At 45.2% G+C, this 144,179-nt stretch overlaps 1 protein-coding gene across 4 annotated transcripts; it reads right to left on the bottom strand.

The window, feature by feature from the left end:
- Positions 1-22,693: 22,693 nt before the first annotated feature.
- LOC146206290 (ADP-ribosylhydrolase ARH3-like) lies at positions 22,694-121,281 on the bottom strand. 4 transcript variants are annotated; one of them, XM_084590918.1, is made up of 7 exons: positions 121,083-121,281; positions 27,058-27,265; positions 25,714-25,825; positions 25,105-25,321; positions 24,192-24,376; positions 23,710-23,881; positions 22,694-23,161 (listed from the first exon to the last, which is right to left on the bottom strand). In XM_084590918.1, exons 1-7 carry the CDS (start codon positions 121,098-121,100, stop codon positions 22,961-22,963), a joined length of 1,113 nt encoding a protein of 370 aa, XP_084447044.1. In that variant the 5' UTR covers positions 121,101-121,281; the 3' UTR covers positions 22,694-22,960. The 4 variants fall into 4 exon arrangements, with proteins under 4 accessions (XP_084447044.1, XP_084447042.1, XP_084447046.1 ...); XM_084590916.1 differs by lacking the exon at positions 121,083-121,281 and adding an exon at positions 39,702-39,852; XM_084590920.1 differs by lacking the exon at positions 121,083-121,281 and adding an exon at positions 28,499-28,838.
- Positions 121,282-144,179: the final 22,898 nt, after the last annotated feature.

Raw genomic sequence — 144,179 nt, 5'->3', positions numbered from 1 at the left:
AAACGAACCTTCTTCGTAGATCCGGTGTTCTAAAAATTTATTCGAACACTTGTACACACGTGTGTAAACAATCCTCTGTTCTGCGAGGCACGTAATACAGTCGAGGTCTCTGAATTTATTTTAGCCGCGTGAGACTATTTCATGCGCATGAAGTCTCATTCCGCATGCAAAATGTCTATTTCCACAGCGCACCAGTCTTTACAGGCCGCCATGTTCCCGCCTCGCCGTCGTGAGCGGACTCTCGCGGTGAAAACAGTTACCTAGGAGCACATTAATTGTAATACTAAAAATGCTTCTAATTTTAATTGCCGTTTTTTAGCTTGAAACAATGTTGCTTAGGTAGATAGAACATTTATAATTTTATTCGCTGCGTTTTCACGAAAAATGTTTGCACACGATCCTTTATCGTGCAAATAAAAACTTCCGTGGCCGGGCTCTGCTATTAAGCACCCTAGCTTTGCTTATAATTGACAAATTCCGCGATGTCGTCACACTTCACATGTTTGGGCCTCGTCATTTTGACGTCACGCTCTCAAACTTGAAAGAGATTTTGAGAGCGGTGCGTAATCCAGCCCCAGATCACCCGCCTTTGCGGCCGGGATCAAGCTCCTCAATCTCCGCGTAACTAGTCGAACCCCGCAATCACCGAGTTACCACTGCAGGCTCGCGTGAAACTACAGTACCAGTGATATATACTTAGGTCTGACCTCACTGAAAATATTTGTCATCGTCTTAACTAATCACGATACTCTGGCTGCTGTCCTTCTTTTTCTTCGTCAATCCCCGCAAAGTTCTGTGACAGAAAAAAGAACTCGCATATACTCTCGGCGCGAGAAAGCAACAGCGCACGCCTTCATGCCCCAAAAGCAGAGGCTTTTTTGAAAGCATATCGACGCTCGACTACCGCCTACGTGAAAGAAGAATAAAAAAAAAGCCAAAATTTTCACACCTCGCACTCTAACAGGCAGGTCCTGTCAAAGCTTTGCCACATACTACGCCGGCGCGGTCCGCGCTTGCGTGGGTGGGCTCCCGCGCACCCGTGCGACGCGATGCGGAATAACGCGCCGAAACATGTGACGCAGCTGGCGGAGACACCAGCAACTCGGTCACTGACCCGACCATAAATTACTTAGCCGCCTTCAAGCACGCCCCGCATGCAGTGCTTCCTTGAACTCGGGAGAAATTTTTGAGCTCCCGCGTGAGGCTACTCAACCACCGCCTCGGTTCCAGGTCAAGTGGCGTGCTTTTGATATCGTTACTTGGGAATAACAGCCGAGAGATAACGAGACAAATGAGCATACGGGCTGCCAACACCTCTGAAAATGCAGCGCGGAGCAACGCTAGTATTCGCGTGCTAACACTGACAGTGAAGTGAAGTTCATTCGTATTCTTGCAGTTTCCAAGTCGTCGTTTCACTCGTACTTTTAGCGACACTGTAGCGGCTATACTGTCAGCTTATGGCGCTTGAGCACAAGCTTCGAAATTAGGGAAATTTCCACACGCTGAGACGCGTGTGTAAAGAGGTTAGGGGAGACGCCGCAGCATTTAAAAAAATGGGGGAAGGATGTGATGGAGTTTATTTTCTTCCTTCTGAGCAACAACGACTTTACGTAACTTTATGCTTAGCTAGAATTTTACGCTCAGCGCCTATGTACGTAGATGATGACATTGTGCTGGTGCGTGAAGCTGTGAGAGCGTCAGCCCTGTCCCGGTGCTCAAATAAGGCCTGTAATGATCCGTAGTTAGGAAATGAAACAGGTATGGTTCAAAACCTGGTCTCAAAAACAAACAAGTTCGTCGTTGTTGTCGGACCCAAATGGTGCGGAGTATATACTTCGTCCCAGAAGACGTTTGCAACACTGCGAATGGCAGGGGCGACCTGACCCAATCAGGATCACTCGCACTCTAATAGGCAATTGTGTTCCGACGCACCTCTCGCTGCAGAAATTGGCGGGGGCGGCAGTATGAGCGCACTTACCTATTATATTACGAAGGGGCGAGTGGATCCAGGATTGGGCCTTTCGCAGTGCTGCAAACAGCTTCTGAGACGAAGTATATAGGTACCGGTTTGGCTAGTATTTCCTCGTACAACCTGCTTAATTGGACGCTGGTAAGTCTTGAAAAATTAAAATCTGCTGTGTAACAGAACGTAATGCATAAAGATTGGTATGCAGGGGCTCCGGGCTGTTACACTAATGACGTACGGAAAACTTACCTTGCTGATGGCAAGGGCAAAAAAAAAGGTGCTTCAATGTCTTGTGCCCCCTGAAATTCGGTTTAAAAGAAGCGCATATTACATGGCTACAGGAAGCGATGTTCCCGCTGTAACTGCACTCACCGCTAGAGATATGTGGCTGATAGGTAATGGGAGCAAACAGTGCCAATTTTTCAGAATGCACGAACAACTCAACACCAAAGAACAGCACTCGGCTACTACGAACTGATTGAGTTATCTGAAGAAGCGTATCGAATATGCCCAAGTACGCTGACATGCATGCACTGCCTTCAGTTATCAGTGGTAATGTAGCTGGCGTCTGAAAATTGCCATAAACGTGCCATCAATAAAAATCGGGCCTCTTTAGTATAGACGCGGTATGTCTCCAAAAACGTCTGCGGCACGCATAGCGTTTGCGCTGCTCACGCGTGTAGACTATGAAATACATATGCACATCGTCCTCTGAAAGCTCGTGCTCTCAAGTATACGCCTGCGGCTACTGCCGCAGCGTCAAGGCGCCGACCCAAGTAAGTTCTTCACGATAACGGTATCTCACCATTCCCGTTGCACATACATCCGGTTACGCCCCTTCTATTAACAGTTTTCTTTTATTTTTATTTTAAGGAGATAGCCTTAAGGGTCCCGTTTGGCAAAAGTATAAAATCCGGTGACCCCATTATTAGAAGAAATGTCATGATTAGTCAAGAGATTCGTGACGTCACAGCCACATGTCCCCGCGCGGGTAATTCAAAGAGCGCACAATGGTCACAGTACAACAGCCAGGACGTCACCACACACTTCCTCATTTGTCGGCACAGTGTGCCGTCACATGGAATTTAATTTGATTCAAACACACATTAAATTTTATTATCAGGTTGTAACATATAAGTGCTATTATGACAAGCAAGAAAATAAAGTAAATTATTTTGTTGAAAATATAATCGCGCCGGTTGTGACGAAAATCGAAGCTGGGACCTTTAGATTTCAAGTCGGACACGCTATCCGTATCAGAGGTGGGCATTTGACCTCAAAAACCTCGACCTCACCTCAAACTCAAAAAATATTTGGCGACCTCACTCAACCTCAACCTCATCAATTGAGGTTGAGGTCCCCCAGGCGACCTCACCTCACTTTTCAGGTGACCATTGGCGACCTCACTCAACCTCACCTCAAACTCAAAATGTGAGGTTGAGGTCAGGCGCTCGACCTCAAAAAAAAAAAAAGAATCATTAAATTAAACCGTAACTTAAAGCAAATGTACATTTCTCGGTAATGCTGGGGTATATATAGGCTAGCCAGAATTTTGTCGTATGAAGGCTGTATTTTACTCCTTATTTTATACTACAATTAATATCCTGAATAAAAGCAGAGAAACTCTGGACACTACATGTCCAACTCTGCACTAAAGTGGCAATCCTCTCCTCCTCCTCGCCTACCCTTTTGTAGTCGGTTTCAATCTAAGGCCTACATGGGTACCACGTTACTACGCATAGGCCCATAATGCAATACAAAGAGTTTATCCCATCTGACCCACGTAAATAAGATTCGTATTAGAAATAAAACAAGCCAGTTCTTACTATAAACTGAAAAGACAAATGCTGTTGACCCTAGTGACGACGACAACAATGACGATATGCTCTTTTTCTTTTCTTGCCACATAACGCTAAACAGACAAGGACACAGCGAGACACACGGGACGGGCACTTTTTTTTTATCGCCCATCCCGTATGTCTGGCTGTGTCCCTGTCTGTTTAGCGCTATGAGGCAAGAAAACCGACACCAACGCGCCCAAGCTTTCATCCTTGCTCTTTTTCTTAATTCGAAAAAAAAAATTGGTGATTGCCGAGCTTTTTTTTAATACACTGTACATTGTTTTGCGACAGAATACATTAAATTAAGAAAAAATAGGAATACAGTCGTGCCTCGTTAGTATGAACGCTTTGGTGTCCGACCAAAACTGTCCATAAAGCGAGTCATCCATAATAACGAGTCATGAATAAAAACGAAAAGTATATAATTGAGAAAAAATTTATAATTAATGGCTGCTGTTTTACTTAATTTCGGTATATAAACACCGCCGAGATGTCGATGCTACCCTCTTCTGCAAAAATCCGTCGACGCGAAACGTCATGTCTGTTCTTAAACCATGTCAGCCATCCTCTTGAGTAGCTGCAGTCAGTAACGCCTAGACAGAGCGTAGAATAATATTTCTCAGTAAACATCTCCCTGTTTTACTGAACAAAAATTCCGTAAGTCATCACAGGTAAAACCTATCAAGAAGGAGGAGAAGAAGCACCCATAATGTTGCCGAGGCAGCGAGCCTTCTCTTGAAGCATTTCGTCGCTCACGACAGCACCATTCGCGTGCACTTTCCCGAACCACATTAACAAGACTGACTCCATTTCTTCGAACTGTGCTGGGCGCTGTCGGACTGTGGCTTACGCTGTGATGCCGACGTTGAGCCATTTATCGGAGTCCGGTAGTATATATAGATGGTATACCGTCGACCTGACGAGGCTGAGGCCTATAGTTGAACTTGGGTCCAGTCTTTCACGGCTTGGATTGACTGAGATTGCTTTTGCCGCTTGTATTCACAGATTTCCCGCTTCGCGCCTAAGTTCGGCTCCATTCTTTTGCGTTTAGCTCCCACCATGCCAAATGTCAGACTAAAGTTGAGAGTTACAGGCTCCTGCTTCTTTGCACTCTTTTTCCCTAGTTAACCTTCCCGACTTTCCGTTCTTCTGATTCTCTTTCTTGCCTTGTACTGTTTTTGTAAGGAAGCGAGGGAGTCAAGTTGGCAGGCTACTATACAGAGGGCTATCGAACAGCCCTTTCCTGTGTCGTTTGTATGTGTTCCTATGAAACAAACACTGCAAGCTGAAGTACAGTTTAGAACGACGGCTAGCCGACTACGAAGAACTCAGACCTTGTGAAGGCCGCATCGTTGACTCAAGGCGAAGCCGACATGCGGATCGCTGTGGTGCAAAATGTGGTAGTTCGGCAGCGCAACAGTGACGAAAACCAGGAGCATGAGAAGGAAGGGCGTCCAGGACGGGACGCCCGGTCCTGGTTGCATGGTCGTCGCGTGTCTGTTGTCGCTCTACTTCGTGAGTGTGTCTTAACCCTGACCGAAAAGCGTTAACGGCTTCATGGAACACACTTTGTGTTTTGGGATAGAAAAACTTCAGTTCAGATATGTGGCGCAAACAAAGACAAACACAGGAGAAGATCCACAACACACGCGCACATGATGCACCAACTAGCCTCTCAAGCCGTTATTTTGAAAAACTTCAGTTCCCACCCCCAATTTTGGCGCTTGTCTTTCTTCTTATTGTTTCTTTCTTACGCTTTTACCGGCCTCTCTTCTGTTCTGCGACCACATGTTGCTGTTTTCCCGACTGCGGCCGCTAGTTGCGGCGCTGCCGCTGCACCCAGAAATCTCCCGGTTCCCTCCTTTTGGGGTCTTTCTTAGTTAGCTGACCCTCGGTTTGCTGTGTACGATCCCTGTCATCCACCCTCCTTTTCTCCTCCTCCTCCCCCCCCCCCCCCCCCTCTTCCCTCCTAAAACGACGACACGCCCGCTTTGGTTCTTTCCAACTCCACAGGACTCGTTCAGGCATCCGACCGTATCGGCTGTCGCATAGGTTCCCGGCTTGCGCACCCTTCTTTAACTTGCGTTCGGACTCTTCTGCTTTTTTCAAACGATGTCCATATTAACGAGACACAAATACATAGGCCGAATAGGCTGTGTGCATTCATCCCATCTCCATTGTTCAGAGAGCGAGTTTCTATATTAACGAGACATAAATACATTGAAAAATCTTCGCCCATAGAAAAACTGTCCATAATTCGGGAACTCCATATTAACGGATGTCATATTAACGGGGCACAAATTTTCCGTAAAAGCCACTCATGAAACGACTTGTGAAGACTAAATCCCCAACAAAACAAACAAAAGAGGGAAAGACAGCAAAACACCAATTAATCATAAAACTCGGCCAACGCCGCATAAACCTTCAGAAAATTTCGAAGAGGAATGCTGTTTATCTTATGAGGTCCCAACCGGCCAATCCTGGGCGTTAGTTTATAATTCTGTGATCCCGTGGCGTCTTGCAAGAATTGGCGAAATTGCTTCTTCGAACACCACGCTTACATTAAAAAATTACAAGGGTCGGAACTGCTAGGAAAAAGGATAAACGTGAACCACTTTGCTGTCGCGAACATCGGCTCGCCCGTCAAATTTCGCCGGAGCAAAATGTCCTACTCCCACCCGCCTAAACACACACACACACACACACACACACACACACACACACACACACACACACACACACACACACACACACACACACACACACACACACACACACACACACACACACACACACACACACACACACACACACACACACACACACACACACACACACACACACACACACACACACACACACACACACACACACACACACACACACACACACACACACACGATATAAATACTTGTACGTCCGAACCGAATACTGGATGCCATTTCGCCAACAATTCTGAGACGAGCTTCTTTGTGGTATTCACTTGTTTTCCTTTGAAGAATGAACTAATAAATTGCACGGAGGTGTCTCTGAAGCTGCTTCGCCGCATGCACCGTAGGTGAATCTAGAGAAACCGTTTCCCCGTTACTGTCGTATAGTTACAGCACATAAACGTAAAATAAAGGCAAGAACAACAGAAAGGAGGCGAGCAAGCAGCCCGGAGGGACCGCGCCCCCCGCTGTGCACGCGCTCCTCCCTTCGCCGTCCGTCTGTAGCAGACATGACAATAATTGAATTACAGTAATGAAATTACTGTAATTGAATTACTTTTCTCGGCAATTTTTAATGTAATGAATTTCTTTCTCGGGTTGGTAATTTAGTAATGTAATGAATTACTTTTTGGCAGTAATTTCGCAGCAAAAGTAATTAATTCCTTTCGAAATTACTTTAACTAAAGTGCGCCACTACTCCTTCAATAGTCAACGAAAGAGTGCCGCGAAAGCAAGAACGACGTGCGGCAAGCGAAGCCAGCGTAACGGATCGGCAAAGGGGGACAGATTAAGCATAACAGTGCGTCTGAGACCTCGTGTGTAGCAGGGGCAACCATTCTCCAAGTAGCAGGATACAAGGCGTCAAGGGAATCCCGAAGGGAGAAATGGTGCAAAAAGGCTGGAGCTGAAAACTAGTTGCGAGCGCGGCGCAGCGGCACTCCCTGCTGCGTCGGCTAGTGCACAGTGGTGCCTGGTTACACTCAACACCACGGTGCGAGGGAGGATTGGGGCTGGGGGAGATAGACGGAAGGGTCCATGACGTGAGGCACCGTGGCTTGAGCATTACTGAGCAGTGAGCACATATGTGCCGACGTCGATTCTTGGGACTGCGGAAGCAATAAATAACCTAGCTTCTTCGGGCCCTTCAAATGGCGGAGACAGCTCCGTGCCAGCAAGACGCTGGGTTCGCCGGTCATTTCACGACTGTTCGACCACGTGTTTTTTTTTTTAATAGCCCGTGCTGTAGGAGAGAGGGAAGGAATAGTTCTCTGGGACAGAATTTGGCGGGAAGACGAAAGAATGTGTGTCCTTCGCGTCCGAAGACCAAGCTTTTGTTTTGTTTATTAGCTTTGATTAGTTTTGCATGGATGGAAACTAGAAAGTAAGTAATTTAATTTCTCAGTAGAAGTAATCATAATGTAATTTCATTACTTTTTAGAGCAGTAATGAGTAATGTAATTTAATTCCTTTTCAAAAGTAATTTTGCCATGCATGGTCTGTAGGCATCTGGTTTTGCTCATGCGGTGAATGCCCAACTGTCACCAATACACACCAAACGGCAATGGCGTATGTGTGCCAGCTCCGCTTTCAGAGACTAGATCGCGCTTTCCAATACTTGCAAAAGAAAAAGAAAAAAAAACTAAATGACCGCGCGGGTAAGTGGAAAGGAGGGTTGGGCTATGGGCCTCTGAAATAGAGCGTAATGTGAGGGAAGAAGCCTGTTCTCTTATCGGCAGTGTACGGCAGTGTACGAAATTAATTGACATACAAGAAAATATATATAAATAAATACCATGTTGACGAAAGTAATAACAAATATCGCACACTAAAAACAGAAGAGAACTGCGCTTCCCAGAGCTTATAGAAGGTTTGAGACATCGACTTAATACGGCATTCCTCAGTGCTAGCATGTAATTGGCTTCACATCCCGTACGTTAAAATTGATTTTTAAAGAAAAATCAAATATCTGAAAAAATTATTCCGACATCTGGCCACAAAAATTTTCATCCGATTGATTTGTCCGTCTCGAGCAGACGGGAGCACAAAACAGACACGTTCAGTTCGCCACATCAATTCGTCCGTCTAGACACCAAAATGTCCAGCCGGAAACCATCTTAATACTTTCTAGCTCATAAAAACATGTAGGAGAACGCTGTTCTCTTTTTGTTTTTGTTTTTTCTGCGCCTGAATAAGAAATTTCAAGAAAAACCTGATATTATGAAGTCAAGAATCCCTTACTCTCCTCCTTCCTCCCGCATTGCTTGATTTCAATAGAATTTGAGAGAGAAATAAAGAGCCTTAGCGGAGCGAAATCATTTTTTTTTTCATTGCGCTTGACTGCATACAAGCCCCATATATTTTTTTGTCTGTTCTATCTCGGCAAATGATTAACATGCGCATGCGTTTTCCTGTATACCAGTTGCGTCTTATAAGATGTGCCGTCCATTTCATCCCATTGCAGTTGTTCGGGGCCACCTGTGAATCTGTATAAGAAACAAGCAGCACAAAACTAAGAGAGGTTGTTCTGGAAAATACAAGAATATAAATTTACAGGACCGAAATATAGAACGATGACGTACAATTCGAAAGGGAGGACTTCGATAAAATGCCCAGATGGTATTGTGCCGGTTTTTCTGGTTTGTTCATGTTTTTTTTTTTATCTGTCAGTATCACGTCCCCTAACAATTTCGCTGCACCATTTTCTGTTAAGTTTCCGTGTAATGTACAGCAAGGTCCTTTATCGAATGTAAGGCAGCAGCCGTTATAGCGCCTGGAAACGGGCATGCACAAGACACAGTTCTGCACCGCGCCGTCTGCGCAAAGACAATTTGCTTCGCTTTTTAGTTTGCTGCTTTTTTTGCGGCCTCCGACAAAAGCATCGCAGGTCAACGTGAGTTATGTGCTTTGCGCGCTCCTGGGTGTTTGAGCCTGCCGCAAGCATCGGCACAAACAAATCAGAGGAAACGGGGGTGGCTGGCGGGGGCATGAGGAGTTCGTAAAGTAAAAAAAAAATATATCTCCTTCCAAGTAGACCAGAGGGAAGCGGCATCGGGCTGCTGATATTACGGTGGAATGCCGAAAGCTGGGCAGGGGCTGCCACATCCGGTCGTCCGATTGGGGGGTAACCAAACACCGAGAGTCGGCGGGCACACCGCGGCAGTACGCTCGAGCTCCGCGTCAAAAGGGGCGCTCTTCGAAGAAAGCCGCGGCAACAGCAAAAAGCCTGGACCTCACAATTTCGACCTCACACAATGACGACCTCACTCAACCTCAAACTCACGCGTGAGGTTGAGGTCCAATTTCGTGACCTCACTCAAAAAATTTCGAGCTGTCACCGACCTCACCTCAACCTCACCTCACTCCGTGAGGTTGAGGTCATTTTGAGGTTGAGGTCGACCTCATGAGGTCGAAACCTCATGAGGTTGCCCACCTCTGATCCGTATACGCCATCAATGCACCTTTGTTTAACTTCATTAGGAGGCTCAGTCAGTCTTGTCGTAAAAAAATAAAAATAAAAACACCTCTGTGATATGATATGCAAAGCCTACCATGGACGTCTCTAAAGGCGTCTGAAGGAAACAATCAATGCTTACGAGACCATTACGGCAAAATTTAGGTGTCCCCCAAAATTTAATTCCTTTATTTATTTTTATTTTTCCCAACGCAAAACATGCCAACCCACAGACCGGTCAACCTACACGCTGTGAAGATAAACGTTGGAATACTTATGCGGGTTTGCTATGCTCTTGGGGCTGTGGGACATCAGGCGATCGCATACGGCGTCACCCGGTGGTTCGCGTTCGTTACAATATAGTATACAGGCATGACATATTCTACGCAAAGTCATGGTATCTCATTACGCTGTAATGCTAGACATTTAATTGCAAGGACAGGCGATCCAGTGTTAAAGCCTGCCGGCTGAATATATTTACCCTCGTATTCCTGAAATGGCCAAACACTGCCGGTATCATCGTGTTGAACACTAACCGAAAACGAAATAAAAACTGGCTCGATAGCCCGAACGACCGCACCTAGATAGTTGTAATCAATACAAAGCGGGTTGGATGGCATTCCTTTATGCTGTGTTATATAATTACTGCAACCCTCTTTTGAGCGTTTTTTACTCAAAAAAAAAAAAGATTATATTTTGCTTGCGCGCCTTCACAAGCATTATAACGCAAGGCTTTTCCACGTCTATAGTTTCTAGTTCTCTTTCTCCCAGGACGCCCCCGGGAGATCGTCGTAATTTTCTCCGTCCACGCAACAGCACCTGGGAAAGCTTCTTTTCATGCACAAAGATAGCAACAAAGAGAATGAGAAGTTTCCTCATCCTCCAGGTTGGCATCAGCAGTGATTCAGAGGAATGCTCTGTTCCCGAAGCGACAACCTGCGTTCCTAACTGTGCCTATAAAAGCGTGTTTTTTCTTTCTTTTTTTTTCTTTTTTTTTTTTTTTTTTTTTTAAGCGGAATGCTCCGTTTGAGTTCGAATTTCTCCGAAGCGGTAGACGTTGAGTCCAAATTTGCAGCTGAAGATAATTTTAGAATCAGCGAGAAGCGCTAAGCTATGTCATGGACTGCTCAGAATGCGTGAACCTGGCAGCGCTTTACCAAGTCCCGGATGAGAACTTTGTAATCGCGGTGCTTTCGGGTGCACGGACCTTGCGCGTAACGCGCTGTCGTGTGATACTATTTTTTAACAGGTCTTCATTCCTGCCAAATAAAAATGGCTGCGTTAAGAATACCTCGTATGAAGCGTTTGGGTAGGACCATTTTCGCGGTGCTAGAAACCTGAGCGTTGAAAGCCATATTTGAAAAGTTAATTATACCGGCTGATTATTAAAATAGGCGGAACGCTAAATACCCACCGACACTAAACTTCTAACAACATTCACTTATTCTCAGTTCAGAAAAATGCTTTCTTTTCTATTTTATTTTTGAATCGAGCAGGGACGCAAAATATGGTAATGATATCTTCAGGAAGGAAAGCTAAACTAGCATATGAAGCCTCGACCACGTAGTAATAAATAAGAATAATAAACATGAAACGTTGCTTGTGTTGACCGTATTCGATTCTGAAAACTCCCTTCTATGGGACGCGACTCGACCTAGCTGGAAAGAAGGAAAAGGAAAAGGAAGGGCGGAAGCCAAAAGCCGTTTTCCTCCTCCCTCTCTCTTATCGAGCTCTCTCGATTTCTGTTCAGAATGCTGTCGTCAGCGAAATTTCATTACAGATACTTTTTCCCGCGTTTTTCTACTGGCGACTTGTCAGTTGCTAGCTTTCAGCGTTTAGTCAGTTTAGTTGTTCGATCGTGACTGCGCACTTCGCGATTCGCTCTTTTCGCGATGCAACGACGTTACCAGTCGGGCCTGAGCTAGGAGCCGGCGTGATGTGCGTCATCTGAGTTGCCCACGCTCTTCTATATTGAGAAAAGGCGCTGCGCAGTTCGGTTGTTCGGTTCTTAGAACTTACTCCCACTTTTTGCCCCTAATCTCGGCTGTGGTAAACTCGCTATTCCGAACACTGTGCGCAAGAAAACTGCTAGAAGCACCTGGTTATCTCAAATGAAGCTATCTTTCTGCACAAAAAAAAAAAGAAAAAAAAAGATTCTGCTTAACGTATATCACCGTTTTTCTTTTTGTTTGTTCTTCGACGCAGATGACATTTAATACCGCCTATTTCTACCTCAAATCTGGCGACTGACGGCCAGAAATTCGGGTCAGACCAAACCAAGCTCTCAAGCAATTTCTAGAAGTCAGCTCGGGCTGGTGGCCCCGCTAGCAGCGGCGAACATTAGGCCAGTATAGAGTTTGTAGCCCTCATTGAATTACAGGGTAACAGAGTAACGCACAAGTCCCTGCGGAAACTCTTGTAGCAAGACACGTCAAGCCAGTCTCCGCAGCCTGAAAGAAGCCTTTGTCTGCGTCTCCGTGCCTCACCTGCCGGGGCACACCGGGCAAGCGCACCGACGCATTGCTTACTTCAAAGCACTGGCAGTCGTGCAACGCTATTTACATAGTTTCAGCGCAGACAACAGCGACCACTTTAAGCTCTGTCTTTCTCTGGGGCGCAATACTGGCGCGCGTGTCTGCAATTACGCCGGGTGCAGGAATTTGGACAGCGCGGCTGCCGGGGTCTGTGTCGTGCTTGGTGGCTACGTTCTGTGGGGCGGAATGGGACCAGGCCGACGGTCTTGCCGGTACAATTACCTGATTTTACTGGCATATTTCGTCCGCGTCGGCAGCTGCCCAAGTACTCGTACTGGATGCGTGAAGCTGCGCTGCGGGAGGACTCAGAAGTCAGTAACTGCGCACAGCTTTACCGCTAACTATAGTAGCTACACTTTTCTAACACAGAAATAAAATTTGATGCTGCCATCATTTCTCCAAATGTGCGCGAATTTTTTAAACGCCTCCAAAAGCCCACATTTAAGTAGTGGCTCGCTTTAAGGTAGTGTGAGACATCGGTTTTTTTTTTTTTTTTTTTTCTTTTCAAAATGATCAATTGTCATGTTTTGCAAGTTTCTGGCAGAACCTTTCTTGACACATCAGGATGTATATTACGCTTGGGTATTCGCGACTTAAAAAAATTCTTCCTGATCGGTACTTTTGTTGACGAAGAGCGTGGTGGTAGGAGTGTTCAGAGGCATTAATTACATTTTGTAATTATTAATTTTTCAGATTTGCCTGCCGTGTGAACCAAAACATCTTTTTTTTTTTTTTTTTATAATTCCGAAAATATATTATTTTGGTATTTGCGACTTCAAAAATCCCTTTTCCATCCTTTTTGAAGTCATGTCGAGCAGAGAAGTTGGAGTTTTCCAGGACTTTGAGTGCAAAAACCACGAATGGTAAAATAAGTACTTTTCGATGCTTGTGTACTTCTTTCTTAGGACCCCCCCCCCCCCCCTCCCACCAGCAATCCCCCGGCCACTACCATTTAAAAAAAAAAACATAAATAAAGAAAATTTTCCAGTTCTCCACACATTTCAAACAATGTTTTTTACATCAGCAGGACTAGAATGGATGTCTAAGTCAGTTTGTATTTTGATAACCAAAAAGCACATTCATGACTGGCAATTGTACAGTACCGAAAAAGCAAAAATACATAATAATTCCATTCCTTGATAAAGTAATAACTCTAGTCGTGTTTTTCAACATAGCCTCTTCCACGTTCATAAAAAAGTTCCGGGACTTTGCATTCAATACGCAAGAAAGAAAAAAAAAAGAAAAGCGCGAGATATAAAAAAAAAAATATATTTCCCACTCAAAATTTAAATCTGTTTTTAACTCCAATGCAAGCTGCATTTATTTAGAAAGCGAAGGTCACAGCCATATTTGTTATTATGACTACTCAAGATGCAATCTTTGGAAGCTATTTCCAAAGTCTCACTCCAGCCTAAGCTCCAGAATTAATTGCGCTTGGAGTATCGAACATGTGTCTCGACCAGGCGGTTCACGTTTTATTCGTATTCCATTATTTCAGACACGATGACGGTTTGGCTTATGGTGTTTAACGTCCCAAAGTGACCCAGGCTATGAGAGACGCTGTGATGAAGGGCTATGGAAATTTCGACCACCTGAAGTTCTTTTACGTGCACTGACATCACACAGCACACGGGCACCTAGTTTTTCGCCTCTATTGAGAAGCGGCCGCCGCGCCTGGGATTCGATCCCGCATCCTTGGGCACAGTAGTCGAGCGCCCTGACCCCTGCACCACAGCGGCGAGCTCAGAAAAGAATAGCATTATACAGTCGTGCAGAACAGAATTGAAGTTCTAATAAAAAAAAGGGGGGGGGGGGGGGGCAAGCACTCCTTTGAAACTCTTAATCTGGATCTATCGCCTTTAATTGTTGTGAATATAAAAACAACTGAAAAACAAAGTGACTTAGCATGATATTCCTAAACCACTTTCCTTATGTTAAAGAAACAATCACCCCTGGAATTCACAAGTAACATAAAAAGAATCTAGCGTTCACATCTACTGCCATGTATAACCTATTAATCCCAGGATCATCACTGTTCCACATCTCATAATGTTCTTTTAAATGTTGATACTCTCCGGAAATAATATGTTTTGCCCTGATGTTCGCGGGTTACCCGGAGTAAGCCCATAAAATTGAAACTGAGTCCTGTCTGTAAAAGCTGCACTGACGCTACAGGCAGCTAAATGAACGAGCGTTACACGTTTTTATTGCTATGTACCGGTTTTACCAAAACAGAGCCAAGTGGGTTTTCTTAACTTGCGTAGAGAGGCTCCCGTATCATTCCGCGATGTCATAACCTTCGAAAGGACGGCGAAGAAAGCATCCCTTGTTATGAAGAGATTTGGAGCGCTGTGGTTGCATAAATGGGGGGAATAGCACGATCCAGAAGTGAACACCTCGGGCTTATTTAATAAAGTTTTTTTAGATATGCCGCATGCGCGTCATTATACCACTGAATGTGCCGAAAAGCGAATGCCCACGTCATGAAAGGCGAAAGTTTTTCTTTAAAGCTGAAGTTCGACGTCAAGCGTCATAAATCATCAGGTATCAGAGGGCTATATGTTGCAAAATCTTCACCACTACGTTCTTACCAAAAAGCCTGCAGACTGCGACAATGTACGCTGCGAATAACACACGTTAGACAGCGGAAAACACCCGGCTCCGAAAACCTACAGCGCCCATCTGCACGGCGCCGAGAATTGCGGCCGAAAACGAGCTGAATGTGCCACACCAACCGTGCCGCCTGCTTTGTCAACCTCGGAGTTAATCGAAGGCGCCCATTATTCCTGAGGCCCCAACCCCAACCGACGCAATTTCGTAGCGCGCTGCTGAATACCAATCACGGTCCGCTGGGCGTAATAATGCACACCACGCATGAAAGTCACGGAGGATACGTTCCGTTCTCATTCGGTGTCAGTGCAGCTCTACGTTCCGCGCTTAATGCAAAACATGATCTTTGGGCGCGCTGTTGTAGATTTATTTTATTTCCAGTTGGCTAAAGCGTATCTCGAAAAGCGCCATCTATTCTTCAATCTATATAAGACGCGGAAGTTTGTTTATATATGAGGGAACTGTGGGAGTTGCCTCGAAGACCCTGTAACGCTTAGCTCTGTTTCGTGGTGTGCTCACTTGCAACTGCGTTTTCCCTACTTCTCTCTTGCATGAGTTATAACCTTCATTTCTTAAGAATTGCAGCGGCTGTCTTGTCTGAGTTACAGTATGCTCTTCTGATAATGTCTGATGCAGCACAGAGAACGGCATATGAATAAGTTGTGATTTTTTTTTTTTTTGCCGAGTTATAAAATCACTCTACTGCCAACGACATTTTCTGCTGCGATTACACCGCGATGTTCCTTCATAGCTTCATTTTTTCTAGTCACTAAGCAACCCCTCGTCAGTAGCCGCTCTTGGCGTCGACTCTTGGCTGATCAGCACTGTAATAGATTTGGAATGGAGACCAGAGACCAAAAGTGTCCCCACCAGCCAAGGCAGTTTCAGTTCAGTGAATCCAAGACGGCGGTGCGGGACCCTGCTTCAATTGGACGTCTCCGTGCACTCGCTCCCATGCAACCATCGTGGGAAAAAAACAGTAGCGCCCGCAACTACGCCCGGAGACAGCAAGTCCAGCCGACAGCATTTTACCACGTACCTTCGCTACAGTGTGACCATCCTCATGTGTGCCTGAGCCTCAAGTCGTTCGCATTAAGCAGAAACGGCTCTACGACAATGCAGCCAGCCATGAAATATATCGCGCAACGCATGCCGCCCCGTACAGAAGAAAGTCACACGCGCTGCTCTCCTTCTTCGGCGTCGTGAGTTCCGCTGGTATTCGCCTCCGGGCGGCTCTTGTAACAAGGCACTGAAACAATCTTGGATCATCGGCTCCTGATTAACAAAAATCGAGCTAGTTTTTGCCAACTGCGCGCCAACTTGTCGGCGAGTAGGTCTCCTGAAGACAGGACTCTTTCGGGAGATTTGTCCCAGTGACTCGGGCAAAGAAGACATGGTGAGAGGGGCACCGGGAATGAATGCCAGACCTCAGTCAGCTGAGAAAGCGAGCCAAGGAGCGTCGTTGACCCCACCCTAAAGCGGCGTCCAAGACCACGTCCCTGTAATTGGACTGAAAACGGCGGGAAAGTGACGGGACAGGCTATTAAAAGCGCTCGACACTCGCACCGAAGAGCGATTCCTGAGCGGCTCCCTAAGCAGCTGTCTCAGCTCTCGTTTGTTGGTTTTTGTTACCCTTCTATTCTGTAAATATGTAAATACAGGTTTTTTTTTTTTTTTTTTTGATTCTCCTAATCCCCGTCTCCGGCCCACTTTCATCCCTCAACCGGTGCAGCGGCGAAGCCCGGCATCCGATGCGTGGTGCGACGTAAACGCTACTACCACAACCACTCATAACAGTGTCACTGCAGTTGAAAGGGAAAACTCAGTCAGGGTCAGCTTCAGCCGCAGCATGCGGCACGTAGTACGCGCCAGCTAAATGTCCCTACAATGCTGTTTAATCTGAAGCCGTCATTTTTTTTTTTTTCGGAAAAGTGGGAAACAGCCCTTTGGCACGAATTAACAGGTTCGGTTTCGTTACATTCAAGCAGGGCTCGATATAAAGGCCACGTGTTCAGACTTTAATGATCGGCGAACTGGTGGTCTGGAGCAGTGCATTTCCATGCCTACCATATCCAACCGGTCCAGACGCCAGCGCCAATTCATGCTTGTCATGGTAGCGTGTTTTTTTAAACGCAGTAGTAACATGCTTTCGCTGACGTGAGAGGAGGTTGGCAGGAGAGAGAGCAGCGTGGTCGCGGTACCGGCGTTACGCAGATTGTTTGGCCATTTTTTTTTCATTGCTTTCACCCCCTCAAAGTGAAGCTGATTCTGACGTCTTTAATCTTTTTGATCCGCATTTGACGACGTCCGTCAAAAGTCATTGTGCCTATATGCATCTGCCTGTAAGCAACGCATGTGGTGGCTTTATAATTACACACAAATGTTCTCCCCCCCGCGGTGGTTTAGCAAATGAATAATAAAAGCCGCAGTGGCTCAATACCCAGCGCGCTCCGCTACTATTAGCGCGAATACCCGGGTTCGATCCCGTCCGCGACGGTCGTATTTCGATTGAGGCTCCAGGCGGTCTAATTATTCGGAGCCAACCGCTACAGCACCCTATAAGGGACTTCAAAGACTATAAGGCCTGAGTGTCTTTAGCACGTTAAAGTCCATAAACAAAACCAAGCCAAACAAAATGTCCATTTTCTTTTCTTTTTTCTTTTTTGAGAGGAGGGTGATACACAGCATTTAAACAGAGCCCTCTGCATTTCATAATTATTTGAATATCGTGATGACAGACTAAACGCTATGAAGCGCTTCAGTGTTTATTGTAGGCCCTGAAATAAACTTACGTGCTTTAGTGCGTTTATATGTTGTTTTTATTTCTATGTATAAAAGCCCGGAGCTTTCGCGTCACTTCGACAAATCCGCAGAAGTTTCACTGACACCCAGTAGATGACGCATATGTGTGTGACATATAGCCGCTTAGTAGTATCAGTCCACCAATATTGCTTATGATTTACTATGTATCTGCGCAGGCAGAAACAAAACTTCTGTTACCCCACTGCGCGAATGCGCTGCTCGACTCTTGGGCCGGGAGACTCATGTTCAATCCCGGCCATGGCGGCCGCTTTTCCATGGAGGTGACACGCACGGCGACAACTTCAGGCGGTCGAAAGTTCCTCACATAGCCGATGTCGCTTTGTAACCGTTTAACCCCATATGCCATACCATACCTAGAATGCAGTAGAGAGTGCCGACAAGGGAGCATCACCATCAAATGTGCTCCTTTGTATACCTTCCTCTTCATCGGGGATGCGTAGTCAGCGTCCGTGAAGTGGTCGGAGCAAAAGCAATAGCCTCGATTTAACTGTCATCTCTTATGCCCCTCCAAGTCGATTCGATTGGCTTAATTGTGATATTTGTATACGATGTAAGAAAAACTTGTGTGTACGTGCACTTGACACACATGTGGCAATAGAACGATTAGAATAAAATGAAGTTGAGCAGTTTCTTTTAATATATAGAAATGAAAACAGAGCACAAAAGATTGGGGCGTGTTTGCAATGTGGGCGAAGCAATAATCCTCCGAAGTTCGATACAGTTTCCTTTCCCGCGGTTCTTAGTCCAGGCTATCCGATTATTGCCGATTACGCTTTGCTCACTGCGACAGACGACCTCTCTTTTTTTCTCTCCCTCTGATTTTCTGCAGACATCTATTTGTTCACGAAGGGTTGCACTCGAGAGCCGGCACTGTTGTTGGTTCGGAACTATGTCCGGTGCTCATCTCATGTTTCTCAGCCATGAAAAGCAGAGAACGGCTGAGAGCCGGAGGAATTGTCACGCCAAGCTCAAGCATCACTCAAGTCACCTCCAAATTCCTCCCTGCTCTAGTGGGCGAGAAGGTAATGAGCTATAAGGTTTTCAACTCTGTCTGCCTCCTCTCGGGTTGTCGCCACCGCCGCGTGACAATGCAGAACGCATCCCAAAACAAAACCGACCCTTCCGCCGGACTTCCCACCCGCGATCGACGTCAGGCGTGCTAACATGAAAGCTAACGCGGTATCAAATCCAGGCCACGGCGGCCGCTTTTCAGTGGAGGCGAAAGCTTTGCGATGTCGGCCCACGCTAAAAAGACCCGGGCGCTGGAAACTTCCGGAACCCTCCCCTAGGGCTTCCCGCGTAGCCTGAGTCGCGTTTGGACGTTAATCCCCAAAGACCAAACAAAACCAAACTTAACATGAATATTAAAAGCGTACTGGCGAAATAAGCCTTGAAGGACGTTATTAGTCCTCCACCAAAATGATTACTTGGTATTACGTGCTCGGTGTGAAAAGATCAGGAGAAAACCGTTACATCTGTTGGAAATGGTATCTCATAAGTAACATGCACCTTAAGTACACTAGGAGCAATGACTGATCATAAACGCAGGAGGATACGTAATTCCCATTAGGGTTGCAGATTTTGCGAGGTGTGCGGCAAGATTTCAGTATTCCTCGAAATATTCCTGGCATATAACTGCTCGCGGATGCACAAACGTACTAGTATAGTAAGCGTATTATCCTTTTCCTCAAGTTTGGTGAAGTTCGGTGGCGCACAGAAATTCTCTATGTACATGTAAAATGGGCTGCTTGGCATTACGAAATGGCTGCACTTTTTTTCTGGTTTTATATTTCATTAGTCATATCACCAACTCGAGCGCAAGTCACTGCTGACGTACATTTTGTCAACTGGGAAGTTGAAGAGCTTGGCGCAGGTAACGGTATTTTGGCATCCTACCGCAGCACAAGACGCGTGGTAGTGTATCGGTATCATATGGCCCAGGTGCGAGCGTGCTCGAAACGTCGAAGCCGCTAATGCACTCTCATCAATCGCCGCTCCGTCGCCGCACTTGAGAGAGAATGCGCATCTGCTTTCGCACACAAAACGTATGCAGGTGGAGGAGAACAGTAAAGGAAAACAATGAAGCCGTAATAAATATAAGGTATTCAGATGATTTTATAAACTTATTGTGCGCTCTAAAAATACAACGTGGATGCGTATGTGCAGAAACTATTCGTATTAGAACGCTACTTCTTATAAAGTGCACGGTCTCAAAGTTGAAAGCGTCTCCATATGGATGGCCAAAAGAAGCTTATACGATTGCTTATGTCCCTTATGTATTTTTACTATTCATTATTGGTAATCGAATACTCGCTCATAATTCACTGCTTCTCAACTAGTCTTAGGCCTTAGTCCGTACCGCAGGTTATAAAGGCAATTTTTACCAGCCACTAGGTGGACAAAGCGCCAATAAGAAATCGGGACTGGAGCTTTCCCACAATCGTTACGCTAACGTAGCACTTCAGAGGTTACAGAGTCTGTTCACTGGTAGCTATCAATTCGAACGTTTACATCGGCCGGACTAAATGTGGGAGCTCGAACATACGTAAATGCCACAGATTTGAAACATATTCGATTTTTTTCGTTAGGTGCCTTCGGATAATGAGCTACCACACCGGACGGTGCAGCGATGAATGTTATTGCCCAGACTGTTCGTCCAGTTTAACAAAAGCATTTCGTACGACGCCTATTTACTAATATGGCCAAAAGCATCGCTTGTAGTAGCGTGGGGCTACCGCTTCTGAGGGCCATGCGTTCTAGCCTAAAATTCGAGTTTTCAGTAAGTTCGCTGTAGCTGTAGCGTACGCTTTCATAATTTTCTTGAGCGAGCGAGAGAGTTTGAAAGTGTCACGACAAAAATCCGAAGACCCTCCAGTGAGTACATACAACACATATCGGAGCACGAAAAACCAGCAGTGTGACTCCAGCTACTTGCAATTGATTCATTAATGTGAACACACACACACACACACACACACACACACACACACACACACACACACACACACACACACACACACACACACACACACACACACACACACACACACACACACACACACACACACACACACACACACACACACACACACACACACACACACACACACACACACACACACACACACACACACACACACACACACACACACACACACACACACACACACACACACACACACACACACACACACACACACACACACACACACACACACACACACACACACACACACACACACACACACACACACACACACACACACACACACACACACACACACACACACACACACACACACACACACACACACACACACACACACACACACACACACACACACACACACACACACACACACACACACACACACACACACACACACACACACACACACACACACACACACACACACACACACACACACACACACACACACACACACACACACACACACACACACACACACACACACACACACACACACACACACACACACACACACACACACACACACACACACACACACACACACACACACACACACACACACACACACACACACACACACACACACACACACACACACACACACACACACACACACACACACACACACACACACACACACACACACACACACACACACACACACACACACACACACACACACACACACACACACACACACACACACACACACACACACACACACACACACACACACACACACACACACACACACACACACACACACACACACACACACACACACACACACACACACACACACACACACACACACACACACACACACACACACACACACACACACACACACACACACACACACACACACACACACACACACACACACACACACACACACACACACACACACACACACACACACACACACACACACACACACACACACACACACACACACACACACACACACACACACACACACACACACACACACACACACACACACACACACACACACACACACACACACACACACACACACACACACACACACACACACACACACACACACACACACACACACACACACACACACACACACACACACACACACACACACACACACACACACACACACACACACACACACACACACACACACACACACACACACACACACACACACACACACACACACACACACACACACACACACACACACACACACATCCCACGCTGCCACTCGGACTTTTGTACACTGACCCATGGAGGAGGCTATAAGCACCGAGATGGGTGGCCGAATGTTGCAACAAGCAAACAAGCAGTCGCGAGATTGTTTGGTGCTCAGTTGACTGATGGATACATGAAATTGAGCAATCTTATCGTTACTGCTGCATCCACTGTGCTAAATCGAACAAAACCGTGCTGTTATGTGCATATATGTATGTGCTCTTAAGAACAACTGTTTCGCAAAAGTTTCACCGTATACTCTTCAGTGGTTGCCCATATCGGCCGTTTCGCAACGATGGGACTACAGCCGAAGAAGAGATTGGGCGCTTTCCTACCAAACCACCCGCAGAAGTAGACGGTTTCTTTCTTTTTCTTTTCCTGAAAGCACAATCTGGTTCTCGCCCCAGCGGGGTCACCCCTCTAAACAGCCTCCCCATCAACAGTCAGCATGTTTCGTTGCTGTCGAAAGAAAGGCTTTCGCAAGCGTTAGTGAAAACACCACGCCGCAGCCCAAAAGCAAGAAATCAAGTCAGCCAACCGATAATATGGTATGTTTTTACTCAGTGCAATAAAGCATAGATTACGAGAATATACGCAAAGGAAGCTCGTTACTCCTCCATTCATGATTTATACATCCAGATCAAGACAAGCATCGAGAAGCACGACAGCTCGGTGGCGCAGAGTGGGACAGGCGTGGAAGACCCCGGGCCACCAGGCGGTGCAGGGCTGCTCAGCGCGCGTTCGATACATAAATAAGTGGTGGCCGGCGTGCGCCCTGGCGTCGGGCGCGTCGCGGCGAGGGTCACTTGGACACCGTTTCCTCGATGCAGTCTGCTATCCGCGTAACTTCGTCGACGGCCTGGCACTGGCGCTGGAGCACGCTCGGGATGGAGTAGATGCCGTGGAAGGCACCCGATATGCTGCACGCCATGGACGCGATGGTGTCTGCGTCGCCGCCACACGCCACCGCGAAGTACAGGCAGCGCACGAACGGGCTCTCGTGCTGCGAAGATGGTAGCGTACGCATGTATTGGCCTACTCTGTCGATTGACGCCCACTGAATTTGTTCCAAATCCACGCCCGATGCCAATTATCTTATAGGGCAATAATTCCTCTTAATGACGAAAACGTTACGCGATGATTAGTCAACATTCTCTGCGCCCGCTGCAGCCATGCTATTCCTGCAGAAGTGTTGTCTTCCGCCCGCCCGAATCTAGCAGCACCAACTGTCCCATGAAAACCAATCTGTAACTTCAAGGAACGATTGCTTATCCGAAAGACTGGCCCTGTCTATTTCCTCTACTTGATTGCAGCTAGGAAACTTCTACGTAAATCGAGTGGATCAAGGTTTATTCCAGCTCTAAGAATCGAATAGACACGGAAGGCGCGCAGATGCCAGCGTCAGCTGCGACCTGATGGCACCGATAGCGAAGTGAAAGCACGGACTCCAGCCGTTGCTCGCCGTTGCACCACAAGGCTCACTAGTCTGCCGCTGGAAGCGCGTGCGAACAACGTGCAAAGAAAACGCCATTCGTGCAACGTAAGCCTTACCTCGAAGTCTTTCAAGGGTCTCTGAGATCTCAAGAAGCTGTAGATGGCCGTTGGAACAGATCCTTGCGCTGTGATGTTGTTTCCCAGGGTTTTGGCCACTTCTGCCGGCGAAGGATCCAGGTCAGGATTCGACACAAGCTTTTTAATGTGCATTAGCTTGAATACCAAAGGCCTGCGCGAAAAGAAACAGAAAATGACGCACGTTATAAGTCAGTACAGTCAAACATCTCATGCCGTGAACTATCTACCGTCGCATTATCGATACGCCTACTCTCTACCCAATGCGAAGCCATGGGACACCAGTCTACACGGAGATGGATATTTTAACTCGAGTATGTGACATCAAGCTGTAAGAGGGCAAGTTCATGACCAGAACTGAGGTCACACCCGAACTAAGGTTACAAGATCATTATGTTGCTGTTTGCACAAAGAATGCGTGAGAACATTGACACTTGAGTTCCTGATAAAAGTATTCTGCTTACTTGAATCCATCAATGGCATCCTCAAGTTTGTCCATAAAGGCGATGAGATGGTCGATGTAGGCAACGGGGTCCAGAGGTGTCTTCGGATCGCTTTTCAAAGCGAGATAGATGGCCATGCACTGCATGATGGCCGCGTTGTAGCCTGTCTGGTTGCTGTGTGTGATCTTGGCCTGGTTTCTCGCCACCTGAGCAAAAGTAGCGCATCGAATTTGTAGACCACGAACGTTTACAATGTGCCTCGACAGGAGCTGATCTGACGGAGGTCATAGACATTAACTCTCCTGCCATTAATACTGCCGATGAATCACGGCAGTGCAGTGGCTGGTCAGTACGAGCAGTAACTACGAAAACGTTTCGTTGCAACAGGAGCTGAAAAGACAGTTTTGCTGTTTGAAAAAAAAAAAGTTCACACTTCATGCACTAGTGTTCTCTTTGTCAAGGTTACCGCATTCACATCACTATTGTGCTACCTTCAACGAAGAGCTCCGTCCATAGAACTTGTGCATTTAAGCAAGTGCACGGAAGGAAAGATAAGCGCAGCAGGGGGCGGCAGAAAATCAGGTGGGTGGATGAGGTTAAAAAATTCGCAAGGGTCAAGTGAATGCAGCTAGCACAGGACCGGGTTAATTGGAGCAAAATGGGAGAAGCCTTTGCCCTGCAGTGGGTATAGTCTGGCTAATAATGATGATGACTTTAACCTGCCATTTGACTCGTATATTTGAATAAGATTCGAATTTATTTTTGTTTTACCTTCAGCGATGCATTCCTTGCCCCTGACAACTGTGACATTTTTTTCCCAAGAAAGAAAAACATTTAGAGCCACTACTAGTTTACTCACGTTCCACCCTCAAAACCGGAGCGCGAGCGGAAACCTCTCCACAGAGGGACAATCGCGGAGCTGGACGGTGCTCACCTCCACCATTTTCTCGACGTCGTCTATGTAGAAAAGGGCGACGGGCGCGACCCGCATCGAGGCGCCGTTGCCATAGGAGCCGCGTCCACCAAACTGCTCCTGGGCCGGTTTGTAGGGGTCCTCGTAATTGTTGTTCTTCAGCTTGCGGAACACGTCGCGCACTGCATTTCCGTACTCGAAGACAATAGGCTCGTTCTCGAAGTACTCGGTCGTGAATCTGAAAACGGACACTCCTGTGCATCCGGTACGAATTGCGTGAGACGGCCCTGAATAATAAATCATTGCGGGCGGACAGGCAGGCAGTGGCCCTTATTGAAACTAACTGTACTGAACTGCACATGCATGTTCAGTAGTTTGCTCGTTCCTAATGCAAACTCCAATTCGAGCGAAGTTTTGTGCCAGAATTTCAAAAGCAATTATTTGCAGAAACTGATCTTTTCCTCTTCAAATCGTCAAGCGTAAAATCTTTCTTAGAACTATTTGCTACGTGAGAGATGTCAGAAGAGTGCAGACTAAATCGCATAAATGGACCGCCATGCTCAAAAAAATAACAACCCACATATATGCATACAAAGTCAAGATCAAGGTCAAAGTCATAGCCAAGCGTACCTCTTCGCCACATCCAAGGCATCAAACTTGCGTTTAGCCAACAGCGAATTCGCCAGGCACATAGTCATCGCAGTGTCGTCCGTGTAATGGTATTCGCCATGGCCTGGATGAACTGCGCAAAGAAAAAGTATGACGTTGTCCATCAGTATAGCGAGAAGTGGTTGCCGAGCGACTTCATTAAAAATATGCGCGCAATAAGTTTAAGGTAACGGTTCCTGCGTACTGAAAGCTGGGCTTGTGCTGAAATAAGCATCGCACAGCGGAGGGCTACGAATTACATTCAGAGGCAGAAAAGGTTTCAATTGGTGACAACAAAAGGCAGCAAATATAGTTCACCACAAATCGGCAGTTTAAATCGCGATGACTTAGTGTGTAGGTAACGTCGAAAGCAAAACTGAACACAAGTAACTCCCTTAGATATTCTCAACACCAGCTCACTACCGCCACAAAGCAGGGTACAACGTGAATCCACCGGAATTCGTTTTTCGTCGTTAGATATCTAAAATCTTTTGGATTTACTCTAAAATTCATGGCTTAATTATCGCAGTACGAGGGCGTTTTACAGGCTGGATGGTGCATTACTAGAATTCGTTTTCAAAAGCACAGAGGACAGGCAGGAAGGAAGTTGACAAGACAGAGCGCTACTATTTACCTTGTCATCATATAGCGCGCTGTATTGCCAATTTCGTTCCTTCGTGTGCTGTCCTTCTGCGCTGAAATCAATTCCAATATCTTAGTGCGCTTTCTTTCTGCCGTGCAGCATATGACTGGTTGGCATTACCGAGAGAAGCGCGTGAATACAAGTGCACTGAGGCGAAAATGAATACGTTTCCATTTATTTACGTTTTAGCTACCCACTCGAATCATGCATGGAAGAAATCGCTGGCACGACTAATATATTATATATATATATATATATATATATATATATATATATATATATATATATATATTGCGTGGTGTGATTCCTTAAGTAGCCTACGGCGTCTGGGACCGAGCGCAGCCACTAACAGGCCTAGCATTTCTGCCATGCAAGGGGAAACGAAGCTTTAGACTTTGATCTTAGGTATTTATTGTCTATTTTCCGAGTATTTATGCGTCCATTTCTGCTCCTTCGCCGTGAGCACACTTCTTGTTTCATGCATGCATGATGCTTAATTCACCAAAAGAAACTGAAACAGAGGGAAGGATTAAAACTGGCCTGGTTCTGCAGCCAGTGGTGGTGGTGGTGTTTTTCTTCTCAGTCGTTATCTGTGTTGCTACCTGCTCCGCACCCCTACAATGGAGCGTATGATTGTGTGTTATTTACGGATAGCATAACGCAACATAGTTTGAGCAGCGTACCACTGGATGGGCGGAAGTTGCGACCGGCGCTGGGACCAGGAACCACAGTGTGTTTCAGCAAGTTCTGGAAGAACGTTTGCTGGTTTGGAAAGTTGTCGCCCGTGAAATCGGTCTCGAAGGGGGCGCCCAGGCAGTCGCCGAGCAGTGCGCCCACTAGGCACCCCTCGAACTTCTCCACCAGCGTTGTGTCAGTGGACATCCTTGTGTACTGCAACAGAGAAAATAGTGGCGGGGGCGTTAGTGCCAACTGAATCCCAATGGTCCATGCGGATTTTTTTTTTTCGTCATATTGGGACTGATTAAATTTTCGGTGTTAATTAAAGGCACAGCCCCCCGTCATGGGCACAGCAGATGGCTATATAAGAACGCCGAAGATACTACAACGCAAAAAAAAAAAAAGGAAAAACAAAAAACACGGTAGTGGGCAAGTTTGTGGGAGTTTAGCAGTTTACACAACGCGAAAAAATAAAAAAAAAAAAAGCGCCGTCAGACACTTACTAAGGCAGAAGTGTTACTAGAACTTCTAGCTCTGAAATCATAAATGAAAGCTGTTTCGAAAGAAAAATAAAGATTATGCCAGCGTTCAGGACATGATTTAAACATCGTAAGAACCGGCAGAGCTGGACATCAGAAACAACGGCAGTTGTCACGTCGCCCTAACTATACACTGAACGGGGTTCGTTAACTGTGAGCTTAGACTAAAATAAGATATCCAATAATGTTTTATTGAACGCTCTACACCTTAATGAGCTGTTTCTTCACGTCAGAGGATTTTGCACGCGGCATAAGCGGCAATATCATTAGGTTCCACACTCTGCAGCGGAAGCAACCGTAGCGAGGTATGCTCGCTATTACTTCCACCAGCTGACATTTAAAGCATGCAGCGTAATATCAGTACAACAAGATGTTTTTGCATTTTGCTTCTATGGAAATGAAGCCGCCGCGGCCGGGTTTAAAGGCGGAACTCGCGAGGTTGCCACGGTGGGTTGCGTGTGTTATACCGGTCTTCAGTACATCTAAAAAGTTTGTTGCAGTTTCACTACAACGGTCTTACGCGTTCCACAGTAAGGTACGAAAACTAAACGTGACCGTAAACACGCGACCGACAAGTGGTAAGAGAAGCCATTACCTCTATGAATAGCAGAAAACACGGATAGCATGATATATAAACTAGCTCCTCCGCGTGAATAAAAAGGGATGCCATTAGCTGTGTTCCACTTTAGGATGCAATAACATTTTGTAAGGAGTTGTACATACACCACAATATCACGAAGCCCCCCTCTCCGTAGTAATGAAAAAATGATTAAAGATAAGCACGAGAGCGCCAACCGTTCATTTAGGACGTCTGTTAGAAAGGAAAAGAAAACAAAAATACTTTTTGCTGCGCGCCCACATAGCCCCATCATGTGTATCACCACCAAAAAACAAAAAAAGTCTATACTGCGAGGGCAATGCCACTTGTGAAACACAACCAGGACCACAGCTGCCGCAAAGTTTACGCCCACCGAGCAACAGGCGCCGCTGATGTTCCTCCGACGGCAGTAAAAAACTCCAGCGCCGTTCAGGCCTCGTACGTCCGCACTCGTGTGGTCTCGCACAAAGGAAGCACTCGCCGCTTACAACTGCAATAACACGAGCCACTGCCCCAAGCGCACTCTTGAGAAGGCTGAGATAGGGCTCTGAGGGGGACGACAACTATTCCCGGTGCACGTTTCCGGGAAAGAGCGGCGCAAACTCAGTGAGCTTCCCCCGATATCGCGGTGACGTTATTCAAGCACTCCTCCTCACTGCGGCCAGAGTTGCAAGAGAAGTGCCATGCCGATAACGCGTGCCCCCTTATATGAGCGCCCATGAGTCACGCCGAATGCAGCGGAATCTCGTAAGGGGCGCTTCGGACGGGAATCCGGTAACGCCCCCGACTAGGGTCAACTGAAGCTCAAGGGGGATTTTTCCGACACATCTACCGAGTGCCGGGTGTCAAACATTTTTCGCGGTTCCTTCCCGCTTGTGTCTACGTCTCTTTTGTGTTGCGAAAAAAATTTTCATCATGGATAGCAACCAACAGCCCACACCACCATGCTTTTGTACCGAGTGTCGTTTCCGGCAGCGTCCACATTGTGTTCAACTAACTGGTCGGTGCCAGAAAGAAAGCGAAACTGCAAGGTAGGCACAGCACCTGCGATTCTTTACCCATTAAGTAAGCAGTGGTAATGATCTCGAGCGAGACACATTTTGCTTATCTGGATTATCACGGAAGAAGTGTATTCTGTAAATAAGCCCAAACGACTGCCACGCAACGAAATTTGCAACACAGCGGAAAGAATCGGAAACAACCGCACGCAAGGCCCGAACAGCTTGGGGCGTGACAACTGCAGATCGTCCTATCCGACGGTGGACCCACAGCCCAGCAATCGGCGCAGAACGCCCATGACGCAGCCCCCTGGGCTCAAAGGACATTGAAATACAAATGCATTTCACGTACGTCTGTAACTCTTATCTGATCTTTAAGTTCCGCAGAGCACGGGGCGGGAGGGACACAGCGTATCGAAAGCGCGCTCGAGTGGCGGCCGCCGCCAGCACGTGCCGCCGCCGGACCCCTCGACGCCACTGGCGTCACAAGGACGGCGAGCAATCTGCGCGCAGACATTCCCCTCATTTCGCCCCGATGACTGTTCAAGGGTGTGTTTTCGTTGCACGTTCTTATCTTATCGCTTTATCGCACCCATAGTACTTGCGCGAATATAGCCGTCACCCCCAAGATCGGCGTCGATATAGCCCGCTCCCTCTGACGCAACCGACACGTGACGAGACACGCACGCGAATGTCCTGAACGGTAGCCTACATGCTCTCAGAGCGCCGCTGACGAGGACCAGCGTACTAGTTGAGTTCCTCCTACATTACACGAAGCCGACCAAGCAGATAGAGAAGGGGGTGTCAGATCCGATATAAGCGAAACCACGATAATAAATCATTTCAATGAGCTTTCTACGGGCGTCGCCATATACTGGTCGGCGAACTGTTGATCCGTGCAACTGGCGCTATTTTTTAAAAATACACAGCGCAACAAACATAGGACAAGCGAGTAGACGGAAACAGCGCTGCACCACCTGCAGCAATTAAATGATGCACCTGCAATGATGCATCAACTAGCTCGACTCTAAGTTCTATTGCAACTGGCGCTAGCGCGGTGGAAGCGGCAGCTGGATCGGTTTGCAAAAATCCAGAGAGGAGGCGTTGCACGCTAGGTGAAAATAAGTCCTGCTGACGCATGAGCTAAAAACTAACGATCCCAAAGTCATTCACATGCTGCAGTCGTCACGTTTCCTCCGCTCTACTGGAACGCGATCGCCATGGCGATTACCTTCACTGGCTTCGATCCAACCTGAAACGCTCGGGCGGAAAAATGATGCCTCACTTGGCTACATGTGGTTTATTTCACCGCAATAGTGATCCAATCAAGTTTTGTTTCCAGCCTGTTAAATGTAATTTTCTTTTGTTTCTTTTTTCATCAAGCCAGCAGCGACTCGAACGGCCTTCCCCGCTAGCCTCGATTACCTGTTCATTGAATTTCGCGGATAACGCTAATAGGCACTCACAATGAATACATCTGCCAACAGCCGTAATACCTGCTACCATTATGTTCCTGTAATATCAAAATTGCGCTCGAAGACAATAAATTAATATGGCGTTCGCTAGACAATGCGTGTGCACATTAAACCATTGTTTTCGCTTTTTTAACGCGCGACTGTTTTGGCATGCAAAGAGGGCTCTATAGAGCCATCGTTCAAGGCTGGGGTACAACAAGAACAATCTAATCGCCCACCGTGCTAGGACTGCCGAAGACGTCCTCCCACTTTTCGAGCGGCGCGCAGTGCCGGTATTCACGTTTTTTTACTGTAGTCATACAGCTTTTGACTGCGCATTTTTTTTTTCTTCCTCATCAACCACTTCTATCTGCTTCCGGTAGCGTTGCTTTCCTTTGCAGAAACCAGAGCGCAGCCTATATACCATATAAATATGCCTTCTTGGCACTGTCGCAAAAGAGAACAAAAAAAAAAAGAAATAAAAAGAAGACAGCCTCTTTCGTTTACCTTCACAGGGAAAGTATGCGAATAAATGCGAGGCTGCGATAAACAGCAGATCTCGTGGAATGCACGCTGAGAAGAGGCGGAAGTTCGTTACCGCCGGCGAGCGCGCCATAAAGCTGGCGGCGCTCGCACACACGCCAGAAGTGCCTATTTTCGTTCGAATCGAAATTGAACTGTTCGGGTGATCTAATCCATGCATCTGGAATCCCTCCGAGGCCCACTAATCTATAGGCGTTCGCCTTCCTGCTCTGGTACCGCCTTCCCAGAATACTTCGCAAATACTGCACACGTGCTCGAAGATGACAAACATAAACATATACAGGAAAAATTGCTCCCATTTATATAATACCGACAGCTTTTGCATAGAACACGCCGCCCGACTGAACGCAAGTCTGGCGGCCGATTAGAAAAGTAAGCATACGTAATAATGATCACATCTTTACTATGCTGCAGCTGCTGTGAGTCAGGCACCTATCGTGCATGTGGCCATTCTGTCATGGTGAGCATGCGCAGTTCGCCCTTGCCAGTGGTTGCCAGAACTTTCACTTATAAGAGCACAGGATAATCGACAACATCCGATGATTCCTTGAAACTTTCCTTTAAAGAAACATTCTGCGACGTCAACTATTGCTGACTATACTATAGTTCGTTCCACTTTCTGCGCTCGTAGATGCATTCAAGTCACGAAGGAATGCGCTCAGGGTTATGCGCATGTAAGACAGGCTAGTTCCGTTCTGTTCTTCGCGCTCTCATGTTGGCTCACGCTTATTCGCGATGCCGCAGAACCATGCAAGGTCCAAAATCGTCCCAAATTATTAAGTGACAGAGTAAGAGCGTCACGTTACTGCTTCGAAAGCTAGACGCACCTCAGTACCGGATATACAATTTTTGGAACCAATTAAATGTACGAGTCTGGGGCCTGCCACCATTCATTCTTTTTTACTCGAGAGCTTACACAGCTCGTTCGATCGAAAAGCCTTCGCCCTTCGCCGTGCTTCACTTTCGACTCAGGTGCTGTCGAAAGTGTTAGGAACGTGATAGGAAAAATGGAAGCCTGTAAGCCTGTAGTTGAGGCGGTGTCCATTCTCTTGCGACGCTCGTCAGATTCGCACCGGCAGTTGTGACAGATACTGAACCTTACATATCCTACAAGGCGCAATTTACAAACTAAGTGTAGGTGTCCACCGAAAAGGGAGACATATACTGTGTCCTGCCATTCATCGAAACTCAACTTAACTAAAAATAAAAAAATAAAAACCATTCGCGGAATGACAAAGCGGTGCTAAAAGGTGCTATCGCGTCTACTCTTGGCGAAGCTTGAGCGTACTTTCAATTTTTTGCATCTACCTTTTAAAGCAGAAGGAAAACGAGATGTGCTTTCAATTTCTGAGGATACTATTTTGTTCAATAAGCATATTGTTTAACTGCCAAAGTGGACTCTTTAAAGTATATTGTTCAAATTATTATTAGAGTGGAGTTGTGCGCAGCATTCAGCGCGATTCTATGTCATTCTAAGAGCACTCATATCATCAAGCGCAGAAAACGCCGAAATTTTATTTTTACTCAGCTCGTTCAACAAATATCAGCAGTTGCGTGCTCAGTCATCGTTTTAGTCGTAACTCGAATGTAACATAACGTTTTATGGTGATGCTTGAGAGCCAGGGTAACTTTTGATGGCGAAGTATATAAAACCCTATTTGCGCATCTGGTCTAAGTGTAGGAAATGTTTCGTCCGAGACATGTAGAGCTTAGTTTTCCTTTTAATTAAAGCCAAGGGAGAGATCGGGAGACTACAACACCATGCACAAAGGCGCAGTGGCCTAGATGGAAAAGTGAATATAACTCGTTCGCCGCTCTGGTCTGATACAGGTTAAAGCATTAAAAAAAAAAAAGAAAAAAAAAACATAAGATGCTCATCGCAAGGAATTCTTGCGTGCAAAAGGTAGCCGGATTTCTTGCAGAACTAGCAGGCCCATGCCAAAGAGCTTCGTGCGCAAACTGAAGCCCCGTGCTTCGTTCTTCCCAGGCGGTTTATAACTTTTTATTTTGACCGTAATACATAGAAAGCACATGCGGCACGATCTGACACAAGAATGTCGAAAATAAATCACAAAAATAGTTAACGCGCAGCAGACAGCGGAAATGAAGGGCAGAAAATAACCCAGATCACGTATACGGCGAGGGAAGCAACTATTTCTTCTTTATTGTACTTCTTTTCCACTTACGAGTTGTGGTACTTTAATTCACGTCATAATTTAGCTTAGGTTGAAGGATAAATATTTAAACTGCAACTAGAAAGTCCTAGCGGTTTTAGGGAATCATCACAGAGATATTTCAGTTCCCTCGCGCGCTAGTAGGGATTGACTGCCTTATCTTGAATACACCAGGCTGCCATGCGTGTGATTTTCCAAGCGTGCACTGGCACCCTTTTATGGAGCTGATTGGTGTAGTTTGTTTCTTTTTTATCGCTATGAATAAAGCTGCAGTTGCAAACATCGGTCCCTCAGTGTTTCCGGTCACACCCCAGAACTAATTAACTGTACTTTGCTGCTTAATCAACACTTTCCACGAATTTCTAACAATTAAATGGCGATTATTGTTTGCATACAAACGACCCAGCCAATTATCAAATTAATATAATTTTGCATGCATCGGGCGACTGCGAGCAGTCATGTTTGAGTTCTTGTTAAAACGCACCAGCCATTTTTCTTTTTTACTATTCTTATTCTGAAGCAACATATCTGAAACACGGAGTAAGCACCGAGAGTTGTCCTCTGTGCTTCCTGAGCACGCTGTGCTGAGCGCTTCTCTCGTGTATAGGCATGATCGTGTATGAAGGGGAGCAAACCCTACACCTCTCGCACCTACTCATATATAAATAACTCGCAGTGCAGGCAAACACAGAAGCACGTTTCATGATTCGGTTGAAAAGCCTTGCGTTGGGAACTGCGCACCCGATCTACAGAGAAGGGCTCAAAAGCAGCCGATACAAGCTTGCGTCGAACGGATGAAACACGCGCCTACATAACTAACACAAAATGAAAGAATTTTGTTTCATTTTTTTTTTTAACATGGCTGCGAGTGCGATATACACATTTCTCTCGGTGCCAAAAAGCAACGTCGCAAGAAAAAATACCTCAGGGCGTAGGCTTCCCTTCGCCCTGACACGATCACATAGGCATCGAAGAAAAGGGGGGAAAAAAAGAGAGTAGAAAGGCGAGCTTTCGCTTTTCCTCCACCGCAAAAGCACGGCGACTGTGTAGGTTGTCAATGCGCGTGAAATAGCACGAGCAGCAACTGCAGCTGTTAACGCGCTGATAAACGAGGAGGCTTTTTCCACACGCTGTTTTCCTTTCAAGCGCTCCTGTCCGGCAGCCGTGTGTCCCCGACAGAGGACACACTAGCGGATAGCAACAACACGGGGAAAGGAGCTGTTACAAATAGGGAACAAGTTCAGACTAACACGAGGTTTTGAACAGGGCGCGCCTATGCGCACTTACCATAAGCGCACGCATTAGGAGACGTGCCCGCAGCAAATGGAATTCGAAGAAGGGCTGCCACAAAGTACACAAACGTCACAGCCTACTCAGCCTTTCTTCTAATCTAAAACTGCGCGACGCAATTAGGTCGACGAGACCCGCCATCCCATAAGACGCCAACGTGCTCGTTAGCTGTAAGAGCGGCTTAGCGGAAGTAGAATTGGGGAACACCGGGTCCGGCCTCTGCAGAAGCCCTTGTGAGACGCGCAATGCAAGACGGCCGATTAATAGAGGCAAGATGTTTCCCGTTGCCTGAAGCTACGATTAGGCACGGAAACTGAAACTCTGCCCAACGTGAATGACGCTCATCAACGCAGAAAGGAACTTTTTCTCAGAATTCAATGCGCGCTCCTACGTGCCCGTGTACTGATTACATTCGGACTTAACGGTGCCATCTTCCTAGAGACGATAACGCCGTAGACGCCCGTAGCGGCCTCTGTCAGCAGGTGCACGAAGGACGCTTGCTCGAAGGGCCGTGCGTTTACTTTATTGCGTTAAAATAACACCCATACCCCCCCCCCCCCCCCCCAACCACCACGAATAAAAAAAAAAAAAGAAAAAAAAAACTTCCGTAGTCCTGAAGCCTCTGTCGAGGGACGTGGATATTACTAAAGACTCAGATTAAACCAAAAGCTTGGATATAAAGAAAGCCTTGTACATAACCCACGAAGTAACGATTTTCGTACATACGGTAGTCTACCAACTTACCTGCGGCGGCGTATATCATCAGTACGCTGCTAACGCATACCTCGTCATATGAATTTTAATCTCAGCCCGCGAATTTTTTTTTTATTTGAGCAGCAACTGTAGGGACATACATGATTAACTGTATGTCCGTACAAATCGAGACAGAAATAGAGAAGACGCTGATAGTATTTACTGTCCTAAAAATTAGTCGAGGGTAGCAAAGCACAACGACCTTCGTTATTTCGCGCGCATATATTGCGGTCTCACCCTCATATTTCCCTACTACAATCCTCTTCAGCCTAACTACTATCCGCTTTGGGCAAAGGCCTAGTCCCCAATTACCCATTTCCTGTGCCACTTTACTTCCCCGCAAACTTCCTAATCCTCCCCTAACGTCCTCATGCACCCCTGTCGTGCCTTCGCTTGGAATACATTCTGTCAGCCTCCGGAACATTTCCTTCGCATTAAATGACCTGCCCACGTTTCACGTTCACTCCTTGATTTAGATTACAATGTCATTAACTCGCGTTTGTTACCTGCACCAATCTGCTTTTTCCTCGTATCTTACATCGTTGCGCGAGTCATTTTTTTTAATGTTATATTATTTATTATTATTACTATTTTTATTTCAAACACAACAAAACCAACACAAGGAACATTGCAACAAGCATCTGGATCCCTAGCTCTCAGGCTAGTTGGTATTTTGCTTTATACTTCTGTAGGGATTTCATTCCATATTGTAGTCCCTACAGACAGAAGAGTTCTTTTTTCATACACATTTTTGCTAATTGGGATGAGAAAATTGTTTTTCGCTGCGCTTCGTGATCTGTATTGTGAGGAGACAAAGTGAGATGAGGGTAAAGGATAGTTGCTGGTGATCGAACAGTGCACCATTATCGCAGTTTTATGCTGAATTATTAGATGAAGAGGAAGTATCTTTAAAGATTTGAAGAGAGGCGTCGTATGGGCACGGTAACTGGAATATGATATGAACCGAATTGCTCTTTTTTGAATTTCGAAAAGTGGTTCTAAATATGTCGAATAGGTATGGCCCCAAGATTCAACACAATATGACAGGTGACTGTGATATGAAGAAAAGTATATTGTTCTTAGAGTCACAGAATCGAAGTACTGTTGACATTTTAACAGTGTGAAGCAGACACGGGATAACTTTTTGCAGAGAGATTCAATGTGAGGTTGCCAGTGTAATTGCTCATCAAGTATAATTCCTAAGTAAGTGATGTGATCAACTTGTTTAATGACAGAGCCTTGAATGTTAATATGCAGGTTCTGAGTTGGTGACGGCTTGCGTGGGGACCTGAATAGAACGTACTTTGTTTTAGCAGAATTAAGCGCCAATTTATTGCTAGCAAACCAATGCGAGATAGAGTTAAGTTCAAGATTTGCACTTTCGATCACATCCTCATATGATTCACTAGCGCAAATCAAGGCAGTGTCTGCAGCGCAAATTCTGCAGCTCACAGCGCTGCCTTCACTTTTAAGTTGAACCATTTTCATTAATCTCTAGTTTTCCGCCTATATGTGAGTGCCTTTAAGATGCAGCTATCGTGTATTTTTCTCTTACTTCCTTCAGTGAGAGCACGAAGAGGAGAATACTATTATCATTACTGGTCCTTACAGCAGCCTGAAAAAAGTCTTCTCGCAATATGGTCAGCTTTCGAGCCTTGTGGTGCAGTATTTGCGGCTCCTTTAAAACTCAAAAGCTTTGCACAGCAAAGAGTACTCTGTATCTCCCTTTTCAGTGCCTTCACAGGGTCAAATGCATTTTAAATGTCCCATTACACAATTCAAAATCCGGCTATATGGCCTGAGGACACTTGAGCAGAACTGTATATATGTCTCGCTGCGCCCAACGCGTTCTTTAACTCCGTTACCGATTGCTTGTAATCGTTGGCTATGATACAGGTAGAAGTGACCTGCTGTGGGTAAAGTAACAGCGGCAGCAAGTTTACTTGGCGATGCATTGGAAGGCCAAACGATGCAGCACCAAGATAGCTGCCACAGGTTCCCCAATGCTCAAGGAAGTGTCGTCGACCCCTTTGGCAGCTGTCAACGCTTTACCACACTGACCAAAGGTCCACCTCGTTAGCGTAAAATTCGCATGAAAGCGAGCAAACCTCGCCCGTTGGTTATAAAAGTGACCACACACAGAATACATATAAACAAGCCACACCGACCAATAAAGCACTGTCTTCGTGCAAGAATCCTTGCAAATGTGGGATATGGTAAAGGAACGACCATCATTCTCCTCCCTAACGGCCTGCATATCCATCATCATCACCATCAGTGCCACAAGAAGACAAAAATCGCTGCCACCCCAATAAACCTTGTCCTGCGCCACTTGCGGCCGCCACATCACTAGAAACTAATTCGATTTCCCCCACCTTTGAGTCTATGCCGCCCAGTACTGCGTTTACGTTCCCTCGCAGTCTACTCCCTCAGCATCATTAGTGACCGAATTTTATCCATTCTCCACATTTGACGTGTCGTCGCCCATGCCCATTTCATCTTTTTGATTTCCATTAGAATATCAACTCACATTTCTTTCCTGGCCGGCTCTGCTCTTTTCGTGCCCTTTAACTTTACACCTACCATCTTCCTTTCCATAGCTCGCTGCGTTGTTCGCATATCTACACGGTCGCTGAAAGAAAATTGTACGACACACACGCACACACACGCACACACACACATACGCACACACACGCGCGCACACACACGCACACGCACGCGCGCACACACACACACACGCACGCGCGCACACACACACACACGCACGCGCGCACACACACACACGCACGCGCACACACACACACACACACACACACACACACACACACACACACACACACACGCACACGCACACGCACACGCACACGCACACGCACACGCACACGCACACGCGCACGCACACGCACACGCGCACGCGCACGCACACACACACACACACACACACACACACACACACACACACACACACACACACACACACACACACACACACACACACACACACACACACACACACACACACACACACACACACACACACACACACACAAAAGGTCAGATGATTTTAGGTCAGGTGAATAAAGTGACCAAAACTGGACAGAAGTGGCCAGTTCCAATCTTCTCCTGAATGTATGTAAATTAAAACCTCACTTCTACTTCTGTAGGGTTCCCACATAACTCAGAGTCATACAGTCTTGGTCAAAAGTCCTGAAGCCAAAGGATTTTCATCTCAGCCGCAAGATGACGCCGTCACGACGTCATTAAAGAGTAAAATGGCCTTGAAATGATATGAGGTAGTTTCTTGCGGTGATCAGAAATTATTTTGTAGCATTTTATATACCCTTTCACCTTTAATGATGGCGTGACGGCTCCATTTTGCAGCTGAGATGAAAATCCTTTGGCCTTAGGATTTTCCACCAAAATTGTACCTTTCCATATTTAAGAATATATGAGGTTGCATACAGATGCATTATGGTGAAAGAGCTTCAGCTCGTACCACTAATTATGCTTTGTTTTCGTAGTCACACAATCCATGCTTTTAAGAGAGAGTGAAAAAAAAATGACGTGAACGCCTGCAAGCATTTAAACATTTTTCTCATCAGCCAATGTATAGCGGTATGTCTGCTTTTGATAAGTATAAACAGCCAGAGCGGTTCTTTACCAAGATGACATTTAGTTATTTTCTTTGTCTTAACATCTTTCATATAAGGCAGGAAAGACAACCACAGCACTTTTTTTTTTTACTATTGCAAACGAGATCACAAGCATAGCCATGCAGGCGAAAGGAATAAACGCTGGAATTGATGTTAAAGATCACATGCTCGAAGTTCGACTATAGTTTAACGTGCTTTCTTCATGTGACACTCCGTCTTCAATCTTGAAATGTCAGCGACCGCAGTTTGTGAGCCTCTTTGTTGTAATGTTTTTTTTTTTTTTTTTTTTTTTTTTTTACATAAAAACAGAAAGCATAGCCCTAAGCAGTGCCCCCGCTTACTATACGATACACGTCGGTCTAGGATACATGGGTAGCCGTAACTTCATTTTTATAACCCGACTGCCAAACCTGATCATGCATACCTCTCTACCGAAAGAAACTAGTCAGCGCTGCTATAAAATCCTCAGCAGAAAACATCGCATATCAATGCACGAAGATGGCAACAGATGTCTCTGCGTAATTACAGGAGCAAATAATCACCGAGCGCAAGCAAGCACTACATGTGCGCAGCGCGTTGCGCGAACCTAGCACGTGAAGGATGCATGGACAGGCAAGAAGTAGTAGCATGCACGTGTTAGAGCTCACCTGGCGCAGGAGGTTCCTAACTACGAAGCTCCTCCGGGGTGCAGGCATGGCACGGAAGACCAGGGGGGTCGGGACGAACGAGCACGCGACCACAACCACGACGGGCAGTCGAGCGACGGCTTTATTGGGTCCGCTATCCGCGTGCTGGCGCGCTCGGCGACGCTTATCGAGTCACGTTTTCCCGGGCCTCACACACTCCTCTTCGTGGCTCTCAATGGAGCGGCGACAAGGGATGGATTCTGCGTAAACTCTCTCTCAGTCGAGATCAGTGGCCAGCCGGCGCCCGCACAGTCGCGTGCTTCGGCGCGATTGGTGAGCGCGCTCACAGTGACGTCACGAACGCATCGCGAGCAAGCGTCGTTGCGCATTTGCTGCGTTGGAGAGCGCAGCGTGCAGTTGCTGCTGCATGGACTGTCCTCGAATCACGGGCTAACTGTTCCTCGGTTAGCATTATATTGGCAGAACCCCTCCTCTCCACTCGCGTAGCAGTGCCATTTTGGCTCAGCAGGTGTAATTGAACTTTAGCACACCGTTTGCCGCGTCGGGTCCATCTGCGCATGCCCGCTGGTGGTGGTGGTGGTGGTGTTAGTAAAAACGTTTATTGTTATATGTACAGAGCGGTATAGACACTAGGTGGGAGGCCTAGACAGGCACTACATTAGCGTTTGCCGCAGCCCGGGCGCGCTGCGTTAAGACCTTTTAGGCCTCTAGGGTGCAGCAGCCGGACAGGGTCGCCACCCAGTTCTCACGGGTGGGATTGGGGATAGAGGGCAAAGATGAGTTTTTTGGCAGGCCCACACCATGTGGTAGGTGTCAGACACCTCCCCACAGTGCGAGCACAGTCCGTCAAACTGTGGATCAAAGAGTAGCCGGGCAAAATGTTGTATTGGTGAGCAGGCGCAGGAGCACCCGCTCGTTAGCCTTCCCCAGCCCTTTGCACGGGGTGGGAAGAGTTTGGTGCGTGGATCTGTAATATACACATATTTGCTTAAATTTGTAAGCCGGGCGGCAGTTGGTGGCGGTAAGTGGCAACGCTAAGCGGCATACGTTATGTTAAAACTCTCTTTGTGGGATTTTGCAAAAAGTTCTCCCTAAGCGTTGCATGCTCCACTGCTCGCCGGACTGTTGTGTGCACGTGTGGCGAGCACGGAGAAATGATACAGCAAGCCTTCTTCATTTTCCCTCAACAGAGTTGCCCGTGCTTCAATTCTTCCGCGTAAACAATACAAATACCCTTAGAAGAAAACTGAAATCGTGGGTGTAAGCTGGCACAGGCTCTCCCGTCCCTAAAACAGCTGCAGATGACTTGAACTTCCATTGCCATCTCGTTAGCTCCGTGGTTTACGAATGGAGCTTGTGCTCTAACGCTTATATGAAGCACTGCGACCCTTGCGCTTGCACTTCACCGCACATTACCTCGAACCGAGTTTCAGAATAACCTTGTTTAATTTGTCGGCATCTTCCAAGCTGGTTAAAATCTCTTCTATGGGATTAGTCAAAACACGTTGAGAACGAGATAATACTTTGTTGAGAAAGGCCGAATAGCTCGGTGCAATGGCTACATAGCGATATTGAAAAGGTAGAGGCTCGGCGCTTATTGAGGCAGGACGAAAGGGATACAAAAATAAGGCGGTGCTACTCCCTTCGTCCTGCCTGAGTTGCACTGTATACCTTTGCCTGTACAGCATGAACCGGCTAGATCCACAAACCGCCCTTTTGAAGTATGAAAGTAAGCAAAAATACTGTTCAAATAAGGACGAACACAGTCACTCAAGACGAAACAAAGTCTGCTGGAGAGAACCTTGCGTGCCGTCTGCTGGAGAGCGTGCCGTCTATCCAATTCTCATCGTGCTTGGTCATATCAAGAAGTTGCCGATGATGCTTCTTAACAGACTTTCACCTGGCAGAATCAAATAAGCGGCTGTTCCGATGCGGAGAATAATTAAACGACGGGTTAATTTTGCTTGCCCGAATTTTTTATTTAACATTGGGTAATCCTAGCGCACGAAAGTCTCCGCAGCTTTCTTCATGAGAAATAATTAATACGCGGTCTGGTCCGAAACCACAACCTTTTGTTCAGCAGTAAAATGCTACAGCCAGTGGACGGCCCGCGTGGACCCGAACTTTTTGCTCCGCGTCGCGTATTACGGCATGTCACCGCCATACAATGTAACGGCGGAGCAGACAGATGCACGTTGCTCGTATCTGGGCGGCGGAAACATTTATATACGGCAGAGCAGCTGGACGCTGCACCGAAAGGACCATCCTGTTTGGAAAGCGTGTTCAAAGAGCGGCGCTACACATGGCAGCAACCGAGCCCAAGTGAACGCATGTCAAGCGCTTGTACCAAACTGTAACCGAAAAAAAAAGTTAATACCACTTTTAATTTTTGCTCGTTTTCACCCAAGCGAATGTCACCAACTCCTGCCGTGCTAATTCTGTTCGCTCAACTCTAGTCTTTCCCCACAGAAAAGTGACACAGTTGAGACGCGCGAGATGCGGCCACTTCAGCAAACTCGTAGCCGAGCCGAGGAGCAACGAGCCACAAGTCCCAACCGCCAGCGAGGCATTTATATCGTTCAAAACGCATGCTGGTGCGGCTAGCTGTGCAGTTTCTGCGGTATGCTCGAAAGCAGAACGGATTCCCGACCCGCAATATCCTCTATCCTTTGTGGTCACGGATTTAATGCGCATAGCCTCAGCGACATCCGAGGTTGGTTGACCGTGTCAGCCGTAAATTCAGCCGACTTTGCATACCCACGCGAGATAAGGGCGTTGCTCAAGACTTTCGCAAGGAAGTGCTCACCTTACAAGCCTCCTTTCGGTCAACATCGAAACGACTCTCTGTAAGCAACTTGCTGGGCGGCCTTTATTTCCACTGCTTGCGCCTTCTTCCTCACACGAAAGCAAATACTCCGCGCAAAGGTGCGTTTTTTTTTTGTTTTTTTTTTTTTTTTTTTTTGTTAACGCACCGCGAACACGTTCGAGATGCTTTCCGCCAACAAACGGCCATGCAGGGAACAATCAAAGACCACGTACTGATCTTACCTTAATAACACGATGGTCGAAACTACCGGTTAGGCGCAAAAGACAGTCACCTATAGGCGGTTGCGACTGCTCCACCTGTTTACAATCGTCAGGTAGTCAATTTGATGAATTCTTTCGTTCGTTTTTCAGCCGATTCAAAGGCAACGTGACTTTTCAACCAACCAACTGTCGTGATTTAAAGAACACGACAGCACGGCTACGCTTAATATGAACCGCATGCGGACACCTAGCAAATCTTTTTGATTTTTATAAAAACAATTAGCGGCAACATCAGCAGGCGCCATAAGAAAAAGTTAGGCCAAGAAACAGAGGACTCGTTTTGCTATCAGCCGCCCGCATACGTAGACAAGCGGTAATTATTAGATGATTTTGTGGTACCCTTACCGCCTGAAATGGAAGAGAGAGGAAAGAGCTCGAAATGACAAATAACGTTTCCTCTAGGGGAAATGATATGTATATGTTCAAAAAAGTAGTTTTAACAACTTTGTTTTCCGCGAAGTTCACATCACGACGCCATCCTAGCAGTGGCATTGCAGTGGCTAAGAAAAAAATAGAAGCGCGGTAAATCAGCACATGCAAACAAAAATAAGCTGGCACACTGTCATAACACGAGCACTACAGATCGAATCTCGCTTATTGGCGCTCTATAACCGGCTGCATTGACAGCTTTGTTTGTTTTTTTTTTCATCTTTTTTGTTTTGCAATTTGCGGATAACGCATGTTATTGCATCTCGTGCATCTGTCATAGTTACACTGCCAGTAGGTGCTGCCAAAAGGCACATATCGGCAAAAATATGTACACGTCAATTGCAATCACGCCGTAGGATTTCTAGTAATAGCGACGCAGCCCTACCTTACGAATAAATACGAGAAACATAAATGGAAAGCCAGTATGCCTGCAATGCGTTACTTCGGCTTTTGGCAGCAGCGTTCAGACCTCTTAATTTTATTGGTATAGCTAACCAGATTTAGAACAACTAAAATGGGGCATCAAAAATCACAAACATATAGCAACGACAAGTTAGATAAAATTGTTATGCGAAACAAAGAGAAAAAGACTTCCACGCTGGGCGTTCAAAATATGTACAGCAAACAACCTCCGTTGTATCTGCACTCATAAGCGCCGAACAAAGACCACTCGCGCCGGTTCTTCAGTGGAAGCTCCTGAAAACATTCTGCTCGGCTCCCACGCACAGCCGAACAAAGGTGGCAATCTAGGCAGCCACGTGAGAAATAAATTCCTTTTCGCTTATCACGCGACCCGTTGCCTCGGAGAAGAGCGCGCGGAAGGCGGACATTCAGTCAGCAACTTGAACTTGGCGCACCTTCAACGGAGTAACGCGGGACTTTGCGCGCGTACGATTAAGCTCGATTCACTGACCACGACAGTGAGCAAGGAAGGCGAGGAGGAATGGCCATTAACCTTCCATTGTAGTTTGTCCTCCAGAAGGTGGTGAGAGTTGGCTGTAACATTACGAGGATTTGTCCCATTACGGAAGGCGCTGACGTAAGTTCCGCCTTAGCGACGCCTTAAAGACAAGCAGAAAAAGAGGTGTGCGTTAGTGACTGCTGGAGATTTTAGGCCGGAGTGCAAACTGGGACGCCCCTACGGAGCTGTTTACGTAGTCGGATTGAGCTTCAGGACCTTCAGAAAGGTCATAAGAGCCATGATGCATAGGCGGTGACCTCCCAGTGTCTGAGAACGTTTCACTGTCCATCGCATGAACCTTCAGGGAAAAGTATAGTGTGGCGTTTACAGAAAGCCTCCTTGACGAGCGCAAATGACGTGGTGTTGTAATAAATGGGTTTTGTGGCTTACAAGTGTATACATCTACCACACATGAAATATTCGGAGACCCCGCTCCCAAGGCTGTTGGTACGTACGAAGGCGTGAAGTCGTCGCGAGTATATTCATCATCATCATCATCAGCTGCTGCACTATGCCCACTGCAGGTCGAAGGCCTCTCCCATACTCCTCTAATTATGCCGCTCCTGTGCTAGAGTCATCCACTTGACCCTTGCGAACTTCTTAACCTCATCCGATCCCCTAACTTTCTGCCGCCTTCTGCTACGCTCTCCTTCCCTTGGAATCCAATTTGTTATTCTTAGTGACCATCGATTATCCTCTCTTCGCACTAGATGCACCGCCCTAGCCCATTTCTTCTTCTTAATTTTCACCAGAATGCATTAACTTGAGTTACTTCACTGACACACTCTACACGCTTTCTATCTTTCAACGTTACAACGTCTACTTTTCGTTCCATATCTCGTCCCATAACATGCGCTGCCCTCCACTTAAGTAGAAGCCGTTTCATTAGCCTCCACGTTTCATCCCCAGGTGAGCACCGGTAAGATGCAACTGCTACATGCTTTTTCTCTTGAGCTATGACGGCAAGCTGCTAGTTATTATCTCCGAGTACTTGCCAAACCCGCTCCTTCTAATCTTATTCTCCTTGTTCTTTCCATTTCATGGTCCAAATCTGCGGTTATACCTGTCCTAAGTAGACATGTCCGCCTACCACTTCCAGTGTTTCGCTTGTCTATTCTACACTGCTGTTCTTTTCCGAGGCTGTTCAACATTACCTCAGTCTTGTGCATAATAATTTTAGGCCTACCTTTCTGCTTTTATTGTCCAGGTCATTGATCATTTGCAGTCCGCCCCCTGTGTTACTTTGCAAAGCAACGTCATCAGCGAATCGCAGATTACTGAGGTATTCTCCATTTACTCTTATCCCTAACTGCTCCCATTCCAAGTCTCTGAATACTTCCTCAAATCAAGCGGTAAATAATACCGGAGAGATCGTCTCTCCTTGCCTAACGCCTTTATTTGTGGAAATTTTATTACTTTTTTTTTTTATGGGGAACTAGTTGTTGTATATTAGGCGGCCTAAATCATCGATACAAGCCACAAGACATAGGCCAAACACGAGCCGACTTTACACACAGATACTGATGATAAATTCAGTTAATCTTGCCTCAGAATCCGTGGAAGTTCCGGACGTCTCAAGGCGCGAACAAGGCAGCCCTCAACCCGATTACTCATTAGTGAGATCCCATTCGCTGGGTAGCACCTTGAAGTATAGCTTGTATCACTGCCATGATGTTATTCTATTAGGGAATCATTAACCGTAAAAAGAAATTAAAAGCACTGTGCCTCCTTACAAGTTCCTTCAGCCCCGTGGAGAGTATATAGGCAGCACCCTAAATCCGTAAAATTGTGTCTCTATGGCGTGACACACTCCGTTCCCTCTGGCCAAGTGGCAGCAAATAAGAGGCTGGATACGATATTAAGAACTGGCACTGTGAGCACTAATCTAATCCTGTCTTTTCTATACCTGACCACAAATGCACTGCGCCCTCAATTAAGAAGGAAAACGTTTTCAACGTAACCAGCTTAAACGTGTAGAACATTACATGCATCCTTAAATCAGACACAAGGCTGCACATAACCATGCCTAATATTGTCGAACATAAAGCAAGATGGAGAAAGGTTGAGGGAAAGCCTCAGTCCGCAAGGCGTTTCGCCAAGAAGACTTGTCTTCACCTGGATTAGTACTTTTGTCGGAACACTGGCTATAAGAGGGCTGAGGCTTCCCTCCACCCTTGTTCTTTTCCTCAGTGTTCTGCAAGGAATTCTTCCTGTGCCTTCCCTCCCATGTATGCCTACTCTTGTCATTGGCTACAAAATCCAACCATACACTTTCATACCGCGTCCCAATCAGAGCCCCGTGCGACCATGCCTCGAAGCGGAGCCCACGGCTCCATCTGTTTTCAAAGCAGGGCAGTCATTTATACAATCGCGAGAAGCTTCAGGTGGATGCCAAGGAAGCAATAAACATAATATGCGACTCCCTCAGCAACACACGCCTTCCCTGATTTGCCAGTCTTACTGGAATTTTCTTGAGACTGGCAAGCGTGCAGCTTACAAACCATATACTACAGTGCTGCGTTCAACCAAGGGACATGTATTGAGTTGTAACCTGGCAAATATGACAGGACAGGAAGTACAGCGAGTTCCATGGAAGGAGTCTTTCTGCACTAGTGATGTATCGTGGAATATAAAAGATGACAAGAAAAAAAATGCTAATGATTACGCATCGCGCAAAAATTAAAGGCACAAATCGTGCGTACCACCGGTGCTAAGAGCGCGGAAAGTGAAAGTTGAACGCCTCCATGCCGATACCCCGCCATGACGAAGCATTGTGCAATCTTCTCTCTTCAGAACGCAACCGAGTAGGCACTCAGGGAAAGAAGGCCACAGACCAGCGGATAAAACCCTTGCAAGACACTTCTGTAAGCGGCAGGAAATCTACATGCTAACAGGTGCACGCATATGTTTAAGTGGGTGGGAAGGCGCATGAATGCACGTACTCTGCTGATTATTCAATTACAGTTCATTACTAAGTTCCCGTTAAGAAGCTGGAACCGCGCAGAAAGAATCACCATGGTGCTTTCTGAAAAGCAGCCGTTGTTCTGGGAGGTTTTTTCCGCTCCCTATAAAAAACGGCGCGCACCGCTCAAGGAGGCTGAGATTGCAGCAGCTCACCGAGACAGATATCTCGGGGCTTAAGTACTAACACCTGTCATTTTATCACACTTCTGCCACACTTCCATTGCATTGGAAGTGCACACAATGGGCGGACGTTCACACCCTCACGCACCCTGTAGCCGCCCCACGTTCTCGTGCTTTCAATAACGGACATAATTTGCTTCACACCCGCATCATCAGTCAATGAGGAGAGCAAACCATGCCTTAAAGGGCAACTGCGGTGGTTTTTTCATCATTTTGTGTTTTTGGTTGAATTACATTCCTCGGCACGTCCTGACACCAACACAAAAAACCGTTTTTCGAAATTACAACTACAAGCATTTTTAAAGATAAAAAACAGCAAATCGAAACCGAAACTGCTGTCACGGCCAGAAACGCCGTCTGTGTAGACGAAATGGTGACGTCACACTCAGTATTAGAAATACACTCGTACGTGCGTTGGATGGGGAAAATAAAGTATGGAAATCATGACGCACTGCATAAAATGTCTGAGGTAGTTCAATACAAGCCTCACAATTTCATAATCACGCTGGAAGTGGACAGTAACGCCGGTATACTGTTTGTGACGTCATAAACTCAGTTTCCCGCAGAAATACTCTCAACTTAAGCCATGAAAACGGCATATTTTAAAGCCGTGTTGCACGTGAACGGATTATCGTACGGCGCCCAAATTTTGCATGCGTCAGGACGGAGAGGAGGAACTACAGTAAAATGTTTACTAGAATATCCAAATGTGAAAAAAACCTCCGGAGTTGCCCTTTAAGAGGCTTGCGATGTTAAAAATTATCCTTTGTTGAAGGAGTTAACGCGAAGCGAAATCTCCAGGAAACGATGAGAAACAGTGACACTTTACGTCGCAGTTAGTAGCCGAGAAGAGGAAAAAAAATATTGAAGGTCAAATGAAGACCTTATGTTCTTTCGGTAAGCTGACTGGCGCCAGATGGCTGACGTGATCCGCCCGGGTCAGCCACATCCGCTACTGGAAAGGAGGCGCCAATAGTAGCGTGGAGAGCGCATGTATGACTATGGGGCATACGAAAAAGGATCGATGTGCATGCTGGCGCAGATGCAAAGCCTGGGCACGGTCAGTTTAGGCAGGTGGAGTCAGAGTGACAACCGTACAGAAACAGTCAAGTCTGAGTAACGACCGTGTTTAGCAGTGTGGCTCTCAACGTGTGATCCTGCGAGGTGGTAAGCCGAGAAGTGTGGTGGCCACTGTGAAATGAGGATAGCATACTACTGTCTCTGTCGTTCCCTGCCGTTCAAAAACAAGAAATTCACTATGACCGGAGTACACGACCTCGCCATTCAAGAAGGTTGAGGGACCTTGCGATGGACAAGTGGGAACGTCACAATGATGTGTCAATGCCACTGTCCACTCTTGAGCTGCAGATTGGAAAGGCCTCCTCGAGATGGCTGCCATGAAATTTACAGCACAGCAAAAGGAACAAGGATTTATTTATTTATTTCGTACCCACAAGGTAAAACACTACAGAGCTGAAGGAGGGTCATTTCAGTAAAGCTTCAAGCATAAAAAAAGAAAAGGAAAAGAAACACAGCATGTGATAAAGCAAGAAACAACACAAGGAGAACACGGTCCTATATATACTGACAACTGTACAGCGCTAGAACACAGCAGAAGGCGCTCTTACGCAAGCATTACTAAACAACACTGATAATGGCAATGTTGGTTGGTGACTGCTGCTTCAAGTTCGGCCGCACGAACAGGGAGATATATATATATATTTTTTTTTTTTGGGGGGGGGGGGGGCTGGTTTGTTACGGAAGATGAAATTTAGGGGAACTGTTCTGACCCAGAAACTACGCAAGAGCCGGAACAGTGGAAACGTTCCAAATCAACACCTCCAAACAAGTTTCAAAAAGAAGCATCTGGGAAAAAACTCACCCCCTCAGGCATTCTGTTGGCCGATTACTTCGAATGCCGCGTGTAATGAATGCCCTTTATCACTCAGCCCTTTACGAAGAGATCACGTTCAACAGCGGAAAGAAACTTTCTGACAGATGGAGCGTGCAATTTTCCTCCAGAACAGCGCACCCCGCCCACAGAAGGCCACTCACTGGCAGTAACCAGAGGCTGTTATTGAGCTGCTCCGCAACTTCCTTAATTGTCGACCTCGCACCGCCGGACTCACTAGCTCTCGGCCTCACAAAATGAAGTGTGAAAGTTAAGTATTCTCCAGTTGAAGATGTAGCCATGGCTGTTTCTTATTTGTTGTTATTTTTGTTGTTAAATTGTGCAACTCAAAAAAGAAGCCTTATTGAAGGGCTTGACAAACTGTTCGCACACATTGAAAGAGCGCATAGAAGTGCAGGGAGATTATGTAGAACAGCCGTGTAGGTTCAATACTTTCAGACAACCACGTGGCATTTAGGTCCAAATTCTGCATTAAGCCAAAGCTCTCCAGGAAATTTTAATAGTTCCACGTTTCCCGCGTCCCGAGAACTAATTACAGGCCGCTCCTTCAGGAAGCAGACGGCATTTGCCATTAGCATACCCATCCCAAGACGGCCTGTGACATGTTGCGACACAGCTATGAATGTACTAGCTACACGCATTTCAGCAATGCAGGGCGCCGCGAAAGGAGCTTACTTCCCCGCTCAGAAGTAGGCGAAATGGGAAAATTTATCAGACTTCCTGCTCGACTCGTGTGCCCTTGCGTCAGCCTCTTAGCTCCTTTAAACTTATTTGGATTCGTTTCAGGTTTTTGTTTGTTTTCTTTGGTGGTGGTAGTTGGGGGCGGGGGGGGGGGGGGGTGCTATAAGCTCGTCATCGCTGTAGCAGCCATAACCGAATCCTCTTGCATTCACCCGTTGACCGGCCAAAATGTTAACCAACAGGGGCGGGGAATGGGCGCTTATGGAGGCCTACACATCCTTGCGGCGTAGTCGGGCTTGGAGTATATATGGACATTGGTGTGAGAACACTGTGGCGTGCAGAGTGGTCTATCGCTGTAATTTAAGCTCTCGGAACTTACATCCCTCTAATCCAGCTATTCCAGAATAAACGATTTGCTTTTAACCTGCCAACACACCGCTATGGAAGAGCCTCATGACGTTTCTCATCATTCGATAGAACACAAGATTTAAGCGCCATTAAGATTTTTATGTGGAATAAGACGCGCAACGTGCATTACGTTTTAGGCAGTTAGAAGTTCAGAATAAATGCATCCCACAGAAATTATTATCAGCAAGGTTCGTAATCCCTGCGACGTAGTTCATTACACATCAAAGGACGTGCCCGACCGATGCAACATTTTAATTAACGTTCTCGATCAATACAAAGCCCAGTAACCGACAGTGATGAGGCAACCGTCCGCAACATGCTGATGAAGAGGGAAGCCCGTCCTATCACATTAATCACCCGCTCATCCTGATGAGGCTTAAAACTGATGAACTGAATCCTGATGCCAATGAACACATGGTATTACCAGTAACTAATAGCGTATACGCCACGAGAAAGCGGAGTTACAAAGCGTGTGGCTGTAATCTTGCCGCCGATCTCAGGGCAGCAACAAATCATAGGCTGCACGTTTTGCCCTGTCCTTGCCCGCATCCCCTCCCCATCCCCTTTACGAGCTGTGCACTGTAAACTTTCTTATTATCAGTGGAATATGGCCATCAAGAATAGGCGTGAAAGGTGCCGCGTATAGCGCTAACAGTTCACTCATATTTGCTTTCTTTTAGAAAGAATGAAGCTTATCATATGCAAGATCAGGTATAATTTTTTTGTAATTACTGACCTCTTAAACTACTAAACGAAACAACGAACGCTTATAATAAGCACTAATAGACCGAACTCACGATGAAAAACTGCTGCGCAGCGCGAGATGTATAATTCATTTTTGTGATTACAGGTGCAAAATTTGTTACACGTCCTGCTTGCCATAACAATGGTAGCATTATCACGCTGGTAGGAATAAATGGTAACAACTATCGGAACTTTCGAAACTTATAAGGCGTAATCTAATCGGCGATCTGGAGCAAGTTTTCTTGCTCCACGAAACCGGATAGCGTGTTTCAGTGGCCGATTCCGATTCTGCATGATTCTGAGTTATGAATGGACCGCGCCGGTATGCTTTGTGGACTCCTAGGCATCTTTCTCCTTCGCGGACTCGAAGAGCTACTCATGAGCGACATTGAAATTCGCTGCTAGCAGATAAGCAGCAAGCCAACGTTTACGAAATGGTGTACAACTTGCGCAAACTTCAGCATTTAAGTTTTCCGACTTGGTCCTCCCGCTTTCTGTACCCCTCACGTTTCACCACCAATTAACCAAAAAATCTTTACCAAAGAGATGTCTTTATTTAGCACTCATGAAAACGGTTTGAGAAAAAGAGAATCCCTTGATATTGAAAAACTTCATCTAAATATCCACATGTGCACAGTTTTAAATCTATTTGATTCAGCTCTCGGCTGTCTTTTTTTTTTTTTTTTTAGCAGCTGCGCCTTTGAATTACTCGAGGATATATTTGAAGTATTATATTTCTGGGTAATATTTGAAAGATTCCAGAAAGAGCGTTATGTAGCCGTTCATGTTATAATTTATATTTGACCCCTACTTAGATATGACCCTTCTGGTGCCTTCAACCTAAGTATGCCACGCATAAACAAAGAACCCAAACCCATTTAAAATCTCGTCACTAAAATAAAAAAAAAATGTAGAGATGCCTCCAGTAATCAGCGGCTCCCGTAGGCTCCGCAGCGCAACATGTAGGTTCCCTATTTGCGAGGAGCGCCGCTACCAACTAATGAACAGGAATATCTTTATCTCCGCCCTCAAGCAATCGTACCAAACTAACGCGTGCAATTTAAAAGTGGGTAAATAAATCCTTGATGAATTGCTGTTTCTGTTCAAATAGCTCTCCGAGTGATTCAACTAACATACCTGTCTCCCATGGACTAGTCATGCCAAAGGCAGAAAGGTGTCAACCAAATCATGATAAAAAAAAAAAACAGAAAAAAAGAAAAAACAAACGCGGCAGCGAAGCTTAGCTATACACTTCTGTTTGGCAGATCTCTTGGAAACTGAAGCTCTGAAATGCCGTATGGACGTTGGTCTGCCAACACCTGTCACTGCGATGCCGAAAGCCGGCGCAGCGCAACCAGTCAGCGCCGACAGCCGCTCAGGTCGCGCTCTCGACAGCTGCCGAGCGGTTGCAACAACCCACTTTTTTCGCAACTGCGCGTCACCCACTAGGTGCGGAAAGGCGGAGGCGTCGTCTAGCGAGAAGCGGTATTGGAGCGCTTCGAGTGAGACGAAAGGTATCCTTCGAGGAATTGGCAAGCGAGATAGCAAAAAGACAACACCAAGAGGCATCGTCGGGGACAGAGAATCGATCAGCGGGCGCTTTCAATCAATCGCCCCTTTCACACAGCCCCGACATGCACTAGACAAGGCAAACACAGATCGGGTCATCTCGCTTGCACTCCGCTTGCGACCAGCGACGCTCTCAGCTGGCTGATCCAAGGTCCACAGAAGGTGGACCCGGTGTCACCTTATCTCCGAGAGGCCCAGCGCGGTAGGCAGGAAGGCCGGAGAAATTGCGGCACAGGGATCCAGAAGACTCAATGCTGCCAGGTTCCGCCTTTTCTCCAGTGAAAACTTAATGGAGCAACGCTCTCGTATGGTGTCAGAACGGTGTGTGCCGCTTGAATTTCCGCAAGATGAGGTGTCGTTCGCCAGAGATCCTCCTTCGAGTTTCATTACGTGTCTTTGCTTTAGCGAAAGGGGGAGAAAAAAAAAAAACAGCTACGTTCGCCGAAATAACGATAGACGCAACCGAAAAACAGTGTTCTGAAACACGGGTTTCATGAATTGAAGGCCGATTGTAGAAGGACAGCCAGCGAACAAATCTCGTGCACATGCAGTGCGAAAACTGAGAGTCTGGCAGTAACAAAATGCGAGCCTGTCTTGTATAATTCTGGAAAGAGTGCCAGCATATAGAAAACAACAGAAATAAAAGTTCGACATTGGCCCACTTCAAAGCACCATTCATCGCGCATATTTACTTGAAATAAACTCAATAACATATTGATCGCTTTCTTCCCCGTCAGCAGCCCTGCGCTGTCGGCAAAATGTGGGAATTAAGAGGGGACAAGTATAACGTCAAAATATAACGTCGGAGCAGCTATGTACGGCAGTTGTGTTTGACGCTTAGATCTTCATTTAAAGTTACCAGATTACTGTAGTGAAAGGATCATTAATTTTGCTACAACCTTAATATATGAGATACTACACACCTCACTAAGTCAGTTTCAACTTTAGCGCGAAACTAAATTTAATGCTCCTCGTTTGCCATCTCACATCTCGGATAGAAGAGACTAGATTAGGCAGGCTCGCAAGAATTAAGCAGAACAGATGAACAAGTGCTCACCGAAAAAAAAAACACATTTCATCGCGTTGCTGCAAGGACATACGAAAAAAAAAAGAGAACGATCCCGGCAAACGCACAAAGGATATCCGGTGAGGGCTCTCTGCACACCACGAGGACTTTTCACGCTCTATATTGAGAAAAGGCCCAGGCCTAACGCGGCTTAGTTGAAAGTAGAGAGTGCAGTACACCACGCATCGCTGGAGAAACGACAGTGAAGCGACAAGTAGCAAGTAAAACAGTTTGACGAAGACAAAAATACGTATACAATTATAAGGGTAAAAAAAAAAGGAACAGGGATCTCACAATGAAATATTTTCCCAAGTTATAAAACAGACGGCGGAAGAACATTTTGGGCGCTTCGCTGATGCGATAAAGCCGCTGAGACAGAGAGGACCGAAATGAAGCCGCACGGGTCAAGAGCCAGCACACGGCTGCTCACAGCGCGCCGAGCAGGTTCAATTAATTTTGCTGGCAGGTGCGGCAGCCGACAGATTTATATTACGAATCGCCAGGCCGGGACGCGTACGTGTGGAGCTAGGAGCGGCAGTGTGGGTATTAGCTACACCGTCAGCGCCCACGATTTATTACGCGTCTTATTTCGATTCGCTCCTCTTTCCGCCGACGTCCGCGTAAAAGCTGAAACTACGCGGGCGAGGCAGAAGCTGCCAGCCGAAGCCAGCGACAGAACGGGAGCAGCTCGGCGGGGCTCATGACAGCTGCCACTTCAGCAGCTTCGTTGGACTCCCTCGCGAAAAGCGGCCGTGGTGCCCCCTGGCGGCGTGCTTATGTCACGAATTACTAGGGGCCGCGGCGCAACATGTAGGCTCCCTTATGATTTTTTTTTTCTCTCTCAAACACGAGGAGTTGCGGCCGCCGACAACGAAGGAAGTCGCTGGCGCTGGAACACAGTCGCCTAACAGCCTGCAGCGGAGGGGCACCAAAGACGGACCGCTCCAATTGCTAGCCCCCCCCCCCCCCCATACTGACACAGACGCCGCCGCCACATAAGGTGTTGTCACCTTCCATGTTTACAAACACACCAGTGGTCATCGGCACTTTTCCCTGCCATAGCATGGGAAACGCTAAACGGCGCGAAGGACACGCGTCCTTAGGTACACAGGCTCGATAAAAGCAACGTCAATTACATACATACATACATACATACATACATACATACATACATACATACATACATACATACATACATACATACATACATACATACATACATACATACATACATGCATACATACACACATATACATACATACACACATACACACACATATATACACACACACATACATACACACATACATACATACATACATACATACATACATACATACATACATACATACATACATACATACATACATACATACATACATACATACATACATACATACATACACACGCACAAACACACATACATACACACATACATACACACATACATACACACATACATACACACATACATACATACACACACATACATACACATACATACATACACACGCACACACACACATACATACACACATACATACATACACACACATACATACATACATACATACATACGCACACATATACATACATACATACACACACATACATACACACACATACACACACATACATACACATACATACATACGCACACATATACATACATACATACATACTGTAAGGTAACGCGAAGGTCGGACTTGGGGAATCAGGCTTTATTACAGACCTGAAGCCTTGGTCGCACACTGCAGCCAAACACACTCCGCGATGACGATGGGTATCTACAAGAGGGAGCAGGATGAAGATGAAGCAGCACGTTCAGCAGTGTGGAAGATGAAGCGCCACACAGTGCTCACACTATTTCGCCCGCGCAGTTCAAGCGGCCAGCCTGGCCGCAATTAGTCCGCAGGAATGCGCCGAACAAAAGGTTTCATACGTGAAACGTGGACAACTTCAGTGCCACGGTAACGACAGTCCGGAGGAGGGTAAACAGGGGAGACGCGATAGTTGACCGGGGAGGTTTTTGCAAGAACTGTGTAAGGACCAATGTAACGGTGCTGTAACTTGTCACAAAGGCCAGGAGTGCGTAATGGGGTCCAAAGTAACACCTCGTCGCCGGGACGGAACGAAACTTGGCGATGGGTTGCATCATAGCGGTACTTGCGGTCTTCCTGGCTAGCTTCCGTGTTGACGCGAGCAAGCCGGCGTGATTTGGCCACTCGGGAAAGGAACTGGTCAGGAAGAGAGGATGAGGAACTGGCATGTGTAGAAAGAAAAGAGGCGTCAAGAAAGGTAGCGGGAGAACGGCCGTAAACGAGGAAAAACGGGGTGTAACCTGTGGTCCGCTGTACAGCCGTATTGTAGGCGAACGTAACAAAAGGAAGTATTATGTCCCAGTTTCGGTGGTCCTGGTCGACATACATAGACAACATGTCAGAAAGCGTGCGGTGGAACCGCTCAGTCAACCCATTGGTCTGCGGGTGATAGCTGGAGGTCAATTTGTGATGTGTGGTTGGGGCTTCAATAACTTCGGCTACAATCTTCGACAGAAATGTCCGACCACGATCGCTGAGAAGCACTTGAGGGGCCCCATGGCGCAGTACGAGCGATTCCAAAAAGAAGGTCGCGACCTCATGTGCTGAGCCATTAGGCAGGGAAGCGGTCTCAGCGTAGCGTGTTAGGTGGTCGACGGCGGTGACGATCCAGCGATTACCTCGTGCGGACAATGGAAGTGGCCCGTATAAGTCTATGCCAACAACGGCAAAAGGAGTAGCAGGGCAAGGTAGCGGCTGTAGTAGGCCAGCAGGAGGAGAAGTGGGCCGTTTGCGGCGCTGACATGGCAGACAAGAGGCGACGTATTTTGCCACACTTGAGGCGAGGCCTGGCCAGAAGAAACGGGCTTTCACGCGGTGGTAAGTTTTATGAAAGCCTAAGTGACCGGCTGTAGCATCATCGTGGAAAGCCGCCAGGATACGGGTGCGAAGCGCTCTCGGAATAACGGGGACCCAACGGGTGCCTTCGGAGCAATAAATATAACGGGAGAGCACGCCGTTGTCAAGTTTGAACTTTTGGAGTTGCCTGCGCATCCTAGCGGTAGGAGGGTGAGAAGCACCGGTGAGAAGGTTGATTAGGGAAATACAGTAGGGATCTGCTCGCTGGTTTGAAATAATGGCGTAGCGATCTGGAGCAGCGGCAAGAGTAGCACAGGTTAAGGTTGGGGCTCTGGACGACATTGGGACGTCGAGGGTGCACGCAGGAAGGCTCGAGGAAGCACTAGGTGGCGATTCTGATAGCGGGCAGCGGGAAAGAGCATCGGCATCTCGATGTTTGCGTCCCGATTTGAATATGACATCAAAGTGGTACTCCTGCAAACGCAGAATCCAACGGACGTGATCTGGGCGTACGTTGGCACCTGACAAATGGTAGGAGCGACCGATGTTGGCGGGGAATAGTTCATTGAGGCCAGCTCTTCTTTAACAATGCTACGCAGGCCGGCACTTGAATTATGTGGCTCAGATGCAGGGCGGCACAGATTACCTTGAGCCGAGAGCTCTTCACGAATTAATTCGCGAATAAGCACACGGAGGTCAGCTTCGGCAGTGAAACCAAATGAAGTGGGATCAGGCTGCAGGCGTATTGACTGTAGTTCGTCAAGGCGTTGACAAGTGGATATGATGGCATCGATTGTGGTAGGGTTCTGCACGGCCAGGGCGTTGTAGGCGAGTGGCCCAATACCTTTAAGGACGTGCCGAACCCGCTCGGCCTCTGGCATTGTGTCATTGATGCGCCGACAAAGTGAAAGTACATCTTCTATATAAGAGGTGTAGGTCTCATTAGGCCGCTGAAGTCGGGCTTCTAGCTTCTTCTTGGCGGACTCCGTGCGAACAGTAGGAGCGCAGAAAATCTGGCGTAACTTTTGTTTAAAGGTAGCCCAGTCCGGAATCGTCGACTCATGATTTAGAAACCACGTTTTGGCCACATCCGTCAAATAAAAGGACACATTAATTAATTTAAGAGAATCGTCCCATCGGTTGAAAGCACTGACCCGGTCGTAGCTGTCGAGCCAGTCATCAGCGTCGTCGCCGCGGAGACCGGCGAACATCTGCGGGTCGCGCTGACGGCTACTGACAGTCCAAGTGGCAAGGGGAGCTGGAGTCGAGTTGGTAGCAGCCGGAATAGCGGAGTGGCCCTCTTGTGTCATGACGATGGTGGTCGGGGTCAAACGGCGGCCAGAACGAAGCTCCAGGTGGATGCAGGTGACGAAGCAGCGGGGAAATCAAGGCGCACCTCCACCACGTGTAAGGTAACGCGAAGGTCGGACTTGGGGAATCAGGCTTTATTACAGACCTGAAGCCTTGGTCGCACACTGCAGCCAAACACACTCCGCGATGACGATGGGTATCTACAAGAGGGAGCAGGATGAAGATGAAGCAGCACGTTCAGCAGTGTGGAAGATGAAGCGCCACACAGTGCTCACAATACATACATACATACATACATACATACATACATACATACATACATACATACACACATACACACATACACACATACATACATACATACATACATACATACATACATACATACATACATACATACATACATACATACATACATACATACATACATACATACATACATACATACATACATACATACATACATACATACATACATACATACATACATACATACATACATACATACATACATACATACATACATAATAGCGCAGGAGCGCTTTTGGGCGAGCCACGGCAATCGACGGGCGCGTGCTCCACGTCAAAAATAAACAATAAGAAACGACAAAGGTACATCTACCATAGAATACAGTACATGGCAAAAACAATAAACTAAAAGAAAGTCATAACATACAACACAGTACATGGCAAAAACACGTTCATACTGCACGCTGTGTTGCTAGGCTAAACAACCAATATTTAGCTTCTCGTTTAACTTGAGCAAGAGACGACAACTGTACGGTTCCATTCGGCAATCTATTAAAGTGATAGGGAACGGAATAGACACGACATCCTTTTCAATAATTGGAGTAGGCAGGTCCTTGTTGATTTAAACAGTTCGCTTCTGCGAAACACTCTAGATTTCTCCTGAGGAAGTTTTAATTTATTCGAAAAAAACGTTTCTTGTGTTCGCTACAAAAGCAAAAAAAAAAAAAAAGTTCTAATGTAGGGAAGATTTTTGCATTTAATAGTTTAGCACTCTCATCCAAGTTTTCTGGGACAGCTCCATACGCAATATTATTTGCGATTCGGTGCAGCAATTTATTTAGCTGAAGAATTCTGAAATTTGAGCAAGAGCCATACAGTGTACTGTCACTCCGTACCACAGTACTAATTCACCCGAACCTCTAAAAACCATTTTACCATGCCAGATTGGACAGGTGAACCTTAGCTTGCACAAATGGGCTGATGCAGTTCGAAGACGATTGACAACATGCTCGATATGCGTAGCCCATGATAAATGTTGATCTAAGTAAAGGCCAAGGTACTTCCCAGAAGATGAGAATGGCAAAGGGTCACCCTGGCGTCCACTACACCCAGCTTTATGGAGAACAATCGTTTCCCTCAAGGTTAGATTTCTGAGCAGGTTTCCAAAGCACCACAGGATACTTTTGTTTTTAATCAAATGTATTTGGTTCGAAGCAAACCACTGTGTCGTGCTATATATATGCATATGCTATATGTATACAAGTAAGTAACCACGTCAAGAACCACGAGAGACAGCGTCATCGAGAAAGAAGAGTGCTCAGCGTCCCGAAGGAGAGATTATATTCCCTTGTTTCACAGAAAATTACATTCGAAAAATTGCGTTCTAACTTGTCTCGAGATAATAGTTTCGAATTTTTTTTGACGACGAAGATAATGCGGGGCACCTTTTCACCTTGGCTGTCAGCGCATTGCCCGAACACCTAACTTGCGGTGCAAGTGCAGATCCCCGCCGTAAATGCATCAAGAGAGCTACGCTGCTCGTCAAGGAGCGCACCGTCACTGCGAACGATGAGGTCGCTGACACGGCCGAACAGGGTCTCAAGGACGGAGATAAAGTGTTGTGGGAAAGCGGCAATGACGACCGAATTCAGTCACAAACACAGCTACGATAGCAGTGTCTCAGGTTAAACCGCTGATAAGTGAAGGGGACGCAAAATAGCAGCTAAGGCCGTGGGACAGGGGAACCACACAGGGCAGGAGAGTAGAAGTACACACGAGGGGTACCTCACAGGGGTGTGAAAGCATTGCGGTATTAGGGAGCCATCCCAAAAGCTCAATAACTCAAAGCGATATCATCTAGAATTAAATAAAACAGCGCAAGGAACGGTGTTTCGTCCCGTTCCTTGCGCTGTTTTATTTCATTATGCAGTACCAACTAGCCCGGCATCTCGCACTTCTGAACATCATCTAGAAGCCCAGAGAGACTGACAGCTTTCATTGTCGCTTTTTTTGAGGAATTTAACTTGCTATAAACACAATCGAGCAGCGGATCCGTGTTGATGTCATAAAATATGACGACGTACACTGTGTGAGCAACTGAGGAGCCTGATGAAGGTAGTGGATCGCATTAAAAACGCGGCAAGGCGAATGCAGCGCTTGAGAATGCAAGTGGCGCATGAAGAGGAAAGCGAGTTCGAGGCTCTCTGGCATCAGAGCAAGAATTTGTATCATTGGATAATCGACTACAGTTCTGATAGGTTCAGTTAACTGCGTAGGCGCTGGATGTACGGCAGTCGCTTGCTGAGATTAGAGGATTCGCCAGTTCCCACAGCTTCTGGCCGTCAGAACTTGTTAGAAAGAAAAGGGTACACGTCCCATAGCGGCAGCGATTTCATTTGCAAGGTAGTCCAGCGACTCGCAGAAACATTGACCTTTTCTTTAACTTGTGCACACAATCCCCCTTTCCCTAGCTCCCAAGAAAAATTAGAACAGAAAAGCTCATTCACACTCATATAGACTAATAACAGAGAGAAAGAGAACAGATATGAACAGCGATGATGTTTAAGCCGAAGGATGTGACGTCATGACGTTACATCCGAACATTTCTAGTCATCAGGACTGATCATCATGACGCCCCATTCGGTCATGACGCCATGCACAGATCTGCATGACGTCACCATGACCGAACGCGAAGGCATAACCGAAACTGACGTCATCATGACATCACATTCGGTCCAGACGTCATGTCCGGTCATGACCAATGAAGTCGCCACGAGATTCACGCATATACGAAGCTGACCCCACCGCCGTGCGATACAGACGTCCGTGCTGCACCTTTCGTTTGGCGCTTCCTCGAACGCCGCACCACACAGCATACAGAAGCAGGCGCAATAAAGCAGGTATCAGCAAACTTTAGAATTGGTTTACAGGAAATAAAACGCACACTTTCTGCCAACAACAGATAGAAATGATGAGTATAAAAGTATAATAATGAATAACTAAGTCGAACCAAATGCAAACAGCCTCGCTGTGTCAGCAGTCTTACACGACAAAGCAATCTGCTCAATTTACTTTTTTATTTATTTATTACAACTACCTACGACACCCATGGGCATTATTGTAGGGGGATTAACACATACTATTGTAGAGTGAAATCAAAAGGCACACTTTCTTCCAACAACCGATAGAATAGCGAGTATCGAAGTTTAATCATGAATAACTTAGTCGAATCAAATGCAAACAGCCTCGCTGTGTCAGCAGTCTTACACGACAAAGCAATCTGCTCAATTTTATTTATTTATTTATTTATTAAACTACCTACGACGCCCATGGGCATTATTGTAGGGGGATTAACACATACGATTGTAGAGTGAAATCAAAAGGCACACTTTCTTCCAACAGATAGAAATAGCGAGTATCGAAGTTTAATCATGAATAACTAAGTCGTACCAAATGAAAACAGCCTCGCTGTGTCAGCAGTCTTACACGACAAAGCAATCTGCTCAATTTATTTATTTATTTATTTATTTATTTATTTATTTATTTATTTATTTATTTATTTATTTATTAAAACTACCTACGACGCCCATGGGCATTAATGTAGGGGGACTAACACATACTATTGTAGAGTGAAATCAAAAGGCACACTTTCTTCCAACAACAGATACAAATGACGAGTATCGAAGTTTAATCATGAATAACTTAGTCGAACCAAATGCAAACAGCCTCGCTGTGTCAGCAGTCTTACACGACAAAGCAATCTGCTCAATTTATTTATTTATTTATTTATTTATTTATTTATTTATTTATTTATTTATTTATTTATTTATTAAAACTACCTACGACTCCCATGGGCATTATTGTAGGGGAATTAACACATACTATTGTAGAGTGAAATCAAAAGGCACACTTTCTTCCAACAACAGATAGAAATGACGAGTATCGAAGTTTAATCATGAATAACTTAGTCGAACCAAATGCAAACAGCCTCGCTGTGTCAGCAGTCTTACACGACAAAGCAATCTGCTCAATTTACTTATTTCTTTATTTATTTATTTATTTATTTATTTATTTATTTATTTATTTATTTATTTATTTATTTATTTATTTATTTATTTATTTATTTATTTATTTATTTATTTATTTATTTATTTATTAAAACTACCTACGACGCCCATGGGCATTATTGTAGGGGGATTAACACATACTACTGTAGAGTGAAATCAAAAGGCACACTTTCTTCCAACAACAGATAGAAATGACGAGTATCGAAGTTTAATCATGAATAACTTAGTCGAACCAAATGCAAACAGCCTCGCTGTGTCAGCAGTCTTACACGACAAAGCAATCTGCTCAATTTACTTATTTATTTATTTATTTATTTATTACAACTACCTACGACGCCCATGATTGTAGGGGGATTAACACATACGATTGTAGAGTGAAATCAAAAGGCACACTTTCTTTCAACAACAGATAGAAATAGCGAGTATCGAAGTTTAATCATGAATAACTTAGTCGAACGAAATGCAAACAGCCTCGCTGTGTTAGCAGTCTTACACGACAAAGCAATCTGCTCAATTTTATATATTTATTTATTTATTTACTAATTTATTTATTACAACTACCTACGACGCCCATGGGCATTATTGTAGGGGGATTAACACATACCATTGTAGAGTGAAATTAAAAGGCACACTTTCTTCCAACAGATAGAAATAGCGAGTATCGAAGTTTAATCATGAATAACTTAGTCGTACCAAATGAAAACAGCCTCGCTGTGTCAGCAGTCTTACACGACAAAGCAATCTGCTCAATTTATTTCTTTATTTATTTATTAAAACTACCTACGACTCCCATGGGCATTATTGTGGGGGATTAACACATACTACTGTAGAGTGAAATCAAAAGGCACACTTTCTTCCAACAACAGATAGAAATGACGAGTATCGAAGTTTAATCATGAATAACTTAGTCGAACCAAATGCAAACAGCCTCGCTGTGTCAGCAGTCTTACACGACAAAGCAATCTGCTCAATTTATTTATTTATTTATTTATTTATTTATTTATTAAAACTACCTACGACGCCCATGGGCATTATTGTAGGGGGATTAACACATACTACTGTAGAGTGAAATCAAAAGGCACACTTTCTTCCAACAACAGATAGAAATGACGAGTATCGAAGTTTAATCATGAATAACTTAGTCGAACCAAATGCAAACAGCCTCGCTGTGTCAGCAGTCTTACACGACAAAGCAATCTGCTCAATTTATTTCTTTATTTATTTATTAAAACTACCTACGACTCCCATGGGCATTATTGTAGGGGAATTAACACATACTACTGTAGAGTGAAATCAAAAGGCACACTTTCTTCCAACAACAGATAGAAATGACGAGTATCGAAGTTTAATCATGAATAACTTAGTCGAACCAAATGCAAACAGCCTCGCTGTGTCAGCAGTCTTACACGACAAAGCAATCTGCTCAATTTATTTATTTATTTATTTATTTATTTATTTATTTATTTGTTTATTAAAACTGCCTACGACGCCCATGGGCATTATTGTAGGGGGATTAACACATACTACTGTAGAGTGAAATCAAAAGGCACACTTTCTTCCAACAACAGATAGAAATGACGAGTATCGAAGTTTAATCATGAATAACTTAGTCGAACCAAATGCAAACAGCCTCGCTGTGTCAGCAGTCTTACACGACAAAGCAATCTGCTCAATTTATTTATTTATTTATTTATTTATTAAAACTACCTACGACGCCCATGGGCATTATTGTAGGGGGATTAACACATACTATTGTAGAGTGAAATCAAAAGGCACACTTTCTTCCAACAACAGATAGAAATGACGAGTATCGAAGTTTAATCATGAATAACTTAGTCGAACCAAATGCAGCCTCGCTGTGTCAGCAGTCTTACACGACAAAGCAATCTGCTCAATTTATTTATTTATGTATTAAAACTACCTACGACGCCCACGGGCATTATTGTAGGGGGATTAACACATACTATTGTAGAGTGAAATCAAAAGGCACACTTTCTTCCAACAACCGATAGAATAGCGAGTATCGAAGTTTAATCATGAATAACAGTCGAATCAAATGCAAACAGCCTCGCTGTGTCAGCAGTCTTACACGACAAAGCAATCTGCTCAATTTATTTATTTATTACAACTACCTACAACGCCCATGGGCATTATTGTAGGGGGATTAACACATACTATTGTAGAGTGAAATCAAAAGGCACAATTTCTTCCAACAACAGATAGAAATAGCGAGTATCGAAGTTTAATCATGAATAACTTAGTCGTACCAAATGAAAACAGCCTCGCTGTGTCAGCAGTCTTACACGACAAAGCAATCTGCTCAATTTTATTTATTTATTTATTTATTTATTTATTTATTAAACTACCTACGACGCCCATGGGCATTATTGTAGGGGGATTAACACATACGATTGTAGAGTGAAATCAAAAGGCACACTTTCTTCCAACAGATAGAAATAGCGAGTATCGAAGTTTAATCATGAATAACTTAGTCGTACCAAATGAAAACAGCCTCGCTGTGTCAGCAGTCTTACACGACAAAGCAATCTGCTCAATTTTATTTATTTATTTATTTATTTATTTATTAAACTACCTACGACGCCCATGGGCATTATTGTAGGGGGATTAACACATACGATTGTAGAGTGAAATCAAAAGGCACACTTTCTTCCAACAGATAGAAATAGCGAGTATCGAAGTTTAATCATGAATAACTAAGTCGTACCAAATGAAAACAGCCTCGCTGTGTCAGCAGTCTTACACGACAAAGCAATCTGCTCAATTTATTTATTTATTTATTTATTTATTAAAACTACCTACGACTCCCATGATCATTATTGTAGGGGAATTAACACATACTATTGTAGAGTGAAATCAAAAGGCACACTTTCTTCCAACAATAGATAGAAATGACGAGTATCGAAGTTTAATCATGAATAACTTAGTCGAACCAAATGCAAACAGCCTCGCTGTGTCAGCAGTCTTACACGACAAAGCAATCTGCTCAATTTATTTATTTATTTATTTATTTATTTATTTATTTATTTATTTATTTATTTATTTATTTATTTATTTATTTATTTATTTATTTATTTATTTATTTATTTATTTATTAAAACTACCTACGACGCCCATGGGCATTAATGTAGGGGGATTAACACATACTATTGTAGAGTGAAATCAAAAGGCACACTTTCTTCCAACAACAGATAGAAATGACGAGTATCGAAGTTTAATCATGAATAACTTAGTCGAACCAAATGCAAACAGCCTCGCTGTGTCAGCAGTCTTACACGACAAAGCAATCTGCTCAATTTACTTATTTATTTATTTATTTATTTATTTATTTATTTATTTATTTATTTATTTATTTATTAAAACTACCTACGACTCCCATGGGCATTATTGTAGGGGAATTAACACATACTATTGTAGAGTGAAATCAAAAGGCACACTTTCTTCCAACAACAGATAGAAATGACGAGTATCGAAGTTTAATCATGAATAACTTAGTCGAACCAAATGCAAACAGCCTCGCTGTGTCAGCAGTCTTACACGACAAAGCAATCTGCTCAATTTACTTATTTCTTTATTTATTTATTTATTTATTTATTTATTTATTTATTTATTTATTTATTTATTTATTTATTAAAACTACCTACGACGCCCATGGGCATTATTGTAGGGGGATTAACACATACTACTGTAGAGTGAAATCAAAAGGCACACTTTCTTCCAACAACAGATAGAAATGACGGGTATCGAAGTTTAATCATGAATAACTTAGTCGAACCAAATGCAAACAGCCTCGCTGTGTCAGCAGTCTTACACGACAAAGCAATCTGCTCAATTTACTTATTTATTTATTTATTTATTACAACTACCTACGACGCCCATGATTGTAGGGGGATTAACACATACGATTGTAGAGTGAAATCAAAAGGCACACTTTCTTTCAACAACAGATAGAAATAGCGAGTATCGAAGTTTAATCATGAATAACTTAGTCGAACGAAATGCAAACAGCCTCGCTGTGTTAGCAGTCTTACACGACAAAGCAATCTGCTCAATTTTATATATTTATTTATTTATTTACTAATTTATTTATTACAACTACCTACGACGCCCATGGGCATTATTGTAGGGGGATTAACACATACGATTGTAGAGTGAAATTAAAAGGCACACTTTCTTCCAACAGATAGAAATAGCGAGTATCGAAGTTTAATCATGAATAACTTAGTCGTACCAAATGAAAACAGCCTCGCTGTGTCAGCAGTCTTACACGACAAAGCAATCTGCTCAATTTATTTCTTTATTTATTTATTAAAACTACCTACGACTCCCATGGGCATTATTGTAGGGGAATTAACACATACTACTGTAGAGTGAAATCAAAAGGCACACTTTCTTCCAACAACAGATAGAAATGACGAGTATCGAAGTTTAATCATGAATAACTTAGTCGAACCAAATGCAAACAGCCTCGCTGTGTCAGCAGTCTTACACGACAAAGCAATCTGCTCAATTTATTTATTTATTTATTTATTTATTTATTTATTAAAACTACCTACGACGCCCATGGGCATTATTGTAGGGGGATTAACACATACTTTTGTAGAGTGAAATCAAAAGACACACTTTCTTCCAACAACAGATAGAAATGACGAGTATCGAAGTTTAATCATGAAGAACTTAGTCGAACCAAATGCAAACAGCCTCGCTGTGTCAGCAGTCTTACACGACAAAGCAATCTGCTCAATTTATTCATTTATTTATTTATTTATTTATTTATTTATTTATTAAAACTACCTACGACGCCCATGGGCATTATTGTAGGGGGATTAACACATACTATTGTAGAGTGAAATCAAAAGGCACACTTTCTTCCAACAACAGATAGAAATGACGAGTATCGAAGTTTAATCATGAATAACTTAGTCGAACCAAATGCAGCCTCGCTGTGTCAGCAGTCTTACACGACAAAGCAATCTGCTCAATTTATTTATTTATTTATGTATTAAAACTACCTACGACGCCCATGGGCATTATTGTAGGGGGATTAACACATACTATTGTAGAGTGAAATCAAAAGGCACACTTTCTTCCAACAACAGATAGAAATGACGAGTATCGAAGTTTAATCATGAATAACTTAGTCGAACCAAATGCAGCCTCGCTGTGTCAGCAGTCTTACCCGACAAAGCAATCTGCTCAATTTATTTATTTATGTATTAAAACTACCTACGACGCCCATGGGCATTATTGTAGGGGGATTAACACATACTATTGTAGAGTGAAATCAAAAGGCACACTTTCTTCCAAAAACAGATAGAAATGAGGAGTATCGAAGTTTAATCATGAATAACTTAGTCGAACCAAATGCAAACAGCCTCGCTGTGTCAGCAGTCTTACACGACAAAGCAATCTGCTCAATTTATTTATTAAAACTACCTACGACGCCCATGGGCATTATTGTAGGAGGATTAACACATACTACTTTAGAGTGAAATCAAAAGGCACACTTTCTTCCAACAACAGATAGAAATGACGAGTATCGAAGTTTAATCATGAATAACTTAGTCGAACCAAATGCAGCCTCGCTGTGTCAGCAGTCTTACACGACAAAGCAATCTGCTCAATTTATTTATTTATTTATGTATTAAAACTACCTACGACGCCCATGGGCATTATTGTAGGGGGATTAACACATACTATTGTAGAGTGAAATCAAAAGGCACACTTTCTTCCAACAACAGATAGAAATGACGAGTATCGAAGTTTAATCATGAATAACTTAGTCGAACCAAATGCAGCCTCGCTGTGTCAGCAGTCTTACACGACAAAGCAATCTGCTCAATTTATTTATTTATGTATTAAAACTACCTACGACGCCCATGGGCATTATTGTAGGGGGATTAACACATACTACTGTAGAGTGAAATCAAAAGGCACACTTTCTTCCAACAACAGATAGAAATGACGAGTATCGAAGTTTAATCATGAATAACTTAGTCGAACCAAATGCAGCCTCGCTGTGTCAGCAGTCTTACACGACAAAGCAATCTGCTCAATTTATTTATTTATGTATTAAAACTACCTACGACGCCCATGGGCATTATTGTAGGGGGATTAACACATACTACTGTAGAGTGAAATCAAAAGGCACACTTTCTTCCAACAACAGATAGAAATGACGAGTATCGAAGTTTAATCATGAATAACTTAGTCGAACCAAATGCAAACAGCCTCGGTGTGTCAGCAGTCTTACACGACAAAGCAATCTGCTCAATTTATTTATTAAAACTACCTGCGACGCCCATGGGCATTATTGTAGGAGGATTAACACATACTACTTTAGAGTGAAATCAAAAGGCACACTTTCTTCCAACAACAGATAGAAATGACGAGTATCGAAGTTTAATCATGAATAACTTAGTCGAACCAAATGCAAACAGCCTCGCTGTGTCAGCAGTCTTACACGACAAAGCAATCTGCTCAATTTATTTATTAAAACTACCTACGACGCCCATGGGCATTATTGTAGGAGGATTAACACATACTACTTTAGAGTGAAATCAAAAGGCACACTTTCTTCCAACAACAGATAGAAATGACGAGTATCGAAGTTTAATCATGAATAACTTAGTCGAACCAAATGCAGCCTCGCTGTGTCAGCAGTCTTACACGACAAACCAATCTGCTCAATTTATTTATTTATTTATGTATTAAAACTACCTACGACGCCCATGGGCATTATTGTAGGGGGATTAACACATACTATTGTAGAGTGAAATCAAAAGGCACACTTTCTTCCAACAACAGATAGAAATGACGAGTATCGAAGTTTAATCATGAATAACTTAGTCGAACCAAATGCAGCCTCGCTGTGTCAGCAGTCTTACACGACAAAGCAATCTGCTCAATTTATTTATTTATGTATTAAAACTACCTACGACGCCCATGGGCATTATTGTAGGGGGATTAACACATACTACTGTAGAGTGAAATCAAAAGGCACACTTTCTTCCAACAACAGATAGAAATGACGAGTATCGAAGTTTAATCATGAATAACTTAGTCGAACCAAATGCAAACAGCCTCGCTGTGTCAGCAGTCTTACACGACAAAGCAATCTGCTCAATTTATTTATTAAAACTACCTACGACGCCCATGGGCATTATTGTAGGAGGATTAACACATACTACTTTAGAGTGAAATCAAAAGGCACACTTTCTTCCAACAACAGATAGAAATGACGAGTATCGAAGTTTAATCATGAATAACTTAGTCGAACCAAATGCAAACAGCCTCGCTGTGTCAGCAGTCTTACACGACAAAGCAATCTGCTCAATTTATTTATTAAAACTACCTACGACGCCCATGGGCATTATTGTAGGAGGATTAACACATACTACTTTAGAGTGAAATCAAAAGGCACACTTCCTTCCAACAACAGATAGAAATGACGAGTATCGAAGTTTAATCATGAATAACTTAGTCGAACCAAATGCAAACAGCCTCGCTGTGTCAGCAGTCTTACACGACAAAGCAATCTGCTCAATTTATTTATTAAAACTACCTACGACGCCCATGGGCATTATTGTAGGAGGATTAACACATACTACTTTAGAGTGAAATCAAAAGGCACACTTTCTTCCAACAACAGATAGAAATGACGAGTATCGAAGTTTAATCATGAATAACTTAGTCGAACCAAATGCAAACAGCCTCGCTGTGTCAGCAGTCTTACACGACAAAGCAATCTGCTCAATTTATTTATTAAAACTACCTACGACGCCCATGGGCATTATTGTAGGGGGATTAACACATACTATTGTAGAGTGAAATCAAAAGGCACACTTTCTTCCAACAACAGATAGAAATGACGAGTATCGAAGTTTAATCATGAATAACTTAGTCGAACCAAATGCAAACAGCCTCGCTGTGTCAGCAGTCTTACACGACAAAGCAATCTGCTCAATTTATTTATTAAAACTACCTACGACGCCCATGGGCATTATTGTAGGAGGATTAACACATACTACTTTAGAGTGAAATCAAAAGGCACACTTTCTTCCAACAACAGATAGAAATGACGAGTATCGAAGTTTAATCATGAATAACTTAGTCGAACCAAATGCAAACAGCCTCGCTGTGTCAGCAGTTTTACACGACAAAGCAATCTGCTCAATTTATTTATTAAATCCACCTACGACGCCCATGGGCATTATTGTAGGGGGATTAACACATACTATTGTAGAGTGAAATCAAAAGGCACACTTTCTTCCAACAACAGATAGAAATGACGAGTATCGAAGTTTAATCATGAATAACTTAGTCGAACCAAATGCAAACAGCCTCGCTGTGTCAGCAGTCTTACACGACAAAGTAATCTGCTCAATTTATTTATTAAAACTACCTACGACGCCCATGGGCATTATTGTAGGAGGATTAACACATACTACTTTAGAGTGAAATCAAAAGGCACACTTTCTTCCAACAACAGATAGAAATGACGAGTATCGAAGTTTAATCATGAATAACTTAGTCGAACCAAATGCAAACAGCCTCGCTGTGTCAGCAGTCTTACACGACAAAGCAATCTGCTCAATTTATTTATTAAAACTACCTACGACGCCCATGGGCATTATTGTAGGAGGATTAACACATACTACTTTAGAGTGAAATCAAAAGGCACACTTTCTTCCAACAACAGATAGAAATGACGAGTATCGAAGTTTAATCATGAATAACTTAGTCGAACCAAATGCAAACAGCCTCGCTGTGTCAGCAGTCTTACACGACAAAGCAATCTGCTCAATTTATTTATTTATGTATTAAAACTACCTACGACGCCCATGGGCATTATTGTAGGGGGATTAACACATACTATTGTAGAGTGAAATCAAAAGGCACACTTTCTTCCAACAACAGATAGAAATGACGAGTATCGAAGTTTAATCATGAATAACTTAGTCGAACCAAATGCAGCCTCGCTGTGTCAGCAGTCTTACACGACAAAGCAATGTGCTCAATTTATTTATTTATGTATTAAAACTACCTACGACGCCCATGGGCATTATTGTAGGGGGATTAACACATACTACTGTAGAGTGAAATCAAAAGGCACACTTTCTTCCAACAACAGATAGAAATGACGAGTATCGAAGTTTAATCATGAATAACTTAGTCGAACCAAATGCAGCCTCGCTGTGTCAGCAGTCTTACACGACAAAGCAATCTGCTCAATTTATTTATTTATGTATTAAAACTACCTACGACGCCCATGGGCATTATTGTAGGGGGATTAACACATACTACTGTAGAGTGAAATCAAAAGGCACACTTTCTTCCAACAACAGATAAAAATGACGAGTATCGAAGTTTAATCATGAATAACTTAGTCGAACCAAATGCAAACAGCCTCGCTGTGTCAGCAGTCTTACACGACAAAGCAATCTGCTCAATTTATTTATTAAAACTACCTACGACGCCCATGGGCATTATTGTAGGAGGATTAACACATACTACTTTAGAGTGAAATCAAAAGGCACACTTTCTTCCAACAACAGATAGAAATGACGAGTATCGAAGTTTAATCATGAATAACTTAGTCGAACCAAATGCAGCCTCGCTGTGTCAGCAGTCTTACACGACAAACCAATCTGCTCAATTTATTTATTTATTTATTTATTTATTTATGTATTAAAACTACCTACGACGCCCATGGGCATTATTGTAGGGGGATTAACACATACTATTGTAGAGTGAAATGAAAAGGCACACTTTCTTCCAACAACAGATAGAAATGACGAGTATCGAAGTTTAATCATGAATAACTTAGTCGAACCAAATGCAGCCTCGCTGTGTCAGCAGTCTTACACGACAAAGCAATCTGCTCAATTTATTTATTTATGTATTAAAACTACCTACGACGCCCATGGGCATTATTGTAGGGGGATTAACACCTACTACTGTAGAGTGAAATCAAAAGGCACACTTTCTTCCAACAACAGATAGAAATGACGAGTATCGAAGTTTAATCATGAATAACTTAGTCGAACCAAATGCAAACAGCCTCGCTGTGTCAGCAGTCTTACACGACAAATCAATCTGCTCAATTTATTTATTAAAACTACCTACGACGCCCATGGGCATTATTGTAGGAGGATTAACACATACTACTTTAGAGTGAAGTCAAAAGGCACACTTTCTTCCAACAACAGATAGAAATGACGAGTATCGAAGTTTAATCATGAATAACTTAGTCGAACCAAATGCAAACAGCCTCGCTGTGTCAGCAGTCTTACACGACAAAGCAATCTGCTCAATTTATTTATTAAAACTACCTACGACGCCCATGGGCATTATTGTAGGAGGATTAACACATACTACTTTAGAGTGAAATCAAAAGGCACACTTCCTTCCAACAACAGATAGAAATGACGAGTATCGAAGTTTAATCATGAATAACTTAGTCGAACCAAATGCAAACAGCCTCGCTGTGTCAGCAGTCTTACACGACAAAGCAATCTGCTCAATTTATTTATTAAAACTACCTACGACGCCCATGGGCATTATTGTATTAGGATTAACACATACTACTGTAGAGTGAAATCAAAAGGCACACTTTCTTCCAACAACAGATAGAAATGACGAGTATCGAAGTTTAATCATGAATAACTTAGTCGAACCAAATGCAAACAGCCTCGCTGTGTCAGCAGTCTTACACGACAAAGCAATCTGCTCAATTTATTTATTAAAACTACCTACGACGCCCATGGGCATTATTGTAGGGGGATTAACACATACTATTGTAGAGTGAAATCAAAAGGCACACTTTCTTTCAACAACAGATAGAAATGACGAGTATCGAAGTTTAATCATGAATAACTTAGTCGAACCAAATGCAAACAGCCTCGCTGTGTCAGCAGTCTTACACGACAAAGCAGTCTGCTCAATTTATTTATTAAAACTACCTACGACGCCCATGGGCATTATTGTAGGAGGATTAACACATACTACTTTAGAGTGAAATCAAAAGGCACACTTTCTTCCAACAACAGATAGAAATGACGAGTATCGAAGTTTAATCATGAATAACTTAGTCGAACCAAGTGCAAACAGCCTCGCTGTGTCAGCAGTCTTACACGACAAAGCAATCTGCTCAATTTATTTATTAAAACTACCTACGACGCCCATGGGCATTATTGTAGGGGGATTAACACATACTATTGTAGAGTGAAATCAAAAGGCACACTTTCTTCCAACAACAGATAGAAATGACGAGTATCGAAGTTTAATCATGAATAACTTAGTCGAACCAAATGCAAACAGCCTCGCTGTGTCAGCAGTCTTACACGACAAAGCAATCTGCTCAATTTATTTATTAAAACTACCTACGACGCCCATGGGCATTATTGTAGGAGGATTAACACATACTACTTTAGAGTGAAATCAAAAGGCACACTTTCTTCCAACAACAGATAGAAATGACGAGTATCGAAGTTTAATCATGAATAACTTAGTCGAACCAAATGCAAACAGCCTCGCTGTGTCAGCAGTCTTACACGACAAAGCAATCTGCTCAATTTATTTATTAAAACTACCTACGACGCCCATGGGCATTATTGTAGGAGGATTAACACATACTACTTTAGAGTGAAATCAAAAGGCACACTTTCTTCCAACAACAGATAGAAATGACGAGTATCGAAGTTTAATCATGAATAACTTAGTCGAACCAAATGCAAACAGCCTCGCTGTGTCAGCAGTCTTACACGACAAAGCAATCTGTTTAATTTATTTATTAAAACTACCTACGACGCCCATGGGCATTATTGTAGGAGGATTAACACATACTACTTTAGAGTGAAATCAAAAGGCACACTTTCTTCCAACAACATATAGAAATGACGAGTATTGAAGTTTAATCATGAATAACTTAGTCGAACCAAATGCAAACAGCCTCGCTGTGTCAGCAGTCTTACACGACAAAGCAATCTGCTCAATTTATTTATTAAAACTACCTACGACGCCCATGGGCATTATTGTAGGGGGATTAACACATACTATTGTAGAGTGAAATCAAAAGGCACACTTTCTTCCAACAACAGATAGAAATGACGAGTATCGAAGTTTAATCATGAATAACTTAGTCGAACCAAATGCAAACAGCCTCGCTGTGTCAGCAGTCTTACACGACAAAGCAATCTGCTCAATTTATTTATTAAAACTACCTACGACGCCCATGGGCATTATTGTAGGAGGATTAACACATACTACTTTAGAGTGAAATCAAAAGGCACACTTTCTTCCAACAACAGATAGAAATGACGAGTATCGAAGTTTAATCATGAATAACTTAGTCGAACCAAATGCAAACAGCCTCGCTGTGTCAGCAGTCTTACACGACAAAGCAATCTGCTCAATTTATTTATTTATGTATTAAAACTACCTACGACGCCCATGGGCATTATTGTAGGGGGATTAACACATACTATTGTAGAGTGAAATCAAAAGGCACACTTTCTTCCAACAACAGATAGAAATGACGAGTATCGAAGTTTAATCATGAATAACTTAGTCGAACCAAATGCAAACAGCCTCGCTGTGTCAGCAGTCTTACACGACAAAGCAATCTGCTCAATTTATTTATTTATGTATTAAAACTACCTACGACGCCCATGGGCATTATTGTAGGGGGATTAACACATACTACTGTAGAGTGAAATAAAAAGGCACACTTTCTTCCAACAACAGATAGAAATGACGAGTATCGAAGTTTAATCATGAATAACTTAGTCGAACCAAATGCAAACAGCCTCGCTGTGTCAGCAGTCTTACACGACAAAGCAATCTGGTCAATTTATTTATTTATTTATTTATTTATTTATTTATTTATTTATTTATTTATTTATTTATTTATTTATTTATTTATTTATTTATTTATTTATTTATTTATTAAAACTACCTACAACGCCCATGGGCATTATTGTAGGGAGATTTAACACATACTATTGTAGAGTGAAATCAAAAGGCACACTTTCTTCCAACAACAGATAGAAATGACGAGTATCGAAGTTTAATCATGAATAACTTAGTCGAACCAAATGCAAACAGCCTCGCTATGTCAGCAGTCTTACACGACAAAGCAATCTGCTCAATTTATTTATTTATTATTTCTTACAGCTACCTACGACGCCCATGGGCATTATTGTAGGGGCATAACACATACTATTGTAGAGTGAAATCAAATATTGGGAACCCAACAGCAAGGCAACACATGTAAATGAGTTAACCACTCGTTAGCACAATGATAGCGAACAAACTTCGCGTGACTGATATCCTAGCAAAAAGAAAGAAGCGAACATGGACTTGGACAGACCATGCAATACACGGGACTTGTATCTCACAGTCTCGTGGGCCAATTGAGTGGATTCCAAGGGAAGCGAAACGCATCAGGGGCTGAAGAGAGCTCGATAGGCAGATAAACAAATTCTCTTGGATAATATGATAGCGGCAAGCTCACGGCAGGGCTCACTGGAGGACAACGGCAGAGCTCAATGGCCTGCAGGGGACGAATATGTTTGGCATATGATGATGATGATGATGAATTAGGCACATTGTGTAGGCATACATATATGCAAGTAAGAAAAACGGCAGTCCAAAAACATCACTGCGAACAACAACAAAAAAATAGTATCACCACGTGCGAACGCTTTCTGAAATTGCTGCCGTTATGCGCTGTATTTTACGTGATAAGAAAGTTTCTTGTTTAATTTTCAGGAACGCGAAGCGCTTAAACGGTCTGCCGTTCAATATTCATCAATGAACACGAATAAATAAAAGTGAATAAGAGTGGGTAATTACGGAAAGGCAACATGAATGAAACAAAAATGCTTTTATTCAAGAAACCTTAGATGTACACTGTTTAGGAGTTCGCCCAGGTGACGTCGGAAACACAGCAAATTGCGAGTCAAAGTCGCAATACTGCATATCTAGATTGGAACGCAGCAACGTGCCACAGAGGCTCTACCGCTGACTCCAGAATTATGCATAAACAGCACGGTAGAGCTCGGTCACTTTGAAACATAAAGCGCAAGAACCCAGTGGTTTATGCAAAAGGTCCGCGCCGACACTAAATTATGCACTACATACTTGAAGTACGCCCAGCGGAGAAAAGCAGGTGCAAGCATTATTAACAGTCAGAAAACAAGATGTCCACCGCATGAATATTTGCACATCGTGAGGCAGATGAAAGTTGCCCCTTGTTCCTGCGTGATTATTGTGCCTGTCTTGGAGGGGAACTCAGTAATGAAATCACGTAAAAGCTAACAAATTCAGCGACCTTTCTTACATGCGTGAGTAAGGAAAGGTAAAGGTACACGTAAGAGGCGAACAGAAAGTGTGCATCAGTACAAGAAGATTTGGTAGTATATGTAGGCCACACCGAGCTTTAACTCGCAGCAGTTTAAGAAATCGGCCTGCTGACAAGCGCTCCAATACTGTCGTATTTACGTGCGCTTATGTCTACCTGTTCTGTATTTTTATCGCTCTATCGAAACTTGAGGGCCAATGCGCGAAATTAGGTCACGGCGAGAAGCACGATACCCGGGTGCAAACAATGGCTGTGGAAATTTCTAGTCTCTGACCGGCTCTAAGCTTTAAAAAGCTACGACACTGGCTGACATCTTTTCCGCGTAAAGGTTTGAAAACCCGGGCTTTTTTAAAGATGGCCGCGTCAAAGATTAGCAGGAAAGACTAATATCGAGCTGGGCATATGCAGCCCACCACCGCGCTGGCCGTTAAAGGGCAGCTTTAGAAAAGGACCTGAGCGCATAAGGGATGCTAAATGCACATAACGACATCATTCGTCCTTAAACGTAGCGTTCTGCACACGCGAAATAGCACCCCGCTATTCTCCTCACCGATAGGGCTACCGTATATATAAAACTCGCTAAAAATTAATGTTCTCCCAGTTAACAAGCCAGTTCAGCCACGAGGAGTGCCATGTCTTCCGAATGTCATTTCAGAGCCTGCGAAAGCTGCGAAGAACGCTCTTTCGCGTGCGAGAGAAGACATACCGTCTGAAAGTCATGTACTCATTGCTGCATAGAGCTTGCATCTAAAGTTTTATGCCGAGCTGTTCTTAGCAAGCGGTTTCCCATAAAAATGATTGATCCCTGCAAAGAAAAGCAGGCTGTAAATGTACGCCTTCCAGACAGCGTTCAACAGATTCCCGTCTCTCATTCTCTGCAAATTTTGCGAGAACAGTAGAAATACATTTGACGTACCAAATCCTGTCTATTCCGTGGGCCTTCTGTTTCGTTCAGGGAATTCGAGTTGGTCAACTCCACAACTCGAGTTCACAAAATGGACCACTGTTTCAAATTTTTGGCACATCGATATCGCATCGTTTAGCGCAGAAGCTACCAAAATTTTGATATCTGTTTGCGCATGCGGTTACGAGTTTATCACAGCGCCGCCGCAACTCTGATATGTGGTGTGGCTGTTCTGTTCATCTAAACTTCATGGCGGCGGCCGGAAAGGGTCTAGCTACCGTTCGTCAATATTTTCCGGTTTCATGAAGTTTCAGTGCTCTCTTCAACGGCGTACTGAGCAATACGCTAGTAGATACATCATCTTTTTAGTAAATTTAGTTCAATGTACATCGGCAGCAAGATATGTGTTATCGTCATCAATGACTCCGTGCCAATAGCTAAGAGGCGGGTGCAACCTAACAGTACTTGTCCAGCGCATTCACGTCCAAACTTCGTCGCGAACATGTTAAGAACTGCTTTCATTATGCTAATTTCAATGTAGACAACACGTAGAAAGAGCGCAGGCGCTGTACGATATTGGTGGACGTTAAAAATCCCCAGGCACTCGAATTTATTCTGCAACTGTCCACTACAGCATCTCTTCTTTCACGTCCATCATCCTTCCTTTCCTGAGGGCACGGTTGAGGCGTCCAAAGCGAATCGGAGAGGTTACTGCACCTTCGTGGCTTCTTGTGCGCCCAGGGCAAGAATCCACGAAAGCCATACGTGGCCTGGCAGTCTGTAGATGTCTCGCATGTGAGAGTGATTGATTGTAAAGCGAACGCGATGGCAACTCATATCGCTTTCTTCTTGTTACCTTTTCTGTCTCTCAGGTTTTTCCCTAAGGGCTGCGGACTGCTCCCAGCGTGGACACGTGAATACTGGTCTTCATTTGTGTCATAAGGTATACTGCACGATACCAGAGTTTATGTGCTATTATCGTGTGGCCCTTTTGGAAACGCGTACTAATACGGCCCTGTAGATTCCACAGACAACCTACCTGACACAACTGTTGCGGTGGAGTGTGACCCAGATGATAAGAAAGGGTGCGAAATTATCTAACTCCTCAACTGCACTTATCAGTGAGCTGGATGGTTCATTTATCTCGAAGGTCAGAGCGTGCGACCAGATTCATAGGCAAAGTGGCAACGATGTATAAGTTACTCGTATGTTATAATTTGGGGGCAATGTTTTAATGGCACAGCTTATGGGCCAAAACGCGCTCCAAGCTCTTAGAAAGAACGCAACAACCAACCCAAGAGTGCCGGTGCGCGTTCCAGAGCTGTTTCTGATTCACGCCGAGGCTGCTCTCCTGGATCTGTTTCGGCTAGAAATTTTCTTTCAGTCAACACAATAGAGAATGCGGTTTCCGTAAAATAAATCGTACTTACGACGGGAACAGTGAAACTTCCAGCAAAGCAAACTATTAGGAAAGCAAGAATAGATGGTGCTGCTATGTACGTAAGAAGGGCATTGACGGGAGGAAGCTTGTATTGAAGGTTGACGTGCTGGTGCTGATAAAAGTAATGAAGACTCTAAGATGGGCAATAAACTGTGCCCTCTGGTATTCTAGCAGGTAGGCCGAAACGGGAAGGCACGCCGTTCGGGTCGTATAATGACCGACGCCGAAACAATACAGTTTTAAACTGGCGGTTCTCCGATAGGAATGAGAGAACAGCGACAGGCTGCTGCTGCATCAGTCAAAACAGCTCCCGCCAAAGAGTTCATTGGCTTCTTTGTTTGGGACAGCGAGCCTTGATGACGTCAGCCTCTTGCTAAACTCCGCCACCTGAGGCCTCAAGAGAAGGCTGACTGGCATCGTACGCGATCACTGTGGGCATATCCGACGACCTTAAGCGCATACACTCCCTTTTTTCACCAAGGCTAGCGCTGGAGTTAAGTGAACAGATTTAACCAGCGGAACTGTAGCTGATGAAAGCGAAACAGAGACGAAACCAATGACGTCTCCGCGCCAGAGAACTCGCGATCTTGTCCTTCGTGGCGGCGCATAAGGCTCACAAAAGAGGAGTACGAAGTCAAAGTTGATTAATAGGTTATCGCAACCTAATAGAAACTACGCCATTTTTACCGAAAGCATGCGTTGATAAGTCAGAAAAGTGAAGAAACGACGTATACGTAGCAGCAACCCTCGAAAAATGCGCCTAATGGCGCGGATTTTCCGCAAGGGGAAAGCTGGCTCATTGCTTTCTCGAGAAAATGTGCTTTGCCGTAAACGAGCAAGTAGTGTCGAAATAGGAAAAATCTGCGCAGCGAGCGTATAGGCAAGAAAGCGAGAAGTCTCATAACTAAAGCGATGCGAGCGACACGGCGGACATGAAGACGATACATAAGTACAAGTGCCGAGCCTTTCGCCTCACATTATGTGCTCTCAGCCTGCGTGTAACACAGTAAGTTCAAAGTCGCAAGCGCTAAACGGCATTCCTGCTCGGAAGTGGTTCACTTGACTGACCGGAGAGCTCCGGTGAATACACGCCATAAAAATTACAGGCGAGAGAGTGAGACGAAAAGCGACCCGAATTTACAATCAGCGTGGTATTTTATTTTTTCTAGGTATCAACAAGTAAACAAAACAATTATTTGGTACCGCACTGCCATCCCGCTTAGATAAAGCGGAACACGGCAAACTATCATGACATTAATTTTGCCGCGCCCGAAAAGAGAAATGCGACAGTGTATTCCCAGGAGAAAAATTAGACGCGCTTCCAAAATCAAGGTATACCACCTCATTATGGTGAGTGCTCGTATAGTTGACCCTTTGGGCCCCAAAGGAATCTTTCTGAACCTATATGTCGGAATAGCAAAAGCTGCGCCAAGATATAACCATGGCAGCGTTTTCTTTCCCGATCCGCTGCAGAGAAGGCTGTTCTACAGATAGGGTCTCTGTGCAGCCTGACCACGTGATTCTTTTCGATGTTATAATTTCATGGCAATCTTTTTCTCTTTTAATACCACGGCTGTCACTCATTTGCCTCCTCCGTGTCGAATACGGACACGTGCGATTTGGTTCGATTCGCAGTACGTGAGCACTGCCATTTTTGGGCGTGAGATCGGACTGATCGAATGAAGCTCGTTCAGTGGCTTGTGCAAAGAGCCATCCTTGCTCAGGTTCGGAGGGAAATTGCCGCAATATCTTCCTACCCCATTCCTTCACTTCCTTCGCTGTTCTGAGGAGGTCGTCTTCAAGCGAAAAAAAAAAAAGGTTTTGGTACCGACGCTGCTCGAAACACTCATGCTTTCTTCATGACTGCATTGCACTGCTAGAAAAGAAATTATTTAATTTCTCTTTTACATTCAAAGCATCCTCGACAGCGATAAAAACCACCATTTAGTTCGTAGCCCTTCAGTGAACATGTGGGCGAAGCTGTCCACGGCACATTCCATGTCACGTTCGGAAATACTACTCGAAACCGTTGTGCGTCACTACTTAGTACAACGCTTCAAAAACAAGCCCCTTCCTTTTCTGCGTCTAAAGCTCAGTGTTTTGACACGGCCTTTAAGGCTCCTCAAAACGTACGGGTGAGCACGTTCACTCCGCAAGTTTCGCGTGACGCCCTTGCCAAGCGCCGCAGACTTTACATTTTTACGATGTTTGGCTTTCTTTGCGTAGACACGAGTGTTATAGCCTGCAAGGTACCCCAACAGAGAGGAAGAAAAGAGCAGGACACGCAATGTGGCTGCTAAACTAACAAAAACCAAGACCAAACACACGCTCCCAAAGGCCCCGCCTGCCCCGCTCAAGTCAGCGGAGGTGGTTGATTCTGAAACGTATACATGAAGATTTACACAAAAGTGCTGCGTACACAGTTCGAGCTATGCATCTGCTGGGGGTCCAAAAAGAAAAGGACGTCATCAAGCAGACAGTCTAGCAGACGAAGGGGAGTCAGTGTTTTAAGAACTGGACATCTGTGTACAAATGCAAGCACGTCAAACATGAGGTCAATTGCCCTCATCAGAAGTTTTGCATCTTAGCGTGGTCACCACCTCCATCATACAAAAGCGAACCGCAAGATGTTAGACGACACATTCGACATGTGCTCCGATGATACCGCTAACCTCATTACTGCCGAGGTTCGTGGCGGAGTCAAGTAACGGTGACATTGACGCTAATGGTCTCACGTGCGCTGTAATATAGGATCCAGGGCCAATATATGCAACGTGCAATTCTGCGGCCGATGGCTGCAGAGGATTCTTGGCCAACCGGTCGCGCAAACGCATAGACCTAGTAAAAGGAAAGCCGCTGAAGTCTAAGCAGTCCGCAACCATGATATTTTCTTTTTCTTTTTTTTTATCCCCATAACTGATAACAAGGCACGACGTGATCATTGAGAGTAAAGTGGCGATACATTATTTTACCTAAATGAAAGCTCAGGTTTTCCTTTGGGTTCTGATAAGGCGGAGTCCGAAACACTTACCTCAATAGCCACTTCTCGCGACACGTGGCTAAAAGAATTGTTAGCAGCGATAGCAAATTTCAAGGCTGAAGTTCTTTTTTTCTTTTAATTCCGATAGTATACCAGGCGAAAGCAATGCTTTCTGCGGCTCGTTTACAAATCGTGTTACCTCATACACTGTAATACTGTTTAACGTGATTAAAACTGCGCTGTAAACTATACCCTGAAAAATCGAAGGGAGAGATTTTACACTTTAGGTGAACGTATGAAAGGTCATTTGTAGCAGTGCGCATGTGAAATGATGTGTCCGTCCTTCACAAGGGTCAATTAGGCAGTTTTAACGACTTCTTCACCTGTTACATTTGATGCCCATCAGAAGCAGCACCAAAATCGCCTAAATACATCACCTTGACATGCCGACTGGAAGCTGTCGAGAGAAGCTCACGCACTCATAGCAGCTTCTATTTCTATGCGAAAAGAAAACCATGTATGGTTATCAACTTTGTTTTTAAAGCAATGAACGCCTAAAGCCAGATAGAAGTAAGAACAGTCATCCCCTCTCGACTCTACACGCCCTTTATTATATCAACAGCAATGCATGCAAGGCGACGGTAAATTGCAGATGACGAAATCGGAGAGTAAAGAAAAGGAGACGAATTTATTCGGAACATGTTAAAAGGTACATAAAAATAGGTATGCAGACGAGGGTCTTGAATTTACACGACTATCACGGGACTCTCGATTAATTAATACTAAACTAAATAACAAACAAGCAGCAACATAGAAAATTACTTAAGTAGTAATAATCAGTGGTTATACTGATACAAAAACATTACATAAAATGGCAATGGGATAGTAGGTTATCTGGTAAAAAAAAAAAAAACACGAACAAATTATCAGCAAAAAAAAAAAACATTGTTACATATGTTGTATGCATAAAATCAAAATACCGTGGCGCGAATGCTATCGGAGGAGGAGGAGGAAGATGAGGAGGAAAGGCAGGGAGGTTAACCCGTAAAAGCAACCGGTTTGCTACCCTGCATTGGGGGAAGGGGGTGAGTGGATATAAAAGTTGTGAGAGAGGGATGGTTGAAGTTAGTACAGTCACATCACAGACATGCCACATCACATCACGTCACCGTCATATCACTTAACATAAAACTCAGTCTTTCGATTAGGCCTGTGCTTTTCATAAAGCGGAGCAGTGCCTGGGAGGCCTTCACCGCAGACGATCGCCGTGGCCAGGGACCTAAAATCTTAGTTTCAGTGCGATCGGAACATTGATTAAAAGGCGCATGCAGGTACCTCCAGAAGCAGAAAGAATATAACGATTAATTAGTCAACCAAATAACAGACAAGGCAGATTTTGTAATACGAAGTTTAAAGAAGATTTAACGAGCAGGTGAAAGAATTTGTTCGTTCTTTTTGTCGTTGCAAAAAAAAAAAAAAAAAAAAAAAGAAAATTATTCAAGTTAGATTGAAAAGTAGACAAAGACATCGGTAATTTTAAAGTCAGCGGCGAATTATTCCATAAATAAATGGATGCAAAACAAGAACTTCGTTTTCTATGATAAGTGAAAACTTGAGGTAGCAAAAAAAAATTAAATGTGGCAAGCTGGGAATCCAGTGGGGTTAGAAATCTTCAAACAGTAGTCTATAAATATGAAGAAAAGTTTGTTGTTCATTAATTTAAAAACCCTGATAGCTAGGCTGTAATCAAAGACATTATTAACATATATAAGATGTTATACTTAAGCAAGACCTGATCTCGGGCTAGCTAGTTGACGCAGCAAAGGCAAAGCATAGGCACAGTACGAACTGCTGGTGATGATGCGAAAAGCCTGATTTTGAATATGTTGGATCGGGTGCAAATTACACCTGAAAGTGTTCCTCCTTACTGCAATGTCTTAATTGATGTGTGTGGGTGTGTGTGAATAAATACAAAGTAAAGTGGCATCAGTTCAGATGAAGGAAGCAAAAAGCGAGCCTTAATTAATGAACAAATTCGAAATGCAGCGTTTTTCTTGAATTGGTTCATATGATGATGAAATTTTAGTTGAGAGTCAAGTTGAATACCTAGAAATATAACGCTGCCACAAGGATAAATAAAAGTATGACCAAGAAATAACGGACGCAGACATGTTAGTTGATCAAAGAAGCATAAATTTGGTTTTGACGGGTTTGGTAATTAGGTGGTTATCATGGCAGCATGAAATAATGTTAACTAAATAGGCATTTAATTTCGCAATTACAGAGGATATGCACTTATCAGAAGAAGAAATTATTGTATCATCAGCATATAATAGATAAGTGCGTCTGGAAGATCAATAATCTAAATTAAGAAGAGCAGAAGAAGAAGAATAGATATCTGAGGGACACCTATGTAGGGATCTTAAAGCTAAAAAAAATGCACCAGCCCCGAATACCACGTTCTGTCGATTAAGGAAATATTTGTTTTCTAATTTAGTGGGGGACCAGTTATAACATATGCTTCAAGTTTGGTAAATAAGATATTGGGAGTGATTGCGTCAAAAGCTTCAGTAAAATCGAAACTACCGAGCCAACAAGTTTTCCATTGTCTAATGATTATTATAGTCAGTTCGGCAGAACAGCGCAAGGTTAGTACAACTTCTGGAGCGGGAACGAAATTGACAAGTTTTTGGCAGACTAAACTCGCTTATGTACTTATGTAATGTAAAGGCAAACAACTCTTCAATAATTTTACTAAGTGAGGAAAGAATAGAGATGTGTCGGTAATTATTTACAAGCCCTATGGCAGGTCTTTAAAAAAAAAAAAAAAAAAAAAAAAAACAGGAGAACTTTTTGCTTTCTTCAAAATATCAAGAAAAACACCAGTGTCGAAAATTTGAATGATTATTGTTACGACCAAGCATCCGCAATTGCGCGCTCTATTGTTCGCCTGTGGGCATGGATAAGTTTTGTGAATATGTGGTGATGGTCCAATGGCTCTAAGTGAGCCTGTTTCCAGGAATCCTGTTTTGTAAGCATGTTTTGCTTTGTGGACAACCTGCAAATGTCAAATTGACCCTGTCAAGAGAACGTCTGGAAAAACACAAAGAAACGTCCCCCTGCGGGAAATAGCAGGAAGTGCTTTCTTTCTTTTGTTCACCCTTCCAGTCGAGAAGTGCTATCCTCCAGTGATGAATGCCTCCTATCCAAAGGAGACGACAGAGTGACATGTCCGCTGACGTGCAGGACAAGAAAGGAGCATGACTCATACGGCCATTAAGTGATTTCCCGGGAATGCAGGAAAGATTTGCAATTGTCGAAAAGGGACCATGTTGGGAGCCCTATGCGGCGCCACGTGCACTCGGGTTTCTGAGAAGTAAAACCCCTTGTCAGAACCAACCTGTGGTTTCTTTGCTGAAGAATAGAAATGTACCTCCTCTCCTCGCCGTTCCCAAGCTTTTCCCGCCAACAAGTGATCACGCCCAACGAATGAATGCCGGACCAGTCAGTGCTTCAGACCATCAGTGCAGTGATGTGTTCGATTGGATGCCGATACCTGAGGGGCGTGCCCTGGATTTGGTTGGTCAGCATCTTCAGAGAGGGGCTGGACATAGGGGGGTTTTAAGGACGCTGCAGAGCACGAAATGTCGCTCTGGGCCCTGGGTAAACGGCTCATCCAGTCGCTTCTCGCTATGAACTCTTAACGCTTGTCATTTTGCTGATGTACCCTTCTTTTTCGTGTAAATAATCTTGTAAATAAGTTTCTCAAAGTGCCATTAAACCTGCTTGTACATATTTCACCAACTTCGAAGATTCAATCCTACTTCAACCCCGAGTCTCTGCACGCTACCAAGTGAAGGCCGGGTCGCCATAGCCCCAGCGTCACGACAACTGGTGATCAGCGGTGGGATCTGAATCTGCAAGCACAACGACTGGTGACCAGCGTTGGGATCTGAATCTACAAGCCACAACATCTGATGACTGGAGGTGGGGTCTGAATCTGCAAGCACAACGACTGGTGCCCAGCGTTGGGATCTGAATCTACAAGCCACAACATCTGGTGATTGGAGGTGGATCTGAAGCTACAAGCCACAACACCTTGTGATCGGAGGTGGCATCTCAAGCAACAAGCAGGAGCAACAATCGGCCAAGAGGGCAGCTCGGAACATCGATCGCATGTGTGGGTGAGTGCTTGGCTTTTCTTCTGATGTGGACCAGGTTCTAGAACAGGGTTAGATTTTAGAACTGGTAAAGAGAGTGTGGAAACGCCTTTAGGTTGGTAGTTTGCACAGTTGTTTTGGAAGTAGCCGACACTCGGAGCGATCATGGACCTACAAAAGCTGCAGAAACCGGACCTGTTGCTATTGTGTGAGGAATTGGGAATTGATACAAGTGGTTTGGCACGAAAACCTTTGATTATAAAGGCAATCACAGATTTGGGAGCCGATGATGAGGAGCTCAGTGAAGCATGGAACCTCATCGCCCAAAAAAAGGAGGAACAGCTCAGACAGCAGAAAGAGCGGGAAAAAGAGGAAAAGAGGCGTGAGCGTGAACTTGAGAGGGAAAAAGAGGAAAGGGAGCGCGAACGTCAGAGGGAAAAAGAGGAAAGGGAGCGCGAACGTCAGAGGGAACAAGAGGAAAGGGAGCGCGAACGTCAGAGGGAAAAAGAGGAAAGAGAGCGTGAACTTGAGAGGGAAAAAGAGGAAAGGGAGCACGAACGTGAGAAGCTTGAAAGAGAAGCAAAAAAGCTGGACCAAGAAATTGAGCTCCGGAAATTAGAACTAGAGTTGAGCAAGAGGTCGGGCGATTGTCCCCAGCTAGCGGTACCTCGTCTCAACAAGGAGGCAGATTTCAAGATGTCAAAGTACATGCAGCCATATGTGATATCAGGGGATATCGGTCTGTATCTGGCTAACTTTGAGCGAACTTGCGAAAAACTGTCCTTCCAGCGAGACACTTGGTCTCAAAGATTATTGACGGTTCTGCCCTGCGAGGCAGCGGAGGTTGTCGCGCGGCTGAGCAAGGAGGACGCGGACAACTACGAGAAGGTCAAAGCTTGCCTTCTGAGAAAGTATAGGCTTAGCGCCGAGGCGTTCAGACAACGTTTTCGGAGCGCTACTAAGTCCAGGGACGAGAGTTACCCTGAATTCCTGTACAATTTAAGAGTTAATTTGGGCGAGTGGCTAAAGAGCACTGATTCCTACAGTGATAGGGACGCTGTAGTCGAGCGAATTCTTTTGGAGCAGTTTTATAGCTGCCTCCCAGAAAAAGAAAGAAATTGGTTACAGGACCGAGGCGACATTAAGTCGGCAACTGAAGCTGCCGAACTCATTGAGGAGTACGCTTCGCGCCGACAATTCAGCAACCCAGCAGTGGATAGGCTCCGCAATCCCAAGTTGAGTGTGAATAATTGTCAGAAAAGGCACTTTGCTAGATTTGCAAACGAAGAAAGGAAGGCTTCTTCAGGCAAACGCCCTAGAAAGGACGGCAGTGAGAAAAGTGGGGAAGTGACCAACGCGCAGAACACAAAGAAAAAGTTTGAGGCTAGGAAGCCGCTCACATGCTTTAGGTGTAATGAGCAGGGTCACATTGCCGTCAACTGCCGGAAAGAAAAGTTTGCTTTCTCGTATGTCAGTGACTGCGATGAAAATATGCAGCTTTTGGAACCCTACCTGCATGACCTAGTAGTCAACGGGAAGCCTTGCAAGGTACTGCGCGATTCGGCCGCAACGATGGATGTTGTCCATCCGGCGTATGTGTCGCCTTCCGACTATACAGGACAGCGTGCATGGATCCGCCAGGTAGTGGAGGAACAGAGTGTGTGCTTGCCAATCGCGAACGTGGTCATCGAGGGCCCTTTCGGCAAGTTAACAACCGAGGCTGCCGTTTCAGGAAAGCTTCCTAAGTGCTATCCGTATTTGTTCTCTAACAAATCGGACATGCTACTGCGAAAGAGGGGCATCCTTTTCGGAGACAGAGTTGTGCAAGCCCTAACACGTTCAAAGGCGCGAGAACTAGCTACACTGCTAATTCCAGAAAAATCCACCGCGGAGGAAACGACAGCTAGAACAGTGGTCGATGCGGAAGACAGTGGGTCAGAAAACTTTGAGAGCAAGGCATCTCAAATAAGTCAACTTGAAAGTGAGCTTGATGAGACGCGGAATGAGGACGTCCTTGGGAGTAACCTCTTGCCGCCAGCGTCTAGTAATCTAACGAGACTTTTAAGTGAAAACCGAGAGGACTTAGCTATGGAGCAAACCGTGGTAAATCTAACGTTAAACCTTCCCGAGGAGATGGGGGACAACTTGATTTGCCTCAGCGGAAAAGGAAGCAACGCTCAGGAGCTTCTCAAAAAGACGGAGCAGAGAGGAGAACTAAAGAAATCCCAGCTGTCCGATTTGGGCGAGATAATAACAGAGTTTGAGGCCTGCTTCGTGGACAGGCCAGGCAGAACTGATTTGACTGAGCACGATATTGAGCTGACTTCAGACGTGCCAGTGCGATCAAGGTGCTACCGATTTTCTCCAAGGCAAAGAGAAATTCTGGATAGGGAAGTAACTCGCATGCTGGAATTGGGAGTAATAAAACCCTCGGAAAGCGATTATGCTTCGCCTATGATCTTAGTAGAAGCTCCAGGTAAAGACCCTAGGCCTGTGGTAGACTACCGAAAGCTAAATTCTCTCACCAGGGATCAAGTGTATCCTATTCCGAATATTGAGGAGAGAGTAGAACAGGTCAGTAGAGCGGCATATGTGACTACGCTGGACCTTACTCGAGGATACTGGCAAGTACCGCTCACTGAGCGCGCCAGCAGATACGCGGCTTTCGTCACTCCGACGGGCAGCTACCAGCCAACAATGATGAGTTTCGGGCTCAAAAATGCTCCATTTTGTTTTTCCCGACTCATGGATAGGGTTTTAAAGGGGTGTGAAACATTCGCGGTGCCTTATTTAGACGACATTGCGGTTTTTTCCGACTCATGGGCGGACCATATGGTACATCTAAGAGCTGTACTGAGCCTTTTGCGTCAAGCTGGACTAACCGTAAAGGCCGAGAAATGTTGCCTGGCAAGGGCGACCGTGGACTACTTGGGTCACAATGTAGGTCAAGGTTTCAGGAAACCCAGCGAGATTAAGATTTCTGCGGTAGCAGACTATCCGCGGCCGAGCACGAAGACGGAAATTCGAGCATTCCTAGGTCTGACTGGGTACTACAATCACTACATCCCTAACTATTCAGCTTTGGCTAGCCCTCTGACCGACGCTCTCCGCAAGACAGAACCGACAAATGTAGTCTGGGACGAACAAAAGGAAGCCTCCTTCGTAAACCTGAAGGCTGTGCTGATTAGCCGTCCGGTATTGCGAGCTCCAGACTATGACCGAGAATTCACGGTCCAGTGTGATGCCAGTGATCGAGGGCTAGGTGCTGTTCTCTGCCAGAGAGATGACGACGGTAATGAGCACCCCGTGCTCTACTTGAGCAGAAAACTGAGTTCTAGAGAGAGGGCTTATTGCGCGTCAGAGAAAGAGTGCGCTTGCATTGTATGGGCCATTCAAAAATTGCAGTGCTATCTTGGAGGGGCCAAATTCACCGTAGAGACGGACCATTGTCCCCTAGCTTGGCTGCAAACTGCGACATCGAAGAACAGTCGCCTTCTTAGGTGGAGCTTGATTTTACAGCAGTACAATTTTGAAATAAGATACAAAAAGGGGAAGTTAAATGGGAATGCGGACGCGCTTAGCCGCTCTTTCTAAGCGGTCCGAGATGTTCCTCACCATGTATCCAAATTGATAATCAGGTTTTTTTTTTTTTTCGTGCGCTTGTATATGTGTGACTATGTAAAGCAGCACGTTTGGTTTTCTAGGAATACGTAGGTCCTAACGTCTTGAGTGTGGGCTTTTCTCGAACAACAATGGCAGTTTTCTTTTGACCTGGTCTCTTCAGACGGGAGCCGAGTGCTTGCTTCGACATGTGGTTGAGTTTCAGACAGCTCGAGCAATTTGGCCTACAACAATCAAGACAACGCGACAAGCAACAGCGAGCTTCAAGCGTTCACGTGCAGGCCATTAAGTCGTCTCTTCATGCAGCAGCTGGGACTGCTGCCCTCCGAGACTCTTCTGGCGGGGGAGGAGGCTGTTACGACCAAGCATCCGCAATTGCGCGCTCTATTGTTCGCCTGTGGGCATGGATAAGTTTTGTGAATATGTGGTGATGGTCCAATGGCTCTAAGTGAGCCTGTTTCCAGGAATCCTGTTTTGTAAGCATGTTTTGCTTTGTGGACAACCTGCAAATGCCAAATTGACCCTGTCAAGAGAACGTCTGGAAAAACACAAAGAAACGTCCCCCTGCGGGAAATAGCAGGAAGTGCTTTCTTTCTTTTGTTCACCCTTCCAGTCGAGAAGTGCTATCCTCCAGTGATGAATGCCTCCTATCCAAAGGAGACGACAGAGTGACATGTCCGCTGACGTGCAGGACAAGAAAGGAGCATGACTCATACGGCCATTAAGTGATTTCCCGGGAATGCAGGAAAGATTTGCAATTGTCGAAAAGGGACCATGTTGGGAGCCCTATGCGGCGCCACGTGCACTCGGGTTTCTGAGAAGTAAAACCCCTTGTCAGAACCAACCTGTGGTTTCTTTGCTGAAGAATAGAAATGTACCTCCTCTCCTCGCCGTTCCCAAGCTTTTCCCGCCAACAAGTGATCACGCCCAACGAATGAATGCCGGACCAGTCAGTGCTTCAGACCATCAGTGCAGTGATGTGTTCGATTGGATGCCGATACCTGAGGGGCGTGCCCTGGATTTGGTTGGTCAGCATCTTCAGAGAGGGGCTGGACATAGGGGGGTTTTAAGGACGCTGCAGAGCACGAAATGTCGCTCTGGGCCCTGGGTAAACGGCTCATCCAGTCGCTTCTCGCTATGAACTCTTAACGCTTGTCATTTTGCTGATGTACCCTTCTTTTTCGTGTAAATAATCTTGTAAATAAGTTTCTCAAAGTGCCATTAAACCTGCTTGTACATATTTCACCAACTTCGAAGATTCAATCCTACTTCAACCCCGAGTCTCTGCACGCTACCAAGTGAAGGCCGGGTCGCCATAGCCCCAGCGTCACGACATTATATAAATGATTACATCAGATAATGGAGGAGAAGTGAATTTCAAATGGTGTGCAGAAATGCCCTCTAAGCCTGGGCTTGCATTATGAAGCTGAGAGATAGTTTGGTGTACTTCATCAGTGGTAACCGGAAAAGATAAAATGAATGTTGTATATGATGCAAGATTAGTCGTGGAATAGGATGTAGATAATTGTAGGATAATGAAAATTGATTGCAGAACGCACTAGCAATACCCTTAGGTTGATCAATGCTCACATAATATGCAATTGAATGTAATCTGAGTTATATGGGCACTGGGAAAACACGCATTCAAGAATTGTTAAACAAATTCCGTTGTGTTTTATTTGGGGGGAAAGGGGGGGGGGGGGTATTTTTATTCAAGTTGAAGACTGTCTTCTAATAACTTTTTTTTAGCTAAATTTAGTAAGGAGTTCAAAATATCACGGTAGTTCATATTACAAGCTTTGAGAGCAAGGTTAAAAGGCTGTTTTTTAGTTTTCCTGTATGATGACCTTTCGATGTAATCTAAGGGTTAAATCCAAATTTTTATTTCTTTTTACATTTGACAGTAGTAGTGCTCAAGGACATGGCTCTTAAGAAAGGCGAAGAGAAGTCAAGTGCTTGTGCACGGTCGCGAAAGTTTTAAACATCTTACCATGCAATCAGTAGTAGCTAGGGATTCAATAGACGTGATCTCATTAAGTACAGGTGGGAATTATGTATGATTGAGGCTGGATTTTACAGTGCTGATGGACATGAAAACAGAAGAATGGTCGCTGATTTTAACATGAACTACTCCGGATATGAGAGGTAATGATAGATTAGAAAGGGCATGATCTATGAGCGAATGAGAAAACTGGGAAGCACATTTTGTAGGGAACACAAGCCATAGCCAGTAAAACAACCAGTAATTGCTGTATATGCGGAGCTATTAGCGTCTAGAAGATTGATATTTATGTCTCCCATAGTTAGGACTTATTTATTACAAAAAATTACATCAGGTGAACCAAAAATCATACTGGGAAGAAGATTCAGAATGACAAATGCAGCTTAGGACGGGTTTGCTGTTGTTGTTATCAGGAAGGGATTAATCTGTTTCAATCCAGACTGATTCGCAAATGTCAACGTCAATTAGTAAGTCACGTCTGCGAGTGTATGTGATGTGGGCGAAAGGAAAATTGCAGAGCCACCATGACTGTTATTTAGTGAAATTTATTTCCTGGCAAAATTAACGTTTCTTAACCACGTGCGCAGAAAAAAAAATAATCTTACTTGTTAACGTTTCGAGGAAACAAGGGTATGCCGAAGAAACAAAATTAAGTAGAGACCACTTTTTCAGAAACATACACAGGTCTCCTCGTGTTTGCCAGGTAGAGCAGAAGCAGACCGTAAGGTCCCGAATGTTTTAGAATAACGAGATCAATTTTCTTCAGGGACAGGCAGAACAAGCCGCCAAAGAAGTGCCAGGAGAATTAACGCCGCAAACAGGGGTCCAAGCGAACCCACGACAAGCCACGGCGTGCGCAGTAACAGTGTCAAAAAACCGAGCGGCACAGCGCATTCAACACCACTGCCCCATAAGAGCGGTGCCTCTGATTTCTGCCTTTTGACACTCGGCTGGGCTTGCGGGTCGTTCGCATCTTTCCTTTTAAACGTCCCATACATCCGGGGTCGAAAGATTGCGGACAATGCGAACCGCTAAAAAGATTGACTTTTCTTACGGCACCCCGGCTATTGAAACTAAACAATGTACATTGGTGCCCGGAATCTCAGCGCACCTCTCTTCAGGTCTGCGCTCCTGCGTCTCCAGTTTTTCGCAACTGCGATGCCCTCAGCCCGGTAAATTTGCCGATGAAAATTCTGTTACTGTGAGCGCGCGAACCGTTGATTCATCCCACTACGAATAGCGAAACTTATTACCTGCCGTAATTTGTTTTCCGCGGCGCCTCAGACGCCCGTGAGCGCGGACCAGCGCGAGTTTCTGCGTCGCCCGGAGGTGAGCAGAATAAACATCCCCTCAACACGTACAGTACTCCGCATATCCACAAAAGCTGTTAATTTATAGCTAACTGGCTGTCGGCAGTCGTGTCTAAAAAGTTGCGTGAAATTATGGGCGCACTACCACCTGTACAGAACCAGCAATAGCTGCAGGCACACGTACGGACGTAAGTACGTAAACGCAACATGCTATTCTCCTCTAAGTGCAGTCATGTGCATCTTATCAGGAAACAAGAAGCACGGGAGCTCATGAGAAATCGAACGAGTAATCACTGCCGGCCAACACAAGGCATACTTTCCCGTTCCCATAATAGGCAACACGTAAACAGGTTGGAAGGTCACAGCATGCTCCCTTTATTTCTGCCAGCACCTACACTTTGTTTTCATTATACATGACATCGGCTGACTCTTGCCATCGAAACAGCCAGCACATTGCCTTACGTAACGTCGTTCAGCTAGTCGACGTCGCCGTTTTCTTTCAGCATTTCCGGCACTGCAATTTTGTTTCGTAATACGCATTTGTTTCATTAACTTTAGTTATTTATCTTGCCTACTCTGCACGCTTCCTATCTCTTAATGTTATAACCCCTACCATTTTTCGTTCCATAGCCCTCTGCGTTGTCCTCAACTTAAGTAGAACCCCCTTGGTTAGCCTCCACGTTTCAGCCCCATAGGTGAGTACAGGTAAGATGCAACCGTTATATAGCTGTTATAGATATTATAGTGGAAATCAAGAAGAAATGGGCATGGGGAGTACATGTAGTGCGAACAGAGGATAACCGATCGTCGCTTAGGGTAACAAACTGGATTCCGAGGGAAGGAAGGCGTAGCAGGGGACGGCAGAAGATTAGGTGGGCGGATGAGGTTAAGTTCGCAGGAATCAAGTGGATGTAGCAAGTACAGGACCTGGTTAATTAAAGTAATATGGGACAGACCTTAGTTCTGCAGTGGGTATTATCCGGCTGATGCTTATGGTGATGACTCATTTTTTTAACGAGAGTTTCCCTCCCTAAACCCGCCGACATATGGTCTTATGGTTTTCCACCTTTTAGAACGAATCACCTTCCCCACGTTAGACACAAATACTGAACGCATGCAGAGAATTCTTCAGCGTTGTTCGCGATCATGTAAGAGCGTTATCTGCCAAGTTCTACACTATGCATGAACTCCCAAGTTTAGGTGATAACGCTTCCCATGCCGACGCGTCTAGCAAGTATGTGCGCTGTTATCGCCGCTGCCCAAAAGCTTTGTTCTCAATGTGTGAACAAGCTCGTCGAAATAAGCAGTTTACTTTCAAATCTTTTGTCTGCTTGCATGCCGCTTTTGTTGCCGCTGCTGCGCGGCTATGTGCAGCCGACACAACAATTATATGCGCACTGTTACATATTGAAGTTTGATTCCACAGCACAGACGCACAGAACAAACTTTCAGTCTAAAATGTATTTTCAGAGTGCACACTAAAAAATGTTATTTTATCCTTATTTCAAATGTTGACCACGAATTGTTTTATTGCGACTTTTGTTAACGTCACACATAGCATATTGCATAATGGCGCGTGTCCGATCAAGTTTTCATACTTTATTAAGCACCTAAGACGACATTCAGTGTCTCCAAGGCAAAAGCAAGCGTGGATCGGTATATCGCCGTCAGAAGCACAAGACACTTAAAACGAAACACTATATACCGGTACAGTCACGTGTCAAACGAGAGAGGGAAAAAAATTGGGAGAATGCTCAAGATTCGTCTTAAGAGTAGACGCGATAGCGCCTTTAGCACCATCGTTTCATTCTGGTAATACTTTGATATTTTTTGCTTAAGTTGGCTTTTGGGTAATGAAAGGCACAGTATCTGCCTCGGCACCTTTTACACCGCCTTTTCATTCCACAGATGCCTCTATATTTGTTTGGTTAAGTCGGTTTTGGGGAAAAGCAAGGCGCAGCAGATGTCTCAAATCTAGTTGGACACCAACACTTGTCAGAGGTGGATATTTTGTCGGTTTGGATCCATATCACAAAATAGCCCTCAACTTGACTAGCAGATAGATGCTGAATGGGGAGCGAAATGGCATGACGTCACTGCGAACGTTGCATGGCAACGGCGATGGCTTTTCGGATCGACGTTCGAGCTGTACACGCTTCGCGCTAAAAATATTTGGCAGATATGCTTCACGGGGTCATGGTAGCGTAAGCAAGCTGAAATCATGCGCAAGACCGAATCGCCTGTTCAGTGATCTATAGACAGTCCCTTGAGCAGCAGACTATTTGGCTGACACTAATAATTAACATTCCGCAATGGTTTCAATACTATGATCAGCCAAATAGCATCTTTATGGCAGATTGGTTTCAGTATTTTGCAAGGCTCGAACGTAGCGTCATCGTGTGACACCGCGTATCCTGTATTAACTCGCAGAAATGAAGGTTCTGAAATCAAAAATTCTTTAAGTTATTTTTAGCTTGATCTTCTCCAAACGCCAAAGTTCTGGCCAACGGGACCGTTTTTTTCTCACCCGGCCGGTGCTTTCAGATATGCTACAGACTCCAAGTTTGAGCCGTTTCTCCAAAATTTGCGAAAAAAATAACGACCAAAGCGATGTCGCTGCTACCCGTATACATTCAGTGCAGAACTGTGCTTTGGCACAGCTGTCTCGATCACTTCTCACCTTTTTCATCCTTGCTTCTTAAATCATCATCATAAAATTAAACATTAGGACAAAAGCCCCAATAAGTCCATGGGCAGTCAAGTGCCTGTCCCCAATGGTCGTTCAAAGTACACACGTGTTGCGCCAGTCTTCGGCCATCTTACCTACCAGCAAGCTTCCCGGTCTCGCCACTCCAATTGAACTTCCCATAACCTCCTCACCCAACAAAAGTCTCTGCCACCCGCTTAAATGAACTATTCTTCAGGTCACAATGGCCGATCGATATGTTTGAGATGCTGAACGTTTTTGAAACACACTACAAGCTCCTAGCATCCACTGATAAAAAAAGCGCTACGAAAAAAAGTCTCTCAACGAGCAACACAGCGTAGCAGAGTCCAACTGGGGTGCAATGCACCAAGTGCTACGGCGGAACTCTCCAAAGGCTCCGCAGACAGAATTCCGCCACATAAGTGATTTATATCTGTGCAGAGACAGTAGACCACGTATCACCGCGGTCTCATCGCAACGCCAGTGGTCGAAGACAACACCGTGGCCCTTGCCGGCCAAACAAGTACAAGTACGCGCAGGTTGGTCACGATGCAGGTCGCTCACGTGCGACGCCAGTAAAAATAGTCTCTAGACAAAAATTTAAAAAAAAAGAGAAAAAAAAAAGTCTTGCTGACGAGCGTCGTTTCTGACGAGAGTAGTCCATAGCCGCGACAGTGACGCACGTCTGTAATCACAAAGCGTCTCCCTCCGGGCAAGTAGCCATTGTCTTAAACCTAAGCCTAATGGACGATAGGAGGTAGCGACAAGAAACACGTGAGATCCACCCTGCCAAACCCTGTAATGCTGGAATTCCGCGACAAGCATTCGTTTATGAGGAAAATGGGCTTATCGCGCAGCCGCTGGCGACATGTGAAGCTGTGCGCACTTTTCCGCCTTTGTGCTGGATAGCCTTATCTCCGGGCCAGAGTACGTGCACATCTTCGGCATGAATGAAGCGCGATATGCGCTGCAACCCGCTGCTGCAATGCGATTGACGAGTGGTAGAAGTGCGGCCAGTTCCCGGAACGCGCGCTAATCGAGCACGAACATAGTAACTCTCAACAGAGATAGTAACGTGCTTATAACCCATCGAGAACAAATCTTACGGCGATCGGGACACATCCCACGACTAAGGTTGAGGAGTATTAGCTGTGCTGAACTGTCCCGCCAGCCTGTTTACTAAGACTGGGGATAGACTGTCTGTTTTCCCAATAAAGTTCCGGACCTTGCCCTGAACGATTATTCAGGTGTGCCATTGTTGAATTCCAGTATAGGTACACCTTGCACGAATGTCGGCAACGCTATGTATTCTGGGTAGTCCGCCCTCTTGCCGTCCGAGACAGCAGTCAACTCTACGCAGCCGCCGCACGTGCGAACTGCGCTGGAGTGATGGGAAATTGCGTTGTATTGGGCTGTAAACGCAGAACTCAAAGTGAAGCGCAGTAACTTAAGCCAGAAAAGGCCGCCTGTGGGTTTTTCAGGATTCCGAAGACACGCCTTAGCTTGAGAAAACAAACGAGCTCTCACAGCGACGGCGACGCGAATGGCTCGCACGAATCGAGGTACGTCAACGATGTGTGACATACTGGAAGTTACGACGGCCGGTATATTCACTTCAGCACCTGCTTTATGCAACGGTGGTAAAGCGACTTGCTTACGTAGTTTTCTTTTTCATGCTTGTACTTTGAATGTGCTTAAAACATAGAGATTGCCGCCGAAACTGGCCAAACTTAATTGCGACGTAGAGTTTACAGGTCAGCCGTCGAGACGTTTCAACGATTCCATTCCCGATTGGGCCTCATCACTGTGCCTGGGTAATACCTTGAAATCACAAAATCAATCACGAGCATCGCCGCAAAGCACAATTCTATCACCCATTCAGTTCCACAGGTAAGAAAGCTCGCATTGTTATCCGCACTTCAAGTACAGAACTGATCGGACGATGAGGGCATGCTTTGCGGTGCGGTGATATTTCGATTGATTTAGGGTTATCAAGGCATAACACAAGTGTAGCAATGTGACCCATTCCGAGTTGCAATAGTTGAAAAGCTTTACACCTGACCCACAAAATGTACGCGCGCTAGAAAGAATGGTCAGGTTCGGAGCAATCCCGAAGTTTGAAGTACATTAAAAGCGCAAGCGTCAAAAAAAAAAAAAAAAAAAAATCTACCTTGTCACCACGCTGGTAACTGCCTTCCACAACACAGGTGCGGAAGTAAATAAATCAGGTATCTGTGAGAGCTCACTTGCCTTCTGACGCTCTTGTAGGCGTTTCTTTAGAGTCCTGAAAAACCAGCAGACGGCCTGTTCTGCCTTCAGTTTCTGCGCTTAATCTTCTAAGGCGAAAGCCTTGAAATTCTCATCGATGTCAGCAGGAGCTGTCGGCAGAGGGTGTCACGTTTTCTAGAGCGAGAGTTAAAAATACCATCGGGAATCGAACATCCATCCCTCGCATCCCCAGCCCAGCGCTTTACGAACTGCGCCACGCCCCGGATCGTGAAACGCTCTTCATAATTCCCCTTGTCTACCGTGAGGTTGATAGCGGGATTCCGCGAGTGACCAATACTGCGCCTTTCCTTTCCCGTAAACGAATTATGGACTGCCGGTGAACTTGATGCGTTTAATGGAATGCTGGTTGTGTTCGACAAGGGGCGCGCGATGTACCGTCACGACAGGTCATGACGTCACCAGGGGATTAATGCATATACGAAGCTGACCCCGCCGGGCGTCCGATCCAGGCGTCCGTGCGGCGCCTTTCATTTGCCGCTTCCTCGAATGCCACACCACACAGCAAACAGAAACTGACCCTGATGTCTAGGACGCGTTAGTACAGCAGGCATCAGCGGCGTTTGAAATTGATTTTCGGGATAGAAAAGGCGCAGTATCTGTCACAATTCTCCGCGGACACATGTACCACGCCGTAAACTAAGGGAGGAAGGTGGGAGTGAAAGAAGAGAGAGATATAGATGTGCCGTAGTGGAGGGCTACGATCCACCGCGCTATAATGACTTTCATCTCATCGCACTTTAGTAGTCCAAAATGCCCTCTAGAATTTTTTCCTGATGATGACGTAGATCAAAGACAAAAAAATAGCCATCTAATCAATTTAGGCAGACGATAACATTACATAAAGCTAACGAAAAGTCAATCACAGTGCGCCGCCGGGATTCAAACCCACGACTTGGCACATGCATTGCGTGGGCGACACGTGACCTCCGAGGGGAGTGAGAATGCGTATACTCATGCCTTCAATTGTTTTCTTCCACGTACAAAAAAAAAAAAATGAAGAGAGACGTTCAGGAGACATCAGGAGACATGACACCGTCTGTATCTGATACTGGATGTATCTGTATCCTTCATTGCACAGATAATGGCCGATCAATCGTCTGGCGCTTTGGAAGGCACAAGATTGCGCATAGAGCAGCCGACAGCCCACAGCGACCAAGGCAGGTATGAGTTTAGTGACAACTGCATGCGCAAGAGCAATAAAAGAAAATGCACATGATACCGTTACGAAGGTTTCAATTACATTTGACCTAACCACAAAACAAGAAATATGCAATGATCCCTGGAAATTTTTCTGAACACTGGTATCGCGTGAGTGTTTAATTGATAATTTAATGCAAAAGCAGTGCTACACGAATTCTCGGTGTTTGAGATGATTGTGATGCCTCTCATCGAAAAACCTCGCCGCCAGCGGAGGCAGAAAGGGCTGCTTGACTGGCCAGTTCTCTAGCCGGATCCTTCACGTGTTAACTGCCAGAGTCGTCGTCTTCATCTCCTAGCTCTGACAAAGTTCACCAACGAACTTGATTGGGCCTCCTTAACTCTAATAAGTGCCTAAATATTTGCCTACAACAACAATATAATTAGGCAATAATAATTACCTAATAATAACAGCCTAAATAAATAATTAAATAATTAGCTAAGCATGGCAAGGCAAAGCTGAACGAAGCAAACTTTTGCTGAAAGAGTGCTAAACAATGCTTCTGCGTGCATATCCGTGTTTAGCCGAGCTAAACCACCGCTTAATTCTTTACTATGAAAGCGCCATCCATTTTTTCTCGCCGCATTATCAGCACTTCCCTCAGGATGAATATCCACGCACCCAGAACCACATTAAACGAATTAAACGCGCGCACACGCACACGCACACGCACACACACGCACACACGCACACACGCACACAAATACGAAACAAAAATGAGCGCGTGTGAGGCACAAGCTCGAAGAACGCACCTCCCATTACACTGCTGTGAAAAACAGCAAAGCAGCTGGTTTTCGTCTAGGAACGCATAAGCATAAAGAAAGCGTAGGAAAAAGCGAGCCTCAATTATTGAACAAATGGTTCGATACAAGTTAGCTTCGTATCTTATTTCTTAAATCAGCCTTTGCTGAAGCTATCCGCCCGCACTCTAAATGTGATACTAATTTTTACGTTTTGACAGCAGAAATGTTATTTACTACGTGTGTGTGCTAGGCGAGCCGCTAAAGAATATAACGTGCTGACATAGTTCCATTTTAAGCGACAAACGTCAAGTGGCCTGACAGCAGGTCACTAGAGCCTGTGGCTGTATTCAGCATCTCTCTTTCTGTTGCGCCGAAATATTCACTTCATTACATCCGCCACTAGCAGCACACGCGGGGACCAAAATAGAAACAAGTGCCGTTAATTGAACACTGGGCATCTCGTCCGACACAGCAGCAACTAAAGCAAAGTATGGCGGCCCTAAAACATATTTAGGTAGGCAAAAAGCAGTACAGACAGAAACGCGGCATACAAATTAAAAAAAATTGCGCAACATGAAGCTGTTTTCTTCAGAAATGAACACGTTTAACGCTCATAGGAAAATGATAAAACTGGCAGGGGTTTTCCTGTTAAACCGATTATAATGCAAAATGACGTTTTTTTTTTTTTTTTTTTTTTTTTTTTTTTTTTTTTTTGTAATGGTCCAGACGAAATTTCGGAAATGACCATGGCCCAATTAGGAGGTCACCATCATGTCAGGAGCTGTCAATAATGTTTGCGCATCGATTATGGTGCAAATTAGCGAGGAAAAATTTCGGAGGTGGCCCAGGCCAAAATTTGGAAATTGAGGTTTGGATGTAACCATCGTGTCGGGGATGGTCAGTATGGACACACTTAGATTTTAATGCGAACTGCCCAAATCGAATTTCGGGGGTGGGTGGGCCGCAGTTGTGGGTGGCCCGGACCAAACTGAAGTCACCATCGTGTTCGTCGTAGTCAAATTAGGTTGGACATCAATTTTGGCCCAAAATGGCTGAAGCCGAATTTCTGGGATGGGTGAGTCAAATTTGGGGGTGGCTGGGGCGGAATTTGGAAACCGCCATCGTGTTCTCTTATTAGGTTGTACATCGGTTTTGGTCCAAATTGACCGAGGTGAAATTGTGGGGCTGGTTGGGCTGAATTAGTGGTGACTTGGGCCAAATGCGGACATCACCATCGTTTTTGCTGTTGTCGAATTATGTTGATCATCAGCTTTGGAACAGATCGGCCGAGGTCAAGTTTCTGCTATACGCGACTCAGTTCAACTACCCGCGCGAGGTCATATGGTTGTGACTTCATAAAACAGCCTAGCCAAATCGGAACAACGGCAAGAAAGAAAAGTCGGACCAGATTCCTGGACCGTGGTGGTGAGCGTAACTAAAAAACATGTTAAAATTACCACGACTGTAATGTCATTAGGCTGACATCATTACTAGCTGTGCATAGCCTACCTGTCTCATTCGAATCGTTCTGGACCAAGGAGCAGCTAACGCATGAAACTATTCGTGAGCTCTAGAGCCACCGCAAAAGAGCACACCGACGAGAACAAATGCTGTGGTGAACCAGTATAAAATGTCATAGCCAAAATAATTATTTACCAGGAAAAGAGGGAAACTGATCTGTATTATCGGCTCGTTCAGACGCTTATTCAGCATTACAAGTACATAGGCAACTCATGTCCTCTAGGATCTAATTAGCGGCCCGTTCCGATTTCCCAGTCACTCAGGTTAATGATTTCTGACCAAGCATTTCATAGTAACTTACTAGATCGGACTCACCGCTACTCAGCTTATGAACTGAATGTGAGTAAACAACGTGCGCCCGGCCTGAACGTGCGCCCTGACTCACTAACGGCTGATATGATCTGAACATGAGTCCGGACTCACTCACAGCTTATATCATGATCCGAATGTGAGTCCGGACTCACTCACGGGTCAGATCAACATCTAAATTTGAGTCCGGACTGACTCACGACTCATATCATGACCTGAATGTGAATCCGGATTCACTCACGACTCAGATCACGACGTGGATATGAGTCCGGACTCACGACTCAGGTCACAATCTTAATGTAAGCCTGAGCGAGCACGAACGAGTCGACTCATGAGTGAGTTCGCCGACCTATGGTCTAGACGCTATGAGATATCCGTAGATTTTGTGTTGTTGGTAATGCCGTGAGAGGTTTGATGACCGATTCATGTGTGGTGTCGGCGGGAATTATCGCCGTTCAGTAACTATCCCCTTGCGCCAGTAACGATTCCATTCAATAAGGACTTCGATCTCCCCGTGAAGCTTCGACGTTTAGGGACGATTCTTTACCGTGATTGGCAAAAACCTGCCTCAAGTCCGCACCATGCTCCTTCTTATCACGCGTCAAGCGTGTACGTAGGGAAATAAAAGTCGTTCAATGATTACTGCTTGAGCAACATGAATGAACCTGTCACGGGAACAAGCACCATGAGAACTTGTTCGCTCTTCCGTAAGGACCTAGTAAATTGAGCCGCCCTCAGCTGTGTTTTTCTCTAAACCGAGCTTTCTCTCTCTGTCGAGCTCATGGGCTTCTTTTCAAGTTATAAACTGTCAGCGGAGGAAAAAGGATTCTGCATCGTAACAGGCGCTATCCCAACGTCCGCTAGCGTGACGGAGGATAGGAAACATTATTCGCTCGTCCCTATCTTGAGATCCGAAGTACCCTAGCCGGATGTACGCCGCCACGACCAACCTACGAAAGTAATAGAAAAGAAAATAAAAAAGCCCCCATTTTTGTCCTAGGCTGAATCCGCCGGAAACCGGTCGCCCGAGGCTGATGTGCGCCCGTGACCCGGTGACTTTTGTAGCGCTCTCTATCTGGGGCTTCATGGTAAGCTTTGAGTGCTTTAAAGTCCGCAGGGGTTAATGGTCGCTGAGCGGCTGTAATATGCGTTGTTCATCCAATGTCGTTAGCGACGGGCTTGGGCAGGGATTCTTTCGCTGACGCTTGCCTGATCTTTGCAAGCACCTGCAGCTCTGACGTGGGGGTATATTAGCCTGTAAGCTTACTCTCATAAGGAGCTAATTTTTTTCTGCAGAGCTTGGTAGATTGAGCCGCGGCGAAAAGACAAATAATAGGTTGTATAAAGTGCACTCAAATGGAGAAACGTTTTCGAAATTCAGTCTTGCTTAAAACTGCGTTATTAAGGGCGGAGGATTGCTTAAAGATTGTAGTTGCTATAGTGCCATTAATGTGAATGATTTCAAGGTTGAAGATATTAGTGGGAATCCAGGTACGTAATTTTAGTGCAGTTGTGTGCAGCACAGCAGCTTGAGCAGTACAGCGGAGGAAAAGGTTGTGAACTTGAAAATTACTATTTGCCTCTTCCAAGCTTGCCGTGTGTTTGCGTCTCCCATTCTCTCTTGTTTTGGTAAAAAGAAAATCGTAAGTATTTGTATTACACGCCGGTCTTTGGAAACATTCTTTTTTTTTTTATGATGCGGCACACACTGTCTCCAATTCGGTATCTTTTTATGCATTCCTTATTCGTGCAGCCTTGATTTAGCTGTCAGCAAAACTATAATAGCTACCAACCTGGTCAGTTTTTGTGCACTTCTAGAGAAAGAGCTTAGTGTTCACCACTTTCAAGGTTTCTTTCCAGCGGCTTTTAGGCATCGGTGTAGTTTTGATGTATATATATCGTTGAGTGGAACGTTTCTTGTCGATGGATATTTTTTCTACAGCGACAGCGTTATAGGTCCCGCGCTTCAGAAACCCCGGGGTTGTCGACATTCTCGGCGATGCGAGCAAAAAACCACGAGCATGTTACTTGGCCCGGCGCTGACTGGTCCAAAAATTGTGTGACGTCATGACGCAACTTGCAATGACATGAGATTCGGGCAGCTTCTTTAAGATGGCAGAGTGAGATAGAGATCGAATTTGGAATCCTTATGTCCCGATAGACACACTGACCCTGGGCCACGTAGGCACGTTTGTACGACTTGGTTAAAGCGGAGCTTTTTATCTATTTCGGGTTGGTCATTCACATTCTATGATAACTTACGACTGTATTCTAATAACCATGCCGAGATAATAGGAGCCCAACTGAAGGGTTACCTAGGTTTCGGTTTACGTGGTTTCATGGACTAGAGGGGCTCAGGCTGTCAGGGACGCCCTATAGTGTAGAGCTGCGGCTGATGTGAGTAAAACGTAGTTTTCTTGCACTTTTCATTTACCTCATCTTTATTATTTTTACTGTTTCCAGTTTCTGGATACACGGTTAAAAAAACCAGACATCACTGAGAATTAACGCCTATCGCAAGCGGGTATGTGATAATTATAGCCACAAAATGTTTCTTGCGATTGTATAATCTCGATATCAGCAATTCATTTGTAGCTGCTCTAGTGCTAGAGTTTATTATATCATACATAGGTCGAAGAAAAAGAAATTATAAAGGTTGTATAAATGGATACAAAGTAGAACGAAACAAGTCAGAAACTACAGCGCGCGTGTTATTTTATAAATGCGCATGTGGTCTTCGTTGAGAGCGTAAAAAGAAGTGGATCAGCTTTGCAGCATTTACTGCGGTGTCTTATACCTCTGTCACACGAGCAAATTTAATGTCATTCGATACGAATGACATTAGCATCTAATGTCATTATTCCCGTGCTACACAAGAAAATTTAATGTCATTAGGTTCGAATGACATTCTTCATCGAATGAGTTTGGGGAACTCATTCGCATTCGATCGCGAACCGAATGTGTACTCTTGATGCCAGATACGCAGCAGAAACAAGTAACATATTCTGCGCACATTGAAATTTAAAAATTATATTTCTAAAGTTTTGTTTTAAAACCTGTTAATTTAGGTGTAAAATTATTAGCATTGCAGGCTCTCGTGGAACGGCATTACTTTCGGTCACAGCAGTGGTCCAGTCATGGCAGCGACTCACGATCATTTTGGGCTCTGTGTTCCTTGGTAGCCGCATCTCCCCGTATGTTTATCTCGGAACTAAGTTAAAGTTTTGACTGAGCGCCTCACAGTTTGGACGCCAATCGCATGCTCTACGTGTCTCCGTGCGTCTTCGCACTGTGTATCCGCGCTCCGCTGTGTTCAGCCATATTGTTTGTTTACATTTATCGGTTTGTGGGTGACTCGATACTTGGCTTGGAATTTTATGGCTAAAGTGCTACCGTATAGTCAAAAGTAATGTTTTTCGCTTGAATTATCGTAGAGAAATGTTTTGTTCAGCTTTAAAATGTTACACAGTGATTTCAAACGCCTTTTATGCGCACTGATGTTCCTTAAGTGCAGCATTTTTTTATAGCTGATCGTAATTGCCACCATTTGCGAATGACATTATATTTTACCGTGTACCACCGAAAGAAACCGAATGACATTCGATGCATCGAATGACATTCGATTCGAATGACATTAAATCTGCTCGTGTGACAGAGGTATTAGATTGTATGCTGAAGATAGGGTATATTGACTTGATTCTTCTGTGTCAGTGTCCGCTGGATCTGCAAGCGTGGCCAGAGAGAAATCGACATCCCACTGCTATAGGCATTTTGTAGCGTAAAGCTACACTACGCCGGTCAGAGCCGAGTTTCGCATGAGTCTTGGCCGCCCGTTATGCGCATGCGCGAGAGCCGCCAAATTCGAAGCGAAAACCCAGGTGTCTTATGCCCAATCACCATTCAATCGCTACTAAAAAAATAAATTAACAAAAACCTCGTCTTCCACCAAGGAATCGAACCTCCATCCCTTGGATCCCTAGACCAGCGCTATACCATTGCGCAACGCCCCGGATTTTGTTTTACTTTATTGCCTGGCTTTGGCACACGACATAACACAAAAGGAAACTCCGATCAAAACATGAAAAAAGAGACACAAGGCTATGTATATGAATGAATGTCATGATCAACCAGTGTTAGACTGACCTCATCGCTTTAAATCTCCTGCAGCGGCAACAAAGGCTCTACCCAAACAAAGGCGCCACGCCCCGGATCGTGAAACGCTCTTCATAATTCCCCTTGTCTACAGTGAGAATGATAGCGGGATTCCGAGAGTGATAGATACTTCCTTTCCTGTAGACGAATTATAGAACGCCGGTGAACTTGAATACGTTCAATGAAATGCTGGTTATGTTCGACAAGGGGCACGCGATGTACCGTCACGACAAGACGCCTTCCCAGAGCGGCCGCGAGAGAGGCCCGGAACACTGAATCTTCCCAGAGCGCACTGCCGCGGGAGCTTTACGCTTTATGCTACGTATATCCAGGCATAGCAGAGCTAAGCCACTGCCATTTTTTATTTTTTGCCTGGAGGTTTGTCACATTCAAATCGATTTGCGCGTAAATGTAAGTGGATTCGCTCATTTCAGCTGCGTTGCGCTGCACATAAGTATTGAGCGTAGCTGCCCTGCATTTATCGTGTTTTACTGAGGTGTCCTTTCGACGGAATAACATTAGGTAAAATAGATCTATTTCCGATGGATAGGGCTTGTAATGCAAGGCTGCTGCGTTACAATGATTTCAACGAGAAATGACGGCCGTTTCCGCTTTGATGGGCAATATTTATATAATAAACTACATGGTTTGGTTGATATTACAGCAATAATGCGACCGTTCGTTTTTAAGCGAGGTTCTCGTAGTTTTTTTGTGTGAAAACAAAAGCTTTGTAAATTACATCATTACTCTCACAATTGCAGAATTACAGTCGTCGTACTTTGCGAACTCTCACACGTCGTCCTCTTCTTCTTCTTATGCTTCATCATCATCACCATCATCATTCGCATTTCGTTCACTTAAGTGCAAAGGCCCTTCCTTGTGCCCTCCAATAACCTATGTCTTGCGCCCAGCAGTGGCTAACCAATCGGAGCAAACTTTATACCCTCATCGTTTCTTCGACTTTCGGTTCCCCACAATTCTCCACAAACTAAATTCGGGTGATGCAAGTCGGTGCGCTGAGATTTGATAAGGAAACACCTTGGCGATGACGCAGAGCGCATTGTGCTTTGCGTCTTATGAATTGCATTGCAATCTCAGGAAATGAATACGTTTGCATTTTGCCTGCGTGCGGTCGCGGCGGCCGTAATTAGTACCTCCTGGCTCTGACGTCACAGCTGCCGAGCCAACGCAGCGAGTCGATTTCTAAAGAAGCCTTGCCAAGTGTTGTTGCAGCTAACGTACAATACTGAAGGGGTACTAGATATTGTAGCGAATTCTCCAACGTCATATTACACTAACCCCAAGTGGTTCCTAATTTATTCATATCATAGCGGATTGTGAAACCTTCTGGGTTCTTTGAGGGGTGTGCCCAACTCTTTGGGCAACACTTTTTTTCTTATAAAGCAAAGTTTTATAGTGGGACAGGCGGAATGAGGGAGGTGTTTTTTTTTTTCTTTTTTTTTTTTTGTCTGTTTCAGGGGAAGGGGGGGGGTACTTCGGATAAGTTTGGGTGATAACAGGCGAAGTGTACAAAGTACCGGTTCTACACATGGATTAGTAAAACAGTTTCTCCCTAGCATCGTAGTCAGTAAGCCAAGACGCACTGGCCAAGCAAAGCAGGCGGTTGTGCTGGTCGTGTCGCGCGACACTTGGCCTTTCCAGGTGTTGAAACGCTCTGGAGTGTATCGCGGATTATCGCGCCTTGAAAACGTTTCATGGCCAAAAATGGTCGGCGCCGCCCGCGCGCAGGCGGATCTCGTTTTCCTGCAGGAATGCGATAACCGGCTCAGCGTATCTTTGGCGGACACTCTCGGAGCTGCCGTGTTCAGAGCCGATTGGGCGCGCACTGCAAAAACCCGGAGGACACGGAGCTACGTTATTCATCTTTCTCAATGCGTTTTCGGGGGATTCTGCTATCAGGCACTTTAGATTCGGTTACGAAGCGCGGCGCATGGATACTACCCTGACAGCACACGCGCCGCGTCCTAGCTCTGTAAGTTAGCGTGTGCGACTGCACAAAATAAGAGAAAGGTTTTGCGGATTGCATCACGTAAGGAGGACTAGAATCGTCGTGAATAATAAGCGCAGGCATGAACACACACACTATAAACTATAAACGTTAAACAAAATTAAACAGACACCATCTGGGGTTTAAGAAAACAGGGCAAAGCAGAAAGACACAAATGAATGCGCTGGAAATAGATGGAGGGCAATGTATGATTCATAGTAAGGCTGCTAACTATTAACAACTATTTGCACGTTCCGAAAATGACTGGCGAGTTTGAAACAATACGATATGCGATCGTTGCATGAAACTATATCATTTTGAGAGGACATTCCAGAGAATTATGGCGTCGAGGGAAAAAGAGCTATTCAGGGCTAATAGTCGGGACTTGATGCCGGCAGTGGGGTGACTGTGACTAAGGCAACTGTACGTTATGATCGGATGTTCGTCTTTTTTTCATACTCAGTTTTATCTTCGTGGAGACTACAACGGTTCATTACAGATGTCGTATCGGCTGTCCCCAACTGAACAGTTTGGCTTGTACGACATATTTAACCTTTGTTGTGGATGTCACAGGCACAATACCTTTCTTACGGTTTCGATGCGACTGGCGTATCCGAATAACACCGTCTCTCTACGTTTAACCAAGAAAAACAAAGAATCAGCATTCTTCGAAGTAACTGTTATAATGTTTATAACAGTTTTTAACATTTATTGCCGCAGCGTATTAAGCAGATGTTGTACAAGCAATATTTTCATCTGTTCTTAATTATTGTTTTTTTGTGTGTGGCGTATCACATCATTTACACAGGTTAAACGGCTGCATCTACTTCAGGAGAGAATTGTTCATAGTGTTACTCATACTTAGCGATTTTAACACACTAAACCGACCTTTGGGGCTCTTGGCATCATCCCCGTTCCCAAGACACCATACATTTTAGGGGGCACAAGACTAGTTTTTTTTTTTTTTTTTTTTTTTAAACAAAACTCATTCATGACGCAGCTGTCCCTTTTAAAAGCGAAAGACCAGAAGTATTCTACTCGCGCTCGTTTCATATGGACTGTGCCTAAAACTAGTACCAATTATAGTCGCCAAATGTCGCGTCATACGCTTCCTTATCTACTAAATAATCTACTAAACTGATATACCAAAGCACTACCAACAATGTTGTGTCACTGTGATTTCTACTTTTTTTTTTTGTTATTGATGCTTTAAGTGTTTCACGTGCTGTTTTATGCCGCATTCATTTATACGTAGTTGCTATTACTGTAATGCATAGACTGCTACTCATATATAACTAATATTATGAATTGTTTGTGCATACTGCTGTCGACTCGTTGTAGGATGCGTCGACCTCTGTCAATACTTTTTTTTTTTTTTCTGGCTTTTTGTCGGCGCACCCAATATCTTCACGTTGTTGAATAAAATTGAATTGAATTGAATTGAAGCTTGTCTACGGGGCTGTTACCGAGCCATACAGCTTATTCTTCAATGTTTTTGGTACCGGGAATTAAAAAAAAAAAAACGCGCAATTTCAAGCTTCTCAAAGAAAGCTGGAAAGAAACATTTGAAAGAAAAAAAAATGTCGATAATTCGAGCACGCATTATGTTTCGGTCACACTATATTGAAGCGAAAGTCTTATATGCACCGTTAGCAATGAACACTGGCGTTGACCACAAAAGTAGTCCAGAAAAACTTATTCTGGTCATGTAGAACTTTGACTTCGCTACCTCAGCACTTGCCTTTTGCGAGTTCTCTGTGTACAGTAACCTGCCTTACAAAAACCAAAAGAAAACACGATCAGACGTCTCTCGATTCAAGCAGACATTATGCGAGCAGTTTTATTGTCATACTTTCAAGGCTGATTTGAGGATAAGTGTACCGGACTCATCAGAAACACCTCTAATATTTTTTTCCTCTGTTTTTACGAGTCTTTATTCCGTGTTTCTTTTTCGCAAAACAACTGATAAGAATGCTAGCATAAACTGGCTCTCAAAGCCACTTCGCAAGATATTCAGGTCTTTTTACACGAGTGGGCGAGAAATATAAGTTAGTGTAATCCGGATTTGGATTTCTTGAAGTGGGTACAAAGGGGTATTGCTGGGCGAAAGTTTACTGGCTTCTAGAACACGACAGGAGTATATTCTATTCCGGGCGTTCAGTAAAGAAGAAAGTTGGGCTAGTTGGTAACGATCCATTTTAAAAAGGCGCACAGAAAACATGAAAACACGAAAACATGAAACACGGACGAACAACAGCGCACAAAAAAACATAGCCGAAAGGTGGAGAAATAGAATTCAGTAAAGTAGGAAGTTGGGCCGGAAGCGCAGTGACCGTATGCACCTGAAACCCTAACATAACAGCGATTAATCATTGCTGGGTCGAAAGCGTTGTCGCCGATGGGGGTATCAGTGCGCTATAAAGCATGCGGGTGGCGAGTGGTCGGTCCCGAACTATTGTGAATACGAAGCATCCAATCTGACAGATGGAATTCGACCGTTGCCACGTGATCCTAATACAACTTACTTACTACCGCATCATGAATCAAGGTACTGTGGGTTCAACAGACCCAGCGGATCCAGATGCCTTGTGCAGCCACTCTTTTTTTTTTTTTCTTTTGACATCCTTACCCCCTCCATGGGGATGATGATATTGTAGCTTTGGACTGTGAAATACGGCGACACACGTCGGGGTCACTGCTTGAGACGCAAAAGGCCGGTGCAGTAGTGTCCGCAGCGCACGACGTACCGGTTGGAAGTGCCAAAGTTTAGCTGTTTACAGAGTGCATCTGTTGATACCTGATCGGTAATTCAGCTTGGAAAAAGTGTCCTGCATCTCAGCGACGCTGCACTCTCGTTTCTACGAAAATTGCTCTGGATGCGCCCGTGAGGCTTGACCAGGGACCTATAGATAGGTCGACACACAACACCGTATTCCCACGCCGGCGGGGGGACGTGGCAGCAGCCGCAGGCAAATGCGTCGCTCGCATCGCCAAAAATGGGGGCGCCGCGAAGGCGCACTATAGAGCTGCACTGGTCAAAGGTATCAGTGAGAAGCATAATCTTAGCAGTGTTTGTTTTGTGCTTTGCTATTTATTTTTCATCGTTCTCAGAGAGCGCGGGGCTTTGGGGCTTTTGCATCCCTACTCGTTCTGCCTCGCAGTTCCTTTGGTGTTCTACCGAGCCTTAACGTCGCAGTTATTTGCGCCGGCCCCCGCGCACCTGTGTACACAGAGCGGCCCCGACTGAAAGGGCCTGGCCCACGGGCCGTGAAAGTCCAGCTGGGCGGCCGCTCGCTGCATTCGCGCTTCGAGCCGTAAAGCAGCGGCAGCTTTGCGTGCAGACGCTGCATCATCCGCACTTGCTTTTGCGTCGGCCGGACACTGCATGTGTGCAGAGACAACGGCAGCCTGCTTGGGCGCCTCGCGGCGCTATTCTAGGGAGACGGTGTATAATAGTGTTGTCGCGAGTCTGTCGTCGGCTCTTTCAGCCGAGGAAACCCAAGACCGTAGCAACTGGCGCTGTTTCAAGGCCTGTCCTGCCCAGTGCGGCAGACGGTCCCGTTAAACTTTCTCTTCTGCTTGTCATTCTGGCAGCTGTGTGGTCCAGGATTTATGTGCACTGGCTAGCAAGTGCGCTGACAAGCAGTTGTGGGCCCTTTCTGCATAGAGGAGTTCGCGAGCGCCTTAGTCAATGAGCAGCATTTGCCCGCACTCGGTTTCTGTTCGTGTTAACAGACCACTAAACTATAGGAGCATGCACACGGACAAACAGAACGCCTTACGTTCGATTACTTAAGCGAACCCAGTGCCCTGCACAGTCACAGAAAAAGAGAGACAGAATCATTCGTAGAGTGGCTTCATTGGCAACTTTAGCACTGCTCCAGTTATTCTCCTTCATGATCTCATGGCCTTTTTCGCAGTGTTTCAAAGGTCCACAGCCGGTATCCTTATCATCTTTTTCAGCCCCCACAACCTTGCTTATCCGATTAAGATTCAGCCAGTGTTGTAGTATGCGTGAGACCGGTCTTATCTCGTGCTAGTGCGGTGCATGTAATGTGTTTTTTGAGCTCCAAAATGTGTAACGATCCCAAAAGATTGGTATTCTGTATTACGGTAAAACGACGGCAGATTTTTGCATCGTATGTACCGCGTAGTCTTTTCGCTTTTTAAAAGTTCTTAAGCGGCAATTTTGAGCGTCGTTGCTATCGTGGTCGTCGTATTTCACGTCGTCACTGAACCTGGTGAAAGAAGGAGGCTTTCTCCAGAAGACCTCGTTTTTGTAGTCCTTTTCGCGGCACTCCACGGCCGCCTGATCTTCTGAGGTAGCGGTGCCGCCATTCCACATATTGGAACTTCGCATTCCCGAGCACTGAATTCGACCTAGAATCTGTTTATACATGGCTTGCACGTGAGGTCACTTCCGCCCTCGTCCTGCGCGAGCGACCGACCGTCTGTGCTTCGCGCTGGTAGCTTCGTTACGCCGTACTGTACAGGCGCTTTGGGCGATATTTTCGGGTTCTTTTGGGCACAATGCCTCCTCCTCAGAGGAATGAGCCGTCGTGTGCTAGCTATTACCCTAAACTAGTGGGATCGGCGTGCGTACACTATGATGAAAAAGGGCGAGTGTGCTGCGGTACTGATCCATACACGCTACGACCGGGAGTCGACACGACGGCCTACGCTGGTGTGTTCACTGAAGTGACTCACGGTGATATCGTCATCTATTTAGGTAATTCCTCCAGCTTTGCGACATTGCAAGAAATTAAGGCATTCAAATCATTAGAGGATCGCACAACTATTTCACCAGCGGGTAGGCGCCTGACTGCGATGCGCCTACAAGATGAAAAAGTGCTTCTGCTAGGAGATGTAAGCATTCAAATTAGGTTACACGAAATGGTTTACGCGAATGAATCTCCACGACTTGAAAAAAAAAAAAAAGTTCTCGCCGTGATGGCAGCGCTTACTGTTACGAGGAAGTATCAGACGCCCACGAACCGAAATTTGCGTAGCACGTCAAAATGCAGTTAACAAGGATAAGCCCTGCATGTCCGCCTACATAGCTATTTCATTTTGTTACTTTCAAGGCTGCTCAGGCATTACACTGAGTGAGAGGAAAAAAATTAACAAAAAATACGTATAGTTACAGCTCATGAAGACAAACATCCTTGGATGTGCGAGGAGCCTCGATGGAGACGACGGAGGACGGGTTGTTCCAGTTCGGCGCAGTTTTGAGCACAAAAGAAACAGGGATGATCTTGGGGAGAGTAAAAACAGTGACTGCTTGGGGTTACTCTTGACAAAACATATTTCGCGAAAAAGTACCGAGGTTTAAACGCAATATTGAATGGAAAGTTTTGTGAAATAGTTTTCATTCGACAGTGGATACTTGCTTCATCCGGGACCAGTTTATCTGCTGTGCATGCACCTATTTTGCTCAAAAAGAAAAGTGCTCCTTTGTGTAAGCCCAATTATTTTATTTGCAGTTACACCGCTCTCAAAGGCTAAGCGACAGCCCTGACGTCGTTCCTGAAAAAAAAAAAATCGATTTGTGCAATTAATCAAATGTGGCGGTTATTGTTGAAGTAGGCGCGTTCAAATATGATCAAATGTTAAATAGGTACACCATCCCTACTTCGCCTCAAGCAGCAACGCGGCATCAGACAGCGTCCAAACATAGCAAACTTTATGAGAGTCCTAGTAGAGCAATGTTTGAAAGCATTCACTTCATTCAGATTTCACTTTCCACTTTGCAATACAAGTTGAAGGTACATTCAAGCCACATACCTGTAATGAAGTGCGCTCCGCGCACTTTTAAATTCGGGTTGTTGAGGTCCACATCAGCTCGATTAATGCGAGCCAGCCACAACGTGCGTCAATCTGTGCTCAGCGTCTTGATGCGTTCGCACATGTCTGCGATGATTATCGGCAAGCGAAAGAAGTGCGTGTTTGTCGGCTTCTTTCACCTCGAACTGTCGCTTCGGTTGGAGCAGCCAAATATAGCGCCGAAAACCATTTCGTATCTGCGGAAAGACGCAAACGAACGCGAAGCGATCCGACCTGCGCAGCGATGCATAAGCGTTCGGTCTGGCAGTGGTTCGCCAGCATGGCCGACTCGCGTTCCGCACTCACCGGAAGTGACGTCGGTGCAACCCATGTATATGGTACTCGTCCCATACATTTTCTTTTTGTTTCGCGCTGATTATTTTGCTCTATCTGTAACTCTGCATGCAACTGACATTTCGCAGGATGTATTTTTTTTTTGTCACGTTCGTTTATCGTTTGCTTTTTAGAGAAACCATAAATATTCGATGAAGGCGGTCAAAACGCTCTTTCATCGGAGCGAACGAAAGAAAGAAAGAAAGACCAAGAGTGAATTAAGCACTAAGTACAGAGAACTTTCTACATATGCTTCAGTAGCGCCGTTGAAGTAATATTTGTTATAAATACAGACTGCACAAAGGTACTCATGACTGGCGAAAATTCTACCGCCGCACGTCGCTGTACGGGCTCCACCAAACTATAACTACGGTAGCAATTATTTTTTTTGCATCTTTTAAGTAACTGAAGTGACACAGGCCGCAGTTTCATACATCGAGGGCTACGCAGTGAACATTACACAACAGAGTGGCAGGGGTCTTGGTGCTCCGGCGCGCCCTTGCTGTCTTTACTATGTTTCACCATGCACCACGTAACTGAAGCCTTTGCTACAGTGTATTGCACACAGTTACCCATTATTGAAAGTGATCCCAGCGATCGTTCATATTTCATGATAATGGCCCGGTCTTGAGACTGAATAGGGCAGACAGTGCTTTAGGTAGAAATGAAGGTAAACAAAGTGCTGACTTAGCATTTTCGATGGTCAGTATTACGCCGAGGCAGTATTTTATCCGGCACCGACTTTGGATACATATCGCCTGCAGAGATGCGAAATGTATCGCCTGCTTCCGATCGCAGCCTGACGCCGCCAACCCGAAGATAGCGATGCTCACCGTCTTCTCGGCGTCGTTCTTCCCCTTCGGGAAACTAGAAGGCGCGGCCGATGCAGGTGAGGTCTCCGGAGAATCAACGTTACCAATACCTCTGCCTGTATTTATGTCAAAGAACAAACTCGAAGTATTCGTTGACGGCATCCGCACCATGACATTGACACTCGAGCAACAGTTTCTGTTATGAGTTTCGGATTCAAGAATCATTTGGGATGTAAAGTTATGTTCAGTGTGAATAAAGTTTTGGTATTCCGTGGGGTTGGCAGTGAATCATTGGTGCCTCTGGTTGTGTGCTGCGCGAATGTTGTGACTGGCGGCCAAGCGTTTCGAATCGAATTCACAGTTTTGCCTCGTTCCACCCATGAAGTAATTCTAGGTATAGACTTTTTACAATAGTGTGGTGCAACGTTAGACTTCCGAAGTGGACATATCTCGTTGAATACTACGTTGCTTTCAGCTCTTGTAGAAACCTTGTCGCCCGATTTGGGAGCGTTTTCTGTGTCTGAAGATATTGTCACTTAGTGGTGACAAGGCTGTTGATACCAAAAGAAGACACAGGCTTGATGGTACTGAAATTAACTCTTTATTGAGCTGATTTGCGTCCACAAAAGAACTAAGCAACTCGGCGGCAGCGATAGCAACAAACGTGCTGGTCGATCGTCGAACAAAGAATCCCCGTCGCACTCGTCAACGCTCAATTTAAAGGCTGCTCAGAACAATCTAGATAACGTCGCAAACTGCTACTAGCACAACCTGGAACATTGTAGAAACATACGCGAGTGATCGGAATCTTCGAGACAGATCTCGGAGCATCGTTCGCGACAAAGAAAATGATAACGCGTCGTATCGCGACAACGAGCATAAACAAACACGGGATACAGAATTGATCGCCAGAATAACAATGATAAGGCCGCATGCCAGGGGCTGTCGAACAGGAACAAATAAATATTTAAACAGTTTGCGGCAATATGTTTGTACCTGCTACGTCCGGAAAGTTCATCAAATTTATTTCATCTAGAGATTTGTGCGAAAGCACACCCTTTTGCGTTGTCTCGAATCCTGGCAACGATAAACTCATCTTTGGGAACACAGGAGCGCCGAAGTTTGACTGACCTGCTTTCCAAGCATGTTTCCATTTTCGACTTCGCCAGTGGTCATCTGCCACAGATTCCAAATTCTCATATTAATTATTCGATTGATAATGGAACCTCTCGCCCGATCAGACAGAAGCCCTACGGTGTGTCACCCAGCGAACGTAAAGCTTATTGACAAACAAGTTCACGACACGCTCCAACGTGGCGTCATCCAGGAATCTTCCAAGTCATTGGGCGGCTACAGTTATCTTCGTTAAAAAGAAAGACAACACATGGCGTTTCTGTGTGGACTATCGTCGCTTTAATGCCGTAACCGAAAAAAGATGTGTATCCGCTTCCACGTACTGACGATGCAATCTACTGTCTTCACTCGGCGTCATACTTCTCCTCGATAGACTTGAGATTGGGGTACTAGCAGATACCGATGAACCCGAGCGACAAAGAAAAGACGGCATTTGTGACACCCGATGGTCTTTGCGAGTTCAACGTAATGCCCTTTGGATTGCGCAATGCGCCTGCCACGTTTGAACGATTCATGAACACCATTCTGCGCTGACTTAAGTGGAAAATTTGTGCTTTTTGGACAACGTTGTGATCTTCGGCAAAACCTTTCACGAGCACAACATTCGCTTCGCCATCGTGTTTGGCTGCATTGAGAGAGCGGGCCTCGTCATCAACTCGAAATGCCACTTTGGCTAACGCCAGACAATTGTCCTTGGTCACTTGGCCGATGAGGATGGTGTTCGGCCGGATCCCCAGAAGATTGAGGCTGTAACCAGCTTTACAGCGCCGAACTCAGTGAAAAAGCTTCGGGGCTTTTTAGGACTGTGCTCCTATTAACGCGGTAGCGTTAAGGAGCTCGTGTCGCAGAAAAGCCGGTGTCGTCGGCGGCGTTCGCCGTGAGCGATAAATCCCGGCATGCACTTCATAAATAAACATGCACTTCATAAATAAACAGCAACTTCCAAGATGGGCTGTGTGGGAATCTAATCAGGGTCTCCGGAGTGTGAGACGGAGACGCTACCACTCAGCCACGAGTTCGATGCTTGAAAGCGGTACAAAAGCGCTTCTAGTGAATGCGGTGTTGCCTTATAAACGTGCCGTAGAACGTTGTACTGGGGTGTATATCGGTAATTATGAGCATGTTACTTACAGAAGTCGCAGTTACACGAGTAGCGAAGTACGTTTCCGCTACATTTCTTCTGCGCTCTGCGCACATGCAGAGCCATCTTGCGGCAAACACAGAAGAACCCCTCCTCGCAATGTGCGGCGCTGCCCTGACACGTGGCGCGCCACTCGCCCCTGACGTTTCGCCGTGCACCCTCACGGGTTGTAGAATCAAGCGTCTTTCCTTTCTTTAGATCACTATCTTCGCTCACCCGCTTCTCCCCTTCGGGCCGTGCGGGTACCGGTGCGAGGATGCCCCAATACCATTGCGTTTAACAAGTTTTCTCGACGAGGTGCAATAACGCTATCGCGTTCCACTCTTGAAGGCGAAGCTTAAGCGTCCTCCAAATTTTAGCTAAGTACAGACCAGCAGGGGGAGGGGGGGGTGGAGGCAGATTCTTTTTTTTTTTGCGTTTTGTGCCCAGATTCGCTGGCATCGCCTAGCCACTCACGTGCTTTTTGCACGAAGATGCACCGTTCAGTTAGACTGCTGACAATGATTCTGCCTTCCGCCACCTCTAATTCCTTCTGACATGGGGACCTATTCTACGCTACGTTTGCCCTTCTACCCCATCGAAGTTCACACCGACGCTAGCGGCGTGGGCGTTGGCGCTGTGCTCATCCAGTGTCACGGTAGCGACAGCACGTGATAGCTTATGCTAGTCGTTCGTTGAGCAAATCGGGACGTAACTACACCGTTACTGAACAAGAGTGTCTCGCAGTCGTTTTCGCGGTGCATCTATTTTGTGCCTACCTATATGGCAATGTTTTATCATATTCACCGACCACTCTCTGTTGGCTCGTAAATCTCCGTGACCCTTACGGCCGGCTTGCCCTGGTGGGCTTTGCGGTTGCAAGAGCTTAACTTCACTGTTGCATACAAAAGCGGCTGTCAACATGCCGATGCTGACTGTCTGTCACGCTTGCCGCTTTCGTCAACTGGTAGTGATGGTGACAACTTTGATGACTACCTGGCGCCTATCGCAGCAACGTTTCCTGATTCGCAACTGTTCCAGACAGAACAACGCAACGATGAGACTTTTGCACCGCTCTTCTCTGCCGCTCATGTTTCAAGAAATGCGCGTTTCTGCGTTCGTGTTGGTCTACTTTATAAGAACAATTTCAACCCTGGACGTGCGCGCTTTCTTCTCGTCGTGCCGGAAAATCTCAGCATTTTGGTTCTTGAAATGGTGCACGACGATGCCACGTCACGCCACTTGGGTGTCGCGCGCCCGGACCATTCATCGCACAAAGGAACAATTTTACTGGCTGAAAATGCGTCATACCATTCAGCGCTATATAGCCAATTGTGGCAAGCGCCAACGTTACAAGCTGCCTACTTCCCGTCCACCGCTGCACCCTATTGCGCCTCCGACCGCACCCTTTGAGCAGGTGGGCATCGACCTCTTGGGTCCTTTTCCGCGGTCTTGGAAAGGTAACCGGTGGATAGTGGTATGTGTTAACCATCTCACTCGATATTCAGAAACAGCCGCCATACCCTCAGCCAACGCTTCCGAGGTAGCCCTATTTCTTCTGCGGTTTCTCCTCCTGCGACATGGCCCTCCTCGAGTTCCGATCAGTGACCGTGGGCGCCAATTTACAGCTGAAGTTATCGAAGAACTCCTTCGTCTCTGAGCCTGCGATTACCGTCATTCAACGCCGTATCACCCTCAAACGAATCGGCTTGTTGAACGTACCAACTGCACTCTGACCGCTATGTTGGCGACGTATGTCGATTCTGATCACAAGAACTGGGATGACATCCTGCCTTTCATTACATACGCGTATAACACTGCACAGCATGAGACGACTGGCTACAGTCCGTTTTACCTCCTGTATGCTCGAGTTCCCCGCAGCTGTCTCGATATCATCCTTGCTTTCTCCCTCCACGACGAGCCTTCTATCGCCACCACTTTATGTCGAGCCTAAAAAGCTCGCCGCATTGCCCGCCTACGCATACTGGACTTACAGGAACGTTCGTAGGAGCTTTATGACTACCGACGTGTACATGTTTGTTACGTCCCCGGTGATTTAGTGTGTTGTGGACGCCGCCACAGAAGCTGCTGTTTCACTATAGCGGCCCTTTTGTCGTTGTGTAGCACCTGAATGACGTGAACTATGCGATATCAAGCCGCACTGAAAGTGCCCGATGCTCACGCAGGACCCAGGTGGTGCATGCCGCTCGGCTAAAAAGGTTCCATCCTCGGTAATTAACTTACTTAAATTGCTTGCCCTGGGGGCTTCGTCTGTGAAGGGGGAAGTTTCACGTGCTGAGAAGGAAGAAGAGGAGGCTGGATGCAAAAGAAGAAACACGCTGGCGTGCTTTGCGGACTCGCAGTGCTTAGACTAGAAATAGACACCCCCGTTACTTAATGAGTATGTAAAAATATATATACAGACGGAACCGCACACCAGAAATTCCTCGCAGGAAGCAAGTAAGGAACGATCGGCGCAGCGGAGAGTGACCAAGTGACTCTGTACCGGATCAATGTGCAGAACCGGCATAAACAGAGACGGGACAGATGAAAAGAACGCAAGCACTCGTCTTTGTTTCCGTTGACGGAGCATACTATGTCGAACCGACGAACTTGCACGCTTTATTGCTTGCCAGCTATCAGCCATGACGCTGCAGAGTTTCCTTGCCAATGATGAAGGAAGAAAGGAAGTCTTACGAAATACGGTCGCGTAACAAAAGCGCTATAGACAATAAAAAGAAAATGTGCGACGTTTACGTTCGAATACTGCAAATTATCGCTGTCTTAAGGAATTCGGACATGCTGCGTTCGAAGACTTTTTCCCATTTACCAAAACGCGACCGGATTATAAACTCGGTAAGCCGTATAATGATGATCGATAAGCAGGCTTTTATCCCTTGACTCTAAAGCAGTGAAAGGCGATATGAGTAAACATTTGAGAGCGTATCATCTGCTGTGTAATCTGCTTGAAAAAATTTGCACAGTTGGAAATATACAGCCTTGTGAACTTTATCTTACTGAGTGAGATGCCAAAGTTAACTGATGTCTGCCGCCAACAGTGGACCGAAAGTGCACACGGGCAGATACGCTTATCTTAGTACTAACTCTGCAACAAAGTCTTTGACGGTTCATTGGCGTCCCATATAAAGTTTTTTTTTTTTCTAGAACGGGCGGCATTGTTTTCAGAGCACGCTTTCAGGGCGTTTTTTTTTTGTTTGTTTCTTTTTGTTTTTCTGAATCCTTTTTGTTCCGCCGCACGATATTGCTACTAGGCCTGAAAGTTTAGCCTAAAGGTGCATCTAGGTTTCGCACAACAGGATTTTGCGAATCCAAGTTCGCGTCTACACACTTTGCGGCAGCACTGTGGCTTACCTGAATAGCAGCGATGACTCCGGCGTCTTAGTAAGCGCACAATATAGGCGCATGGTCGCATCAGCGAGAAGGCACGTTATCCCCATTAATAAGATCAGTTTGATACGAGAGGAAGTCGAAAAAAAAGTTAGGAACTGGCTTAGGTAGAAGCTGTCACGAAATGTCGCTTGACTGGTGGGTGTTACTTATCCTAACAGAGTCGGAAAATGCCGCGCCGGCGGCGGTTAAAAATACGACACGCCCTCGTAGCTCGAGCTCGGCTGATCTGATGCTAGTTCTTTCTTCTGCCTTGATAAAACAAAACGGATACATCGGACAATCGATGCAAATTCAACGTGTTTACTTAGCATTTTTGGCATGCCACCTGTTTGTGAGGTGCGGGCTGCGACAGATTTTCGCAGCGACCACGCGAAGGTAAAATATATCGCGTACTGCATTGGTTTTGCTAATGCAGGACATATTATCGGGCGTGTAAATGAAACTGGAACTGTCACAGCTGCAGTATTTTTGCATGCAAGAATACCATGCACTTACCCGAAGCATTCGTTTCATTTTGGACGCTGTGCTTGCCCCGTAATCGTGAGATGCTAAGAACTATCTTGCCGTGAGGCCGAAATTCACTTTCGACGCTTTTATGAGCAACCAGTCGCGAAATCTTCAAAGAAACAACGTCCCAGCGCAAGTGCTACGTATACCCGTAGCCTGGCGTCACGCGCTACAGCACTGACGTTGGGCAATCCAGAGCCGTCGTTTCGCTGCGGCGCCTATTGGTGGCGCGACAGCACTCTCAAAATGGCGGCGCTCGCGCAATCCAGTTTCAGCCGTAACTAAAGGATGGGCTGCAGGATGAAAGCTCGCTCACGGAACTCTCTCAAGAAAAACTCCTTCATGTTTTGTTCCATTTTGCTCTCTTCGTGCCAATCGTTATTCGTGTATGTATTCAGTGAGGGTACTTTGCCACGAGAGATTGAACACGCATGTCCGATCGACAGTTTTAATTGTAACAAAATAGATATATAATAATGGAAATACACCAGGAAGAAAAACACCCGGGCTAGCTTCTTGAAAAAAAAAATCCTTTTCAGAGAAAACAAATACCACAAAGCCAACTTTGTGTACGGACCGGCTTACAGTAATTCGCAAAACTTGAACTTTGGACAGCTATAAAAAGAAATTGTTTGCATCCAGCTGTCCAGATATTTTCCTGTCGATAATTGACGTAGAGTTTATGAGGCAATAGGTATGATTTTGTTTCTCAGGATGGGTGTCGAGGACAAAAAGAAAAAAAAAAAGCAGTAAACCAGAGATCTTTTTAAAAATGTTCCAAAATGAAGGCGTATGTCTGCAAAAATTTAAACGTAGAAATTTTAAATATTGAGGCATGACTATGTATTCAATTGGAAATACTCAAACTCCTTTAGGAGTGCCTGGTAAGATCTCGTAATATCATATCTGAAAATGCACTGAATTGAGAGCCAAATAACGGCTTGAGGGGCTAGTTGGTGCTGCATAGTATTCAGAAATGTGGCGCAACAAACACAAGAGAAGAGACACAACACACGCGCACATGCGCGTGTGTTGTGTCTCTTCTCTTGTGTTTGTGTTTGTTGCGCCACATTTCTGAATTGAGAGCAAAACACGTGCGTTGGCAGATTTTGAAAATTATAGGAAAGGCGACCTCATATTTCTTTCTTTGAGAACTACTGCCTCGGAATATGCCCAATCACACGCTTAAAAAATATCCTCTTGCATCGTTTCTGTATTTTTATACTTACAGGTTAGTGAATGTGACCATGTTAGCGGGATTGGTGCTACCATGTGCACTTCTTCAGCGCATTAGAATGGTTGGGTCCCAAATTGAAGCAACTAAATTGTCGATGCATATATAAAAAAATTACTTTGATTTTAAACACGCTCTAAGCGCTATTAAAATAACTTTCACTCAAATATACGCTTATATTTGTTGCTTCGTACCCTTTTACTTGAGTGACAATGCAAGTATGACTTAGTGATTGAGCGTATAGAAGTCGCAACGACCATAGCAGATGTCTTTACGACTTTACGTTCGTGGATTGCTTAGTGGGGGTTGTAAGCGGAAAAACATTTGGCTGCGTACTATCTGATATGCACGCCTAATCTTGACGAGCACACATCGGCTGATTCAATGTTTCTCTCGCGGAAGCGTATACCATTAATACCAGCTTATCTGCATATCGCACCTGCATGCTACAGCACTGACGTAGAGAACGAGCAGTGAAATTAAAGGCGCTGAAACCTGGCCTTGCATGCCTCATGTACTGCATGCATGATGAACCACTCTGAGAAATGCCCTTTTTTTTTATTTAATAAAAAAATGAGAGGTGATAGCTGCATGCATTTGGTAATTGTCACGCTCTTTTTTTTTTTTTTTTAGCATACCTTAAAACGTATCCGCCTTTCAACTGCCCGGAAAACATTTCAGGACGTACGGTGGCATCATTCTTCACATTTCGGTGGCGTGCAGGCATGCATGCGACTGTTAAATAAACAGACGCGGCAACTTCAAAGCACCTGCACAAGGTATAACCGATTCGACAGCTGAACTAAAAAATAAGCCGCCTCGTCAGCTGCCTAGCAAGCCTAACAAAGCGTGAATGCCGTCGATTGCTCGCGGTCCTGAACTGGCTGTGTACAATGGCCAAGTGCAGTCTGGGTGCGCTGAATGCGAGGGATAGGATTCCCCGCTCGTTTTGGCGTCTAGCCTTTTCTCCGTCGTTTATTTTGCGACTGTTGGCATTCTTGGCTACGCTCACCGCGTTGTTGTCGCCGTGTTTTGAAGTTAATTTTCCACTGACGATGAAATGGCCTTTTTAAACTACTCAATTACGTCACCAACCGATGTTGCACAAACCTTGAAATGATGGCGCCGCTTCAATCCGCTCTTACGTAGGCTTGTGGTTTATAACAACTTTGTGTTTTTCAATATGGCATATACGACGTAGCTCTTTCAGTCTAACATCACTTAATATTCCCATTCAGTGTCCCTTTAAAGATCCGCAGGTGGTCCAACTTAACTCATAGTCCTCCACTACCGAGGCCCGGATAGGTCGCTTCGATCGGTATACACTAAAACCCACATACTACGAAGTTCTAGGTGTAAAAACTATTCTTGGCTTTTTGTGGGTATTGCGACGATCATCTGGCAGCAAAAGACATACCTTCTGTCTCTCACAAATAGACTTTCTGTCCAGATTATAGAAGGCCCTTTACCAAGCATTTCGCCGTAGAAGAGCCGAGCACCATGCATGGGGAAATCTTGTGCCCATAGGGAAACCGGTGCGTATCCACTACGGCACAGGGGATTACAACCAGCACCTTCAGGATGAGAGGCGGATGCTGTTTGCTGCAAATGAATTTGAAAATATTCCCGCAGATCGACTGCAGTTCTCGACGTACTTCACCAAAGAGGACGGGTTTCCACCGTTTTCAAGTAAATGGCGCTGCAGCGTAGCCATCCGCGACGAAATAAACTGCATGGACGCAGGCATTTCATAGTAAGACTACAAAACAGTGCTTCTGCACAAAGACGACGAGGGAAGAAGGGACGAGACACGGCGGGCTATTATGTCATATCGATATGCCTGTGATGGCGGCACCTTGGTGCTTAGTTGGTTTTTAGAATGCCGTAGTACGTCGATACAGGGCAAATTTAGTTTTTCCTCAGTCTCTCAATAGTTATGAAAAATTCTTACTGCCGGAGGTGGTCGTACGTTACCTCGTGAGGTGTGGGTAAGAATACTTCAAAGTTTCTCAATTTATGTTGAGAACAAAGAAAAACATGAAACTTTGCTGCGTTATTTATGAATGAGCTGGCGTCACGCACACCAAATGTTATCAAAAACTACTGAGCAGATTTTAGATAAAAATTAACAAAATTGGTAAAGCAACGCATTTAGAAAGGAAGGTACATTTAGAAAAAAAAAAAAAAAAGAAACGCTTACGACCAGAACAACAAAAATTCACAACAATGTTGTTTATCATACCTTTCTTCACTGAACTAGAATAATTGCGAAAGCGCTCTTCTTTCATGAAATCGCAAGAAAGGCGGTAGAAAATCCTCCTCGCATGCAAGAGGACCGGGGTTTGAATCCCGGTGCCGCGAATTTCTTCACTGGATAAAAAAAAATCCGCGTGTCGATGGAATTGCATAAACAGGTTTGTGGTGCGACCTGATGCCGGTGAACACATTCGGCAACGCACTCCCTCACCAGAACAGGAGTTGGCCACCCTGGTGCAGTAGTTAGCCGCAACCTCCCATGATTAGTCCCATAAAACCCCGCCCCTCAGTCACCAGCGGCGCGGAACAACTGACCACGGCGGCGGTCAAACCTGTGACGCAGCAGGGGGTGCTAAGAAAGCCTGGCTCCGCTGGACAGGCCGCCATTGGAAACTGACCCTGGCAATGTTTAACGCTAGAACCCTAGCTAGTGAAGCTAGTTTAGCAGTGCTGTTAGAGGAACTAGAGGGTATGAAATGGGATATCATAGGGCTTAGTGAGGTTAGGAGGACGAATGAGGCATAGACTGTACTGAAGGATGGGCATGTACTGGTGTTATCGAGGTTTACCGGAGAGGTGAGAAGGAGTAGGTTTCCTTGTCAATAAGTATATAGCGGGTGGCAGGCATCGTAATTAAGCTTAATAAGCGGTATAAACTGAAGGTTGTACAGGCCTATGCACCTACATGTAGTTATGATGACCAGGCAGTTGGAAGCTTCTACGAAGATGCAGAATCGGCAATGCGAAAAGTAAAGACGCAGTATACTGTACTAATGGGCGACTTCAATGCCAAGGTAGGGAAAAAGCAGACAGGAGACCAGGTAGTAGGTGACTATGGCATTGGTTCTAGGAATAGCAGGGGGGAGTTACTAGTTGAGTTTGCAGAGCGTAATAACTTAAGAATCATTAATACTTTCTTCAGCAAACGGAAGAACCGGAAATGGACATGGAAAAGTCCTAATGGGGAGACTAAAAATGAAATTGACTTCATACTGTGTTCAACCCCCGCTATTATGCAAGATGTAGAGGTGATCGGGAAAGTGCGATGCAGTGACCCCAGGATGGTGAGGTCCCGAATTAGTCTAAATCTGAAGAAAGAACGCAACAGATTAGTAAGAAAGAAATCCATCAACGAATTATCGGTGAGGGGGAGGGCAGAACAGCTCAGGATCTCGCTACAGAATTAATATTCAGCCCTAACCGAGGATGGCGACATTGCCCTAGAAGCAATGAACAATAATTTCAGAGATATCAATACTGAGTGCGCTGTAGAAGTAGGCGGTAGGATAGTAAAAGAGGATACCGGTAAGCTATCTAAGGAGACGAAAAATTTGATTAAGAAGCGCCAGAGTATTAAAGCTTCCAATCCAATAGACCAGATAGAATTCGCAGAGATATCAAAGCTAATCAATAAGCTCAAAGTGGCCGATATAAGGAAGTATAGCATGGAGAAAATAGAGCATACTGTAATGAACGGGAAGCCTTAAAGCGGTGAAGAAGAAATTGTGCATAAGCAAAAACCAGATGTATGCGCTAGACAAGGCGGGCAACGTCATCACGAATGTGGACAAGATAGTCAAAGTAGACGAGGAGTTCTATACTGATCTCTACAGTAGCCAAAGTAGTCAGGACCGTAACGGGATAGGCGGCAGGGAAAAACAGTCAGGCGTTCCATCAGTGACGAAGGACGAGGTCAAGAAAGCACTAGAAACTATGAAAAGGGGGAAAGCAGCTGTGGAGGATCAGGTAACTACAGACTTGTTGAAGGACGAGGGGGATATCATGCTAGAAAAACTGGCCACCCTGTATACGCAGTGCCTGGTGTCATCGACGGTACCGGAACCATGGAAGAATGCAAACATTATCCTCATTCATAAGAAAGGGGACGCTAAGGACCTTAAACATTACAGACCAATCAGCTTACTGTCTGTTACGTATAAGGTATTTACTAAGGTAATCGCTAATAGAATCAGGGCAACCTTAGACTGCAATCAAGCAAATGATCAAGCAGGGTTTCGGAAACGGTACTATCGATCATATCCACACCATCAACCAGGTGATAGAAAAATGCTCGGAATATAACCAGCCCTTATACATAGCATTCATTGATTACGAAAAAGCATTTGACTCAGTTGAAACATCGGCGGTGATGCAGGCATTGCGAAATCAGGGGGTAGACGAGCCGTACGTGAAAGTGCTGGAAGATATATATAGTGACGGCACAGCAACCATAGTTCTGCATAAAGAAAGTAACAAAATTCCCATAAAGAAAGGTGTTAGGCAAGGAAACTATAGACCTCCCCAGTACTATTAACAGCTCGCTTAGAGGAAGTATTCAGAGACTTGGAATGGGAGCAGTTAGGGATAAGGGTAGATGGAGAATACCTCAGTAATCTGCGATTTGCTGATGACATTGCCTTGCTAAGTAACTCGGGAGATGAATTGCAAATAATGATTGATGACCTATACAGGAAAAGTAGAAAGGTGGGCTTGAAAATCAATATGCAGAAGACTAAGGTAATGTTCAACAGCCTCGGGAAGGAACAGCAGTTTACGTAAGGTAGCGAAGCACTGGAAGTAGTAGGCGAATATGTCTACTTGGGACAGGTAGTAACCGCAGATCCGAACCATGAAAAGGAAATAACAAGAAGAATTAGATTGGGATCGAGCTCATTTGGCAAGCACTCGCAGATTATGACTAGCAGCTTACCGGTATCGCTCAAGAGGACAGTATACAACAGTTGCATCTTACCTCTCACCTATGGGGCTGAAACGTGGAGGTTAACCAAGAGGGTTCTACTTAAGTTGAGGACAACGAAGAGGGCTATGGAACGAAAAATGGTAGAGGTAACATTAAGAGATAGGAAGCGTGCAGAGTGGGTCAGAGAAATAACTGAAGTTACTGACATTCTAGTGGAAATAAAGAAGAAGAAATGGGCATGGACAGGACATGTAGGGCGAAGAGAGGATAACCGATGGTCGCTTAGGCTAACAAACTGGATTCCAAGGGAAGGAAAGAGTAGCAGGGGGCGGCAGAAAGTTAGGTGGGCGGATGAGGTTAAGAAGTTCGCAGGAATCAAGTGGATGCAGCTAGCACAAAACCGGGTTAATTGGAGAAATATGGGAGGCCTTCACCCTGCAGTGGGTATAGTCAGGCTGATGATGATATTGAACCTTGACATTTGGTTTATCACGACTTAGTTAGTGACATGAATATATATTAAAAAAGGACTTCTAGGCGCTCTCTGATTTCTCTAGTTCAGTAGATGCAGCACGCATACGTTTAAATGTCCTGAGACTTTCACTTTCATTTTATTTATTTTAACAGTTGGTGAGAAAATGTTCCTAATAGGCACAAAGCGTTTTTAGAAATTGCGTCCGAATGGTTTTTGCCTTTTTTGTTGCACTTAAACGCACCTTGGGCATTTTCTTGGCGTTCACCTTGCTCACTTAATTAAGTAAACGCATTCTGCTTGCTTGCTTGGGCTTTTCTTGTTTGTTGGTTTTTTTATTGTGTCGAGGCCTATTTTAGCAAACACTTTCTGCTTGCTTGCCTGGGCTTTCCTTGTTTGTTTTTTTATTATTATTATAGTGCCGAGGCCGGGAAGCCTCCTTTGGTTATGTGAGCATTTCCCATCCGGTTTAGGGCTACAGTACAGAGCACCCCCGGCGTTTTGCAGACCGTCCCAAGTACTTCCTTGATTGTCTTATTCCCATCATTGTAGAAGCCAAATGCATGGTACACGTCGTCGGTTGGCAGAAAAAAGTGGATCCCGCACGAGAAAAGTTGGGGCGTAGTGGATGTATATATTGACGACGGTATTCCGAACGCGTCTTGAAACGCTCCCCCCAAAAAAAAAAATCTTGGAAAGCACGGTTTGAAGCGCTTAAAAGGTTATCTGCTGGCAAAAATAACGACTAGTCTGAAGAAGAAACTAACCGGTGATACTTCAGAAAGAAAAATCATTTATATCAGTTTTACCTGCAAATTGTTTAAAGGAAACGATCTATACTATGAGCCACGCCTCCCGTTTATGGGGGGTAGGGATGTTTGGTGGGATTTTTTAAGCCGTTTCTGTTGCTCATTTCAGCCCGTAATTTCAGAGATACGTTGTTGAGATACTGTAGTGTTATTTGGTGGCAAAATTTAAAAGAGCGCATTTTTTGCCGATTTTACCTAGGATACTTCCTAATTTGGTTACGCCTCTTTATAGCTCACTATAATATGCGCGGAAATGGTACTTCCCCGGCTGTCTTTTCTTCCCCTGATGCTAGCACGTACAGTTGGTTTATTCTTGGTCCGCGTTCTTCGCAGTCCAATGCTTGGCAGCCTCCGCATGTGCCGGACGTACAACGCTGTTAACAGACACAATTAGTCGCCCTGTTCTGCGTCTAGTTATCTTGATAAGCGGTAATTTGCGCTTATCAGGGTGTATACTGCACACTATCTTCTGCAGCAGCTATCTAGCGAAAGCAGAAAGTTAGGAAATAAATTCATTTCTATCCCATCATGACATACTTCGTGTCGTCTCCAAGAGCTTTTCCCGCCTTTTGTAGCCTTGGGAAATTCTACGACAGTTCACACCGGCCATGGTAATCGTAAACTATCAGCGCTGCGGCGAGCGAAAATGCCGGTAAAGAGATTGTCAGGCCTTCCCCACGCTTCACTCTTGCAGAAATCATCGCCAGAAATTAATTCTTTTTTTTTTTTGTTTCGCTGTGCCTGTCGTTGTTCATTTCTGCTAAACCTTCCTCGCCATTGTAAAGCCAGGCACTGTGTAGAATTGCCAATGGCATAATATGTCAATCTGACTGAGGGAGCTCACGTCGGGCGTCGTTGATAGCAAAACTGTAACTTCTGCTGAACATTTGCAGTCATCTATATTGACTTCATCGCTCACAGGGACATCTCTAGTTCTTCTGTGTAGCTACCCAGTACCATCACTTTATCTGAAACCTAAAAAATACGGCAAAAAAATGAATGTTATAAAGTAGCAAAAAAAAAAAAAGAAAAATCTGACGCTGGTGGTTAAGCCATAAGCAAGCGCACATTTTATGCGCGAAGGCTATGAAGTGCTCACACTAAATAGTCATAGGCCTAGTGAATTTCAAAGTCTGGTTCTTCCGGGACGGTGATGTGAAGCGACGATGATTAAATACGGAGAACGGCATGTGGAGATAGCTGAGAGATTAACTGAACTTTATAGACAAGGCTTTGCAATATTTACAGCACCTACAGCAAAGTTGGTCAAAACATGGATCTGCCTACATCCGGCCTTAGAAGGATATATAAAAAAAAAAAAAAGACGGCGCGGTGGAAGTGAAGCCATGCGTTGCCATCTTGGGGTAGGCAAAAGAAGAAGAAAAAAAAAGCGCCTGACCGCCGCACGCTACCAGGCCGCACGCCGTTTCGTGCGCAGTGCCGTGATTTTTCCCGCACAAAACAACCGCTTTGTAAACTCGACCCCTTTGAAACGCCGATGCAACAAGAATGGTTGCATCATGCGTAGCATACGGATTCACAAACCGCGTGAATTCGGCGCCCGGGATTCCGTTCCACAGGTGAGTATAAGTGAGCTGCTCTTGGAAGTGGGCGTGGTGTCTGTTCTAAGTGATATACTTAAAAAGCTCGTTCGGTCAAAAAGCCGTCCGCGTCGTATTTGTAGCCGTCCGCGTCGTATTGATAGTAGTTGCAGTATTAGTAGTCGGCACAGTGTGTCGGAAAGGATCGGCTGCTACGTAAAAAAAAATCGTACTATAGTGATTTATAGTACTTGATGATTGATGGGTGTGTGAGAGGCGATGTCGGGTTAATGAAATCATTGAAATTAATTGATGAAGTGAAGAAGCGAAAAAACATTAGAAAAAGGTGGTTTCAAAGATATCAAAATGCTCAGAATAAAAAGCCAATGCTTGGTGATGCTAATTAAGAAAATTTAGATGGTGTAATTGATCAGTTAATTGATTGACATAATTGAAATGAAATATTGGAAAAGGGTTGGTTATTTTCAAAAACCAGTAATATAACAAGCCGGAAAACGCAACTATCGCGAAACATGACGGTGAAAAGACTATAATGAAACGCATCATTTTTCCGCAAACATTTCAAATAAATGATGAAAATTAGCTGGCACTTAAGGTCCGCCGTTAAGGGTAGGACGCCATAGCGTTTCAAGCACACGGAAGATGCCTTTCGCTTTTGAAATTTTGTATTCTTTATTTTTAAAAATGTTTAAAATTTATTTATACGCATATACTGAGCATCAGCAAACACTGGATTTCAATTCTGAGCATTTTGAGACCATTGAACGTGTTTTCGTTTTCTAGTCATTTCAATTAATCATTTGATCAATTATACATACTACGTTGTCCTACATAGTGTCACGTAGTGGTGACGAGGTCGACGACACAAATGAAGGGTCGATGATTGCACTAAAGAAACTCTTTATTTGGGCTGACTTGCGCACGCAAAAGAACTAAGCAACTCGGCGGCGGCGATAAAAACAAACGTGCTCGTCGATCGTCGAACAAAGAATGCCCATCACACTCGTCAACGCTCAATTTAAAGGCTGCACAAAACAATCTAGATAATGTCGCAAACAGCTACCAGCACGGCCTGGAACATTGTGGAAAGACACCCGGAACCTTCGAGATAGATCTCGGTGCATCTTGCGCTACAACGAAACTGATAAAGGTGTGACTCGCGACATCGAGCAGCAACAAACAAAGATTACGGAACTGATACGCGGTCCAGAATCAGAGTGATAAGCCTGTATGCCGGCGGCTGTTAAAAAAACAACAAATACAGTTTTGAAGGTTTCGCGGCAATAGCATCAGCAAGCATTGGCGTTTCACTGTATTTTGACACCTGTGCAATTTTTGATTTTCTCCTTTTCAAATAACTACCGACCAATTACACTGAATTTTTTTTTTTGATTAGCATCATCAAGCATTGGCTTTTCATTCGGACACTTTGACTCCTTTCAAGCCTTTCTTTTCAATTATTGCAATTAGTTATTGAATTCCACCCTCTAAATTTTTTAATAGCAGCACCAAGTATTGCCTTTTCATTCTGAGGATTTTGACACATTTGATCCCCCTTTTTCTAATGTTTGCAATTTTTCCATTTCTTTAATTCATCAATTCTTCAAGCAATTGTAAGGATTTTATTAACTCTTCTTCGCCTATCACACACCAATGTATCATCAATCACGAGAACCTAAAATTCCCATCATACAATTTTTTTATGCAGCCCGCGATTATTTGCGACACGGGGGGCCCACAATTACTACCACTACTACTACTACTACTACTATGACGACGACGACGACGACGACGAAGGCTTTTCGGTCGAACGAGCTGTATAAGCTATTACCCAATATTCGTTTTCTTGTAGCCTAAAGCTACAATACACGGGTCAGACCATGTCAGAGCCGAGTTTCGCGTGAGTGTGCGCTGCCCGTTATGCGCATGTGCGAGAGCCGCGTGATGTCACGAGAGGCGCAGATGCGTCTAAAGTCCCTGATGCGTCGCCTCATTGCCGCAGCCGATGCGTGCTCCTCGCCGCCGCCGCCGCTGGCGTGGGCTCCTCTCCGACGCGTGACCTTTAGCCGAAGCCGTGTTTACGACAGTTGCGCCGCGCGATACTGCGCATGCTTTACGCTATGTATATCCAGGCATAGCCACTGGCTAAGCCACTGCAAATTTTTGTTGTAGTTGTTGCGGGTTTATGTCTTATGAACTAGAATTGCTCAAAAAAAGTGCTGGAAGGCTGCATCGACTGCGGTACCAAGGTGCGGCGCTAACCGCTTTTTGACCACCACAAGATGGCTGTCACCTCCTTCATGCCGGTCCACTGGGAAGCTTCCACACCGACAGGCTTTTATATCCTCTTAGCCTCGGCCTAGTCGAAAAATCGCGTAAAAACCATAGCTCAGAACACTCGACTGAACATTCGGACTCAGTTTTAATGCCTCGAGGCCCAGCCCACATTCGAATCGTAATCAACTGCAGCAAGTATCAACCTGATTGGTTACTTGCTGCCTACCACAGTTCTTCAAATTTACTAACGGTTAGCACGCTCTCTCAACGCATGCATGCAAGCAAAGAGAGCAAGAAAAAAGTTAAAGCATACAAACGGCAGTGACCCGAGCGACCACAATTGGCCTGCCAAATTCCGGGCCCTGCCCCACAAACTTAACCTCTACGTGCCGGGCCCCTGTCTTAGAGAAAGAGGGAAAAACAAATATTGATCACGAAAACGCTACCTTTCCTTTCGCCCCGTGTTACCTACGCGTCGACATCGCACCTGGTCACTTCGACGCCACGGTTTTCAATACCAGTTTGGCGGTGTCGTCTCGACGCATCCTTTCTGCACTTTTTGGCGTCACCGACTGTTCATTTTGGCTTAGGATGGTGTAATTACGCAATTCATTTTTTTCTAAGAACTATTAATGAATATAATAATGTAACTGACGACACTGCAACCGGAGTTTCGCTGTGATTATTTGAATCACGTTTTCTTTATGTGGCGAATCATATTATTGTATTGGATATTGTTTTCAGTTACAGTTGTCTTTTTTTTTTTTGTCGTATTTCAGCTGGTGCTTGCGTTTGCACATAGCGAGTGATCTAGTGTGCGTTCAATTATATATCTACCACTGCATTTTGTACACTTCGTTGTCTATGTATTTCCGTATCCACCCTGCTAAAGTCTTGAAAACAAGACCGCAGTATCAATAAACAAATAAAAAAAAAATCGGGCAGATTCAGACTTCATTTGTTAACGCATGTTTCACGCAGGTTTTATGTTAATTAGGTATAAATTTAGCATTGGCCTTGACCTTAATCTTGATCGTGGTGCTCATGGTAGACATGGTCACTCATCGCAAGTCATAATATGACCATGTATGGCAAAGCTAAGCTTGGTTGTTGCCACAGCAGCCGTCGATTAGGCTGACGGAAACCGGAATCCGTAAATCGGCGCAGTGCTTTGTGCTAGCTTACAAGGGCTTTCGCACTAAAATTAGCCGACGATCAGAATACTCGGTAATGATAAATTTTAGAGTAGCTCAAGTGTTTTACTCTTTCTATATGGTGGGGTAAATAATTCGAGGGAGACAGGTTTCTATATAGATGCATATAGAACCTATTCATATTTATCCACATAACCACTCTTCAATTGGCACTCTATCATTGTTTTAATGGAGGCGCCGGATCGACACCTTGCGGCGTCGCGGTCGTTTTTCGTCGACTTCGGCTCGAGCAGCTCGTGAGTGACGTTGGCGCGTTTCTCTTCTGCACGAACGGATGTGATGGCATCATGAGACCGCATTAATTGATGGCTCCCATTTTCGGCTCCCCTTCGGAGTTGCGATCGCCTTAATGCATTTGGCCACTGGCTTAATCAGTAATTCCTTGATTTGTGCCTTTTCGTACTTACTCATTTCAAAAACATAAATTACATACAGTCATAAGCTAAAACATTATGTGAAAGACCGCCGGACATAGCTCCGCTTTAACCAAACCGTATACGAACGTGCCTGCGTGGCCTTGGAGTTACATATCTGACTCGGGATCCAAGGTCATATTCCCATCTCTCATTTGTCAGCTATACTGTCATGTTTACAATCCCTGTTACCTGCCACGTACCACATGTCATACTTGTTATTTTTCGCTTAAAACTTGCACTTCCGCCATTCCCTCTTCCGCCGCTGCTCTCCTGACTCTCCCAGGTACATCGCTCTCCTCCACCTTCCATTCTGCGGAGTGCATTCCTGAGCTCTCCCCATAGCCTTCTGCTTTCATGGTAGTCATCCGTTGGTTTCTTGTAGCGCCACCCTCAAACATTATTGAGCCCTCATCGTAACCTCCTCCTGCAAACACACCCTGCCGGTTCTTTCCGTCTCAGTCCCATCTCGGTTGCACTTTCATTCATTCTTGACACGTAGCCAAGCCTCTAGGCCACTGGTTGCCTCCAACCCTCCCTCCCTATTTCCTCCGCTCTAAATATGGTGACGGGATTTCTATCCTTTAATGAGTCATCATTTGGAATATCTGTGGCAAGCTAGCCTTCGACTTGACATGCCAGATGTATGCTGTGTGCGACGAGAAATCGTATGGCACCACCCGCAGTGCTGTTTGATGAACGGTTGCTCCACAATTTTAATTTTGATACGTTATCCGGTGCAGTGGCTGAGCGGTTAGGAAGCTCCGCTACTGAGCAGGAGCGCTCGGGTTGAACCCGGCCGCGGCGACCGCTTTCGGATGGAAACGAAACGCAAAGGCACCCGTTTGCTGTGCGATGTCAGTGCACGGTAAAGATCTGCAGATGGCCGTAGCCCTCCACGATGCAACCTCTTTGTTTCTTCTTTCACTACCAACTTCCCTCTTCCCTTCACGGTGCGGTTCAGGTGTCCACCGAGAAGTTAGGCAGACACTGCGCTTTTCCTCAAAGGCAACCAAATGTCATGTCGCGGAAAGCATAAACGTGGATGTGCATTGTCAGTTTATATGTCATCGGTTGGCATCCCTGTCGCTATCCGGTCTCACAATTAATTGCCTAGCACATGTATGCTATGTACACGAGAAATCATGACATTACCCAGACGGCGAGTGGTTGCGTCATCATTTTGACACCAAATTCGGAAAACTGGTGCCACATCGAGGTCTGACGAGCAAATAACGCGCCAGAGACAGTGGTAGGGGGCTGAGCGGGTGGTTTCGAGCCCTTCGTGGTTGGCAATGCAGAGGCCTTCTCCGCAGTTGTATCTGTTGGCCAGGCCATCGTCGCACTCCCCCTTCGATGTCTAGGCAGCGGCTGCAGCGACGCCTTCTTTTTGGGACCATCTTGCGCCCTCAGCAACGACAACGGTCGCCGACGGAATTTCAGCAAATGGGGTTAGTGACACTTTCGCCTTAGAATTCGGCTCCCTTGCGTTTCGAACCTAGGCCGAGGCAAAGGGATCGATGGCAGGCTCCTTCTCGGGCTGGCTGCCAGTCTTTCAGCGCTGAGCTTCGGATGTCGTCGCCTTCATATCTCTTCTGACAAAGTTGTTCTAACGACCCTAATTATGCCTATTTAGTCCCAATAAAAGCTTAAGCACTCGTTACATACATATATGACAAAGATGAACAGAGCGAAGTTTAGCTCAACGAGTGCTGAACAATGCTTCTATGTGTATAGGCCGTGGTTAACCAAGCTAAACTGAAGCTTAATTATTTCAACAAAAATAATGAGCAAAATCGTTCCCTGCTCTGTACAAACAAGTCAGCATAGCTTTCATGGTTTCTTCAACTCAGTGAACCTTTTTTTAAGTATATTTATATCAAGGAATGTTCTCACAAACGCCGGGTACTAAACATATTTTTCGTTGTGAATGGTTTCACGCTTCTATTTTGTATTCGTTGGGACAGAGCTCAGCGTTTTGTTTAATGGTAACAGCTATACAGAGAGCATGATAACTGATAGTAGAGAGATTTAGCTTATCGGAGACCTATTGCCGTACACAAATACCGGTCTAACAGACGCCAACTGTGCGCACGCAGTGGTCACACCTTGCCCAATCGTTGCCAGTGCGCTTGCACAGGGAGGCGTACGGTAAACCGGTATACGCGCGCGCTAGTACGTCTCCGGAATGCTAAATCTATCTGGTCACTGACGATCAGCGCACATTTTCTTTTCAGTAAGAAATCAGCCCGGGTTTAACCCTGCCTAAGCAGATTAAGACGTGCGAAATCACTGTTCGGGATAGTCTGACATGGTTTTTCCTGGTGGTTTAGCGCCAACAGACTGGCGCCCAGTTTCGCAAAGCGTCTTTAGTTGGTTTGATGTTTTGGAAAAGAATGGCGCAGTATCTCCCTCATTTCTCGGTGGCCACCTACGGTTAAATTTTTGAGTTTCTATCACCCTCCAACCTATCTAGAGATGAATGCTAAATGGGAACCAAGCAAAATAATATAACACCACCCCACACGCTGCACAAGGAACATCTGCGTCGCAAAATTGATACATCAGCTTACATTTTTCGCGTCGCTCCCTGCTCACGACACTCATGAGGCAAGCAAGGATTTCGGTTTACATTCGTTTCTCTTATTTAATTTGATTAATTCCATCTCGTAGCGGGCAGTGCTGGCGACTCTTGGTGCTTTCTTAAGAGCGTTAAGACCTCTGTGATAACAGAAAAGTCAGGCATAGTCATACTTTAGCATTTTTGAAAAAGTGTGCACACATTTTACCTCTTTGCAACGTTACCGGAGTAGATGTTCATTGAACTGCGTGCGTGGCCTCACGGCTAAAGTACAGCGCACATCACATTATAAGACGTATCTTTTTGCCCCTCTCCCCCTGTCTGCTCTAAGTGCGCAATTTTTAATGTGCTGCGACATCTCCCATGTCGGCCTTCGACCGGCGGGCTGATCTGACGTGTTACATAGCATTCCGCGTCACGCGATAGCTCAGGACACAGGCGTCAGCTCTTTTAAATGCTTTTCGAGAGCGGCGTTCATTGAGCCGATTTTCAGCTCTGCGCGAATGATCCTGAGAGGCAGCAAAGCGATGAAGGGCGCAGTGTGATTTCGACTCGCGTTTGAGATCTAAAGCTCTCGTCTTGCGTTTTGTGAAGGAATTAGTGTTTGTGACAAATGTGTAAGGCTAAATGACCAATGCAAAGCGGGTTAATCATTGGGTTAAGCCGACCATCGTAGTTCTAGGATTTTCTTTCTTTTTATTAATTGCATCACTATTCTCTCAACTATAGGAACAATTACAAACTTATTCTACATGCTGCCTGTATTCACTGCAGCATCCCTGGCTACGATCTCGCTGACGATGCTGTCCGGTCTGCTCACGAAGGCATACTGTTCAGATACCGCAGTCAAGGACTGATACAATAGCTATAAATATGTCTTCCTGCGAGCAGTCTAATCTTAGCTGACTGGTGCTTGCGGTAATCTCGCAACTGCAACCTTGACCTTTGCCGAGAATCACGTCGATCACCTGGCTTCCTCCTCCTCCGCAATGCTTTACAAATGCACAGCGCTGGATTAAGGTGGGGGCTGAGGAGGCTGCAGCACAGGGCCTCGTCTTTGAAGTTAGGAGGAAGGGCCCCATTTACTCTAACCTGCTTTACATATGGAGCTGCAAATAACGAAACTTCGAGCAACATGCATGAAGAGAAAAACTAAAGCAAGAAGACGGGGCCCCGCCTAACCTAACTTTGTTCAGGTGTTGGAAGACATTGTCGAGTTGCAAACACCGCAGTTCCCCAACACTTGGGAGGCCCCTTTCAGGCGAGGTGATCTGCACTTAGGAATTGGAGAAGCGTTTCTGATGGTTTCTTGTCAATTCCTCTATCCTGTTGCGGTGGATAACATCGAAAAAAATGTAACTGATACAATAGATGAGATAAGAGGAAAATCATTTTCCAGTGACACCACCACTATCGCCATACATCTCTCAAATTGTTCCACCACTTCTTTTCTCCCGCTTTAGTAGAGGATAAGAGGCAGTGCCAGAGTCTCGGGCTATTCCCTTATTTGTTACCTCCTCCTCTGATTGTTAATTACTACGTTTGTGTTCTTCAAAACTAACGCTTCCCCTCGCACTAATCCCAATGATCACATTTTTTTTTTCGTGTAGTTAGAATAAAACGGGGTATATTGCAGAAGTATGCTTTGAAAGTAAGGGAGGACCGAAAAGGGGGAGGTTACACGTGCTTTTAGCCCGGGGCCCCGATTTTTCTTAATCCGGCCCTGCGAATGAATATCCGTAGCTGATTGACATGGCTGACATGTCGATCTGTCAACTATCAAAGCAGAACATTGAACACTTCCTCCATATCTGTCCTCGCTTGGAAGTTCAACGTATAACTCTGAGGGCCGTTCTAATTCAGCTACTCGACCATCCTCCATGGCGATTATTCGGGGACTATGGTGTCGTTACTCAATATCGCACATAGAGTTTGGTTTGGTTTACGAGGTTTAACGTCCTAAAGCGGTTGGGGCTATGAGAGACGCCGTAGTAGAAAGTTCGGCCACCTAAGGTTCTTTAATGTGCACTGACATCGCACAGCACACGGGCGCCTTGTTTTTCACCTCCATAAAAAAGCGGCTGCCGCGGCCGGGATTCGATCCCGCATCCTTCGGCACAGCAGTCGAGGAGTGCGCCACGGAGGCCGGGTAATTACACAAAGCTACAGGGCTTCGGCCGAAATTCTCGAGCGCAGCGGGTCTAAGAGGTTCATAATTGTAAAACAGAGCGAACAACGGTACACGAGAAAGAGCGGGGCGAGACTTGCCCAAATGAACATTCTGCTAAGGTCTAAGAGACCACGCGTGCATGCACCTCCTCTCTTTCTGCGCCCTTATTTTTCGTGCCCTTTCGCTTTCGATTTTATCTTTCACTTTTCCTGCATTTCAGAGTATGTAACCGGACCGGAGTCCAGTTAATCGTCCTGATTTTCCTTAGTTGCCGCACTCACACAGACATGTGCAGCTCGCTGAGGCGCAGCTCGCGACCTCCGCGGCTACAGTTCCGCACCCATAGCATCGCTCACTGTGCCCTACTGAGCGCGGCTATCGACACACGGGGATCAAGCCGATGGCTGCTCGCCAACCATGCCAAGACTCCGGCCCTGCGGCCGCGCCAATATATTCACTTCACTGGCTACTGCATGAGAGCACTACGCTATCGCCGCAGCCCATCACCCTGCGTGTTTGACTGCCACTCTCCCGCGCTGTGCAATGCATGTCATCGTCTTCATCTTCCATCCGGGAATAATGGATCCATACACCGCCGTTATCGCATTGCCCTCATGAGGTGCGTTAAGCGGCTCCAAAATTTCATAGTGCGCTACCACCAAGGTCACCGATTTCGCTAACCTTTGCATGAAGCCTGACCTTGAAACTTAGCCTCGAACAGAGAGCGAAGTAAAACGCGAAGTAAAACACTTCGCATTTCGACAACTAAGCTATCTTAATGGGCTGCAATTTTAAGTGCGTACTAGCCGCAATCAAGGATTTCGCCGATGTCTGTCCGAAGCCGCTCACTCTCTCTTCATGAATTTGAAGTGGAGAAAGAGAAGGTGGCGATGCGCGCGTCTCAGAATTGAGGAGGCGGAACGGCCTCACAGCTGCAGCAGAAGCCGCTCTCTCTCTCTGTCCATCCGTCTCTCAGTGAGAGAGGGGTGTGTCAATTACGGACATGGCGGCCGTCACTGGGCAGCGTTGCACAAGCGTGTGTTACTCCGGAGTGAGCTGTCGTGTGTCACTCGCGCGTCCTCAACTTCGGCATCTCTCCCCTCGCATCAGTCATGCCTCAGCCTACACGGACAGCAGACGTGCACGCGCGGTGCTCCCTGGACCTCGGCTCCGAGGCGCTCGCCGCGTCGTGACGTTTGTGAGGTTGTATGACGTCAGGACTCCATATGATACTGGCGCTGCCGTATTTCCGAGGTCGCCCTTTTGAAGGGGGCCTTTTAGTACGCGCTAACCTTTGTCATTCAATTGTGCTCGAATCCTGCAGTTGGAATGCAGTGGCAATAAAGACTGTTGTAAAGGTAAAAGAAAATGAAGTGCTTATTAAAATATCTTATTTCATAAAACAAGGTAGCAGAATATTTTTATTCTTGTGTTGGTGCATAGCCTTTTAATTTGTAGTTGTATCATTTCTTTACTTGAGTGTTTGTCCCTCCGGCCTATCACTGTGCTTCAGTGGCGCTAAACAGGTTTTGGGCCCAGCCTTCGCCATCAGTGTATTTCCGCCATGCGGCGCCTTCCGGCGAGCGTCTGCAACAGCTTACGACGAGGTGCGTTGGAGATGGCAGCAAAGCCAGACGAAGGCGGCCCTGGTCGGTAGGGGAAACAAAACGCTTGTGCAGCTGGTCTTCGTGTGTCGACGTTAAAAGAAAAGGAAAGTAGGAAGAGGGGGCAGGAGGTTTACGGCTGAGAGAAGATACACGCCTGTCAAAAAATCGGCAAGGTACGGCACGACTGTGAACGCCAACCATGATTCTTATTTTCGTTTAGACAAACAGATCGTGCCGCCGCACGCCACCTGCTTGTATGCACTTGCGCTAATATCAGAGCCTAAAATCAGGTAGACGCTGTAGTGCCAAGCAGAAGATCAAGCAGAATCGACGCACGTAGTGGGTGCCAAAAGCGGGATACAAAAGCAATGGTAACGTTCTAACAATATGCATCAGTGTTTGTAGCTGTCATCTTTGGATCCGACAGCGGTGACAGCTAGCGAAATGTCAGCCACTCTAATTTAACATTTATGATATTCTTTGAGAAACCCTTCGCACTCTCGAGTCCACCCACTCTCTATGCCCGCGTGTTTCTCGTGGCTCAGGTCAACGCCAGCTAGGTGGCGTCAGCTTGTCTTGCCAAAGTCAGATTTGTGAGTCGGGACGGTCTTGCTCATCCCGATACCTGATTCGACCCTCTCATGTCGGGTTCATGCACCCGAGGGTATACGTGACAGTCGCCATCATCGGTGATGCGCGGAGCATTTTGGGTTAACCAATAAAGGTGGGACCACGGACTGGGCCGCGGACCGGTCACGTGTCGATCGCGCACGGCTAGGTCCGGCCCGCGACAGCATCCACATGGCGGGCCAAAATAGCAGCCGACTAGCCGGATCACGGGGTCGGCCGAAGGTATACACTATTTACTTCGTCGTTTCGCGATGCGCTCGTTGGACACTGCCTCCGATTTTTTATTTTTTTACATTATTTCACAAGGCCGAATTTGGCGTGCATTTCGGCAAATTTCAGGTACGGCCTTCGTCTATAGGGGCTTCATATAAACATGCACCTGTGCATATATATGCATGCATATAAACGCACCTGTGCAGCCCTAAGAACGTACCTGAGTTGACAGCGTTCCACTTAATCCGTTTAATTCCAGACGCAAAGATGAAGATGATCAATAAGGACCACATCAACATACGCGAACGCCTTAACTGTGGACCGAACTTAGCCGCAGTTGACGCGAAAAGCAGCTCACCACTGCTGCACAGCGCGCAACCGTTGCATAACGAAGCTGCAGTTACAAATTCCTAATTATTTGTAACACCGTGCGTGGAGCTGCTTCCTACTCGGGCGGCAATAGCGCGCTCAAGCATCGCCCTACCGCCGCGTCGAGGCGTGCTACGGCAGCGGCGGATAGGGTGCAGCGACGGCGGCGCGCTACATCGAGGCACCCTAGCGGCGGTTATCTCTTGCGCCAGCGTGCGTAGTTAAACAGTCTTTCCTAGAATAACAAGCCTGACATAAAGGCGTATCCGAACTGACCACTTCGTGAGAATCACTGTGATAACAAACAAGTTTCTGCATAACAGCTGTCGCATGTGCAGCGCCGGCTCACCCGGCCTTCTTGTACATTATCTCCGCTGCTAAGGCGTCACCCATGAGGCCATTTTTTTTTTTTACACTGGGCAGGCCATTTACAACAGTGCTGGTCAAATCGAAAGCACCGTTCGCGGTGGCTTCGATGCGAAACAATCTAGGCCTAGTGACGACTAGGGAGTATATGGCGCGGCCAGTGCGCCGTCGTCCACCGCGCTTGCGGCGGCAGCACTCCGGCAAACTCGCGGCATTTGGCGTTGCACGTGTTCATTTGGGAACTTCTCTTTCATGATGTAGCTGGGGCCCGATGTTTTTCGACACTTTTCACTAAACACGCCGCTGTAAAACACTTGTCCGGGACGTGACGGGGCAGCAGGGTAGTGCTGCACTTACCGTGGTACGCGGTACTCAAAGGCTGCATAAAAACACCGTCATACGCCCACAAAGCCGGTCGTGCATACGCCACTCTAGACACTGCCTATGTTGCTTGGCGCTCTTCAAAACATGCTCAAAGTGCACTTTGTTGATGTGGGCTAGCTCGTGCAATTTCATCATCATCATCATCAGCCTGGTTATACCCACTGCAGGGCGAAGGCCTCTCCCATATTTCTCCACTTAACCCGGTTCTGTGCTAGCTGCATCCACTTGACCCCTGCGAACTTCTTAATTTCATCCGCCCACCTAACTTTCTGCCTCCCCCTGCTACGCTTTCCCTCCCTTGGAATCCAGTTTGTTACCCTCAGCGACCATCGGTTATCCTCTCTTCGCACTACATGTCCTGCCCATGTCCATTTCTTCTTAATTTCCACTAGAATGTCATTAACTTGAGTTATTTCTCTGACCCACTCTGCACGCTTTCTATCTCTTAATGTTACCCCTACCATTTTTCGTTCCATAGCCCTCTGGGTTGTCCTCAACTTAAGTAGAACTCTCTTGGTTAGCCTCCACGTTTCAGCCCCATAGGTGAGTACAGGCAAGATGCAACTGTTGTATATTTTCCTCTTGAGCGATACCGGTAAGCTGCTAGTCATAATCTGCGAGTGCTTGCCAAATGCGCTCCATCCCAATCTTATTCTTCTTGATATTTCCTTTTCATGGTCCGGATCTGCGGTTACTACCTGTCCTAGGTAGACATATTCGCCTACTATTTCCAGTATTTCGCTACCTAATGTAAACTGCTGTTCCTTCCCGAGGCTGTTGAACATTACCTTAGTCTTCTGCATATTGATTTTCAAGCCTACCATTCTACTTTTTCTGTCTAGGTCATCAATCATTATTTGCAGTTCATCCCCCGAGTTGCTTAGCAAGGCAACGTCATCAGCAAATCGCAGATTACTGAGGTATTCTCCATCTACCCTTATCCCTAACTGCTCCCATTCCAAGTCTCTGAATACTTCCTCTAAACAAGCTGTGAATAGTACTGGGGAGATTGTGTCTCCTTGCCTAACACCTTTCTTTATGGGAATTTTGTTGCTTTCTTTATGTAGAACTATGGTTGCTGTGCAGCCACTATATATATCGTGCAATTTAATCGGGCGTAAACGCGCCTCCTCCGTTCACAAACGTCCGAGAAAAATGCCCAGCCATTTTCGCCCGCTCCGGTCCGCGGACCTGGCGCGGGCCTCATAAACCGGAAGTGGAACGTCATGAACGTCACGTGACGCTTGGTCCGCTGACCAAAACAGGTCCGTGGTCCATCGTGCGTCGGGTACGATACAGACTGTAAAATTGGTTTCCGATACAAAACCACATCCATTTCACACAGTGGTGCACAAAAAAAAAAAAAAAAAAAAAAAAAAAAGAAATGGATATTCAGCAATGCAAGTCGAATGCTAGTTACGACTGAACATCACGCTAGCGACAACCCTGATCTCGGGTAGCTCACTATAGCAAGAGTTGAAGACCATGCACCCCAGACAACGAGAGCACATCGCGTTATGCGGGCTACCACATTACAAGTAGGAAGAAAAAGCGTGACGCAAAGTGCAGTGGAATACCGTGTCAAGGGAGCTTGCTGATGACCGCACGTTCTGTGCAGATATACGATGAATATAGAGCCAGAAAAAAATAAAAGAAAGAATAACGAATCGCATAAAAGTTCGATTCGCGGAGATGGAACGAGTAGCGTGGTAAATAATCGGCGGAGCTGAGAGCGGGTGTTTGCTTGAGCTGAATCAGACCAAATTGCTTTGCTGTTCTTCTTTGAACTTGTAAGTGCAGTATGACACCGATGCCCCGATTCGAGAT

Source organism: Amblyomma maculatum, chromosome 1 (assembly GCF_055883805.1).
Source record: "Amblyomma maculatum isolate TAMU_Amacu chromosome 1, ASM5588380v1, whole genome shotgun sequence".
Taxonomy (NCBI): Eukaryota; Metazoa; Arthropoda; class Arachnida; order Ixodida; family Ixodidae; genus Amblyomma; species Amblyomma maculatum.
This window is presented reverse-complemented; position numbering and strand designations above follow the sequence as displayed.

Excerpts from the sequence above, each read along its gene's own strand:
- LOC146206290 (XM_084590916.1), bottom strand. The coding sequence starts at position 39,749 with ATGCCTGCACCCCGGAGGAGCTTCGTAGTTAGGAACCTCCTGCGCCAG. Across the intron at positions 25,322-25,713 it reads GCCTTGGATGTGGCGAAGAG|ATTCACGACCGAGTACTTCG; the intron begins GTACGCTTGGCT and ends GTCCGTTTTCAG. Across the intron at positions 23,162-23,709 it reads GACCCTTGAAAGACTTCGAG|CACGAGAGCCCGTTCGTGCG; the intron begins GTAAGGCTTACG and ends CCATCTTCGCAG.